At 44.9% G+C, this 135,998-nt stretch overlaps 20 protein-coding genes, 1 long non-coding RNA gene and 1 pseudogene across 28 annotated transcripts in view; 7 read left to right on the forward strand and 15 right to left on the reverse strand.

Moving 5' to 3' along the window:
- LOC110432755 lies at positions 2,399-3,184 on the reverse strand. Its single transcript, XM_021453561.1, has 3 exons — positions 2,940-3,184; positions 2,576-2,851; positions 2,399-2,485 (listed from the first exon to the last, which is right to left on the reverse strand). Exons 1-3 carry the CDS (start codon positions 3,138-3,140, stop codon positions 2,399-2,401), a joined length of 564 nt encoding a protein of 187 aa, XP_021309236.1. The 5' UTR covers positions 3,141-3,184.
- On the forward strand, positions 4,260-5,861 carry LOC8058963 (quinone-oxidoreductase QR1, chloroplastic). The gene is made up of 4 exons (XM_002460438.2): positions 4,260-4,369; positions 4,478-4,619; positions 4,790-4,878; positions 4,991-5,861. Exons 1-4 carry the CDS (start codon positions 4,298-4,300, stop codon positions 5,711-5,713), a joined length of 1,026 nt encoding a protein of 341 aa, XP_002460483.1. The 5' UTR covers positions 4,260-4,297; the 3' UTR covers positions 5,714-5,861.
- On the forward strand, positions 7,432-8,670 carry LOC8058964. The gene has a single exon (XM_002460439.2). The coding sequence runs from the start codon at positions 7,432-7,434 to the stop codon at positions 8,644-8,646; it is 1,215 nt and encodes a 404-aa protein (XP_002460484.1). The 3' UTR covers positions 8,647-8,670.
- LOC8058965 lies at positions 9,739-14,570 on the reverse strand. Its single transcript, XM_002462574.2, has 2 exons — positions 14,532-14,570; positions 9,739-11,052 (listed from the first exon to the last, which is right to left on the reverse strand). The coding sequence occupies exons 1-2, from the start codon at positions 14,568-14,570 to the stop codon at positions 9,949-9,951; spliced, it is 1,143 nt and encodes a 380-aa protein (XP_002462619.2). The 3' UTR covers positions 9,739-9,948.
- LOC8054772 (chloroplast envelope quinone oxidoreductase homolog) lies at positions 14,504-16,769 on the forward strand. The gene is made up of 4 exons (XM_021452395.1): positions 14,504-14,723; positions 14,820-14,961; positions 15,584-15,672; positions 15,763-16,769. The coding sequence occupies exons 1-4, from the start codon at positions 14,652-14,654 to the stop codon at positions 16,483-16,485; spliced, it is 1,026 nt and encodes a 341-aa protein (XP_021308070.1). The 5' UTR covers positions 14,504-14,651; the 3' UTR covers positions 16,486-16,769.
- LOC8058966 (UDP-glucuronate 4-epimerase 6) lies at positions 21,121-23,152 on the reverse strand. The gene has a single exon (XM_002462575.2). It carries the CDS (start codon positions 22,976-22,978, stop codon positions 21,494-21,496), a length of 1,485 nt encoding a protein of 494 aa, XP_002462620.1. The 5' UTR covers positions 22,979-23,152; the 3' UTR covers positions 21,121-21,493.
- On the forward strand, positions 33,086-40,727 carry LOC8054773 (cyclin-C1-1). Of its 2 annotated transcripts, none has more exons than XM_021454112.1 (9): positions 33,086-33,238; positions 33,344-33,450; positions 37,105-37,198; positions 38,280-38,324; positions 38,829-38,950; positions 39,053-39,167; positions 39,248-39,292; positions 40,131-40,278; positions 40,370-40,727. In XM_021454112.1, exons 1-9 carry the CDS (start codon positions 33,207-33,209, stop codon positions 40,487-40,489), a joined length of 828 nt encoding a protein of 275 aa, XP_021309787.1. In that variant the 5' UTR covers positions 33,086-33,206; the 3' UTR covers positions 40,490-40,727. The 2 variants fall into 2 exon arrangements, with proteins under 2 accessions (XP_021309787.1, XP_002460486.1); XM_002460441.2 differs by having other exon boundaries at positions 33,087-33,238; positions 37,159-37,198.
- LOC8058967 (E3 ubiquitin-protein ligase RNF4) lies at positions 41,602-44,475 on the reverse strand. 3 transcript variants are annotated; one of them, XM_002462576.2, is made up of 6 exons: positions 44,332-44,475; positions 43,566-43,823; positions 43,241-43,310; positions 42,754-42,827; positions 42,020-42,257; positions 41,602-41,942 (listed from the first exon to the last, which is right to left on the reverse strand). In XM_002462576.2, the coding sequence occupies exons 2-5, from the start codon at positions 43,779-43,781 to the stop codon at positions 42,021-42,023; spliced, it is 597 nt and encodes a 198-aa protein (XP_002462621.1). In that variant the 5' UTR covers positions 43,782-43,823; positions 44,332-44,475; the 3' UTR covers positions 41,602-41,942; position 42,020. The 3 variants fall into 3 exon arrangements, with proteins under 3 accessions (XP_002462621.1, XP_021307806.1, XP_021307805.1); XM_021452131.1 differs by lacking the exon at positions 44,332-44,475 and adding an exon at positions 44,168-44,317; XM_021452130.1 differs by lacking the exon at positions 44,332-44,475 and adding an exon at positions 44,080-44,315.
- Positions 45,405-47,491, forward strand: LOC8054774. Its single transcript, XM_021452319.1, has 4 exons — positions 45,405-45,540; positions 45,651-45,782; positions 45,967-46,488; positions 47,215-47,491. Exons 1-4 carry the CDS (start codon positions 45,512-45,514, stop codon positions 47,351-47,353), a joined length of 822 nt encoding a protein of 273 aa, XP_021307994.1. The 5' UTR covers positions 45,405-45,511; the 3' UTR covers positions 47,354-47,491.
- On the reverse strand, positions 47,764-50,888 carry LOC8058968. 2 transcript variants are annotated; one of them, XM_021452318.1, is made up of 8 exons: positions 50,569-50,888; positions 50,370-50,482; positions 50,178-50,253; positions 50,028-50,056; positions 49,754-49,826; positions 49,445-49,534; positions 49,096-49,282; positions 47,764-48,400 (listed from the first exon to the last, which is right to left on the reverse strand). In XM_021452318.1, the coding sequence occupies exons 1-8, from the start codon at positions 50,806-50,808 to the stop codon at positions 48,030-48,032; spliced, it is 1,179 nt and encodes a 392-aa protein (XP_021307993.1). In that variant the 5' UTR covers positions 50,809-50,888; the 3' UTR covers positions 47,764-48,029. The 2 variants fall into 2 exon arrangements, with proteins under 2 accessions (XP_021307993.1, XP_002462622.1); XM_002462577.2 differs by having other exon boundaries at positions 49,733-49,826; positions 50,569-50,887.
- Positions 54,742-55,949, reverse strand: LOC8054775. Its single transcript, XM_002462578.2, has one exon. It carries the CDS (start codon positions 55,673-55,675, stop codon positions 55,049-55,051), a length of 627 nt encoding a protein of 208 aa, XP_002462623.1. The 5' UTR covers positions 55,676-55,949; the 3' UTR covers positions 54,742-55,048.
- LOC8054776 (ubiquitin carboxyl-terminal hydrolase 2) lies at positions 57,006-63,524 on the reverse strand. Its single transcript, XM_002462579.2, has 3 exons — positions 63,366-63,524; positions 60,192-63,201; positions 57,006-57,755 (listed from the first exon to the last, which is right to left on the reverse strand). The coding sequence occupies exons 2-3, from the start codon at positions 63,128-63,130 to the stop codon at positions 57,515-57,517; spliced, it is 3,180 nt and encodes a 1,059-aa protein (XP_002462624.1). The 5' UTR covers positions 63,131-63,201; positions 63,366-63,524; the 3' UTR covers positions 57,006-57,514.
- On the forward strand, positions 63,707-65,680 carry LOC110432521. The gene is made up of 3 exons (XR_002449967.1): positions 63,707-64,412; positions 65,235-65,280; positions 65,400-65,680. It is a non-coding gene; the product is annotated as an uncharacterized LOC110432521 (long non-coding RNA).
- LOC8054777 (oleoyl-acyl carrier protein thioesterase 1, chloroplastic) lies at positions 68,568-72,108 on the reverse strand. The gene is made up of 7 exons (XM_002462580.2): positions 71,597-72,108; positions 70,580-70,713; positions 70,372-70,485; positions 69,820-69,915; positions 69,394-69,481; positions 69,237-69,305; positions 68,568-69,041 (listed from the first exon to the last, which is right to left on the reverse strand). The coding sequence occupies exons 1-7, from the start codon at positions 72,077-72,079 to the stop codon at positions 68,787-68,789; spliced, it is 1,239 nt and encodes a 412-aa protein (XP_002462625.2). The 5' UTR covers positions 72,080-72,108; the 3' UTR covers positions 68,568-68,786.
- On the reverse strand, positions 74,990-79,377 carry LOC8054778 (oleoyl-acyl carrier protein thioesterase 1, chloroplastic). Of its 3 annotated transcripts, XM_002462581.2 has the most exons (7): positions 78,826-79,322; positions 77,813-77,946; positions 77,617-77,730; positions 76,247-76,342; positions 75,828-75,915; positions 75,669-75,737; positions 74,990-75,466 (listed from the first exon to the last, which is right to left on the reverse strand). In XM_002462581.2, the coding sequence occupies exons 1-7, from the start codon at positions 79,165-79,167 to the stop codon at positions 75,209-75,211; spliced, it is 1,101 nt and encodes a 366-aa protein (XP_002462626.1). In that variant the 5' UTR covers positions 79,168-79,322; the 3' UTR covers positions 74,990-75,208. The 3 variants fall into 3 exon arrangements, with proteins under 3 accessions (XP_002462626.1, XP_021309489.1, XP_021309488.1); XM_021453814.1 differs by lacking the exons at positions 74,990-75,466; positions 75,669-75,737; positions 75,828-75,915; positions 76,247-76,342 and adding exons at positions 76,544-76,980; positions 77,081-77,346; positions 77,446-77,529 and having other exon boundaries at positions 78,826-79,375; XM_021453813.1 differs by lacking the exons at positions 74,990-75,466; positions 75,669-75,737; positions 75,828-75,915; positions 76,247-76,342 and adding exons at positions 76,544-77,346; positions 77,446-77,529 and having other exon boundaries at positions 78,826-79,377.
- Positions 84,310-87,958, reverse strand: LOC8054779 (probable auxin efflux carrier component 5b). Its single transcript, XM_002462582.2, has 4 exons — positions 86,606-87,958; positions 85,128-85,213; positions 84,787-85,021; positions 84,310-84,639 (listed from the first exon to the last, which is right to left on the reverse strand). The coding sequence occupies exons 1-4, from the start codon at positions 87,322-87,324 to the stop codon at positions 84,564-84,566; spliced, it is 1,116 nt and encodes a 371-aa protein (XP_002462627.1). The 5' UTR covers positions 87,325-87,958; the 3' UTR covers positions 84,310-84,563.
- LOC8054780 (uncharacterized protein At4g15970) lies at positions 89,033-90,775 on the reverse strand. Its single transcript, XM_002462583.2, has 2 exons — positions 90,357-90,775; positions 89,033-90,148 (listed from the first exon to the last, which is right to left on the reverse strand). The coding sequence occupies exons 1-2, from the start codon at positions 90,549-90,551 to the stop codon at positions 89,294-89,296; spliced, it is 1,050 nt and encodes a 349-aa protein (XP_002462628.1). The 5' UTR covers positions 90,552-90,775; the 3' UTR covers positions 89,033-89,293.
- LOC8054781 lies at positions 94,607-95,335 on the reverse strand (annotated as a pseudogene).
- LOC8054782 (uridine kinase-like protein 2, chloroplastic) lies at positions 96,049-101,787 on the reverse strand. The gene is made up of 14 exons (XM_002462585.2): positions 101,396-101,787; positions 101,142-101,233; positions 100,680-100,749; positions 100,452-100,570; positions 99,661-99,757; positions 99,456-99,535; positions 99,135-99,329; positions 98,960-99,043; positions 98,813-98,873; positions 98,194-98,254; positions 97,583-97,676; positions 97,161-97,233; positions 96,618-96,700; positions 96,049-96,503 (listed from the first exon to the last, which is right to left on the reverse strand). The coding sequence occupies exons 1-14, from the start codon at positions 101,610-101,612 to the stop codon at positions 96,357-96,359; spliced, it is 1,473 nt and encodes a 490-aa protein (XP_002462630.1). The 5' UTR covers positions 101,613-101,787; the 3' UTR covers positions 96,049-96,356.
- Positions 102,679-106,509, reverse strand: LOC8054783 (ribulose-phosphate 3-epimerase, cytoplasmic isoform). The gene is made up of 8 exons (XM_002462586.2): positions 106,185-106,509; positions 105,452-105,456; positions 104,199-104,261; positions 104,012-104,118; positions 103,842-103,939; positions 103,238-103,330; positions 103,118-103,159; positions 102,679-103,022 (listed from the first exon to the last, which is right to left on the reverse strand). Exons 1-8 carry the CDS (start codon positions 106,296-106,298, stop codon positions 102,867-102,869), a joined length of 678 nt encoding a protein of 225 aa, XP_002462631.1. The 5' UTR covers positions 106,299-106,509; the 3' UTR covers positions 102,679-102,866.
- LOC8054784 (proteasome subunit beta type-1) lies at positions 107,823-111,445 on the reverse strand. The gene is made up of 7 exons (XM_002462587.2): positions 111,247-111,445; positions 111,061-111,168; positions 108,982-109,063; positions 108,695-108,824; positions 108,476-108,618; positions 108,279-108,365; positions 107,823-108,194 (listed from the first exon to the last, which is right to left on the reverse strand). Exons 1-7 carry the CDS (start codon positions 111,285-111,287, stop codon positions 108,120-108,122), a joined length of 666 nt encoding a protein of 221 aa, XP_002462632.1. The 5' UTR covers positions 111,288-111,445; the 3' UTR covers positions 107,823-108,119.
- Positions 131,203-135,998, forward strand: part of LOC8054785 (meiosis-specific protein PAIR2) — a 7,550-nt gene continuing 2,754 nt past the window's right edge. For both annotated transcript variants that reach the window (XM_021453275.1, XM_021453276.1), the window contains exons 1-13: positions 131,203-131,287; positions 131,379-131,435; positions 133,356-133,452; positions 133,544-133,612; positions 133,929-134,021; positions 134,094-134,217; positions 134,633-134,702; positions 134,781-134,822; positions 134,991-135,119; positions 135,205-135,312; positions 135,472-135,514; positions 135,582-135,623; positions 135,798-135,922. In XM_021453275.1, the coding sequence (XP_021308950.1) occupies positions 131,285-131,287; positions 131,379-131,435; positions 133,356-133,452; positions 133,544-133,612; positions 133,929-134,021; positions 134,094-134,217; positions 134,633-134,702; positions 134,781-134,822; positions 134,991-135,119; positions 135,205-135,312; positions 135,472-135,514; positions 135,582-135,623; positions 135,798-135,922 (1,002 nt within the window). In that variant the 5' untranslated portion in view covers positions 131,203-131,284. The remainder of the gene's footprint in view (positions 131,288-131,378; positions 131,436-133,355; positions 133,453-133,543; positions 133,613-133,928; positions 134,022-134,093; positions 134,218-134,632; positions 134,703-134,780; positions 134,823-134,990; positions 135,120-135,204; positions 135,313-135,471; positions 135,515-135,581; positions 135,624-135,797; positions 135,923-135,998) is intronic.

Here is a 135,998-nt window from a genome sequence, read left to right on the forward strand (position 1 = left end):
GCTTCTATAGAAGTTGAAGAGGAACAAGGACAAGGAGAAGGCGAGGGTTATGGGGTTGATGACCAAGAAGAGATTGGCATGTCACAGCTGGGTGATGCTCCACAAGGTACGCAGGGTGCCTCTACCTCTGGACGTCCACAAAGGACGACCCGACCTGTCGAGAGGTACACTCCCGGTTCCCATGCGCTGCCAAGGGAAAGGCGTGGTGGTCGGCGTCCACGTTAGGGTAAAAACTTAAACCTTTCATCCTACATGTTCCTTCGTTGTCCCATATATGTGTGTTCCTAAGGTGCCCCCTACATCTTGTTCACAGGTCACAATATGGATGAGCGGCTTCTTTTGTCTTCAACGACTTTGTGGATGGCTCGACAATGTCAAATGAACTATGTGCAAACTCTATGTGTTAACGCCAATTAACAATGTGTAATTAACTAGTGTATGGACTATGTGTGAACGACTATGTTATGTATGACCTACTCTAATATCCAATCAAGTATGGACTATGATTGAACTTGTGCGCTCATGTATGGAATATGTGTCGATTATTTATTTACGTATGTGCGTATATAATTTGTATTACTATATGACTATGGATTTGTATTACTTTGTGACTATGGATTTGTATTACTTTGTGAATTGCTAAAATCTTTGGCGAAAATAAAAAAAATGCTAAGCCAAGACCTCGGCGTTTTTTCAATTCACGCCGAGGTAAGGGCCAACCTGAATCCTCTCTGAGTTCGCTGTGGTCGACACGCCGAGGTAGCCAACCTCGGCGTGGAGCCCCATCACGCCGAGCTTGAGACCTCGGCGTTTTTTAAATTGACGCCGAGGTAGGGGCAAAACCTGGTCCTCTCTGGGTGCGCGATGCTCGGGACGCCGAGGTAGCCAACCTCGGCGCGCTGGGACTTAACGCCGACCGTGCTGATTTTTTTTAACTTCGCTTTCCTTTCATTTTTTACGAACATATGGAAATCATCACTACTGTTTAGTAAATTTTAATTGTACTTAAGTATTTACAAGTTACAATATATACAGATAATTAGGTTTTATTTTTTAATTTGTTTGGAGACCAAACTATTAAATTTTTCTTTATAAATTAACTTATTTAATAACTTCAAATTGGACTCGTTTCCCCTCAACAAATAAAGGCTTCGGCTATAAAAATCCTACCTAATGGGGAAGGAGTTGGCGAAGTCACAAGGACATGTACCACTAATGGGAGAAGCAATCCATGGCGTCGCACAGAAGTCCTCAACATACATAGACATGTACCACTAGTTCGGACTAGCACATAAAGAATCCATTACATCCTCAAATATTATGGACCTCTAACCAGAAACGTAGCCAGGTAGCAAATCGTCGTCGTCGGACTCACAAGCCTCCACCACCACTCCTTTTGCCTTTTCCACCTTTTGCCTGTAGTAAGCAGCCTCAATTTCATCCACGGCTTGTGTTAACCATTCATCGTCCTCCTCCTGATCTACCACCAAAATCTTTTGGCTATAGTAAGCAGCCTCCGCCTCATCTACGGCTTGTGTATACCATTCCTCCTCCTCATCCTCCTCCACCTGCAACACAAAGTCCGTAGCGCGGCTGGTTTCGCCTACATTGTGCACATATACATTATGCTCTTGTTGAGCCATCTTAGAAGCATCATGCTCAAGCACAAGTTCGGCGAGAGCGTCCAATCTTGAGTTGTCCTCCTCATCCATGTTGTCGTCTGCCTCTTTGACTTCATCCTCCTTCATCTTGTCCATAGCTATCTTCTCCAAATATCTTGAACGAGCCACATCAGCGGCCCAATCTCCGGTGCATCCAATCTCTTTAACAGTGAAGTAGCAATTGTTAGAAAATCAAAAGACATGAAACAGACATTAAAATTATTATTACTTACTAGCACACAATCTTTTCTCTAAACCCTTCATTTCGTCATACTCTTGAAGTACAGCTCTCCAAGAGTTCTCCTCTTCTTTTTGCTTGATACCTTCTAGCCTCCATTTCTCCCACATTACTTTTGCAGGGCTGTTGTGACGGCCCTCTCTTGCTTCACGACGTGCGTCTTCTTTGTAGTACTTCACATAGTTGTCCAACAGTTGGTTCCCGCATCGAAGCTTAATGCCTAGTGCTTTCTTTTGCTCGCAGGTTTGGTAGAAGTCTCTTTTCCCATGCCAATACTCCCAGTCACATTTCCTAGTGCTCTAATGTTGAATAAGATATGATAATTAGTAAGAACACATATTGTTGTTCTAGCACTATCGAAAAAAAACAGGAGCTCACCACATCGTAGTCTACCATATGACCACAAAAATATCCGACTCCTAGTTCGGAAGGAACTAAGCCGTAGCTAGCCTCAACACCACACTTGCATTTAACCGGAGGCGCTGCGGTAATAATCCTGTCATTCTTTTTCTTCTTTTCCTCCGGCCAAATGAGACTTCGGACCATATAGCCACTCTCTAAAACGACACTTTTCCATAGAATAATCCTGCCACAATTGAAAATCAATGGACTTCGAGCAAACTATATAAATTACATGTAAGAAACCAAAAGTGGTATACTAGGAAAAGTGACTTACTGGATGCTTGTTGGGACACACAAACTCAAGACCTCGCGTCTGCTCTACCATAGCTTTGTCACCACAAAAGCACTTAGGAGGGTCATCAAGGCGTCTTGCCGTAGCTACTTCCTTCTCCTCAGAAGTCATTGGTGGGGGGTTTGGTGGTGGCGGCACCCAACGTTTGAAGCGATCACGTGGAAACTTCCCGTGGCAAATACCCGCAAAAAGCAAGAACCGTGGGTCAAACTTGTCGGGGCCGTCGATCCACTGGAAGAAGAAGCACTTCTCATGGTCCTAGAAAACCAAACAAATAAATCATGCAAAGCGTTGGTGCAACCATAACCTACATTTTGAAAATTCAAACACAAATTCATAAACTTACATTGAATTGGCCACATGTGTAGAAACACCGTGCAGCGGTGTCAGGATGCCTAGATTGCATCACTTCTGCCGGCTTTTGACAATCACAATTTGGAACCGGGAGGTCCGGAGGTACCGGGGCATCCACACAAGAGGCGTCCGCATATAGCTCCCTCGGTCGACCGCGTTTTTTCCAATACTCTACTCGATACAGGTTCATCATCTACATAAACAAGTGTTACTATAACTAATGCCACATCTAATAGCACCAAGACATACAACACTAAGAGAGGACATGAACCGTACTTATTAAAAAGTTAACAAAGTGGCCCAATGCACTAAAGAGTAGCAAAACCCTAAAGAGTAGCAAACCCTAAACCATAATCCCCAACATACAACACTAAATGAGGACATGAATCGTACATACTATACCATAGTAAACACGCATTTGAGTCAAATACTCATTGGATAAAAGACATTTCACAAATGACATGAACCAAACCATTAATGACATATTCCATAAAAAACCACCACTAAAAACAAGATCCCAATGGATAAAATGGAAGAGGGGAAGGAGTAGTACCTTAGGAAATCGTTATAAGCCTCGATCCGACACCTCTATGCTTGGTTTTATGATTTAGGGTTCGTGGGAAGAGAGAGGAAGAGAAAAAAGGGGATGGGCACAAAGGCAGAATGAAGAGAGGAAGAAGGGGCCTTGGCTCGGGCTGGTTACCCAGAGCTCGGCGTCGAGTCGTGTGACGCCGAGCTATGAGGCTAGGCGATAAAGTGCAAAACGCCGAGGTATGTGGGCCGCCGTGCGAATTGGGCCTCTCCGTGTCCAACCGCCGACCTCGGCGCTAGGTCATTTAACGCCGAGGTATGAGGCTCGGCGCTACGTCACTTCACGCCGTGCTCCGGCCACGTGTTCTCGACGACAATGGTCGTCGATGACGTGGCACCACCTCGGCGTTGCGTCATACGACGCCGAGCCACATACCACGGCGTACTGTATGAGAACGCCGAAAAACGGTCTATTTTTAGAAATTGTTTCACGAGAGGTCTAATTGTAAAAATTATTTTAAAAAAGAGCTAAATTGCAAAAAAAACTAACCCAGGAGGAATTAATGAACGTGGGTCGAAGCCCACTTTTGCACAACGAGCGTACCGCCATGCGGTGCACATCGGGGCCACGTCCTCCCGCCGCGCCGGTCAAACAGGGCTGCTGCCGGCCCGTCGCGGCTTATAAAGAGCCGAAACCTTTCTGTATTCTTCAGTCCGGTGCCACCTCTTTCTTCATTTCCCTCCTCCTCCTCCTCCTCCTCCTCCTCCTCCTCCTCCTCCTCCTCCTCCTCCTCCTCCTCCTCAGTTCCTGGAACGGCCATGGCTGCGCCTTCCGGTACCATGCGCGCCGTGCAGTACGACAGATACGGCGGAGGAGCACAAGGGCTCAAGGTACACTAGTATATACTACTATACATTTTGATCGACGCTCATGATCTGGTGTGTGTGGATCCACTCCATTAATTGATCGATGATGCACGCTGTTCCGCTGAATTTCAGCAAGTGGAGGTGCCGATCCCGTCGCCGAAGAAAGGCGAGGTGCTCATCAGGATGGAGGCCACCAGCATCAACGTCGTCGACTGCAGGTTTAAGAACGGCATCGCGCGGCCCTTCATGCCCTGGAAGTTCCCGTTTATCTCTGGTAATAACATGGAAGAGCTACGCTGCTGGCCTCTTCTCCCCCTCCCTCCTGTTTCATCGATGCATGGCATGGCCACTTCATTTTTGACGTACTCAGTGCACAGGAGGACGGGAAAGGTTGCACTTGCACAGACGAGTAATCACCCACACCATGTTTGCTTTCCGGAGCAGGTTTCGATCTAGCAGGCGAAGTCGTGGCGTTGGGCGCTGCAGTGAGCGGCTTCAAGCCAGGGGACAAGGTTATTGCCATCAACTTCCCGGTAAGATTGTGAGATCGTCGTACTCCGATCCGGTTTCGTTCCAAGTGTTTTGAGTCGCCAGTTGATCGAGTTCTACTCCTAAGTACTAACGCACAATCGACGGCAATGGCAGAACGGCGGAGGGCTCGCTGAGTACGCGGTCGTGTCGGCGTCTCGCACAGTCGCAAGGCCGCCCGAGGTGTCGGCCGTCGATGGCGTCTGCGTACCGATGGCCGCAGTCACCGCGCTCCTGGCACTGCGGAGAGCCGGGGTCAGCGTCAGCCTGGACACTACTACTACTACTACTACGAGACCCAAGAACGTGCTGGTCACCGCGGCCTCCGGCGCCGTCGGCCACTTCGCCGTGCAGCTGGCAAGGATGGGCGGCCACAGCGTCACGGCCACCTGCGGCGCGCGCAACCTCGGCCTGGTCCGGAGCCTCGGCGCCGACGAGGCGCTGGACTACAAGACCCCCGACGGCGCCAAGCTGCGGAGCCCCTCCGGCAGGGAGTACGACGCGGTGGTGCACTGCGCCACGGGGTTCCCCTGGTCGGTGTTCAGGCCCGTGCTCGCCGCCAAGGGCACGGTCGTGGACATCACGCCCGGGTTCGTGTCCGGCGTCACCGCGATCCTCCAGATGCTCACCTTCTCCAAGAAGAGGCTGGTGCCGCTCTTGGCGGCGTCCAAGAAGGAGGACATGGAGCTGCTGCTGGGCATGCTGGAGCAGGGGAGGCTCAAGCCGGTCATCGATTCACGGCATCCGCTGGGCAGTGCTCACGAAGGCTGGGCCAAGAGCATGAGCGGCCACGCCACCGGCAAGGTCGTCGTAGAAATCGGAGCCGCGCAGCCAGAATAGTGCGGCAATGTATGGATTCGTCCTTGTTTTATGGGACGAGGATTATCACATTCTATAGGAGTATTTATTTGCGAGGGATTAATATTGATCTGTACTTGTTTTCTGTTCCATTCTAAGTTTAATTGTGAAGTTGTAGTAGTTTTGTGTCTCATTCTATGTTAAGTCAAAGAGAGATTCATCCATGCTAGTCATAGTACTCTCAACATTCTCAAGCTCACATAACTCTTCGCTAAGAGCAACTCCAACCCACCTCCTAAACAAGTCCCTATTCTAAATCTAGGGACTTGATTTAAAAAAATCAACTCCAACCCACCTCCTACTTGGGCTCCCATTTTCCATGCCCTCTTAAATTATAGTTTCAACCCCTCACATCTAGAACCCCTATCCTACTTGTTTAGGAGGTGGGTTGGAGTTGGTTCTTAATTTGAGCTTCTATTTTTTTATCATAACATGTAAATAAAAATTTAAATGTTTAATTTAAGGACGCGCCTTCGTTTTGGGAACCTAAAGCGGCCACCCCAAGACCTCCCTCCTCTGTCTTATCTTGGTACTCTACCATTTCATAAACTTGTACGGAGTACAATATCTTTAGGTAGTTGAAAGTTAAAAGCGACGCACATTACATTCCGCACTAAGGTTTTGTTTAGTTTGCGAAATTTTTTTACTTTGTCTATTGTAATATTTTTGTTTGTATTTTATAATTATTGTATAGTTTGCTTGTAGTTTGCTAGATGAATCTTTTGAGCCTAGTCTATACTTACTTAATAATAAAGAGGCAAAATTTCAGTCCACCTTAGATTTCCATCCAACTTATAATCATAAATTGACTCAATTTTAGCCAATTCACTTGAGATTGGAGTAAAATTGGCAATGCCGCAGCGGGTCCTCCTCGGTTCGGGCTGTCTTTCTGCGTTGGGTGGGCCGGGTCGCCTTGTGTTTAGTGGCGAAGTGGCGGGGCATACATACATAGACTAATAGCTAGAAATACTTTAGATACATCATATATTATTCAGAGCTTAACTAATGGTTATTTTGTCTTTTGAAAAAAAACAAGTGTATATAGGTCTATTATCATGGCTCACAATCGTAGTATCTTCTTGTGCTCAATAATTTGTCTTCTATTATAACTAACTAACCACAAGTGTTTTTTCAGTCCAAATACAAGGCATGTTTGTCTACTCTTTTTAGATCCAAATACAAGGGGCTCATCAATTCTTTTACATTTATATTCTATCATTTTATACTTAGATTCTTATTTAGAGTACTTAGAGAAGAAGGATCTATTTAGATTAGGTATGATTCTTATGGAAGAAAGTGTCTACATTGAGGGACGGTTGTCTCCATACGATAAGGTCAAAGCCACCACCGCTAAATATAGACATTAAAACAGACAAAAGTTAGAAATCGATAATGATCCTGTTGCAACGCACAGACACTTTTACTAGTTAGTATATAATTCGATAATAATTAATAAATAAAAACGAAAGTGCTACTTACCAAAAACTTTTCATCTTGTCAATTAACCGTCCGCTCTTAATCACACTTTTACAAACTCCTCCTTCCACCTCTCTTATGCGTCCCCTTGGATCAACATCCTGCGGTCCAGTTTGCACAGTTTACACGGAAGATAAGTTTGCACTAGATCGGTTACGTATAAAAAAACTATTTCTTCCTCAGAATACCAACTCTATCTTGTGCACCGCCGGTGGCAGACCAAGATGGGACGCCGGAGCAACAAGAGGAAGTTGGAGAAGGCGTGCGGTGCCGGTGATTCGGTCCCCTGTCACATCGCCCGTATCAGCAGCTACGATACGGTGTCTCCGTCGATTTACCTGGTGGTAGGTCATCAGATCTCTCACCCTGCCTACTCCGTGTACAAGGTGAACCCCTTCGCTGACGGCGGCGGCGGCGGCGGCGACTCTGCGAAGCGCATCCGGCGCCTAAAGAGCACTGCCAGACTCTACGCCAAGCACTGCATGGCTTTCGTCCCCTTGCGGTCAAAGCACGGCCCATGGATCGTGGGCGTCGGCGGCGACATTGCAGAAGATTACGGCCCGGAGACCATCGTCTTCGATACCAAGACGCAACAGGTGATCACGGGACCGAAGCTTCTGTCAACCAAGTTGTGTCCGGTCCTACTAACCGTCGGCAGCAAGATCTACGCGCTGTCGCGAAGCCCCAACGTAAATGGGGAGATTGATTTCGTGCCCTGGTTCGAAGTGCTCGATCTCTCCCAAGCTCAAGTGGTGGACGGCCGCCGTCTAGTGAACTGCGAGTGGAAGGAAATGCCGCGGCCCCCCTTCTTCCCCTGGGAGCTAACCCCAAGGCAGTACATGTTCCCGCCGGAGATCACCGTCGAGTCCTATGTGGCAGTAGGCTCCTGCATCCTGGTATCGGTTACTGGGAGGCAGACTGCAGCTGCAGGCACGCACATGTTTGACACCGAGACGGAGCAATGGGTGAAGCTGGATGACAAGGGCTTGCCATTCATCAGAGGCGCCATACCGCATGGACCACTACTCTTCCTTGGATTATCGCCCCGAAGCAAAGAATTCACCGCTAGCAAAGAAATCACCGCTTACAAGATCAAAACAGTAGCAACAGGGTGCCCATCCTTGTCCATTGATGAGTTCCCGATGGCAACCGACTGCGAGGTTGAGGAAGAGCTTGTTAGCTCCAGCAAGTTTGTGTCCCTTGGTGACCACAGTTTCTGTTCGTTTGACTGTCGCAGCATCAGCCGGACGCCAGGCCCCCAACATATGGGAGAGCTTGTCAGCATGAGAGCATACACGATCGAAAATCCCCTGTCACTTGATCGACTGAAGCATGGTTATACACTACTGGTTTCCAACCATTGGAAACAGGTCTACAGTGTCCGCGATACCTTCAGGGGACTGCCTTGTCCATGTTTGGAAGGTGTCATATACTTATGAGTAAAGCCCTTTTGGCACATTTTGTTTCTGGTTTCACCTAATTGCTTATCTATCTCATTTAATTGCATCCTTGATGTGTCTTCCAATCTATCATAAGTTGATTAGTATAGCGCATAATATTCTGAATTTCATCACGATCTCTCGTACTGTCTGTGTTGATTTAATTACAGTCATGATCTCAACAGCTGTGATGTTGCCTTTCATGCTATCGACTTATGAAGTGCCACAGTACAGGATTCTTTGTCCAGGGTAAAAGTAGCTGGTGAAGTGCTGCTGCTGGTGATCGAATAATCTGCACAGCATCTGTAGATAGACCTTAATACTTAAAGACAATTATCACTAGCTTAATTTAGTTTCATAAGCTGGCCTCATTGGGGGCATATATTTAGTTCAAAAGATTCGTCTCGCAAATTACACGCAAACTGTGTAATTAATTATTTTTTTATCTATATTTAATACTTTATGCATGTGCCATAAGATTTGATGTGACGGAGAATCTTGAAAAATTTTGCAAAAATTTTAGGAACTAAACAGCCCAAACTTAATTTCACAAAGAAGCCAAATTAGCTTGCTCGATCACGTGCTGCCAGAAAATTTATAGAACTAGGCACCTCACATTGATATATAGATTCGAGTGGAGAGAGGGAGATTTGACTACATTGTGTAACGCCGTGCACAATAGATGCAGAAACCAGATACGTTTACAAAAAGTATCTATTGTGTAACGCCTTGCAACAATTGCAGAAACCAAATACGTTTACAAAAAGTTGACTTGTTAGCATTGCATAAAGCTGTTATTTTGCAGACATTAACTAACTTATTGGCCTTCCAAAAAAATTCTAAGATGTTCTCAGTAGTTGATTTTATATAGCTACTGAAGTGCAAACATAAAACACCAACATCAAACATGCCTATACTCTCCATTGTACTTTTCCAATCCTATTCTCAAAACTCTTAATCCATGGTTCATTCAAGCTGAAATGTAATTTAAACCTATAACTGAACAAGGCATTTGTAAGTCAATCAAAATCTCAAATGTCAAATGTGGCTTCCCAAAGCTCTCATCAGAGATTGACAGCGGATACCTGTTCATTGGTTTGAATCATAAATGAGCAACATATGACAGTGTATGATGGTTGCCATTTTAACTGTACAACAATGAACACTTACTCACATGTTACACTGCAACTGAGGAACACAATATAAAGGTGCAGAACAAATAGAGCTTCCAATTGAGAAGCAGCAGCAACCTAAGTCCTAAAGCACCAAAAAGATGTCGGAAGAATGAAAGGGTCTGTTGCTTTACAAGGTTAACGCAGCAACAACCGGTAAAGGATAAGCCAAATGACAGGATCGATCATGTAGTTTGTAAATCTGCCTCTGCTGCTTAACTATGACAACCGAATTTGTCCTAGCATCATCTCCCTCCACCTGAGAGTAAGTGCGATGAACAATGCGCGCTTTCTCCAGCTTGCCCTCTGGACCAGGATCAACAGACCGAACGTCAAAAGAAGAGAATCTGCCCATCCCCATGGCACACCAAAAATGTCCCGGAACAATGCCCTTCGATTCCACCAGCAACTCAGTAATGGACAGCTCCGTCTTCCCTGCGACCTCCATGGAGAACACAGCAGCGGCACCGTCCCTTGCTTTGGAGCATGCAACAAAGCGGTGGTCACCGAGGGGCACAGCGTGGCCAATGAAAGGCAGGTTCTTGCTGTCCACCATCTCCCACTTCTTGGTGTCCACATCGAAAGCACAGGTACCCTTGTCTTGCTGCACAGAGAGCACAATGTGGGAGCCGACCATGGCATAAGAAGCAACACGAATCTCTGGCGGGTTGCGGTACTCCAGCGGATTGAGGCGGCACGGAAAGACGGGCGGCGGCGGCATCTCACGCCATCCGGTGGCACCACCGACGTAAGGCAGATTCAGGTCAAAGACGAAGAACCAGGGCATGAACTCCGCCTCCCCAACGACGGCGGGGCAGCGAGAGAGCGCGTACAACTCGCTGCCGTGCGGGATAAGGACGGGGTCCATCATAGGGCGGAGGAGACGGGGCCCGAGAACCTCCGTGAAAGTTTTGGGGTCGTAGATGGAGGTTCTATCAAAGCCAAGACCCACGATCCGGGGGCCGTCCCGCGACCCAACTGCGGCGAAGGACATGCCGCGCTTGCCGTAGAGCAGGGGGTGGGGGGCGGCGCCGGCGGCGACCTCGAGGACGGAGTGCGTGGGATCCTCGACTCCGTGCTCCACCACCAGGTACAGCGGCTGCTCCGTGGAGGACTCGCCAGGAGGCCCGGAAGAAGCCGCCTTCTTCTTCTTCTTCTTCTTCTTCTTCTTCTTCTTCTTCTTCCTCTTCTTCTTCTTCTTCCTCTTCTTCTTCTTCTTCTTCTTCTTCTTCTTCTACGCAACTAAGCCGAGCTCTCGCCGCCGCCGCCGCGCCGCCCTTGTTTTTCCTCCGCCTCTTGCTGCCTGTTATCGGCCTCGGCATCTCCTTGGTGGAAATCAAATCTGGACCAAGTCCGTTTCTTTGAGACATGGGACGGGAATTCGGGGAACAAGAACAAACACGGAAGACGGCGGCGTCTCTACCTCGCTCGCTGCTTCGCTTCCTTTTCCTAAATCCTTTTCTTCTTCTTTTTGGGCCGTGTTTAGTTCGTTTTAGAGAAAATTTTCGTGGCACTGTAACACTTTCGTTTATTTTTGGTAATTATTATCTAACTATGGACTAACTAGATTTAAAAGATTCATCTTATAAATTTAGACCAAACTATATAATTATCTTTTATTTTTATCTATATTTAATACGCCATGCACGTGTCTAAAAATTCGTGTGACAAAAAATTTAAAAAATTTTGAATTTTGGTGTGAAAGTAAACAAGGCCCATTGATCGGTCCTAGCATTCTTTCCACGAGATGAAAACGACATGGGCCTAGCCTATACTTATTGAAACAACAATAACTGGCTGAGGCCCATACCCCATATACATCGAATGGGCTCGGTAAAGCCCTTCGTCGGAACGGAAACCACTCCTACGGCCGTTCCATACACCAAGGATTTTTTTTTTTGTTTTTCAAATACCTTTGTTTTTTCATTCTAGTTTTTCAAATCTTATCTTTATCCTTAATGCCGCCAGTTGAAACGGCAAGACTATAAACTAGGTAATCAAGCCACATGAGTTTCATAGGGATGAAACTCCTCTTTTATCTGATAAAACTCATTCATTTAATGACCCTACCAAGTCAGCAATTTGACTTATATGACACGCTATTTAATGTGCATAACACTCTCATGAAACATGCATTGAGACTGGCCTTAAAACCTCCAAGTGACGATTAACTCAGCAACCACTACTAAAATGGTAAAGTTCTCCTAATATTTTTAATTAGTAATAAAATACTATCACTAATTATAGCACTAGAGAATCCTCCCTATGGTAGGGAAAGTTTATACTAAATTTAAGTGTTAAAACACTAGAAAAAGCTCACATCGCTAGGAGAAGTTGAAAATTTTGATTATACAGTAGGATTTAAATGCCGTCATCATCGGTTGTTTACCCACCCCTTGTTACCACCGTGATACTCCCTCCGTATAGGATTTAAAAATCGTTTTCGATAAGTTTTGGGTCAAACATTAGAAATGTAAATGATCAATAACTTTTAAATTATTGAGTTTGCAAATGTGAATTATACGAATAGATTTATCTAGAAAAATACTTTTATAAAAGTATACATATACCATTTTCTCCTAAATATTTTTATAAAAATAAGAGGTCAAAGTTATGCTTTGGAGACTGTGTCATTGTCTGTATGCAACTTAAGGTAAGTCTCAATGCATAGTTTCATGGCACAGTTACCAAGACTATAAACTAGGTAACCGAGCTAAATGAGTTCCATGGGGATGAAACTCTTCTCTCATCTGATGAAACTCCTTCATTTAATGACCCTGCCAAGTCAGCAATTTTACTTATGTGACACTATATTTAATGTGCATGACACTCATATGAAACATGCATTGAGATTGGTAACGTTTGGTGTATAGGTGGTAGGCGTGTGTGTAGTTTGATTTTAAGATATTTTATGAGCACAAGGAGATTCACTGTGGAGTGTGGACCTGTAGAGATAGACTTTAGGGTACTCACAATACAAGACTCTATCACAGAGTCCAAGACATTTAATTATATATTATTTATGGTATTTTGCTAATGTGGCAGCATATTTTTTGAAAAAAGAGGTAGAAAAAATAAGACTCTAAATCTTATTTAGACTCCAAGTCCATATTGTTTGAGGTAATAAATAACTTTAGACTGTATGATAGAGTCTGCATTGTGAGTGCCCTTAGTCAGCGTTTAAGTCGCAGATGAAGGGGATTCCTCGAGCCAAAGAAAGACATTTTACGACGATTCACTAGTGGTTGTTTAATACATTTAAGGTAGACCCTAAGCGACAACCAATGAGAATCATGGAGGTTAAGCGCCTACATGGAGGTTCCACTCGCACAATCATGGAACCGTGAGTGTGGTGTAGGTAAGGACGTTTCGTTGGAGGTGTTAAAATTTAATATATAATGTAATATTTTTTATTTTATTTATTAATTAGTGTTTAATAATAGACTAATTAGACTTAAAAGATTCGTATCGTTGATTACTCTCTGGTTATATTTTTAGTTTCGTAAATAGTCTATATTTAATACTTCATACATATGTGCAAATATTTGATGTGATGGATGATAAAAAAACATTCCCAACCAAACACGACCTAACACGCCTAAGGATCAACAACTTTATTGTGCGAGTGACGGTTCCACAATTAGTAAGCTTGATGTGCTTAGGCTAGTCTCAATAGGAGTTTCATTTGCATTAAATAGGTTGCCACATAGGCTGTTTTGATGACATGGCAGTGTATTTAAGAAGAGAGAGAAGAAATGGGTTTCATCTAGATGAAACTTTCTTGGCACGATTACCAACTCTCTATGAGTCTTGGAATTAAATGCCTATGAAACTATGAAATGAAACTCTCCATTGAGAGTGGGTGTTTCATCCAAGTTTCATTTTATTTCATATGACATGGCAGTCTTGGAAACAACGCCATAAAACTCTCCACTGAGAGTCTGAGACTCAATGCATAGTTTCATGACACAGTTACCAAGACTATAAACTAGGTAACCGAGCCATATGAGTTTCATGGGGATGAAACTACTCTCTCATCTGATGAAACTCCTTCATTTAATGACTCTGCCAAGTCAGCATTTTTGCTTATGTGGCACCTCTTTTAATGTGCATGACACTCCCATGAAACATGTATTGAGTCTGGCTTTATGGATGTTGGCGCGCTGATAGGGCCAACAAACAAAAACTTTTGCAAGTCTATGTATAGCATTGTGGTAAATCCAAAAATATTTTAGACAAAAAGGAAAGTATGTGATCTATAAAATGTTTTACAAAAGGGTCATGGAATAGAATTGTCTGTGAAATATTTGATAATAGTTTTATTAAAAAAAGAACTGACTAGAGAAAATAAATGAGAGGTTGATTTGATGTCGGTAAAAATTGCACATCCACGGGGTAAGAGTGGGAAAATAAATGAGAGAGAGATTTTTTTGAGTCAAGAAATTGGTTAGCAATAGCTATAAAAAGATAAACTGAGAATCCTGCTAGTTTTTTCAATTTTAATTTAAAAGTATCATCTCTTTTATAGTGATGTTTTTATAAGTTATATTTTTTCTACCAGTGAACAGTATTTTTACTTCATAATAAATCAGCGAATATATTTTTAGTCATGAATAGCGAATATAATTGTCTGAAACTAACAGCCATGCACACCTGATATTTGAAGTACAAGCAGCCGGCTCATTTCTGTCCACAACACCGCCTGAGGCTGACCAACCATATCAGCATCAGCGTACCAGCCGCCGGAGCCATCTCAGATCTCTCTCTCTCTCTCTCTCTCTCTCTCTCTCTCTCTCTCTCTCGACGCGCATAGTTGCAGTCAAGCACCAAGCCATGGCTGCTCCCAAGAAGACGATGAGAGCTCTGCAGTACGACAAGTATGGTGGAGGAGCTGAAGGCCTAAAGGTACACTACACTAGCACCACCCAACCACCTGCTGCTCCTGTCGTTCATGGCCAAGATCGAAGAGCTTTTCTTGATGCTCTTGCTGCCTGATTTCAGCATGTGGATGTGCCGGTCCCATCCCCGAACAAGGGGGAGGTGCTGCTCAAGCTGGAGGCGGCCAGCATCAACCCCATCGACTGGAAAATTCAGAAGGGCATGGTCCGCCCCTTCCTGCCCAGGAAGTTCCCCTTCATACCAGGTACTGGTACTTTACACATGTCTCAACGGCACATTATGTAGCCTCAGTAGCCACATCACATGAAAGTGCAAAGAACCTACAGGTTAAAGTTTTTTTTTTTTTGCTGTGCAGAAATAGCAACTGAACACTGGCTAAAACAATCTTAGATCAATTCAGTGCTCTGTTGTAATTGTAACCCCATTGCTATTGGGCTATTGCTCAAGATTCCAAAAACACCTGGCGCCGTGGTTCGCCGACGCTAGTTGGTGACCGATGCCAATGCTGAAAAGAAAATGTGATGTGACGACATGGGAAGGGCATTGTCTCACCCGGTTTTCCAACCAATCCACCCTTTCAGTCTTCAGTTCCAACTCATTACCTTAGCTTTTGCTTCAGCACGAAAAGATAGCTTTTTTTTCTTTATTTGGCCCTTTATGAAACCCATATCATCATGGATATTATAAACAGCACTAGAACGTGTTTATCATGCATACCAATCATGGACTATCTTCAAGACTTCTAATACTTTTGCCCCTACCCCTACCAATTTTATGATCGATACAGTTTCTACTGCAGTTCCGCACCTTACCATGTAATAATGTAATAATGCGAGAACTCGATCTTGTTGCCGTGGCAAAAACAGTTGGAGACATGTCCGGCGAAGTCGTGGAGGTAGGCAGCGGTGTGACCAACTTCAAACAAGGTGACAAGGTCATCTCCATCAGCTTCCCGGTAACATTCTCGCTTCCAATTCCATTTACTCCATTGCAGCCATATACGCCATCGAGCAGTACGTAACAAACTTACCATCTCTGGTGGAAGACTGGAGGCGGGCTAGCTGAGTACGCGGTGGCGCCGGCGTCGCTGACAGTGGCACGGCCGCCGGAGGTGTCCGCGGCGGAAGGCGCCTCTCTGCCCACGGCGGCGTCCACCGCGCTGCAGCAGCTCAAGGCCGCGGGTGTCCGCAGCTTCAACGGCGGCTCCGGCTCCGGCGCCGACAGTAACGTCCCCAAGAACGTGCTGGTCACCGCGGCCTCCGGCGGCGTCGGCCACTACGCCGTGCAGCTGGCCAAGCTGGCGGGGCTCCACGTCACGGCCACCTGCGGCGCGCGCAACCTGGGCTTCGTCGCGGGGCTGGGCGCCGACGAGGTGCTGGACTACAAGACCCCCGAGGGCGCCACGCTGCGGAGCCCGTCCGGCACCAGGTACGACGCGGTGGCGCACTGCGCGACGGGCGCCCCGTGGTCGGTGTTCGCGCCGGTTCTGGCCGACAGGGCCACGGTCGTCGACGTCACCCCCGGGATCGCCGCCGCGGCCAAGTCGTTCCTGCAGAAGGTGACCTTCGCCAAGAAGAGGCTGGTGCCGCTGGTCCTGATCCCCAAGAAGGAGGAGATGGAGTGGCTGGTGGACATGACGAGGCAGGGGAAGCTCAAGACGGTGATCGACTCCAGGTACCCGTTGAGCAGAGCGCAGGAGGCGTGGGCGAAGAGCATCGAAGGGCACGCCACCGGCAAGATCGTTGTGGAAATGGGCGGTGCAGAGTGAACCGGCGTGCCTGCATGATGAGACACATTGTGGTGATAAAGAAGGAATAAACTGTGGTCAGGAAGGACCATGCCTGTACGAGCACATGGATTCGTTCTCCGTTCGACCATCGCGACAGCTATTCATAGGCCTTGTTTAGTTCCCAAAATTTTTAGGGTTATTGTGTATTGTAGCATCTTTATTTTTATTTGACAAACATTGTTCAATTATGGAGTAACTATGTTCAAAAAATTCATCTTTGTATAGTTAGTTTTCTACATTGTGTCAGTAGGGCGATTGGTTCCTCTGCAAGTTTCACTAATGGTTTACGAGTAAGGATAGGGATGATGCTCTAAATGAGTATGTATTTGGAGCACCATCTCCATCCTTATCTACGAGGATATCAACTCAATAGCTTTTTTTTTTGGTCCGAGCCAATATGGCCTGAACAAGCATATATACAGTGTGGAGCGTTTAAGAGGCCTGACTTTGCACACCTTAACAAACGACATGCACGTCATCTTCCCATTGTGGTCCACAGGTGTTTGTAAGGCTGTTCTGAAGACAGTGGCTGCATATTCGCTTCACTTATGGTAATGGCTATTTGGGAGGAACAGCTTTAGCTGTACCGAACATAACGATTTTACCACATTCATGTCCTTTCCAGCTTGATCCCTTGAAGCACAATGCGTTACGTATCTTTCTTATACTCCAAAAAGAATCAAGAGGAATCTCAGAGCTCAGGTGAAGAAAGTTCATAGGGTTCGAATGCTTGCACCTTAAGAAAAAAAAAAGTAAAAATAAAAACTGACACACTGATACATGGAATCAGACGACTCTCCAGATGGGCCGGCTTCCTGGTGCCCAATTCAGGGTTCCTTCTCGGGTCAAGCTGGGCCTCGGTGTCCACTACTGGCAGGCCGAGCCAGGAGACGTGCGTGACTGCTCAGTTCATCTGATCTCTCCACGGGATTCTCAAAAAAAATCTGATCTCTCCACGGTGGCCGCCGGCACGGCCTCGATAACTGACGGCGATGGTGACCAGCGTGCTCGCAGTAGTCTACCGGCGGCGACCTTGCCGCTAGACGCCTAGACCTGACCAGCCTCTGTTCCTCGACAAACAGTCATCAGCGTTCAGTTCAGGTACCAAATATTCTTCTTTCCTTTTTTTTTTGCTCCCCTATTTTTTTTAATCCACTCTCAAAAGAAAAACTAAGCCATCCAGCTTGTTAGAGAAAGAGAGAAATCGTCTGTTTGTCATTCGATGTTGAAATTCGAAGTCTGACATAGTTTTTTTTTATGGTCAGTCTGACATAGTTTTGACTTAACCATTGTGCCTCTAAGAAAGGGGGTTTCAATTTCTAAAACCATGGAAAGTGAGAGCTGAACCCGTTGCCCAGCGACGCAAAACTTATTGGCGCAAAAACCAAATGAGAGGCAATATAAAAAGAAAAGGAGTACGTTGACATGCTGCATAAAGTACTCCTTTTTCGCAAATACAAAAGGAGTAATTGCATGGAGGAGTAATAGAAAAGGAGTAAGCACCAAATGCTTCCAAGTTCCAACCACTGCCACTTGTGCAAATACAAAATCTTATTTCTTTGACGTTTCGAGTCACAGTCCATATGCTCGGTCTTATTTCTTTGACATTTCGGATATAAAGTTATAGATAAACCGTTAGGCTTGCAATTCTGCCTATGCAATTGCATGGAGGCGACCTGTCGTTGATATTAGAGACCTCGGATAATTCAGCATCATCTGTCTGCTTGATTCCTCGACCAGGTGAGCTCACATCGTCAGATTTAAGTCGTTGCCAACATTCTTTGCTTTGGTTAGTGGGTCTGGCAGTCAGCAACATCTCGCCATCCCCAACTGAATTCCTGCTGCTGGATGTGTAGACACGCCGGGCTCTCGCAGGCCCGCACAACGCCGGCCGGGACGAGTAGCGCGTAATGGAGGCCAGCCAGAATGATAGGAACAGCCATGTTTACGGTGACCACCAAGCCATGCAGTTGGATCAGTATACACTAAACATTATACAACTACCTAGAGCATGACTGCATGAGAGAGGGCGTGACTGAGTGAGAGACTCACTTTTTCGCAAGTGGTGAAGAACTCGCAGACCATATCAAGATTAGGTCAAAGTTTCTGGTCTAGCGCCATTCCTAGGCAAGCCACAGGTTGCTGGGGACCAAACTTCTCTCTACTAGCACTAATACTATACTCTGTAGCACTTGCTTCAAGGCATCATACGAGTTCTCTCTACTGCAACTGTGCAAAAACTGATATTTCTTAACCATGTGATTATTATAGTAGTGGCTGTGAAAAATGGCAGAGCTTAACTGCCTTTAGCAACTCCAGATAATCTAATGGCCTGAAGTGTGCAGCAACAGCAAGAAAGGCGAGCCAAGCTAGGATCTTGACCATTGTACACTGCACAACGCACCACACCGTTTCCAAGATCCAGAGCAAGTATTATAATACAGTCAGCTGCTGGCTGTAAGATTTCTTTACAGCCTTCTTGCAGCCCACTCATATAATGGTTAGCTCATCACTATTAGTACATGGCCCACTTGTCTGTATCACATATTTTCTTGGTTTTTGTGTCTGAGCCGGTACAGCCCGCTTTTACTCTCTCTCCTCTTCTCTCTCCTCCACCTCAGCATTTAGCTGGCTTACAGCCTGCTATAATACTTGCTCTAACCTCAGATCCAATGTGCCTTTCTGCCCACAAAACATTTTGTTATGCTGAACAAGATCTTCAGGCTGTTGTGCTGACAGACCTCGTATATTACCACACAGCATTTTTTTTTGTGTGTGTGCATATTTGTTGCTTTCTCCATAATTTATCAGATTCTCTTTGGTCCTACGAGCCCTGTTCGATTCAATGTTTTGTTTGGGGCTGCAGCGTGCCACTAGATTGCAAGAACCATCTAGATACCGACAACGAATTTATTTCCCCTGGAATATCATTGGTCCATGGTTTTGGTTCCATGATGTGCACTGAAAATGCCGCGTTTTTTTTCCCAAAAGAAAAATGTGGTCTGAAAATGCCAATCAGAATTGTCTGAAATCACCAATCCAATATATGAACTAAATCAGGACTCGTGGACAAATATATTGACAGGGCCAGATTTTTGCCTGCAGCAGAAGCAATTTTGACAGGGTACAGACGTATAATACGAAGTGATATGTTTCTTTCTCCTTTTGGCCCTGTAGCACAAGCCTCTAGTACTCTATGTAGACAATACTGATTCACTGGAATCTGACGGATGTCTTAAGGCAGGAGTGGACAAACCGTCCTGGATGCATGATGGATGGATGGATCAGAAGGGTGCCAGCATGGACAGACAGATATGTTGGCAGCGGGGAATAAATTGGCTTACAAGGGATCCAATGTTTTTAGATCACTACTATTATCTAGTCTACTACACTGCAGAAATGCACAAATGCACGCTTTTGCTGTGTCACAATCAGCTCTCCACTATCATCATCATGTATGATTTCCACTCACCATCAGGAAAAAAAGAGGAGAAAACGATTGCCATTTCAGAGTATCAGCAAACTCTGATAGAAGAAGAGAAGGTAATGTGCATCGTTGCTGAACCTTGCGCTGCAAATGCACATGCTATCATGTACGTATTGATGCAACAGTAGCCTCGTGACACGGTGCCGACATTCCATTTGGCGCCTAAAATACTAGCATCCCAACTGGCAGACACTTCTGCCTCGCTACTAAGGCCTTGTTTAGTTCCAAAAAATTTTGCAAAATCGACATTGTAGCACTTTCGTTTGTATTTGATAAATATTGTCCAATCATGAATTAATTAGACTCAAAAGATTCGTCTCGTTAATTTCGACCAAACTGTGTAATTAGTTTTTATTTTTGTTTATATTTAATACTCCATGCATGCGTCTAAAGATTCGATGTGACGGGGAATCTGAAAAATTTTGTAAAATTTTTTGGGAACTAAACGAAGCAGCGGCGGCCTGAACTGATTCTGAAACGACCGGGCACAGCGGCTTGTACCTAGCTAGGCCTTGTTTACTTGCAAAAAATTTTTGCAAAATGTGAATAGTTCGTTTGTATTTGACAAATATTGTTCAATCATAGGCTAACTAGGCTCAAAAAATTCGTCTCGCAAATTACATACAAATTGTGTAATTAGTTATCTTTTTTTACCTATATTTAATGATTCATGCATGTGCCGTAAAATTCGATGTGACGAGAAATTTGAAATATTTTATAAAATATTTGGGGAAGTAAACAAGGCCCTATACGTTCATGCCGCCCCAATAAAGATGCTAAAAGGATTGGACCATGCTCTGAACCCTTCACCAACCAGCTTCATTACTTCACACAGGCAAGCGCTGCTCCAAGCACAGCCACATGAACACACGCTGCGTTGTGATTTTGTGAGTGCACAAGTAGTAAGGGTCCCCCTGTCGACGAACCGGACCAAAATGTAGCAGCAGGGCCCGAATATGTGCAAGTTTGTTTGGATATCGGCTTTGGATGGGAAGGGTTCCGAATCCAGAAATGCAGCGTACAGGTAGAGCTGAAAGTTTCGTAGCTTGTGGTGCATGATTTTGCTTTTCCGTCCACCCATTCTTAGCATAGAATCTTGACGTACATGGTTTCAGATCACGAGATGGTGAACAAGAACAAAACAAGTGACATTGTGCAAGAGAACAATTTTGATTGATAGGGAGCCAGTGACTTCATCTTTCATCTGTCCTGGCTCCTCTGTTTGATCTTATCATCATCATCTATACCTCTCCCAATCTCTCTTTTTATCTACCAATATGAATGCAACAGTTATTTGCATCATTATTCCTACTAACCACTATCAGCATAAGGAGGATTAGAAGGAGGACGAGGAGGGCGCAAGTAGCAAGGGCTTGAACAATACATGGTTACAGACAAAAGCCTCCGAGAACTAGCTAGAGAATACACACTTGGTGACTGACTGTGCTTGGCGGCGGTGGTGCTCTGTTTCTGTGTGCTGTACTGTGCCTGATCGATCACTCACGAGGACGCCGACATGGCCGCCGCGGCCTTCTTCTTCTTCGCCGGCTTGTCGGCGGCGGCGCTGCTGCGGGCGCCCTTGGCGATCTTGGTGTCGAGCTTGTAGTAGTTGACGAACCAGTCGACGAAGTGCCGGAGGCCGGCCTCGAGGGAGGTTGTGGGGCGGTAGCCGAAGTCGTGGGCGGCGTGGCTGACGTTGGCGTGGGTGAAGGGCACGTCGCCGTTGCTGGGCATGGTGACGATGCGCTTGTTGGCCTTCTTGCCGAGCAGCTTCTCGAGGATGGCGACCATCCGGGTGACGGGCACGGGGGATGTGTTGCCGAGGTTGTAGACGCGGAGCGGCGCGGGCCCGCTCTTCTTGCCGGACCTGGAGCCGGTGCTCTTGCCGGCGGTGTCGAGCGCGCCGAGGCAGCCCTTGACGACGTCGTCAATGTAGGTGAAGTCGCGGCGCGCGTCGGAGCCGTCGGCGGCGCGGAACAGCGTGATGGGCTCGCCGGCGACGATGCTGCGGGCAAAGAAGAAGTAGGCCATGTCGGGGCGGCCCCAGGGACCGTAGACGGTGAAGAAGCGGAGGCCGGTGATGGAGAGCCCGTAGATGTGGTTGTAGGTGTGCGCGATGGCCTCGCCGGCCTTCTTGGTGGCCGCGTACAGCGACGCCGGGCGGTCGGTGCGGTGGTCCTCGGAGAAGGGCGCGTCGGTGTTGAGCCCGTACACCGAGGAGGAGGAGGCCCAGACGATGGCCGGCTGCGGGTCGGCGTGCTTGGCCGCCACCTCGAAGACGCTGACGAGCCCGGCCACGTTGGACGCCACGTACGTCTGCGGCGCCTCCATCGCGTACCGCACCCCGGCTTGCGCGGCCAGGTGCAGCACGTGCGTGAACGCCGCGACGTCGAAGAGCTTCTCCAGCAGCAGGCCGTCGTTGATGTCGGCGTCGAGCACGACGACGCCACGGCTGGCCAGGAGCGCCTGGCGGGCGCGCTTCAGCGACGGGTCGTAGTAGGAGTTGAAGTTGTCGAGGCCGAGCACGCCGTCGCCGCGGGCCTTGAGCGCGAGCGAGCAGTGCGTGCCCACGAAGCCCGCGGCGCCCGTGACCAGCACGGAGATGCCCCCGTCCCGGCTCGGCCTGGCGCTCCGCCGTACCTCCTTCTCCCACGCGGCGCCGCCGTACGACGCCGACGCCGAGGACGACATGAGCAGGCTGCGGTGCGAGGCGGAGGTGGAGTGCGCTCCGCCGCCTGCTGAGTCGTCGCCGGCGCCGGCGGAGAGGTGGAAGGACCGCGAGAGGAGGGACGGGTAGTGCAGCGTGAAGAGGAAGACGAGCGCGAGCGTGGCGAGCACGGTGGCGCGGAAGAGCAGGTGCGACGACGCGGACACGAGCTTGGCGCTGGTCGCCCGGCGCAGCAGCAGCGCGCCCCCGCTGGCGTACCGCTCCAGCTTCATCCCCTTGCCGGCCGCGTCCACCGCGGTGATCCCCGACAACGGCATTGTGGCTGTGCTCTGATCTTCTTCCTCGTCGCGTTCCGGGCCTCGAGGGGAGCTCTAGAGCTGGACAGGTAGCTAGACAGACAGACAGCTAGGCAGGCTCGAAGCAAGCAGGCCAGCTGAGGAGGGAGTGAGAGAGCAAGCGTGGGGATATAAAGGGGGAGAGTGAAACGAAGGGTAGAGGGTGAGGTGGGCGCACGCGGCGGGTGGTTTTTTGGTTTCGGTTGGAGGCCACTCGGGGGTGGCTCGAGTCGGGTGCGTGCTTGGGATTTTGGGATCCTCACCTCCCTGCCTAATTTGGTTGCTCGGTGCGTGCTGTGATCTGGGCCTTGTTTACTTCCCAGAAAATTTTGCAAAATTTTTCACATTCTCCGTCACATCGAATCTTTAGACGCATGCATGGAGTATTAAATATAGACGAAAATAAAAACTAATTGCACAGTTTGGTCGAAATTGACGAGACGAATCTTTTGAGTCTAGTTAGTCCATGATTGGACAATATTTGTCAAATACAAACGAAAGTGCTACAGTGTCAATTTCCCAAAATTTTTAGAACTAAACAAGGCCCTGGTAAACGAAGAGGAGCTGAAAATGGTACTAGTGTTTTTGGTAGGATCGCATCGGATCGGAGCAACGGTGGTTCCCCTTCCCCAAACCAAGTGGTCGCCGGTCTCTGGCTCGATCGCCTGCTGGAGCTCTGGCCAATCGCCAATAATCGGCCATGGCAGGCCATGCCGCACTGTGGCAGTGAAACGTGCGCGCGGACCTGCTGCTGTGTACGAGTCAATGGCGGGCCGATGGATTCGCCAGAGACTTTACTAGTGTACCTTAGCATTGAGCGTCGCACTGTGAAAATCTGTGTGAATTAGTGTTTGCTATTAATTGGACAGTGGGATGGACAGGTAGACATAGGCCTCCCATAGTAAGAACACGGCCTCATTTGGACCATAGAAACTTCACAACAACGTGCTTTGGCATGCGCCATTTAATTTGCACCCGAATGCATGTGTTTTGATAAAACAGGTGGCAAGTACGTACATAGGTACTACACGTCAGCGATATTAATAATCATCTAATAGATTTATGGTTTTTTCAACACGGAAGAGAAAAAAGATGAGAGAAAAATATCATTGCTTCGTTGATTTTAGAACTATGAAATGGTTATTTCATCATTGCAGAGTTGTTGCCATAGTAATTCACACAACACCCGTATTTATTAGATGCTAGATATAGAGTTACTATGAAACCAAGTCAAAAGATATTCTACAAACTGTCTGTTAAACCGTCATGACATCACCTGCCATTGTATGAAATTGCATAGATTATGGTGATACTACATTTGCCCTAATGTCCAACTGGGTCTTGGAGAGGTCGTTGTCATAAAGCATGTGACGTGCTCTTGGTCGCCGGCACATTTCGCCCTATGGGCGCGCGCATGGGGCCAGCCGCCAGGGCACATTGATAGATGCTTCTTTCTTCCTACGGCCGGTGAATCGTGTAAGAACCTGTGTACTCGTTGTGTCCGCGGAGGCGCGGAGTGACTGGAGAGGTCGACGAAAACAGCCGCGGAGCGCGGAGGGACGATGACGATGTCGATGTGTGTGCGATCCGCCCAGCACGGCGGCGGTGCCTGCGCGGCGCGGTGCGGCGCGCGAGTGCGCGGCGACCAAAAGGCCACGGAACGGAAGTCGGAAGTCAGCCGCCGCGCGCTGGGATTCGTCGGCACTTGCGCGCAGCAAACCGCGGCCGGAACGCCGGGTCGTGCGTGCCCCGCGCGGCCGTATATGGTCGATCTGGCGCGCGGTGCGTTCGCGGTGCGGCCGGGTCGGAGCCGGCCTGCCGCCGCCGGTGCATGCTTCGGCCGGCCGGGTCTCTCCCGTTTGACTGATGACCTCACGACCACCGGCGTACGTACGTACGGGTACGGCGCGTGTTCGGTGTCTCCCGACGGTACCGCGGTGGTGTCGCGGTGCGTGTGCGGCGGCCAATCGATAGTCACGAACACGGAACACGGGAACCGCTGCGAGTTTTGTTCTGCTCGTCGCAGCCCGGCACGATCCGATCCCCCAGGACCGTCCCCTGGCCCAGTGTCCCTTGCCAGCAGCAGAAAGTCAACCAATCCCGGATCACCGATCATCATGCAAGTACAGCGCGGGGGCGTTTCGGCGCCGCTCGGATGCACGCACGCACGCAATAAATTCGGCGCGCGGGCGCGGCTGGGGGGTGCTGCCTCTCGCGTCATCGCATGCAATGCAAGCAAGCGCGAGCGGCGTAGTAGATGTGATGGCACCGCGCCGCGCGAAGCCACACGCGCGAACCAGTGCACCACCGCGTGAGGGCACGCGCAACTTGGCTTGCCTAGCATGGGCTGGTGGTCGATGATGGGCATGGCGCGAGCGCCTCGCTGCCCCCACCTCACCGGAATCACTCACACACGGGCATCGCCGCCATTGTGTTGCCGCATGGCATGGAAGAAAGGAGGAGCTGAGGTGATGACCTCAACGAACCAATCGGAAGTTCCGAGGCAAGGAACAACGGAAGCAATGCAAAGAAATGAAAGAATCGCGCGCCCCGTAGTACTACTCCAACGCCAATGCATCAAAAATTGTTGCTGACGCGCCCTCAGGGAAAACAAAACCGGTATAACGACGCCGACCGATATAGGTGGGCCCTGCCTGTCAGTGAAGGCCAGGTCTCCAGCCGGACCCACGACGCGTATACGTACGTACAGTACAAGATTGACGTACGCCCTGCACTGTCTGTCGCCGTCTCATTTTCCGCAAGGGAACAACAAGGTGCAGCCGGCCTGCGTGCGCATCCCGATCGTTCCGAGCATGGCTCGGTGTCTGTAGTAGTACGGCCCGCGGGGCGGTGTCGGTGGCCGAGAGCGACGCCCAGCCAAAGCCGACGCAGATCAGAGGCATGCAGCATGATGCATGCAGGCGTTGCCATTGGCCAGAGGGCAGGGCAGGGCAGCTCCAGGAACATGACAGCGTGGCCGCACAGGGCCGGCAAGCCTGAGCCGCCTGACAGCAACGCCCTTCTCCTCGCCGCCCGCTTCGATCGGTTGGCTCCCCTATCTTCTGATGGCGCGGGTGGGATCGAGCGCTACCGATTTGCATTTTTGGTCGGCAACGTTGTCGACGCTGGGCCTGTCAATTCGACGCATATACGGTAACTGTATCTGGTACAACATTACTACCACTGTTTACGTCTATGTATACGTATAATGGTAATGGTACCTGATCACTTTGATGTCACGTGGCAATTTATCGTCTTCCTAGGATTTAGCCGGCAGAAGAAATCTACACGGTCAACTTTTATTAATAAACTAAGCTACGATAAAAAAAATAATATTTTGTATAATTTTTTTGAAAAAAATGAATGGTCAAATTTGATGTTAAAAAAATCAAACGTCTTATAATTTAATTTAGGATAGATTGAGTACCTCTGTAGAATGTAATTATGTGTTTGTTTTTTACTAAGTTTACTAAAGATTTTATTAACATTTATGACTTCAGCATGATAATATTGTATTAAATCTAAGTATAAATAAAGTTACAAAAACATGAGGAAAATTATAATTTCAATACAAACCAAAGATATAAATGCATGAGCCTTTGTAAATTATCCACCACTGCAAGAGTCTCTACAAAATACTCTCGTACACATACCTCTCTATCAACCTTTACTATTATTAGAAATGAAGCCAACCAACACAATTATTTGGTTCATGTAGAAGCTCGTTGCACACGATATATGCACCACATATAAATTGTAATTTAAGAAGAAGAAAAAGACACTTAGCTATATGTGACTTCATAAATTTTGGATACAAATTGTTGCACGGTAAAGTAAAGAATTTTATCAAAGTGAGACAATGATATATAGCATGCTTAAATTCTTGTCGTGCAATTTCGTGTCTCTGCGCTCTAGTTCGAGTATAAACTGACATGTTCCTACACCTTTTTTTTGTGTCTTTGTCATGGCCGCCAAATCAAATCAATATAATTTTTAACGAAAAATGAACTAATTTACCTTACCTAATATCTCCATGTGCATGTCATTGTCCTGTGCCAGCATGCCACTTTATAATATGACAAAAGATCAGAAGGGAGCATGCATGGCCGTTTTGCTGCTGGAGCATGAGCCAGCAGGGGACCGTTCAGTAACACTGAAAGTATCCTACTAGCCTTGTGCCCAAAAGCTACAAAGCATCCTCCGACCTGCAGGACCAGAACGATTCCGTTTGTATTGCGTGGGTTTGTCTATCGTTTTCGTTTCGTACTCCATGGTCCGATGGTCGCAGCTTGTCGATCGGTGCAAAAAAGTTAATAATGCATGTGTAAGTATACTTCATCCTACGGCAATACGAAAAGAGAGGCAGGGCTGAATTATCAGTACACACACCTTGTCACATATATAGCATAGTACTTGGATTTGTACAGCATCCATCAGACCATCAATTGACGAACACAATGATGCGCTTTAGTCGTCGCACACATGCATGCATGCACGAATTACTCCCTCACACGATAGAATCAAAATAGCTCATGTTTGATTAGTCTTTATATCTCTAAATAAAATTATTATAAAATAGCTAAGAGCTTAGTAAAAAGTAGTGTACGTATCCATTAGCCCTTTTATTTGGATGAACTAGTGTTATTTTTAACTAGTCACTGTTAGCTCATGGGATCAAATAGACTTGAGCAATATTCAGTTTGCATTGTATGGGGTTTTAAGGCCAGTTTGGTAGAGTTTTACTTTTTGATTCTCTAGTGATTTCAGTTCTGTTTTAACTGTTTGGTAGAATTTCACATAATCCGTTCAAAGAAACTTTAAGAGGAGCTGTACCAAATATGCTTTTAATTTTTCAACCGAAGAAAATGTATTATTTAGGGACCATAGGTTCATGACACAATTCTCTCAACGGCCCTCTTATAGCCAATTTCCATGTGAAACCTTTAGCCGCGAGAATCGATGACAAACCCGCCAAACATCCTTTGACATGGATGACCCTCGCGACCGCCGTGCCACATCCATGACGAGATTGAGGGGATGTTTGGTTGGCGTCCACACTTTGCCACACCGCTGTGGCGGCTCCGCCTAAGTTGCGTTGAGCAAAACGACTGCCTAACCTTTGGCGAGAAAATGAACTGTGAAACGTGTGGCTGCCAACGCTTTGTCATAAACCAAACATATGGCGTGGCGATGTGAGGCTGGGAACCAAACACTCCGGCCTAGACATTAGAACTCCGATTTTTACTTATTGCAGCTTCTTGACCATGGTTCTGTTGTCACACACTCCAAACACAGCCTAGCACGCTTGCTTTCCAGGAAGAAATCGATGTGATGCTATAGCAGATAGTATACATGAGTACTTAAACACAGGTCAAAATTAACAAGCAAGGCAAAACAAGATTACTATTTTATCATGCAAGCGAATAGGCCGTTCTTTTCACTTGAGCTTATCGAATCTGTCAGCTATTTAATAATATTTTTTTATAATAAATGAGTGAAAAGTACTTTTAGCTCAGGCAAGCGAGTGTCAACTAACTAATGCAAGAATACCAGATCTAGTGTTATAAATGCAGCGGTGGTCCAATGCAAGAATACCAGATCCAGTGTCAACTACTAACCAATATGCGATCCGACGACGGATCCTTTTCAAACGCACAATGATTGGGCTATTGCACCCAGAATTTATGCCCTACTGGTACCGTATACTGTATACAAGGGGCTTGTGGCACCATGTATCAGGAGATCCACGAGAAATGCGCGTACGGCACCGGCAATGATATGCCTGCCAATGCCATACATATACGTATCACGGTACATCGGCCTTGGGGCAGACAGCTTCTTCACCGATCACCGCAGTAAGACCTTGTTTGGATGTAGTGACATTCGCATCAATCCATATGTATTGAGCTGGGTTAGAGTGGAATTTGAACTAAATTCCACCTCAATCCACTACAATACATGTGGATTGAGATGAATCCGACAATATCCAAACAAAGCCTAAAGTGTATACACCACACATTCTTCCCTGCTGCTCAATGCGGCCTTGTTTAATTCCTAAAATTTGTTGGTTTTGCATACTCTAACATTTTCGTTTTTATTTATTAATTATTATTCAATTATAGACTAATTAGACTTAAAAGATTTATCTCGCGATTTATAGGTAAATTGTAATTAGTTTTAGTTTTCGACTATATTAATTTAATATTCCATGTATATATCGCAGGATTTGATGTAACAAGAATCTTGATTTTTTTTGATTTTTGGAGTAAACTAAACAAGGCCTACTCCGAGAGAATCCTATTGGATGGGTTTTCACGCGCCGATCAATCATTTTTTGTAAAAAAGCTTTACTCCCACGCGCGGAAACATATAAATTCAGTGTTTCTAAACCTGTTTTTTCTTTCATATAATTAAGTTGCAGACTTCTTAGGCCTTGTTTAGTTGCCAAAAATTTTTGGGAAACACTACTGCTCATAAAATTTGTCTCATAAATTACAGTAAAATGTGCAATTAGTTTTTGTTTTCATATATATTTAATACTTTATGCATATGTCGTAAGATTTAGTGTGACAAAGAGTCTTGAAAAGTTTTTGGTTTTGGGGTGAACTGAACAAGGCCATAGTTGTTACGTGGTGGTGTCTCTGCCTCTCAGGGTAACCTTCAGGGTCGCAGTTGCTACGCGCGCTGGCAGTACTCCTCGGTTACTACGCGCGCTGGCAGCACGGCACTGTTTGCCGGCGTTCCCTTGTCGTTTATCGCAGCGAGACCCAGTCAGCGCAAGTCAAATCAAATCCAGTCGCAGCATCTCTTCCAATCCAATCACTGCCACTGATTCTTGACCTTTCCAAGGGCAGGGACCCTAAGGCCTAGTTTAGATGTGAAATTTTTTTGATAGCATTTTCGTTTATTTGTTTCAAATATTGTCTAATTATAGACTAACTAAGGTCAAAATATTTATCTCGCGATTTACAGTCAAACTGTGTGATTAGTTTTTGTTTTCATCTATATTTAATGTTTCATACATGTGCCGCAAGATTCGATGTGACAGAGAATCTTAAAAACTTTTTGTATTTCGGGGTGAACTAAATCAATATATTCCCCTCCTCTCTTTAATGGTACCCGTTCGGTTTAGGACTTGTTTAGTTCCAAAATATTTTGCAAAATTGACACTCTAGCTCTTTCGTTTGTATTTGACAAATATTGTCCAATCATAGACTAACTAGGCTTAAAAGATTCGTCTCGTCAATTTCGACCAAACTGTGCAATTAGTTTTTATTTTTGTCTATATTTAATACTTCATGCATGTGTCTAAAGATTCGATGTGATGGAGAATCTGAAAAATTTTATAAATTTTTTTGGAACTAAACAAGTCCTTAACTTTTAACCAATGCCGAATACTAAAAACCTGAGCGAGCATACAACGTTGATCGATCAGGTGCCTGCTTGATGCTACTACCCCCCTCAAAAAAAAAGCAAAACTATTGTTGTTGTTATTATTATTATTATTATTATTATTATTATTATTATTATTATTATTATTATTATTATTATTATTATTATTATTATTATTATTATTATTATTATTATTATTATTATTATTATTATTATTATTATTATTATTATTATTATTATTATTATTATTATTATTATTATTATTATTATTATTATCACCGGAAGACGGAGGAGCAGTAGCTAATTTGGCACCAATTAACCAGTGAATGGAGCCAAAGTGAGAATTCGAAATACAAACATTGGCCTTGTTTAGTTCACACCGAAAATCAAAAAATTTTAAAGATTCCCCGTCACATTGAATCTTTCGGCACATGCATAAAGCATTAAATATAGACGAAAATAAAAACTAATTACACAGTTTATCTGTAAATCGCGAGATGAATCTTTTGATCCTAGTTAGTCCATAATTAAACAATATTTACCACAGACAAACGAAAGTGCTATAGTAGTGAAATCCAAAATCTTTTCGCATCTAAACAAGGCCATTATTATTTTGGAATCCAGACCATCTAGTAGCGCAGAGCCGACGTAGTCAGATTGGAGATTGGTTCATCAGTCACAAGTTCACAGCAGCGCGCATGCAACACCACCGTACATCACGCATGCATATCGATCTGACGATTATTGACGAATGAGACGGACGCACAATGATCACGCAGGCAAGTGGACGTGGCGGTCTCGCCCTCGCCCCTTGGATCATTTTTTTTTTCTTTTGGATTTGGATGGACGTCGCCTTTCGTTGTCGCCGATCTAGGCCAGCTTCGCACCACCCGCCGGTCGATGCACAGATCGCAGATTGGACCGCGCTGGATAAGGGGAGCTAGCTGCTGCTTCAGTTTCAGTTTCAGGGCATGTTTAGGTTCGATTTTTTTTTTAGATTTAGATACACACTTTCGTTTGTATTTGATAATTATTGTCTAATTATGAACTAACTAGGCTTAAAAAATTCGTCTACTAAATTATAGATAAACTATACAATTAGTTTTTTGTTTATATTTAATGATTTATGTATCTGCTCAGATTCGATGTGATAGGAAATCTTATAAACTTTTGAAATTTTAAAAACAGTGGAGTGTGGAGCGTGGAGCCATGCATGCATGCAATGCAACAGCCACACGGTGGTTGAGACGTCAAGCTGCAGCAGTGACCAGTGAGCCTGTGAACGCATATGCATCTGTGTGGCGCGATCGTTCCATTCGGTTGCATGCCCGTCTCTTAAAATCTGGTCGCGTTCTCGCGCGATATAATGTACGTGTCAGGTCGTCGCCGTCGGACTGAATTATTTTCGAGCCAGCAGCCAAGGACGACGTACAAACCGACGCCGTCCTTCTATTCTACCTGTCTGGAGGTACAGTGGTACACAGGCTGCGTGCATGTGCACCAATGCAAAGTTCAGTAGTGTGTCACGTACTATACGCACTACTCCTGGATTATTATGCAACTTAACGATGCTCCTGTACTCCCTCTCTGTCCCATTATAAAGTGTTGTTTTTTAACTTTTACCGTGTGTTTGGTTGGGGGTTAGAGCAAGTTGGGTTAGGTTGGATCCGTCCCTATGGCTATTTGGATAGAATCCGAGACGGGTTGAGTTGGCTCTAGAAGGAATATTCACGTGAGATGCGGGTTGGCTCCGTTCGCTGAATTCTGGTGGACGGAGCGAACCCCCGTTTCTCGGGAGCGCCGTGAGTCCGTGATGGACCCGCGCGTCCCCGCGATGCGGCTCGTCATCGTGAACAGCGCCTCCTCGGCACCGGTGGCGGCGCCCGTGATGGCCCTGTCTAGGAGGAAGCTGCCATGCACCCACGGCGGCTAGTGGCGGAGCTCGCCCGTGCGACCGCCTCTGCTCTGCCCGGAACAGAGGTAGAAGATAAGGGTCATCGGCGTAATTTAGTTTCACTTTCCGAACCTTTATGCAAAAGTGCCATGACTCATAGGTTTTACAGATCCGACCTTGTTAATTTCTGAAAAACTCAGGGTCTTTAATAAAAAGTGCCCTCACTAGCATTGTTATCTTGCCATCCAATCCGTTTTTCTAAATTTCTCTAACCAAACAAGAGATGGTTCGATCCGTCTTTAAAATCATAGTTGTAACAAAACAATGGAGGAATTGACTCCGTCCCCGAAATGAGAGTTGGATCCAACCCAACCCACACATCCCGCAACCAAACACACGGTTAAATATCGTGCTTGACCACTCATTTTATCTATTTTTTTACAAATTATAAAGTAAAAAAATAATTATTAAAATATCTCTAATAATAAAATAAGTCACAATAAAATAATTAATATTTATATAAAATTTTTAAATAAAACAAATGGTTAAATAAGATGATATAAAACTTAAAACGTCACTTTCAGTGGGATGGAGAGAGTACTAGGATCTGACACGCGACTGAATATTCCTGACCTGATCCAGGTCCACTTCCCTGCGAATTGGATTTTCATAGGGTAGTTGAATTCTTTTTCCTTTTTTTTTGAGGGAAACTTGAATTCTTGAAACTTGGGGAGCTGAACGTTTGGCGGGCCTAGTAGCGCATTCCGGGCCTCGGAAGCCTCCAGGCGGCCCATAACGCTGGCAGCTGGGCTGGCCTGATCAATCAATCTGCACCGGTGATTCCCCCTCGATCCATTTCTCTTTCCCCTCCACCGATTCGGCCGGCGAGAGTCTCCGCAGGCTCGCCGGGATCGCGAGTCCACGATGGCCGCCAACTTCTGGACGTCGTCGCACTGGTAAGCCTCCCGGCCTCGTCGACCCTTCCTCCCCGTTCGCGCCTTTCGATTTGGTGGCTCCGCGGCTGATTAGAGCGGTGCTGTTGTTGCTGCTGGGATGTGCAGCAAGCAGCTACTGGACCCCGATGATGTGGACCTGGTGCCGGCGGCGGACCGGGAGCGGGGCATCACGCCAGAGGAGTTCCGCCTCATCAAGATCCATATGTCGTTCCGTGAGCTCCTATCCTCCCCTCCCCTTTTCCTGACACCTTGCTCTATCGTTTTCCCCGATGTGAACTAGCTTTAGATTCTAGCCTGCTTCTGTATAGTGTACTAAAAAAGTCATACCAAACTCAGCGTGCGCTGTAAGATGTTAAAACTGCTAGTCTTTTATGACCTTCGGGCTAGGCGTATCAAATGTAGACTGATCTGATGTTCAAACGATTGCAAGTATTCTGCGACTGTGACAAATAACTTGGTGTACATGTAGTCACTAGGTAAATGCCCATGTGTTGCAATGGAAAAAAATATTACCACAATAACATATGTATGAATGCATGTTATATTGCTACCCTAATTTTACTATTTTACCATTGTAGAAGTGACATTTAGTAGTAGTATTGTAAATCAAACAAACGGAACATGTTAAATTTTTTTGATAATCAATTGTACAATGAGATAAATTTGTGCACAGAAACTTTATGCCAGTATTCCTTCCTTGCCCATGGAAATTGTAGTCTCCCATTATATGGCATCAAAATCTTGATCGTCTATTCACCAATCTACTAAAGGAAAGTACTACTACTTAGTTTATCTAGTGTAAATGAAGCTCCAAAGCAACTTTGGCCTCTCTAACCTTCTCCTTGACATGGAGGTTCATCGATACTTGGTTACTTGTGTTACCGGCCACAAATAGACATCCTTAGATATAGGACGTCAACTGAATATTTCTCTTACTAAATTGTACTGTGGAGCCAAAAGGAACAGCTTTTGAAGTCATTTTCCATATCCGAACGATTCATTGCACATGCATAAAAGTTGAGTACCGATAAGTGAAAGGCATGACTAAGTGTGAGACGGCAAGTGATGCAGAACTTGAGGACAGATGAGAGAACAACATGAAGAGTTTCAGGCAGCCAATAGATCATCAATATAAGTAATTGTCAGATTATAGGTGGTGAAGCATTCCAGGAATCTCATAGGTATCTTGTGAAAAATTTAATGAACTATGTAGTGTGTAAATATCAGAGACTCAGGTTAAAGAAAATATTAAAATAGTTGTTTAGAAACCTAGCAACATGAATCCCTATGGTACTCTGCTCTAGCAAAAATACAAGATTGACAAAACAACGATCCTTGACATGCCTTCATTTGATGGTGCCCTTTATTTGATCTCACAATGTTTCACACAATATTGAAGGGACTCAAATGAAGATCCGCGAACCCAATTTGACAAAACATTGTGAGATCCAATGATGTTGCTTTTCACTTGACCTCCCTTGAAGGGTTGCCATATAATGTACAACTTAAAGGAAGAACAATTATATGTAATATAAACCAAACAAAATTGAAACAATATATGGCAACATAATGCTTCTATTCTCAAAATGTTTCTCACTTAAATGTTCTAAAAAAAGAAGAGCGAACTTTTGACAGTGTGCAGGACCATTATGAATTCCCAAGAAAACAAGGATCCAAGCTAATACTCAAGCGAAAAATTTGGCTTCCAGAAATATGTGGCAATGGAACAAGTACCACTGATGGAATGTATTTGTGTTGAATTAGAGCTGAATTCGTTTCAGAAGTCTAGTTGTACTACTGATTGTCACTAATCACTGGTTAAGCCATTTCTGTTTCTAATAATGGCACTACACTCTTTCAAACATAAGTGCATTAACTCATTTTCCCTCTAAGACACTCATTATTGGATTTGATTCAGACAAACAGAGCTTATTCGGACCAACCTTGGAACAAAGTGAGGATTAGGAAACTGTGAATTGAAGAACTACTGCCAGCTCAAAATTATGATGGTGCAGCGAAAGCCAAAAAGTTGTAGTTGTTCTCTAACAAAGTGATGATGCTTTCGTAAAAAATGATAATGCTCTTACTGCAATATTCTGACCTTGCTATCCATGCAGTCCACAATTTTTGTTTATTCAGAAAGAGTCTCTCCAATCTGTGCACACAATCCATATTGGAGAAGCTTGTAACCACATGATGACCTCCATATATGCTATTATGCTATGCAAATTCATCTGACTCGAAAACCAGATAAATCCATAAGGGAGCTCCAAAACCAGAAATCTCATTTAGATTAATGTCTCATGGTGCTGATTAGATGGTTAAAAATAAATGGATACCCTGTTTACCTTTCCCTCTACTCTGCAAGAATCATCCTTTCCCTTTCCATTTATGCCTACAAATATTGATGATAATTTGGCATATTTGTCCCATTATGCTTAGTACAAAGGTGTATTTAATCTGCGATGAGCCAATATTAGCCTCATCATTGCCTCCAGCCTTCTTGGGCAGCAGTGTCTCGTAGTTCATTAACACACTGTCGGCAGCATGGTGATGGCACCCAGAAACTTGGTTAGCTCATCATTGTTGCGCACAACAAGCTGTATGTGTTGCCTTCCAGCTATAGGACCTGCAATTACATGAGCACGACAAGGTTCAGTACATCTTCTGATGGATTCATGAAGGAGGAAACTAAAGATGGGCAAACACATAGGAAGAGAACCTTGCATCTCCTTGGTGACATTGGACTGTGTATCGCGGATGGTAGTGGCCTCCTCCATCTCCTTCAGTCTGCACTTCATCTCGTCGAGCTCCTGCAGCTATATGAACACCAAGGTGGTCGACAACCCGCAAGGACCTAGGGCTAGGTGTAGCATAGACACATATTCAGAGGTGGTACCTTCACCGCGTTGTCCCCGGTGGCGGGCATATCAACATCGATGCCATCCATCTCGCCGTCCTCCCTGTCCATGGTGGATAGTGAGCTCCCTAAACCCTAAACCCTTGCCTCCCCGGTGGCCCCAGGCCTACCCGACCTGCTCTCATCTACTATGGGAGAGCGGTAGTAACCCGCTTAGCATCCTAGGACACGGTGTGCTCTCATCAACGGCGAGAGAGCGGAGGCAGATCGGGCGGGTGAGGACGAGGATGGAGGAGCCAACTATGGGTGAAGAGTGCATCTCGATGCAGGTTGGGCGGCAGCGTGACGGGGTGGGGCCGTGGCGTTGGTGGGGGCGGAGCTGTGGCGTCGGCGGCGGTGGGAGACGGGTGGGATAGGGGTTTTTAATTTTTCTTTTCCTTCTGGTGAGCGGGGAGACAGGTGGGGAAGAGAGCACAGGGCCACATATCGGCGCAAAAAAAAGTCATATGGTGAAAGCATTTGTGATCCGGCTTCACCATAGGAATGGTAGACGGGTCCTGGTGGCTCTTTTTAGGAGTAGAGATAACCATGAGCATTCTGTGCTATGTGCCTTTGTATCATGCAATTTTATGTGACGCTAAGATCAAACGCCTGCCTGCCGTTTCAATTGAGAATGAGAGAAAAATACGATGGTTTGGTCCTTGTTTTTACTCTACTGATTTCAAACAAACAAGTTTGTGTCCTTGTTTAAGTCGTACCTTTTTGGTGATGGGAAATTTTGCAATCCTTGCTTTATTAATTTGGTGCAATCTTATAATTCATAATTAATAATGTCCTTGCTTTTATTAATTTGGTGCAATCTTATAATTCATAACTAATAATGTATCGCTAAATTAGACTCCATGTTTTTGAGGAAAGAAAGCAATTAGTTCATTTCCATACATTTACATCAGTCATAGTATCTCACATTTTCACATAGGGTTGATTGATGTCCATTTTGCATTAGGACAACTTGTGTCTTCTTGGATGCCTTACCAATACAAGCATTTGATGATTTCAGATATCTGGAGGCTGGCACAACAGGTTAAAGTTAGGCAAAGGTTAGGCCTTGTTTGCATAACCTGATTTATTTGCTTCTTTTGTACTGACAAAAGAATCTAGTTTGTTATCTTGATTTCTTACTATACTTTGCACTTGGCATGTTTCCTTCTAAATCTTGTAACTTATATAGATGCTAAAAGAATTAAAGAACACATCATATAGGTTGTTGGTTTATTAACTGAAAATCAGCACATTCAGATGTTTAGTTGGTGTTTGGCGAGTAGGAAATGCGGGGTGTGGATGGGATATGAGGGATCGGTTATATCTAATCTAAACCCATGTTTGCATAGCGGGAAAGGGATGTGCTGCAGAATCATGAATGGGAAATGAGCAGCTCCTATCCACTGATCTAAAACGGCGAGGGATGTGGGTTTTGGGTGGGCCCCTTTTCATCTTGTACAATAGATTCACATTTCTCTTTGCTTGGTTACTGAGCATGCAACTTTGGTTGGATCTATCTTTACTTGTTTGGTCACTTCTTTTCTGTATGCTTCTTGTTTGGGACAATTCTTTGCAGTACCAGGTTGAAGAAAGCTTCAGAGATGTCATGAAGAGAATCTTCAGATTTTCCAACGAAATTTCTTTTGCTATGGTCATACTTAAACTTAGTTAAATTTTCTTTTTGACTTAATGAGGAGCGTCTTTATTATTAAAGATTGTCCCCAATCCAAACGCCCAGTGCAGAACATTGGAAAGGGATGGGATACTATCCTTCTCAAAACCCACCTTTTCATATCCCAGTCCCAGTCCACATCACAAACCCGTGGTGCATCCAACGCCACCTTAGTGTTTGTTCTCCCCCCCCATCATTTTGTTGCTGATGTTCCTACTCCAGGTGCAATAATCAAATGCTGGCAGCTTTAAGAGAAAGATGAGATTCTCAAATAGAATTCTTATGTTACCGTATGCTCATCGACCCATATGAGTGCAACAGTACTTACAGCATTACTGTAAAAAGTAACATTGAGTGCATCTCAACAAATGAAGTTTTCACACAACATGCATGTTATATCCTGTCTTTAGCTTGTCTTCCAAGTCAAGATCTTTGTGAGTTGTGACCTTAAACTGTTGTTATTTCAGAGTTATAGCTACAGCAGTCACTTACTTCAGGCGTGTGTATACAAGGTATGCTTCTCTATGTAAGGAGGTTACACTGCATGTGCATCTGTGTTCGTATGTATTGTAGAATTATCACTTCTAAATTCCACTGGTGGTCTTACTACTTAGAGGAAGGAAACAGTGTTATTACAAGATCTGTAGAATTGTTTTCCTAATTTTTTTTTCAACTGTCCTCTAGTATGGTAGTGCTCACCTCTTAAAACTCTATAACTAGAAATACGAAGACCATGTCTGAAACCTATTTTTTCTCGAACACGCAGGAGAGCTGCGTATCATTGTATTAGTAGAAGAAAAAGGAGTCATACATAGACCCAAACACACTCACACATGCATTCCCTGTCATGTCTGAAACCTAATCTTCTGCCATCATTAGCTGGGCTAAATATCCAGATTTTGTCACTTGATCTATATATTCTCCTGAACAACATTGAATTATCTGTTCTAGTGGGGCTTTGATTTTTTTTTGGATTTGTAGCAAGAACTTTGTTTTCACACGAAATTTGTTTCCAGGAAGAGCATGTCAGACTATGATCCTCGTTTGGTTGCACCTACTTGTTTGTATTTGGCATCTAAGGTGGAGGAGAGCACAGTGCAAGCTCGGCTTCTTGTCTTTTACATAAAAAAGATGTGTGGTATGTCTTATAACCATATGTATTGCCATATTTACATGGAAAAACTGCAGTAGATAACCTTCTCTCTCTCTCTCTCTCTCTCTCTCTCTCTTCAAAGTGCAGGTTCCGATGACAAGTATCGGTTTGAAATTAAGGATATTCTTGAAATGGAAATGAAGCTCCTCGAAGCTCTTGACTATTATTTGGTTGTTTTCCATCCATACCGTCCTCTCTTACAGTAAGAATCTATTCATATCTCTCTAGCTTTCAGTTATTCGTTCTAGTGGAACTCCGAGTTGATAGATGCCCTATCTGCAGGTTATTGCAAGATGCTGGCATAACAGATCTGACACAATTTGCCTGGTAAGCACTGCTTTTATGAACAGCATGATTCAGTGAACAGTTGAGGGGAAAAGGAACTTTTATTCTGCTTAGGACTTTCAGCCCTCTTTGTTTCGAGTTTCAGTGTCTTGTTATTTCTGTGAAAGCTACATGAAGCATTTTATGCTATTGAAGCTGAAGCCTAGGCTCTTGGATGTTTTTGTTGGTCCAAACTTGGGACTTTCGAAACATTGTCAAATGAGTAAACAAGTCAGAGCAAGATAACTACCCTCGTTCCTTGCAGTGTTTATTGACATCCACAGTTTAAGACTAAGTATTTTGCATTTGGTATGGAAGACCCTTGGAAACAAATACTTATATCTCTTTAGAGTTTCCTTTCTCTTCTGAATTTGGCCCTATTTGGCAGGGCTCCGGCTCCTCCTAAAAGTGCGCCGACTCTGGCTCCTCTTGCGGAGCAGCTTCTTTGGTGGAGTGAAGCTGTTTTGGAAAACGTTTGGCAAAAATGGCTCTAGTGGTAGTTTCGTTATAACTTGTGCTAAGTTTGTGAGGAGCCAGGAGAAGCTATGTTTTTTTTGCGGCTCTGGCTCCTCAATAGAAAAACGGCTCTGGCTCCACTGTTCTTCTTCGCCAAAGCCATTTTGGCACCCACCGTTTGGCATGGCTTCATGGTAGGAGCCAGGGCCCTGTCAAATGCTAGTGTGATGAGTTTGTGGCATAACATAAATTGACTTAATTAGAATTGTCAGCATTAGTTTTAGGATGAGTATCTGATTATGGGTGATATTGTATGCTCAGGCTTCAGCTAAGACCTGTTGTTACATCTTCTTTTTGAAGAAAAACGACCCTTTGTGATTTGTAGGGGCCTTGTTAACGATACATACAAGATGGACCTTATCCTCATATACCCTCCCTACATGATTGCACTGGCCTGCATATACATAGCAAGTGTTCTAAAAGATAAGGACACCACAGCATGGTTTGAAGAGCTCCGTGTTGACATGAACATAGTAAGCAGTTCTGTTGTTGATTTCCCAGCTATTTATTCTGTATATTGTTTTCTTCACCCAACTTTGTGACTGGCAAATTTGCAATTCCCAGGTTAAGAATATCTCTATGGAAATATTAGACTTCTATGACACCTACAAGATTGATCCTCAAAGGGGCATTCCTGAGGATAAGATAAGCTCCGTGATGAACAAGTTGCCGGCGAAGGCTTGACTCAGATTTGGCGTCTATTCAAACTTTCTTAGAATGTAAACTAGTAGTAAGCTACATCGCACTTCCAACATGTGTGTGTACTCAGTCTGCACTGTCGCTTGTGACGTGTTGATGAACTACTTGTTGACAACTCCGATGGAATTTGTTATGTATGCTGCTGTTGTGAATTCCAAGTTAGTAGTATCTGCATATTTTAACTATTTTATTACAAAAATGTTGTTCCAGGGTTATCCATTCATGTGAAAGGTGCTACTTTGTGTTATCTGAAGATGTGCATCGCTAGCCCCGGCAATGTGCACGCGGGGAGCCCATAGAAGTAACTAATGCTGTACAAAAAAATTCGAAGCTCGTTACTTCACTTGGCTCGTGGCTAGAGATCGTTAGCTATAACGAGTCAACTCTAGCTAGCTTGTGAGCTGCTCGTAAGCCAAACAAACTACAATATTAAAAAAAATTATTATAATTTATATTAGTTTTGTAATATTTTGTTTTACACTTTATAAATAATTGATATGTTAGCTCATATGAATATTTTATTAGAATTAAAACTATTAGAAATATTATTATTATATTATTACTATTTTTAAGCTTTAACTAAATACAAATATTATATTTTATGTACTTTTTATACCTAGCTCGCGAGCTTAACAAGCCAGCTCGAGTTTTTAACGAGATGAGCCGGGCTAGCTTTCTAACTGGTTAAAATAACTTGTAGAGCCGAGCAATCTTGTTATCCTAACGAGCCAGAATGAGCCAACTCGTTATCCAGCCTTAGAAGTAATAGAGATATGTAGCGTTAGGTTATTTCCATAGTGGATTGATGCTTAGCAGCCTAAGAATAGGAACATGTTTATGTTCTTAGAATATCTATGTGGATTGGTGCCCACATTCCTGTTCTCATATTCCATGTTTCAGAGAATATCTATGTTACGGGACGTTCACGTCCTGGGAATGTTCACATTATAAAATGATACCTCAAGTTCCTCTTCCCAGAAATAGGAACATGACTGCTAAGGATTGGTGTAGGCCATGGAGCGTGGATACAAGCTCAACGCCTCAGCCAAAATCTTTCTAGATGCCTGAGAGGTCAGAAAATAGTACCGAGTACACAGTACCAAGCAAAATCATCCAAAATGCTAAATATTTCAACTCGCTATTATCATTTTAGAATGAAGCAAATCCCAGTTACACTAATCCACTAGGGCAAAAACCTAATACATACAACAACACAATAACATTCTGGAACCATGGATGCACTAAGAGGGGAGTAAAACTGAGGCTGATATCCACTTCCCTAGTCGGGAAGTTTTCATGATGAGCTCCTGGTGATGCAGTTAAATGATACAGACTAGGATGAAACATCTATCCACTGTTCACCCTAAGAACTTCTGATCCTAACTGTATATTGCACAGCCTTATGTTACCAGAAGTTTCTTTGATAAGGCCAATCAACCTGCATCAGATAACAAAGAGGTTAAGCTAATTGCCCCAAAAGTTTACACAAGCCATCAGATATGTAAAGCAGCTCACCTTAACTAGAAGCTTTCGGAAGGTAAATGCGATGAGCACTATTCATTTTCAGCCCCTTCCTGCAAGTAGGGCATTTCTTCTGAATCTTGATGGCCTGCTTGATGCATGTGTCGCAGAAGACATGGCCACAAGTCGTTGTGGAAGGCTCCTCCATCTTATTCCAACATATTGGGCAGGTGAAAAATGTTTCCTTGGGGACCTCCTTGGCAGGCTCTTTGCCGGTTTGTACGGCATTTGACTATCGAATAGAAACTCATAGTTAGAGTTCAATGCCAAGAGCAATGTAAAAGCAATTGGGACAAGCATCAAACACAGGGCAGCCTTTTTGCTGAAATCTTCGAAATGTACTCCAGAATAGTAAAATAGCAAGCCAGTGAGTCAATATCACCTACATTACAGAACATAACATGATGCTAGAAGTTTACAATGACAGCATTTGGATAATCATAGATATTAAATGCTGGCAGCTAGCAAGAACGTGAACATACCCATATCACACCATAATAATATGTAAGCATGTGTTCCAAGACTTGGTTGGCCAAGGAAAATATGAATTTAAAACAAGCCACTGAAAGGACAAAGTTCCATAAATAACATTATCTGTAAGCTAGGATTGAGCATTAACAAGAACCTTATGCACACTAAATAGCTGAAAGTACACAAGTAGGTCATCTATCTAGCTTTGAAGTTGAAAAAGTTACTCCCTTCAATCAAGACTACTATAAAATAAATACCTGCAAGCTGGACCCTGCTCCCGAATCTGAAGAGAGGTGATGTCCTACTGGTACAACCCTCTGGCGTTTGTTCCCTGTGGAGAAGATACAGATGCATCATCACAAAACACATATGACTGAATGCATGGTAACAGATAGGAGTCTTAAATCACAGAGGAAGCTAGGAAATAAGATGTGTGTTGACAAACATTTTTCATGTAGGCAGCATGCAAAGAAGCCAGTCAATTAAGAAATTAGAAAATGAGAAATATGAGTCTAACTTCCAGCACAGCCTAGAGATGTGTCACCACTCAGTAGCTTGTGTCCTAATATGGAGTAATCTGAGATATAGTCATAGGCACATTACAAGCACTAACCCAAATTGTCTGTGTTGTTGACTATATAACTTTTGATGAAGAATTTAACAGTGATTTGATGTTGCATTGATGAACAGATACTATTACAAACTAATTGTACAAGCATAATGATTTGAAGAGAGTAAACTAACCTTCCCTGCTAGATTCAACCTCCAAGTCAACCACTGTTATAGGTTCCCTCCTGGTCCTCCTGTTCCTCCTCTGCAGAAGCAGAATACAATATGCTTTGATGTAAGTGCTAGCTGATGGTGCAGCATATATATTAGCATAGCTATCATTCATAAAAATTCTTATTTAACAGGAATAACTGCAATAGTAAAGAGTCTGAGAAGTCCTGTTAAAAGGCTGATCCTTAAAAATCACCAATTGACCCAATGGCATGACACTAGCAGAACAAACAACACTATTGAAAAGTGTAAGTACTTGTTTAAATTCAAGATAATGAGAGAATTATACTGGCGGGGGCACTCGTGAGGGCGATACTGCCTGAACTTCATCGTCGATGGCCTCCACATCAATGGGTGAGTTTCGTGCGCCAGGAACAGGGGTCGGTGGTCCACGACGGCTCCCCGCCACCCGGGAGCTTGCCTCGATTATCACCAATACTTTATCAGCTGACCCATCTTGCGACTGTCTCCTTGGTGCACGCCTTGTACCACTGACAGTGCTCATGCTCTCTTTGATACCTATACTCACCTCAACTTCACAATGAACCTGAAATTCATGGGTACATGGTTTAGTTCCTTATCTGCTAGTCTACTGCTCTACAGTATTTTTTTTTTACTTCACGATGAGAACAAAACCTACACACAGTTCCCTCAAAAAACAAAACCTAGACAGTCATCCAACCCTAACAGCCTAACCACTAAGTAAGTAAATAACGAAAACTGAAACCGCAGCAATGGTAAAAGCGCAAAAGTGGGGAGTCCTACGCGGGATGATGGGGGAAAAATTGACGAACAAGACTAACCGCTCGAAATCACGGTTCCCAGCAAAGATCTATCGAATCAACAAACATCAGCCGTGGGGAAGCGTCGCTAGAAATGAGAAAATTCGACCTAGGGACCGGGGGAATCGGCGGCGCGGCGGGCGATCGAAATTAATCAGAAACCCCTTCCTCCCCCCGCGGTTGCCGCGCCAAATCAACACCGGTAGCCAACCCAGGCGGCCCGGATCAAATACAGACCGTATGCACCGGGAGGGACGAGAAATCCGCACGCACCTGCCGAATCGGACCCGAGTTCGTTCGAACGAGGAGTTCGTTCGAAGAGGGGGAGGGGGGAAACGGAAAGCGCGACCGAACTTGAGGGGTAAGAAGAAGAAGGGAGTGCACGAGGCTGGTGGGTCCACTCTCCGGTGACTTGTGTGATTGTTAGCGTCCCTGGCAAGTGGGGCAGCCGAGCGTAGCAAAGCAAAGCCCACTTCAGGCGAGTCCACGAGGCGGACCAGCCCAAGCCCAACACCACGAAAACAACCCTAGCCACGACCACGAGCTCGGCTCACTACCAGCGAAGTTGAGAGGCTGGAGCCGGACGAAGGGACGTTCGCGTATCCGACGACGTAGCCGCGGTCCCGCTAGAGGTGAAGGCCGAAGGGTGACCCAAAAAAAAAGTTAGGAAAAAACTTCCAAAAAAACAACTGAAGCGAAAATAGTCATGGTAAAATTTATTTTACTATTGAGAGCATGTGCCCTTACTTTCTTAGATATATTTATGAAAATACATATTACTGTTTGGTGTGTTTGTACGTTTCTCAAAGCGAATTAAAAAAACGCCTTCAAATAATCATGGTGGCGGCCGCGGTCTCTGCGCGTGACAAACGGCGAAGGAGCCGTGCTCCGGAGGGTGGCGCCACCCCCGCGATTGGAAACGATGATGGCGAGGAGCATCACCAGGGGCGTCCCTGAGCCCGTGCGGGCTGTGCGACCAAACTGGGTCTCTAAAATTTATGGGCCTCAAAATTTACTAAGTGTTCTAAGTATATATAATAATTAGTAAAAGCTTGTTACTTCCTTCGTGAGAAAACACATTGAGTCCATGATTGTGAGTTAGAAAAGTCTATGGTTGGTAATTTTTCTTCACATAGTTTGTAACCTTTCGTGAGTTCGTGGTTTCGTCCCTTAGACTTATTCCTCGCTTTTGGTGTTGTTCGTCGCTCAAGAGTCGAGACCTAATAGCAATTATAGACGGCTGGACCCAGATTAGGACGCCAGACGGAGATCATTGCCTGGTATAATCCCTATTTTATTTAGTTAATCTTTTATACATTGTCTTTGTAATATGTTGATATTTAATTTTTTTTTTAGATTTTGACAATAGACACTAGACCTCCACTTATTGTTTTGAACTGGGCCCCATATTTACCCGGGACGCCCCTGCATCACCTCAACCCTTTCCTCGACAATGCGCCGCCCGCCTCCTCAAGGGTCCAGGTGCGTGGCTTCGTTTTGCTTGCACTGCTTTTCCCGTCTGTGTTGGCTCGTCCTGGGATAGTGGGATTGTGACCTCGCTGGGTTCTGCGGATGTGGCTGTGGGGGCACAGGAATATGGCGTCGCGCGCGCGGTGGGTGGAGGAGACCGGCGCTGCGGAGGTGGTGGAGAGCTGGGGCAATATATGGCTGACCACCGGTGTCACTCGGGCCGGCAAGCTGTACTACAACGTTGAGGAGATCGGGTACGTATGCCAACTGTTCGATGAAATGTAACCGTATCCAGCAGACCAGCACAAATGCTGCACTACGTGAAACTCTCAAGCCATTTACAACTAATGTATTATGCATGAATCGCTTGTCGTTGACTTCATTTTTCAAGTACTCGAGTTTGCCAATGAAGGCTTGTTGTCTGACGAAAACATGCAGGTTCTTGGCTGAAAGAGGTGCCTTGATTCTTCTCAGTGATAAGGATGAAACCATAGGAATTGAAGGCATATATGAAAAGCTTGCTGGAGGAAATTATGGGTGCTCCTGGGATACCTTCCAGGCTTATAAACAATTGAAATCGCTTGGATATATCGTTGGAAGATTTGGTGTTCCCTGGACAATGAAGCATGGTAGTACTTGTGACACCATTGCCCCCCAGATGAATATACTTGAGATTGATCAGAGCTTAAATAAAGTTGACGGAGCCTCCAATGACATAACCAAATTGCTCAGGCTCCGTTCGGTTATCTGGGATTGGTTCCTAGCCCAACCCTTTCTTCACAAATTTGTACTATGGAGGAATAGTTCCAGGCCTAGAATCGCCCGTTCCGGAACAACCGAATGGAGCCTCAAGGAAATGCAGATTGATGGGATATCTCCATTTTTTGAAGTTTATCTACCAAATAGCAAGTTCAAAAAGTCATCCGCAGGGTCCCCTAGTTTCCTCTTATGTCTATTAAGGTAATAGTACGCCTTCATCGACTCAGTTAATTTTATGTTCATAGATTCAATGCAGTTCCATTTTTCTGCAATTCATCTTCTGTGGATCTTTCAGTATTAGGGTAATAGGGTCTATCTTCATTTCAGGGTTTTCTTTAATTGTTGAAATATTTATCTGTAAATAAGAATGCATATACAATGTTAGTACAATATCTTCTTTGGAACATGGGAGTGCCCACTGGTACACATGGGCCGAGTTTCATGGAGGCCAAGGGTGGCTGGCATCCATATCTATATAAATGGATTTCTTGTGCTTTTGTATCTATTTTGCAATGGCACCCATCTGCTAGCTATATGAACTCAGTTGAACCTGATTGATTCTCAGTTGATTGGACTCTGTCTTGCCAAGTTGCTGTCAAGTTGTTCAATCATCATTTCTTGCCTGCATATTCTCTTTGTGTTGGTCAATTGCAACTTATCACATTTTCTTTCTATTTTTCACCATTTCCCCCCAAAAGAAATAAATAGATGAAACCGAACAGCGGTCTAAGATTTTCTGCTAAGAGATAAACTGCAAAGAACAATGTCATCTAAGTCAAGGATCACAGCTTATGAATAAACCAGCATCATAGGAATCAAGGATGATCTCATATACTCTATTGATACATGTTTCTATAACAACTTTGACATTTGACATATAATCCCATAAGAAAGACATTGATGTATTGTGTTTCCAATCTAATGCAGTGGTGAACCACCCTCAAGGGTTGAATTGGAAGCGGTGGAAAATAATTTCAGAGACACCCCTCTGAAATGTTGTCATGTGGATAATGGACGGGTCAGCTTTCTCTCCTTTGATGAAGTTACACTCCCAAGCTTGCCCTGATGGGTAGCAGCAGAACATGTAAAGTACATAGCATGATAGCAATAACCAGATCTTCATTCATCAGTTGGCCACAACAATTATTTTTCTTGTCTGAAGCATGGTTAATTGATCTGAAGCCTGATAGTACGTGAAATGTTCCATCTTGAGCTGAACGGGTCTTGTTGAATCTTGACCCACTAATTTATATATATACCCTATACGGGGATATGTATCACGTATGCATGCCCAAGATCTCTTGTTGAGGTCGTCACTGGAACTGCCAGAATTCTTTGCAGAGATCAGTCACACAAGTGATTGCTTTTATACTTGCTGATTAGCACTTGCACAAATTGCAGAGACATAATATTTTGAAACCATAGTCCCAAATTGACATGAGAAATATTTAAATAAACTACATAAGCAAGCGCAAATTCACACAATGAATGAATGAATAATTAAATCTGTAAGGAAGAAATCTGCTGATGCAAACAAAACTCAGTTGTATAAAAGTGTGCTGCTGAACATTGGCGTGACTGAATACTACAAAACAATCTTGCAGCTCACAATTTAAATCTCTGATACTGCACACAACTTCTGGACTTCTGATAGTGCACACAGCTTCAGAACCGTGTCTTGAGATGCATTAGCACAAGCGCACTTTCCTACCTATTGCTCGTCCCCTTAACAAGCGAACATATTAAAGTATGGAATTATCTCTAGTATCACAATCCAGCAATTTGTTGTACAGTCTAGATTGTATGTTGGAAGGAGAAATCATGTCTAGTCTCTGCTTCTTGTTCACCTCTGATGATTTTGTTTCTGAGTCTGCACCTGTGACTTTTGGATTTCCAACTGCGACAAATGCTACTCTCTTCCTAGTCTCGGGCTTCAGGTGCTCGTGAGTACTAAGGGTGTCAGGAACTGAACAAGCACCACTTTCATTTTCTAGTTTCCTCCCACTCTGAGTATCTCCAGCATCATTGCAATGGATCATTTTATCTGATTGCTCTGCTAGAGCAGCGTCTGGCTGGCTGGCTGGCGAGTTCGTTCCTTCTAGACTTTTCATATCTGTAGTTGGTCACAAAACAGGGCAATAGAATTAAAAAGAATGCTTTTGAAGTTAAAGGCCATAGACCCATAAAAATAGAACTGGTCATGGTCTACATAATAATAAAAAAATGTTGCTGAAAACCTTTTGTTTTGTTCCATAAAGCAACAGCCTACTTTCAAATTAACCAACTTATAAGTTATAATTATATAAATAACTAATCAAATGTTGCTCCATAATATAGCTGTAATATGCAAAACCTGGTGCAATTCAGTCAGAACCATGTTAGCTTATCATTCAAGCAGGCTATGTGAGGTTAGTATCAGAACACACGTCTGCCATATCACCATAAATCATGCCACCATGTGTGAACTGTAGCTGTTTAATATAAGCTCTAATGTGACATACTTCCAAAGATTGATGAACTAGCCTCAAAAGCCAGACTCACACCTTGGTAGTTGGCAGCTAGCTTGGGAACAATGGGAATTTATAGTAAAATAATTCGAAGTATCTTAATATTTAATTTGAGCTATGTTCTTAGCAATGCAATAACACTACTAAGGTGCTTTATTTTCAATCAAAATCAGCAACAAAGCACCAAGCATTGCCATGATTCATGAGCATGTCATCGAATTATGACAAAAGCAACAAAGAATTCAAGATCAATGGATCATCATGCATTTATCGTGAAGAATAGAAGATAAAGCATTTCAACCTTCACTAATCAGTGCAAGTGTTTCATACTGGATTGGAGATTCAGGACCGCAGCACTTCTGATCCTCAACTTGGGTTTCCTGACAGATATCTTTAACCTTTTCATGCAAAATGAATTTATCTTTTACCCATACACACTCCAGAACTGTACATGCATCATTCATAGAGGGGTAGTACTCTCTGAAAGCCTGTGGGAATAAGAGAGAAAAAAGAGGCAAATTTATTTAGCGAAATCATTACATTTACTGGCAAGATCAGTTTGTGTGAAAAGTGAAAACATGGTCTCAGGCAATACGTCTTCTCCATGATATACAAAATGACATCATAGCTACTGTGGAAGTAAAATATACCTGCACTCCACTGATGCTAATCTTAACAGCCTGCTTCCTATCAGTAAGATCGGTGACCTTATTGTATACTGACACAACATCAAGTAACATCTGTGAAACAAATACCATAGCGTCAGCATCTACAGCAAAAGCTATGTAGGGAAAACAGAAAGAATAACAATATTAGCTAGCATGTGATTCCAAGGTGACTTTCCTAAATCCTAATGTGTTAGGAGAGCGCATGTCAGCAATTTCAAACCGAATCTTCTTGTTACAATATTAGCCATGCTTATAGATTAAATCCCTGACCTGTTGGATCAGGACCCTTACTCGTGCAAGCAAAGAGAACACAGCCGTGCAAAGATCAACGAAGAATGATCTAGCAAGTAAAAAAGTTATCTGACTGTAATTTAGGTCAAGGAACTTTGGACATCTTTCAAATTGCAAGAGAAATTTACATTTGTTTTCTAATGATGATGATTGATGATGCACGTGCAAGACATTTATAGTTTAACGTAAGCCAAGTGCACGTGCACTAGTCCTATTTGTGACCTATAAGAAATTAAACAGAAACATGATATAACAAGCAAAAGAAAAAGGATACATTGCTGCCTTCATAACAGGTTCAGACATCTGCAAAGGACCGAGAAAATTTTGACTGAGATTTTATACGGGCAAAGTATGAAATCTCACTTTGAGCTAAGCATAAGTCAAGATTCCAATAGAATCAAAGATCAACAGACACAAAACGCACCTGGGATAACAAGCGGGCAACACCCAAAAGCCTCTCATGATGGCTGTGGTTTGCACCAGGTTTCTTCTTAGTCTGCCTATATCAGAATTCAGAAAAAATCAAAAAAGTTTTAGTTGAATATCCAAACAAGCCCAGTAATCAGACAATGGCAAGTGAAATATGTAAGAAGCGTAAATACAGTAACAGACTGACTTGGTGGGGACGAGGATCGTGTTGGCCGGCTTGCGGCATGCGAGAACTGGGAACACGGCGTTGAGGACCTCCGCGAGGCCGGCGCCGAGCAGAAGCTTCAGGTCCCTCCTCACCTGCGCGCATAGAAACTCGCCACTCGCTCAGCGGGATGGGAGGTTTCATCAGGAGGAGGTGTAGAGGAGCCGCGGCCAGGCCTCACCTTGAGGAGGTACTGGAAGTAGGCGGCGCCGCGGTGCTGGTTCCGGTGCTTGTACACAAGGCGCTCCAGCACCCCCGCCTCCACCTGCAGGTGACGCAGCGCAGCCCGCAGCCGCTTCTCCTCGTCGCCCTCCCCAGAAGCAGCAGTGCCCGCCTCCGACCCCTGCGACATGGCCGACGGCGTGTGGGAGCGCGGTGGCGGCGGATATCCCTCTCCCTCCGGTGCTGTTCCTGTCCCCATGGCCGAACCGGGCCTCGTTCGTAGCGCGGCGCGGAAGTGTTTTGGGCCAAGATGGGCTGTGATGTTCCAGGTAGAGTTGAACAGAACTTTTAGGACTCGGGATGTGCCAAATCATATATACTCGTATCCAAGCTGTAGCTGTATCCGATGTGTGGGAGTGGGAGACCGAGACGTCACACAGAGCCTGTTCGCTTGGGAAAAAAACTGTGATAGAAAGTATTATTTATTGATTTATTATAAAAAAAAAACACCGCTATAGAACCCCCCTCCTTGAGTGTTCGCGCATCACTACATCAGGATGCAAGTTACCAACTCGCACAATATTACATGGTCATGGTTGTATCCTACTCGCCATTCTGCCTAAAGATTGGAGTAACGTACGATAACCATAAGTCGCATGTTTGGAACTTTAAAAGCTGATGTCCAAAGATTTTACACTTGCAGCAGCAGTTTACTCAGGGTTGGCACTTGTGCTTTCTTCGGCAGCGAGGTACGCGCAAGCAGAAATCCGAAAGCCGTCTTTCGTTTTCCCTGCAGAAAACAGATCTCTTCGAATTTACAATTACCACCGACCAATCTTTGGTACCAACTGCCAAGTGGAGCTCCAAGATGTGCACACAGTGTCATCCAAAAGGAAGGGTCACAGTACCTAGGGAAAAGCCAAGAGGAACACTTCCAATTCTCCCTGCATATAGACTGTCTAGCTAGGCGCCATCTTTCTGAAATGCGTTTGGACCGTAGTCCAAAAATACACGGATAGAGAAACATTTCCGGTTCTCCCTTCCATTAGAATGATGGTATCTTTGATGAAATATTCCAAGCCTGTACTTGTCATGACTCATGAGTCGTGAGCATTGTCCTAAATGGAAGAGCTTTCCTTAGTATCGCACACGGCACATCGGCAGTTACCAGTCTTCTGTGTGTAACTGCGTGGTGACAACAACTACAAAGCCGGGACCATCATCCACATCCAGAGCTCCTCGTCGTGCCGGGCACGTACGGGGCATCGCAATCTGTTTTGGTGAAGTACGACAACGTAGTTTCGAACTCGTTTAGTGCACTCATCAGAAAAGGATTTGCACTGGCTCAGGCCTCAGCTGAGTGTAAACACTAGTGTAAGGCCATGTTTGGATTGGATCCAAGGAGAGAGTTATTAGCAGCTAAACACCCTCCCAGCTAATAGATAATAACTAGTCAACTATTAGCCAGTTAATATTAGCTATATGCTATTAGCTAGCTAACTACTATCAGCTATTGGATCCAAACAAGATCTTAGCTACTAATAACTCTCTCATTGAATTTAACTAATAGTTTAGCTAATTGTTAGTTGAATATCTAACTAATAACTATTTCACTAGTTGGACACTTGGACCAAACTAGCTAATAGCAATTAATATCAGCTATGAACCATTTGCTAGCTAACTATTAGCAGATAATGGATCCAAACAGGGCCTAATATTTTTTTTAGACCACGCGAAGGCGTGTTTTTTATTAAGTAAAAAGAGTGTTACAATCCGGTAATAAACAGGTTACCAAGTTAGAAGCAGCAACAACAACACCACGAGCAGCTTAGGAACCTAAACGAGAAACGAAAACAGAATGAACCAACAGGTACAAGCCGAAGAGCTGCTCAAACCCGAGCAAGCAGAGGACCAAGGTGCCTGTTCCCAGCTGTTAGCCAGCAGGCCGCCTCACTGAAGATGGACGCAGCCAGGTCCAGCGCTGTTGCAGTTCTTCGATCAAAGGTGCGGGCGTTGCGCTCTTTCCAGAGCGTCCAACCGACTAAGAAGAAGAACGAGTCGAAGCCACGTCTAAGCAGCTTTGGGACCAGCTTCCTGCTCCTGAGCCACCACTGCATTACGTTCTCTTGATCCACGACGATGACCTCCTACAGCTGCAGCTGCAGCCTTAACAAACAAAAATGCCACACCTGCCGGCGAAACACACAGCCCAGCAGAATATGATCCATCGTTTCTGGCTCCTGATCGCAGCAAACACAGACGTTGGAGAAACAGGGTCTAATATTACCAAACAATCCAAGTATATATATACTATCTTGGCCTTGTTTAGTTCGCATTTTTTTTGTTTTTGGCTACTGTAGCATTTCGTTTTTATTTGACAAACATTGTCCAATTACGAAGTAACTAGACTTAAAAGATTCATCTCACAAATTACAGATAAACTGTGCAGTTAGTTTTTATTTTCGTCTATATTTAATGCTCCATGCATGCGACTAAAGATTCAATGTGATGGAGAATCTTGAATTTTTTTGCGAACAACAAGGCCTAAGTGCATTCGGATTCTTGGAATGGTAAAACCACGGGTGGAAGAGACATGGTGGGGGTGGCAGCGTGGATAGGATCGAACTGTATCTGCAGAGGACGTCGCTTTCTTTCGTGCAGACGGAGGCGATCTCCATCTGAACGCACAGTGAGTGATGAACCATGGGGCCTCCGGTCTGGAGCCCATGCAGATGGACAATGCAGCTCAACCACCGATCTAGCTATAGGCGCATAATGTGATTTCCTGGCCCTAATCGTGTGCATGTGTGCTATATACATATATATACACTGCCACTGTCAGTGTATTCTTCAGAAGAACATATTATTATATTGCCATTTGACGCAATCAGAGTAAGCCCAGTTTAGGTCATGTCACGACTCATGAAGAGAGACTCGACAGATGTGGATCGGAGCCATTGTAATCTGATACCCATGGGAATGGGATCCCAACTGCAGCAGAATCGTTCTGCATGCAGGCGGCAGGCCCTTAAACAATGACACTTCCAATCCCGCGTACTACAGTACAATTATGAATTATTCTCTCCCCGCCAATAATACGGCACAAATGGGCACACCGCAACGGCCGGCGCTACAGTCCACGGACCGGCCGTGTAATCTTGCGAGCTAGTGAGCTACACGGCAATTCCTCCCAGCGATGCGAGCTTGTCCGCCTCTGGCCTCTACCGCTGTGGCTCGTCGCTGCTGCAGCAGAGCAGGCCGTCGCAATCATGCGCGCTGTCGCCGTTCCCAAAGACAAAACGGTGCCGGGATAAACCTGTCTGTCCGGCCGGGGTACGCCGCCGCGTCGATCGGGGCCGGCCTGAGAGCACAACTCCATCTCGCCGACGGCCGATCCCGCGCTCGCCATGTGTCCCTCCGCTCGACGGCGCGGGATGATTGCAGCCATGGTCTTGAGTTTGATCGGGCGCGGCGCGGCGGCGAGGAGTGGATGGCATCATGGTAAAGCCGTAAAGGTGACTTTACCGCAGCAAGATCTAAATCGAAGCTCTACACGGACGCCGATCTGCGCGTCGTGCCGCGTACAATAATAATATATAGCCGAAGATGGCGCCGCCCGCCGTGGCAGCGCCTGAATGGCCCGATCCTTCCTAGAATCCCTAGTACAAGGTCTAAACTCGGCAAGGCAACATGATCCGCACTGTTCGTCTCTGTGAGCTGGGGGCTCGCTCGCACGGCCCAACACTACGGCGACTTGCATTGACAAAGCCGTTCAGGTTACGCCGAGTCAAAATCGGCCTAACGTTAACTAACGTGTTCAGGTGGGCAGGGCAGGGCAGGCAGATCAGACGGCCTGCAATTCAGCAGTTCGACTCGTCGTCGCTTCTTTACCTTTCTCTGCTCGTGACATCACCAGACTGCAGTTTGAAGTTGGACGTACCGATGCGTTGAACGGAGGGAACGCGGTGGTGTGGAGAGCTTGGATTCGACGGGTCATTCCATTCCATGCACTGGCTGGATGGCTGGCGGAGCACGAGACTTCAGATGACACGCGTGTACCATCACGCAATCTCCGGGCAGTGACGCCAGGATATTCTGCTGGGTTGGACATGTTTCGTTTGGACCAAGAGATCTTTACTGCGATAGCACGGCGTCCTGGGGATTGCAGGATTCAATTCGATCCATCCATGGACAGTGAATCTTGAATGCTCACCTGTGCTGTGCATCCATCACGGCATGGATGAGGATGATGAGGGTACTAGTAGTACATATGTCGTGTTTGGTTGGAGTCCAACAAGAAATGGAGCAAGAAGAGAAACGAAAAACAGAGATCTTATCTACACCGAATGCTTTCTCTAATCGATCATCGTCGATCCGTCACCGATCAACGCCAAAACCCAAAACGATGGAAAAGATTGGTTCGTGCACAAAGAACCACGAAGCACCGTCACCGGCGGCAGAACCGCAGAATGCGATGCTCAGTAGGCGAGGGGGGTGTGTCAGAAGAGGTTGAGGACCTCGCGGATGGTGGCGTTGCAGAGCGGGCAGCGGCCGCGGCCGGCGCGGAGCTCGCGCGCGCAGGCGCGGCAGAAGGTGTGGCCGCAGGGGATGAAGGCCGCGCCCTTGCCCCGCGCGACGCACACGCAGCACCGCCCGCCCACGCCGCCGCCCTTCCCCTTCTCCTCCTCCTCCGGCAGCGGCGCCGCTTCCTCCGCACCGCCCGCGCGCTTCCACGTCCACTGCTGCTGCTCCGTCCGCTCCAGCAGCGCCATCAGGGACACTCTCTGGCTCTGCCTCCGCGCGGCGGACGCCGGAGCCGCGGTGGCCGTGCCGCCCACGCCTGCTGACGCCGGCGCGGGGCGAACGACGCGGCGGCCCGAGGCGGCGGCGGGAGGGCGGCGGCCCTCGTCCGCGTCGCGGATGACGTCCAGCAGCGTGCGGCGCCTCGCCGCCGCGGCGGGGCGGCCTTCTCCTCCTTCGCCGCCGCTGCCGACGTCGTCGTCCCGGAGCTTGAGGAGGTCGCGGAGGTTGGACGACGCGGCGAGCTGCTCGGCCAGCGTGACGCCGCGCCGCGGCGTCGGCGGCCGCGGCCGCGGCCGTGACCCCGGCGGCACCCGCACGTCCATCCCCTCGCGCTCGCGCTCGCGGCCACCCAACTCGGGACTGGACTGGACTGGAGGGGAGCCCCGCTGACGCCGCCTGTTGGCGCTGCCACTCCGCTAACCCAGTTTATACCGCGTGCCTCAGACCCCTGCCCGCTCGGGCGCCTCTTTTGTTTTCAAGGAACCAACCGGTTTCCTCTTGTTTTGGGAGGCGAGGCGCGTCGCGTCGTGCGCGCCTGCGCCTGCGCGGACGCGGACGCGGGAGCAGGCCGCGCGATTACGGGCGCCACTTGGCGGACGGTCGCGTCGCGTTTAGCCGCGCGGAGGGCCGCGAAGGCTGACGGTTTCGCCCTGCCCCGCTCCCGTTTTCCACCGTGAGGCGCGGACTTTCTTTTTAGGCCTCGTTTAGTTCCGAAAAATTTTAGAAAATAGACATTATAGCATTTTCGTTTATATTTGATAAATATTGTTCAATTATGGACTAACTAGGCTCAAAAGATTCGTTTCGTCAATTTCGACCAAACTGTGCAATTAGTTTTTATTTTTGTTTATATTTAATACTTCATGCATGCGTCTAAAGATTCGATGTGACGAGAAATGTGAAAAATTTTGTAAAATTTTTTCTGGGAAGTAAATAAGGCCTTACGGGGCCGGGACTCGGGAGCAGCCGGCAGCCGGAGGCGACTGACCTACCGGTGGACCGACTAGCGCCTGCGGTCGTGCGCCGCCGTTGCCTCGTGTGATGGGACTCTGGACGGACGGATAGTACTAGCAGTAGGTCATATTGGTGGATCGTGGATGGGCAGGGTTTCTCTACTTTTGTGGGCGTTTGGCACGGGTTGGTGCGTCGACCGGGGCCGGTGAACGTTCAGGTCCAGGATTTTTTTTTTTTTACCTCCAATCCAATCCAAAAAGGTCCACGCTCCAGCACGGGATGGGAACCTGCCATGGACTCGTGCGGAGGTGTGTGTGTGTGTCAGACGGCACGGCGAGATGTCATCGGTCATCGCCTGCGTTCGGGCTCTTCCCTTCGCAGTTGCGCGCCAGCTTCTGCCGTAGCTTTGACGGATCAACGCTGGCTGCAGCAGGGAAGCGTGATTCAGTTATACAGTGACCGATACACGTTCCAGTTATACAGTGACCCGATACGTTCAAGCACACCAGCAGTAACCCCGCTGCGCATTACGCTGTCAAAGCGGCACTCCGCTTTGCTTCTTGCAGCTGCAAGCCAACAATCAAGCTGGACACCGTAGTCGTGCAGTCCGTTGCAATCCAACGTATCGAAACTAGAGTTTTTGCACAGTTGCCATGCTGAAATGAAAGCCTGAAACCAAAATTTCAAGCGGGAAATCCATAACAAAAGAATCTGAATATTTATATATATTAAAAAAATCTCGGGTGATGAGTTGTGAAAACAGCTGTGATAGTTGCAACTACAGGATGGATCCTAAACCTGTTACAGTGCCCCCATCACTCAAAATCTAGGGGCATGCACATACCAAAGAAAAATTTCAAGTTGACCATGAACCATTCAACAGAGCCCTGCCAATTTTGACCAATCTCCAGACCACCAGCTATGTTCTTCAAGACCAAAAAGAAGAATAAAGGAGAAAGTAACGGCTGTAGGGGAGTATGAACAGTTCTGTCCAAGTCCAATTGTGAAAATCTCTTCGACCAAGCAAATGAATGGTAATGAAGCCACCTAGGGCCATGGAGCGACTCAATCGAAGGAACAAATGGACTTGGTATGCAAACTCATTGGGCCGTGCCCACAAAAAGAAGTTGTCTTCACCTCCCAAGTTTACCCCCAGTGATCTTGCACTGATAACTGACTAACTGATGAGTAGGCTGACAGATTTTATCTTAGTCGCCCACCCTCTCATAAAAGAGAATGTAAGCCTCACAGTTCAGCACTTCTTCCAGAGAGGCTTCTCTGACTTGTCCATCGCTTGCATAAAACCAAGACTTTGAGCCACTGCTCTGCTGCTGCCGACCTCCAATCTTGCAAGCTCTCACATACGCAATATAATGACCTCCCGTCATGGTTCCCAAGTGCTCGACAACACCAACAAGACGATAGGTGCTGGTGGTGTTCTCGTTACATCTGCAGGTAACAGAAAACAGTGATGAACAGACCAATCCCAAGGCTTCAAAGAGCTGTTCCTACTGATAAATCAGAAGCATGTCACACTTCTATCATATAGAATCGGAAGATTATGGAAGAAGCAATGATCACCAAGACCTCATCAGAGGTTATGGATATTAAAACCCAAGATACCTTGGCTTTTCCAAATACATAATTCTTTCCTATGCACTTAGATATACACTATGTCTAGGTACATAATAGAATCAATGTTAAAAAAGCCAAAGCGTCTTATAATTTGGAACGGAGGGAGTAAATATTATAAGGCTTAGCTACTAAACTATGAAGAATATATCCCTCATCAAGAATAAATGTAGTAAAGTTGGGTAGTAAGGAGCAGAAGGTTCAAAAAAATTTTAATGTGTTAGATTGATTAGGACACCAATAGAAGATATTCACCATTATATGCCCTCAAACATGAATATATAGCTTCAGCACAAAAGTTCCTAGTCAATTTGAACTGTAGGCAGTAAGCATGTAGTTCTGTTGCAAACTACGCTAAGTCAAAAGAACATGAATGTGGGCATATTTGTATGGTCAACAAAGATCAGAAGCTGGAACATGAGATTTTATTTTCTTTGATGGATAATAAGCTTTGAAGCCTGAAAGAAGCAGCCCCTTTGTGTTATTAACATGGTTCTGCAAATAAATAAGATAAAGTACTTAAATCTAAATTACTGACACTGAGTTGCTGCAATAGAGAAACCCTAATATAAAAGATTGCCGCTCAACTCCTCAGGTTCATCCCTTCACATTTGAGCATTCAAAGTCTTGGAAAGGGATCATGGATTGTCATTAGCCAGATTAGTATCTTGGAATGTGATTATATGTTCTTAACATTTGAGCATGGTTATTAAGGCGGTAAGGTGAGGCGTGGCGACCCACCCCCTTCCAGACGCCTAGGCGAATAAAAGTGGAAGCAGGCAGTCCTCGACAGGGCATAGACACATAACGGCATAGGTCTGGAGGGCAAGGAGCAGAAGCATGAGCTGTGAATCTGCAGAGCAGAAGGGGCAGGAGCATTCCAGGTGCTACAGCTGCCATCTTCTCTTCTCCTATCTCCTCTCCCTCTGCTCTCTCAATTGGCGAGCTGCAGGGTGGGGCGTGTTCCAGCAGAAGGTATAGGCACGTGATTTCCCCTGCGCGCGCAACTCCCTCTAATTTCCTCCCCACACACTTCGGTCCACGCGCTTTTCCCTGTGCCTGCAGCCACCTTGTCACTCTTGGGGCGTCAGTCCCATGCCATGGCGATGCTATATGCAGGGAGGTCACAGCAGGCATGACGCCTCGATTGGAAAAGCGCCCAGACGACGCTTAATAACCATGCATTTGAGCAGGGTAACCCAAACTGAACCCTTTTTTGCACCATGTTTTCAGTAGAGAAAATATCTCAAACCTGAACCTAATTGGTTAGCTAGCTTGATACTTATATGGCAGAATTATTATGGACATGGATATATTTGTAATAACGAATAAGTGCCTTGAAAAAAAAGTAGTGACAGATTAATAGGTGTTATATATTTTGTTGATTCGCATGCTGAAAAGGTCAGCTTACCTGTTTATTTGGGTAATAATCACTTAATCAGTTCAATCAATTCCATTGATTTCAACTTCACTATACATGGCTTTCTCAGGTGTTTAACAATTATAGTTGGTTACTGCTATCTTGTGCTTAACTAATGAAAAGAAAATGTTTTCTGCTGTATCCATACTATGCCAGCTCATTATGTGGAAAAGCATCTCCTATGTCAGTTGAGTTTATTAATGAATCTAAAGCTATCTAGAGGAAGAACACCCCGGATTACTCCAGGGGTCATTGGAACTTTCCCTTTAATTTGTTCATGTCACTATGGATGGATTTTCACAAGTACATTTACTCTTCTGTTTCAGCAAGCTTATAGCCTAAAGCAGATCACACATATCAAGCTAAATCTTATGCTAGTATAATATTCCTGTATTGTTTGTGATTTCACGTTACTGCCCAATGTCTCAGAAAATCATTGCAAGGACAGCAGATGGTAGAGAACCTTTGGAAAGAACCTTGCATTCAGCATGTCGAGTTCATTATAGCTATTACTTTGACCTTACAGCACAACTTGCATAACTTGTTGACATAAAGTTTCCTTATGGCATGAATTTAGTTATAACATGTGTTCGAGCAAAAAAAAAGTTATAACATAAGCATGTTAGACATGAATTCAGCATGATGGTCACTGTTTACTTGTGTATTTCCATTATTGTTGAGAAAAAGATGAGAGCTGCAATATGTGTACAATATAATCGTATATGGTTTACTATCATTTTGTATGATAATGTCACCGTAGTGTTGAATTGCAGCAAAGCAGAAAACAGTTGACTCATTAAGGAAAAAATAGATGCTTTCAGAAGTAGAGGTACCTTGGGTCCATGAATGGTTGTATATCAAGCATCTCCTTAAAGCGCACATGTCCTTTCAGTTTTTTATATCGACCATGAGAATCTTGGCTGAATCTGTTCAAGTTAATCGTCAATACAGGTGGAGCCTTGCTTATAAGAATTCTTCTCAATGCAGCTCTGAAAACCTTTGTCTCATCATCTTTCTGCTTATTTTGGTTATCTTGCTCTAACTGTGCCTTACCAACCATCTTCATTCGCTTCCTCCTGCCCTGATTCTTTGTGATGGCATCTTCATTATCTTTTGCACCAAGCAAGGTTTTTTGTGCATCTGATGGAAGGCTACTCGACACAACTTCTTCAGTATCACCAACAGGTGGAGCTTCAACATTGTTAGTTGCATTGCAAGACTCGGATTCACCACCACAACTCAGTGGTGCACTTGCTGCTTTAGCGGTTATATCCACATTATGACCATCATTATATTGGATAGGTGAATCATGTTGGTTATTCAAAGATGAGGACTCAAGTTCTAATCTTTTCAAATCCATACACTGTTCCTTGTGGCTGGTCTCATTGCTTGACTGTTCAGTCTCATTCATAGTGAAGAGTGCACCAGATCTCTGCATAGAAGTATTTTCTGTGTCTGGAAAATTACAATCACAGTTTTGTTGAGGGTCAGCCAAAGAAGTATTAACACACCTAGCTTCCTTGCAATGCATATCAGAATGTACATTGTCAGAGCAATCAACAGTTGCCATAATCTGATCAATGTCCTTTTTGCAACCATCAGTTCCCATAACCTGATCAATGCCCTCCTGTTTGCTGCAGCTCACGATCAACTTCTTACCATCTTTTCTTCCATCACCACCTGCCATCATCTCCTCACCATCCTTTATTTCATTAGCTCCGTCAGTCATCTCCATGACATTTTTTCTTTCATCAACTTTTATGCGTGCAGCATTAGTGCAGTGCTCACACAGCCATGGTTCAGACAGCAGCTCTGGTTCAGTATACAAAGCCAAGCAGCCCTCAACTGATACAGGAGCATTACTATCATCTACCTCATCATCAGCACTGTTACTACTCCAAGCCATTACATCAATATCTTCTACTTTGCTAGCTTCTTTCTTGACTTCAGAAGTAACTTCCGGTTCATTGAACATATCACCAAGACCAATATAGTCATCTTGCTCCACATCTCCACAATATCCAGGTTGTGTATTATTTTCCGTTACTGGAGAAACAACAACTAGAGGAGGAACTTCACATTCTGAATTATATGAATTTTCAATGGTTTCATCCCTTTCCTTGGCAGTGGTACCAAGTTCTTTGTAAGGAAGTAAGATAACAGTCTGTAAGGAGGCATCATCATCAACAGTGTTCTCGCCTGAGTGCTCAGAACCCAAGATCTGCTCTTTGGGTAGAGCATCATCCTGAGGGTGCAAGGGACCATCTGTTGCATCCCTGCATTCCCAAATTTGTCCTGTTCCAGTAGAATCTGCAGAATCAAGAATCTCGGATTTTGTTTCATCCACATCGGCGACATAATCCAACCAGCAGATGCTATTCTCCACATTTGTAGTGGCATTTTGTTCTTGATTAGACACAGAACCACATGACTCACTGCATCCAGAGGGCTCAGCCTCTTTCTCGCTGACGCTGACTACCTGTTCGAGTTCTGAACCAGGAATTTGGGAATTGTTACGCTCAGCAATTGTTTGGATCTGTTCTTTACTCTCTACTGAAGGAGATGCTCGAGCTGGAACCTTCCCATATCTGCGGCTTTTATTCCTATCTCGTATGGATTGTTTGGTCCTCTTTGCTGGTGGTGATGAAACACTCTTGGTTGGAGGCCTCCTTGATGGAACTGGTAGTGAGAGATCAAGGAATTGATCATGTTTAACAGAACTGTGTGAGCATTCTGTGCTGGACACAGTACTAGACAGCTGACCCCCAAAAATGGAATCCACAATTGTGGGAACCCCTGCATCTGAAGCTTCCTCCTCTAGCTTCCGTGCTTCAGTTTCCTCTGTACGCAAACCATCAAGAAAACAACGGAGCAATTCATGGCTATCCTGCATCTGGTAGCCCCTAAACTGTGGATATTTTGAGCAAATGCTTGAGAAGAGGTTCTTCGGGCTTAGCGCACCTCCTGCATGATTTGAAGCACTTGTCTCTGCAAAAAGCTTCTTCAGTGACATAGCAAGGGCCCCCGTACGAACGTCTGGTCCTAACATCTTCCTGCGCAGCCTATCAACCGCGAGGAGGCTCTGCAGCACTGCATTGAAGAAACATGTATTTCCCAGATTCGGCAGCCCTTTGATCACATTAGCATCGGGGTTAATCAAACGCCATGAATCAGTATCCTCTGCATCAACCACCTTATCTTCCACTGCTGCTGCAACAACTGTCTCTAATTTGGGCATCTCAATTGACACCTCCTTTTCACATGACAAACAATAAGCAACTGTTGGGTCATCATACCTTGCAGCCCACCAATGCCGGTCCTGCTTAGCATGCCGTCTGGCATGGCCATAGGGCTTGGTATCCACTACTGCACCACCACAAAAATGCCGACCACAGTCCAAGCAGACCCACGTATCACTTTTATCCGCCTTCGCCTGCGCCTTGGCAGTAGCGCCTTTGGAGGTGCCTCCTTTCTTCTTCTGCTTACCCACAGCACCACCTTTCTTTCTTGGGGCATCTTCTCGGCAGTGCTCACATGACGCAACATGCTTGGAAGACAAGATCTCCAGGAGGACCTTGTCCAAGTGAGCATTGTCATGACCGTAGTGGCCGCAATGCTCCCGGCCACTAGCTGAAGCAGCTGCTTCCTCTGCTGAGTGGCTTGCATCCTGCGATGCCGCATCACCAGGTCCAACCTCCGAGGATGAGGCTGGAAGATCCCGTTCATGCGCTTTCCGCGAGTTCTTGGGCTTAGCCTTCACCTTCTTCCCCATCACTCCTGAACAGGGCTGGAATCAACCAGGGGCGGAACCAGTAAAGGACATATAGGTTTACAAATATACACCTGACAATTTTTGCAAAAAAAAAGACAAATCGAAGTTAGTATGCATGCTACATGTATTCAGTTGTAATTAGATCGGATCCGAAGACAAGTAGCCACATAGCTTAAGTTAGGGTTTGGGCCCTCGGTTTCGCACAGCAGGAAGGGAAGAGAAGAGTTGCGCGTACCGGTGGGTGCTCGTCAGCTCGTCGCCGGCGAAGCGCCCGGCGAAAACCGGGGAACCTGGCGTAGGTCGGCGGCGGCGGTCGCACAGTCGTCTCCAGGAGAAAAAGAGGGAGGGGGAGAGCGCACGCGTGGTGAACCTGAGTATATATCTCTCCTCTTCTAGTACTCCTCTTCCTACTCCTCAAAAGAGCGGAAGGCCTCTCCGATTCTCACTCGGTCCGTCACTCCCCTCCCTTTAATAATAAAATATTTAATTAAAAAGAAAAAAAAAACAGCGCCCCCGGCGCGCCCCGCCCTAACGGCCCTACCCGCGGCGCCCCCGGCGCCGCCGCCGCCTTCTCCGGCGCACGTGAATCAGCGCCGACAGGTGGGCCCTCAGATGCCTCCCTTGTCCGTGAATCCCCTCCCCTCCCTGTTCTCCTTGCCTTGCTGATGGCTGCGCCCGCCCGCGCCTCTCACCCCGCCGCCGGCCACTCCCGCCTCACTACTGGCCCGCGCGCCTGCGATACCTGAACCTAATAATCACAAAGAGCTCGGCGCGCGGATCCAGCGGAGGGGACCGTGTGCCCACGCCGCGATGCCGATCAGCGCGGCCGTCGTCCGACTCTTCGTCCTCGTCGGGCTTGGGTGCCCGCTTGTGGGTACTCCACGGGCTAGCGCTCGGCGCGGCGGCCGCGGCCGCTGGCGTGGCATACCTGTACCGGCGGCCGTGCGGGTTCCGCAGCCGCGCGGTAGGGATCATACCCGCGCATCGGTGGATGGGTGCTCATGAAAGCCATCTCTTTGCTGAATGACTGGATGAAGAAGATACGCCGTGATGAATGGATGAAAAGGCTGCGCATACTGGCAGTGAGGGCCAGCTTACATGGAATTTGGGTCAATAAGGAAGCCTAATCCGTAACAACGCAGAAGACCCTCATAGAGGTCCTGCGTTTCCATTCTTCATGCGCTTGGAGCCTCCTGCATAGACCAGTGGTAGAGCAATTGACTGCATAGACCAGATGAGGGTCAGAATGTTCGTCTTAACGGTGTTTGATGCAACGTAGTGGGTAATCTTCGATCTCTTCATTATCTTTGTTTTTTCTTCTGTTCTAATCTATTGTTCATGCTATTTAGATATTAACTTAAATTTAGTCACTGTATTATATCTTTGTGAATTCCACAAATGTTGGTGTAAATATGCTTACTTCTTACAGGAGGCAAATTGTATTTCCTAATATCTCACCCTTATGTAAACAAACTAGGTTGTTTAGTTTCTCTAATCGTGACTTTGTACTAAAATGATTGGGCTCAAGTTTTAGCTACTATCTTGAATTTTGAGTCATTGATAATGTTGGTAGATTTCAGTAAGAAATACTCTGTTGTTTATCTTCAGTTCAATTTTTAAACTTATTGCAAATCTCTCCAGTCAAACACAATAAATTTTCTAGGTGAGAATTAATTACTTCTTGATTATTCAAGTGCTATATGAGAAATAATTGGCTTTTGTTGTTAGTACATCGCCAGACAGATGGCTTCAGTCATTTGAAAGTTCAGCTTACAATCTGCCGTGAGCTGCCACTTTATTCTCTGCAAATAGATGCACTTTAGTTCAGATGTCTTTTAGGAGATTAATCTATATGGAACTTTTAACTGTTAGTATTTGATCATAACTATCTGTCCTCTGATTTGAACTTTATATATTATGTCTAGTTATCTTGATGAAGTGTCCCTTGTTTTGTCTAAACAACACATTTGTGCAAAATTCACCAAGGTCAACTGCTTAGTGTATGTTGACTCCTTCACTTTAGCATATGTTTAACCGTGAGATCTTTCATCTTAATGTATTTAGTATTGAATGCTGATGCATTTTTGTATTGTGCGAGTTTCAGGTGACCCTTGAGTTGTTATATTTTGTGATGGCATAGCTTTCTACAGGTACTTCAGCAATTCATAGTACTTGTGACCTTCACATTCTCATTCTGATTCATAAGCAGTAAATGATTCACTTTGCATGCTGCTCTGGCATAAACTAAAGCAACTCCCTTGCATTTCAGGTTAAGTTATTACTTCTAAGCTTTGCTAAGCCATCTAGATATCCTTTGGACATCGAACTGCTGCAGCTGGTTAATAATTAAACCATCCATTCCTTCTGATATCTTTGGAACCTTCTCCAAATTTTACATGGAAGTGCAGATATATTTGGATCCGTATAAACTGTTGTTCAGCAATAGCTTTCATGTAATCTGGGATCAGTTACTTCCAATTTTATGAATTTGTTAAACTTCTATGTGAACCTGGATGCATTAATTTAATTTCAGTCTTAGTTTCATTTGTACTACTTGTCTTTGAGATTGCGACAACATAATTCAGCTGAAATGCCCGATATATAATCCATTCTAGATGATGACCGTGCTGTAGTGCCATGCTATTTATATATCTGTCGCTTAACCTGTCATGTTGTTGGCCTCAATAGAAAGATGGCATGCCTTCAGAGTTAGTAGCTTTGGCTGATTTTTGTTATTTTTCTTGTTGATTTCTATCATCAATAAAAAAATATTAGTTTGTTGGATTGTGCGCTTAGTCTTCATGTTGTGAGCTTTAATTTCTCCGAGAGGTGTCAAATATCTGGCTGCAGGCTGAACGAACAGGCTACTCTGGCCTTTTAAAAGTTGGTAGTGATATCATTCTTTTTTTAAAAAAAAAAAGTTAGTGTAACACCCGGCCCAGGGCTTAATAGGATTAATAGGAGACTCATACCAACAAGTTGCAACTTCTTTTCCGGAAGCCCATCTCTAAAGAACTCTAAAGTTAAGCGTGCTTGGCCTGGAGAAATTTATTGATGGGTGACCGACCGAGAAGTACTTCCCGAGTGCGCACGAGTGAGGACAAAGTGTGCAGAAAAGGGTGCGCACGAGTGAGGACAAAGTGTGCAGAAAAGACTAGTGTTGGTTTGTGGGGGCTGACTATGTCCTAGAAAGGCTACCAGATGTAAGTGGGCCCGGTAAGTGGGCCCGGTCTCGTGGAGGCGGGACGTTACAGAATGGTATCAGAGCCGACTCTCGCGGTTTCACGGGTGCGACAGTTGCGCAGGCATGGTGTGCATGGCTGGTGTGGACCCAGAGTGGTCACACAGCATGGCACATGCGCTGGCACTGGATGCACGGACGTGGCCAAGAGGGGACGTTCCTGGCTTGGGGTTGATCGACGAGGACGTCGATCTCTTAAGGGGGTGAGGATGTAACACCCGGCCCAGGGCTTAATAGGATTAATAGGAGACTCATACCAATAAGTTGCAACTTCTTTTCCGGAAGCCCATCTCTAAAGAACTCTAAAGTTAAGCGTGCTTGGCCTGGAGAAATTTATTGATGGGTGACCGACCGGGAAGTACTTCCCGGGTGCGCACGAGTGAGGACAAAGTGTACAGAAAAGACTAGTGTTGGTTTGTGGGGGCTGACTATGTCCTAGAAAAGCTACCAGATGTAAGTGGGCCCGGCCTGGCCTCGTGGAGGCGGGACGTTACAGTTAGAAGTCACGTTTATTAGGCATGATGAAGGACAAGCCTATATGGTTACAATCTAGCTCAATCTTGACATCTTTTCTGGGCCTTTTTCTTTTGCTCTTAAAATCTGAGACCTTAAAATTTGTCTCTATTCGTCAACACCTCTACTACATAGCAATTTCAAAACTCAACGAATCTTCCACCACAAAATCTTGCATTAAAAGTTAAAACCTGAGCCTCTAAGACCCACTCTAAGTTGCAGATTTCAACAAAATTGATCACCATAATGTGCCTTTCTGAGGATCCGATCGATCTCTCCTCATGGTTCGCATAACTTCCAATTCTTTCCAAGATACAACACACCTTTGTCATCCATGTAACTCCATGTGCCACATGGACTTGCTAGTATTGGTACTCCAAGCTATTTGTCCTCTGTTCTTGATCACATCAGTAGATCTCTAGGGGGATGAATAGCCTAATAAAATTTTCTTCAAAACACATCACTTAGGCAAACTAGTTAGAAAACAAGATGGACCTAATAAGCACTACTCAAGCTTAGTATAACAAGAGCACCCCCTACACCTAGCAAGACAACAAGAGCTCCTACACAAAGACTAACGAGCGATGGCAAGATAACTAAGCTACACACTAGAACTAGGCAACTTGAACCAAGGCACAAGAGCTACTCGACTACATTGATGATAGTTTAAATAGGGCCTTGTTTACCGAAAATATTTTGAATTTCGGTACCGTAGTATCTTCGTTTTTATTTGATAAATATTATCTAATTATAGACTAACTAGCCTTAAAAGATTCATCTCATGATTTGCAGATAAACTGTAAAATTAGTTTTTGTTTTCGTCTATATTTAATGCTCCATGCATGTGCCGCAAGATTTGATGTGACGGGAAATCTTGAAAAGGCCTAGATAACAGGCGTGACTAAACACTATGATTTTAGCGGATTAGAGACATTATGATTTCAGTGGATTAGATGTTTAGGAATATTTAATGTAAAGTACTCATTCTGTCCCTTTTTAATTGTTGTTAGAGCGACAGTATCATGTCCCTAAATATTCGTCGTTGGCTACGAACGCCTTAGGTCATAGCTCATAGCTCAGTTCCGTACAACACAGCGTAATCCACTCGCAGCCTTATCCCTCCCCTCCACTCGGATCATCACCCACACAACATTAATAGCAATACATTCTAAAATTGCAGAACGTCTTGTCACTATGGATGTTCAGGTTATTGCTTCTCCATTTTAATTCTTGTGTCATATTCCAAGCGACAATTAAAAGAGGACAGAGAGAGTATATCTATGTGGAAAGACCATGACATTTCTAAGCTGGACATGAAAGAAGAGTATGTTGATCGCCATAAACCAATGAAAGAGCTAAACCAAACCAATTACCACTTAAAAAGGGACTCCTCGAACTGTTATTGATTTGATTCTTATAGAGTTCAATGATTGATTTGGTGAAAAAAATCTAATTTACTTTACTTGCATGTCTGCTTTTACTCAGAATACCCTCGTCGCCTGTTTTGAATGAAAGCTTACTCATTTTATTTATTTCTTGTTGCATATTAGACAAAGGTTTGCAACGCTAATATATACTTTATTCTGCAACTGGTCCATCTCATGGGAAGACAGATTATTGGCAACTTGAACCCTCCACACCCATGACAACCATAAAAGGAACGCATCTCATATCGACGCAAAGTTGGGAGTTGCCGGGAAACGCAGGTTATTCCATACCACAAACATTGTTCACTGGTACAAAACGGACAGACCGTTAAAACTGCGAGAAATGTCACAAATCGGCACCGTTACATGGCAGAGTACATTCCAAAGGGCAACAACACATCACAAAATTGTGGTACAAGGGCCGCCAGCCGTGAGAAGCAAATGCAGAAGAATATTGATGACCAAAAACCACTTCTTATCTAGCTAGCTTCCTCCACACTGTGCGGCCACGGTTGATCTCGTCCCCATTGGCTGCAAATCTTAAGCAATGCAGGAACTGCTGCCGCTCTTCTTTGTGAGGCGCTGCGGAAGCAGAGCCGTTCATGCTTTTCTCCTCTCCTTCCTCTATGTAAGTAAGCGAATCAACTATGTCATCATGTTGACATTCTCTTCTATAGTCGAGAGTGATTGTTTGTAACTCGTGTGTATCAATTATATCTTGAGGTATACTCTGCAATTTGGAAGGTAGACAAAGAACTATTAGAAACCATCGCAAATCACACAAAGATGCTAATTCCATCTAGAAGGGTAAATAGTAATAGTAAGGAACTAGCCATTGCAAGCTCTACTCAGATTAGATATCCCCACAAAAACCAAAGTTTAAAAAGTGGGATCAGGAGTAAGAAAAGTCTAGTAGAACACTTACTTCCAGGACCCAACCAATGTAAGTAACATTATTGACATGTTGGTTCATGTCCAGATCAGCTCTTCTTGGCTGCAGTTTGGGAATCAATGTCTGTGAGCACTGAAATAGTAGTATTGGTGCGCTAAGAACTGGATTATACACGAAGGGGACAACTGACCACTAGTCCTAGTCTTGAGTATTGTGCAGGATCTGAAAGATTCGGAATCTTCTTCAAACTGCCATTATTTTCCTCTGGGAATGCTAACCTGCATAATGGTAACTTGTTACAACTCTTATAACTACAGCATGAGAATACAGTGACAATCATTACAAAAACTCAATAACCAAAAAAATTGCTGTTAGACTGATTATACGTAAAAGTTGTTCAAGCTATTTCAAATATTCAGATTAGCATGAATTCATCCAATGAACTACAGGTAACGACAGTTAAATGACCCAACTGAGTGTAAAACTTCAAAGTTCAAATAGTCATGGGTTCCAAAAGGGCAGAGAGCTACTTGGGCACTTTTGACACATGGATGTATGGAAATAACAAGAGTGCATGTCTATGCAGAATGTTGAGAACAAAAGTGAGTCGCTTTACCTTGGAGTCTTTGGACAATGTATAAACACCTCATCCCTTACGTCATCACTGACTCGCTGAAGTCTCCGTGTATTTTGGTTCATCATGACCCACTTGCTAGAAAATAAGCAATATGACTCGGTTACTTTTACTGTACACTGTGATAAAAGATACACAAAATTTTGAACTAAAAGGTAATAAGTAATGAATCTGATAGGCCCAACACTGCTGCGCTGCTAAAGCAGCATAAATTAATCCCAATTCCTAAATGTCAAGGGTGCTTTCAGTAGAGACAGCAAGAACAGATATGCCCAGCATATTCAAGTGAATGCTAAGTGCAACCCAGAGGAACAGGCTTGATAAAATTGGCAGAAGTTTACTATTCGCACCGATCACCTAAAGGTCTACATCACTCACCTAAGGAGGTGAGAATGACTTTTTCTGTTTTTTGCTAGGAGATAGAAATGGGCGTGAAATGTAACGGCTAACATGCTATCAGACTAAAAAAAATATGACACAGTGACTGACAAATTTTAGGTCCTGCATTACACTCAAGAAGCACTCAGCAAGTACCTGGTAGCTCTTCCAATAACTTCACCATTAGCCAGGTCCTTGAGGATCCAATCACGACGAGTACCAATTCTTCCATCTTCTTGGCACCATGTTTCGATCTCAACAACATCACCCCTACCAGCAGCAGAGTTACCAGTCAGGATCGAATCTTACCAAAAAAGGGAAAAGGTGGGGAAAAAAAGGGTTCAATGTAAGCTTGAAAAACTACCAGGCTGGGTACTTGTAGATCTCAATGTGCATTCGATTCGTCACCCAAATAAGCCCAAGTTTTCTCATTGTAGTAGTTGTGGCGAAGCCATCAGTGGAGAACCCAACACTTTGTGCATGGTTACATCCTACCTCCTGTATTTACGAAAATGCTTACCGTTAAAGATATTGAAAATTACAGGGAGTAAAAAAAATAAGGATACACTCGTTTATAGTATATGCCTTGTATAGATGGCAGGAATATTGATACTTAAATCAGTTGATAAAATGGGAACACGTGGAGTTGCCCTTGTCCCATTGGTGTGATTTTAGATTTTAAACTTGGATCACAAACCAATTCCACCACCACTAACTCCAGCGATCTGAACCCAATATAAAACTTCGTTTGCGCATGCCAAAGCAAGCACATCCAGGAAATTGGTGACATCAAGTCGGCAACAACCACCCCTGCACGGCTGCACCCCCATGTTCTTCTCAGTAGTCAGCCCTCATGACTTAATTCGCAGTTGCCTATAGCCCATAGGCATAGGCAATGCCTATGAGATATTTCGGCACACTAATTAAAGGCTCTTATAGCTTCTCCCAGAGCTGGCAGACGAAGAAAGTTGCCCTAGGTTTTATAGAATTTTGCAGTGCCCATTTTGTTGCATGCACACTAGGGGCAAATTTATGTGAGCGATTTGTCACTTAGCAACACTGACAAGACCGGGACAGTTAGCATTTTAATCCACCAAACACGAACTAAGCTACACCCTAGCTCTAACTGAGCAAAGGGCATGACACAGAATTGTGGAGTAACAATATTCCTCTTTCACAATCCAATCCTAGCACAGAAGAGGAGCTCCGATTGTACCACAAGTTTGGAGCGTTCTAAGTTCAGATCGAGACATCCGACCTCTTGAATCGAGGCATAACCCGAATCCAATAAATAAGCTTCACGCCACAAATCTGGCCTCCGGAGAGCACAAATCCGGGCTTTCGGAAGCAGAGATCCCACGGCACGAGCTCGCGAGCGTACCTGGAGGAGATTGGCGATGGTCTCGACGGTGGCCGTCTTGTTGATGCCCACCTCGTAGCAGCGCACGATGAAGCTCTCCTTGTACGAGAGCCCGTCCTCCAGGAGGCTCCCCAGCCGCAGCCGCTCGGCCAGACTGGGCCGCGCGTCACCCCCTTCCGCCTTAGCCGCCGTGGCAGCCGCATGGCCCGGCGACGCCGCCTCGATCCCGGGCACCTGCGGCGCACCCCGCGCGCACCGCACCACCACCCCGGGCGCCGCCGCCGGAGGCGACTCCCGCCTTCCGTGGTGGCGGAGCGGCGCGCGGCCGCATTGCGGTGGCGTGTGGCAGCGCAGCATGGGGGCGGCCTCGTCCCTTCGAGGAGGATCGTTGGCCGGCCGGCCGCCGCCGCCGCCGCCGCCGCAGCCGATGCGGGGTTTTGGTTTACACGGGCGGAGCGGAGTGGGGTTGGCGCGGTGGGCAGCCAAGCCGGGCGCACTGCGCATATAGTGGATATGAAGAGGGGCCAGGGACGGTGGCGGGCGGTGGACCGGGCGCACGGGGCGATACAAACGAGGTATGAGGACGGGCTGGACGACGTGCTGGCAGTGGAGAACAGGAGGGAACGAAGAACTCTCTGGACCCGGTGCATGCAGCGGCGGTGGTCCCCTACTGTAAAGGGGTGGTGAATATGCAGCGAGAAAACGAAAATAATAGTTTTCGATTTTCGGAGATCGTCTCCCAGTTTTTTTCGATTTTCAGACCTAAATAAAAATAAAAGTGATAATAGAAAAATAAAAATAAAAATAATAAAATAACCAGAAACGAATATAAAAATGTTTTTCCCATGTTCCGATCATTTCGAAAGTTACCGTATTTACCTGATAACTTACCCCGATTTAAAGATCTTGAATCCTACAAACTATATAGGGTCTGTTTGGCACAGCTCACAATAGCTTCATGAGCTGTTGTAAGCTGTTATTTTGCCAAACACTTATTTTCAAAATAGATTTATGGATAAAGCTGTTTTTCTCCTCCTCTCACAAGGACATAAGTGAGGATAAAGCTAAAAAAGAGTAGCTTATTACAGCTCTCTCCTTCATCTCTCTTTCAATTATGCATGAAGTAGTTGGTGAAGCTATTTTGCCAAACACTTTTTTTTAAAACAGCTCAGCTTCATCTAGAAAGTCACTCATGAAACTATTTTCTAAAAAAAAAATTGAGTTGTGCCAAACAAATCCATAATATATATACTTTAGGTCCAGTTGACCTACATCTAAGCATGTCATCTGCGTACACAAACATATAACACATATTTTTTCAAAAGGAATTATATGTTGTACGTATTTCGTTCGTATGGGAACAAAAAGGTAATCGTCCAATCATATATTGCATCCGTGACTTTAGCTGGCATAAACACTAATAGGGTTTAGCTTGTTTGAGATCTAAGATGATATGAACTGTGGTTTTAACTTATGGTCTTACCAATTGTAGCTTTATTTATTATTATCATGTGAGATAGGTCAAGTTATATGGATTCTGAATACGTATTTATATTTTTTTAGAACATCATTCTCATAGATTCTGATCGTTATCGATGTATTTTTCGATCGACTGCTAACATTTTAGAATTTACTAGAATATCAGTGTCATATTCGTTTCCGACAATATCATATTGATTTCATTTTTGAGAAAAAAATGTAAATTGAAATTTATTTAGCCTCTTATCGATCGCTTCTGATCGTTTTCATCCCTATGATATGGGTGTGTTTAGTTCCTAGCCTATTTCCTAGGTAGCAGTCTAAGACTGGGTAGTTTAAATCATTTTTTATGGAGCCAATCTCTAGTTACTTGTTAGCTGCATTGCTTAATCCTGTTTAGTAAAGGATATGTTTGGTTGTCTCATTTGCTTCGTATAAAATCTCCTCCTTTTAAGATGGTAATTTCACCCTCTTTAGGGCATTTTGTTAAACAGGTGGAGGGCATGCTTCATCATCGTCCTCTTCGTCTTGCTCCTCGTCGGCCATCGTCTATGGGTTCATTCGTCGCGGGAGGTGTTCGTCTATCTCCTTTCCCTCACGCTCATCTTTCGCAACCGGTGTTCGTCTACAACCTCTCTCTCACGCTCACCATCTGCAATCGATGTTCACCTCATGCTTACCATTGACGAGGGGAGGGTGTAGCACCTTGACTCTACCAAAGGTGCTTGTGTTCATCTCCGACGATGAGATCTAACGCACTTTCAACCATGGCACACGTGGAAGGATGGAGGATGACGACGCATGCGGAAGGTAGAGGCCCACGTGGTGACGCAATCCTGAGCACAAGCCTAGCTAGGGGAAATGGCCATCCACCTCATTTCCACCTAGCTGGCTTGGGCATGGTCGGTGCATAACTACTTGAACCTGGTTTGTAGGCTTATTCGGTCATCCAAACAAGTACAAGTTGGGTCCATAGAGCCTAGACAGTAGAGGAGGGAACTAGGGAACCAAACAACTCTCGTGTCATCGTGCTAATGCATCAGCATGTGTATAGCACGAACAAAGATGGCAACAAGACCATTTTAGATCGGGTAGAGTCTATGTCTGATCTGAGTCTAAAATTATTCTCAGATGATAATTCATCCTTGCTATCAAATTTAATATTTTCTCAAAACCTAATTGGTTGTTAAAACCCTAAAACCCACCACTATATGTAAATATAATAAAAGCGATAGAGACTTCCTCGCAACATACACAATATTATATATATTACTTACACACATAAAGAGGGAACAAATACCACATAATTTCATGGCTCTACTTAAAACAAATTTAATAGCTTACAAAGATATGAATTTTTATTTAAAATGACTACTTTGGACCTCTATTGAGTATCCGTGGATGAAAACTGAAACCCGAAACAGAATGCGCCAAATTTTGGATCCGCGAACCCAAAAATTGTGGGAGAAATTACACCCGACCTGCACCCACGGGACTCGAAACCACCCTACTAGCATTCTTGCATAGGGTACTCTCTCCATTTGTATATTTAAATATATTTACTATAAAAATATATGGCGTATTGGCGTGGTTAATCTAACTGCGGCTGTTATTCTTACAGTTGCGGCTGGAACTGCAACTTGTACATACATAGCTATGAGATGCAGCCGCTGCAGACCCAGCCGCAAACCTAAAAAAAAAAAAAAAAAAAAATTCAGAAGCGAGCAGGCTGGGCGTTATTTGGTATCATAATATTAGGATTATTTTAATAATATCTGTACTCCCTCCATTCTAAATTGAAAATTGTTTTGTTTTTCAGATAAAAAGCTTTTTTGCTATGTATTCAAATATCTATTATATTTATGTATATAGTAAAGAACTATTATGTATTTTAAAAAGTCAAAATAATTTATAATTTCAAATAAAGAGAAAAACTGAAAGAATACTTTAGAGCACACTGCAGTAAACAGTGCCAAGCCTTCTCCTCCGCGGTAAAACGGGCAGACCGTTACAACTGCAAGGAATGTCACAAATCGGCATCGTTACATGGCAGAGTACATTCCAAAGGGCAACAATACATCACAAATTGTGGTACAAGGGCCGCCAGCCGTGAGAAGCAAATGGAGCAGAATTTTGCTGTCCAAAAACCTCTTCTTATCTGGCTAGCTTCCTCCTCCACACGGTACGGCCACGGTTGATCTCGGCCCCATTGGCTGCAAATCTCAAGCAATGCAGGAACTGCTGCCGCTCTTCTTTGTGAGGCGCTGCAGAAGCAGAACCGTTCATGTTTTTCTCCTCTCCTTCCTCTACGTTCGTAAGCGAATCAACTATGTCATCATATTGACATTCTCTCCTATAGTCGAGGGTGATTGTTTGTAACTCGTGTGTATCAATTATATCTTGAGGTATACTCTGCAATTTACAAGGTAGACAAATAACTATTAGAAACCATTGCAAATCAACAAAGATGCCAATTTCCATCTAGGAGGAAAACAGTAATAATAACTTAATAAGGAACTAGTCATTGCAAACTCTACTTAGATTAGATATCCCCACAAAAACCAAAGTTTCAAAAATGGGATCAGGAATAAGAAAGGTCTAGTAGAACACTTACTTCGAGGACCCAACCAATGTAAGTAACATTATTGACATGTTGGTTCATGTCCAGATCAGCTCTTCTTGGCTGCAGTTTGGAAATCATTGTCTGTCAGCAGTGAACTAGTAGTATTGGTGCGCTAAGAACTGGATGAGATAAACGAAGGGGAGAACTGACCACTAGTCCAAGTCTTGAATATTGTGAAGAATCTGAAAGATTCGGAATCTTCTTCAAACTGCCATTATTTTCCTCTGGGAATGCTAATCTGCATAACAATAACTTGTTACAACTCTTATAACTACAGTATGAGAATACAGTGAAAATCATTACACAAATCCAATAACCAAAACAATTGCTGTTAAACTGATTACACTTAAAAGTTGTTCAACCTATTTCAAATATTCAGATTAGGATGCATTCATCCAATGAACTACGGCTAGGGACACTTAAAATAACCTAGCTGAGTGTAAAACTTCAGATAGACTTGGGTTCCAAAAAGGCAGAGCTACTTGGGAACTTTTGACACATGCGATGTATGGAAATAACAAGAGTGCATGTCTATGCAGAATGTTGAGAACAAAAGTGAGTCGCTTTACCTTGGAGTCTTTGGACAATGTATAAACACCTCATCCCTCACTTCATCACTGACTCGCTGAAGTCTCCGTGTATTTTGGTTCATCGTGACCCACTTGCTACAGAATGAGCAATATGACTGTTACTTGTACTTACACTGTGATAAAAGATGTGCAAAAGTTTGAACTAAAAGACAATGAAGAATGAATCTGATAGGCCCAATACTGCTGCACTGCTAAAGCAGCATAAACTGATCTCACTTCCTAAATATTGCTCAGTAGAGACAACAAGAACAGATATGCCCAGCATATTCAAGTGAATGGTAAGTGCAACCCAGAGGAACAAGTATGATAAAATTCACAGAAGTTTACAATTTACACCGATCACCTGAAGGCCAACATCACTCGCCTAACAAGGGGTTGATCCCTTGGCGGACAGATTCCCTGAGCTATATAGTCACTGCCAAAGCAAGGAAATGACAGTACTCCAAGCACTTCAAGGGGCTATCCCGGGAAGTTTGACGCCCAGGCAATCAGAAGCAGCTCTGCAGCAGCTCTCGCAGGCCCTTGAGCTGTTACAACAGCAGCAGCCGAGCAATCACAAGGATCGGCGACAAAGCATGCTATGCAAAGGAAATGGGGACCTCGATTCCTCTATGATTTATGTCACACTAAAGTCAGCGAGCTCTAGTGAGGATCCATGGGCGAATTTTGTTTGGAAGAACAAGGCGCCTCCAAGGGTTCAATTCTTCACATGGCTGTTGTCAAAGGGTAGAATTCAGTGCAAAACAAATTTGATCAAGAAAAGAATTGTCGACAACAATGTTTGTGATATCTGCCAGCAAGTCGAGGAGTCACCAGAACACATCATTTTTGCTTGTCCTGCTGCGCGCCAGTTCTGGGAGGCGATCCAAATACGCACACAGCAAAATTGGCCAATCCAAAAACTGCAGGAGATTGTGAGGCCCATGCATTTGCCACAAAAGCACTTTGGGATGTTCTTGATGCTATGCTGTTGGAACATATGGAAGCGGAGAAACAACGCAGTATTCAGGGATGAGCGATCCAGCCTGGTGGCAACCTTGTCGTCATGTAAATCTGAGGCAGCCCTGTGGAAAGCTAGGCTACCAAAGAAGGATAGGGAAGTAGCAGACGTTTGGTGCTCAGTTTTAGCTACGGCAATGTAATCTAATCTAATCTTGTAACAAGCAAAATGTATTTACCTATCAGGCTTCAAGAGCCACAGTGAATGAAAATCCAGGTGGGGGACCCTCTCCCCCCGTCGACTTATCAAAAAAAAAACTCGCCTAACAAGGAGGTGGGAATGAATTTTTCTGTTTTTTTTTAAAAAAAAATTGGTCCTGCATTATACTCAAGAAGCACTCAGCAAGTACCTGGTAGCTCTGCCAATAACTTCACCATTAGCCAGGTCCTTGAGGATCCAATCACGACGAGTACCCATTCTTCCATCTGCTTGGCACCATGTTTCAATCTCAACAACATCACCCCTACCAGCAACAGAGTTACCAGTCAGGATCAAATCTTACCAAAAAGTGGAAATGAAGGTTCAATGTAAGTTTGAAAAACTACCAAGCTGGGTACTTGTAGATCTCAATGTGCATTCGGTTCGTCACCCAAATAAGTCCGAGTTTTCTCATTGAAGTGGTTGTGGCGAAGCCATCTGTGGAGAACCCAAGACTTTGTGCATGGCTGCATCCTACCTCCTGTATTTTACGAAAATGCTTACCGTTAAAGACATTGAAAATTACAGGGAATACAAAATAACAATACACTGCTCGCAAAAAAAAATACACTTTATATGCCTTATATAAATGGCGGTAATACTGATACTTAAGAATCAGTTGATAAAACGGGAACACGTGGTGTTGCCCTTGTCCCATTTGGACTGATTTTAACTTTAAAACTTGGATCATAAACCAATTCTACCACCACTAACTCCAGCGATCTGTAGTTCTGTACCCTATATGAAATTTTGTTTGTGCATGCCAAAGCAAGCACATCCAGGAAATTGGTGACATCAAGTCGGCGACAACCACCCCTGCACCCCATGTTCTTCTCTAGTCAGCCCTCATGACTTTAATTCGTAGTTGCCTATAGGGATAGGCATTGCCTATGAGATATTTCGGCACACTGCCAGAGCTGGCAGAGAAAGAAAGTTGCACTAGGTTTTAAGGCATTGCAGTCCCCAATTTGTTGCACACTTGCATGCACACTAGGGGCAATTTTCTGTGGGCGATTTGTCCCTTTGCAACACTAGACAGTTAGCATTTTGATCCACCAAACACGAACTAAGCTACACCCTAGCTCTAACTTAAGCAAAGGACATGGCACAGAATTGTGGAGTACTGTAACAATATTCCTCTTTCACAATTTAATCCTACTATCCTAGCACAGAAGAGGAGCTCCGATTGCACCACAAGTTTGGAGCGTTCTAAATTAATTCAGATCATCCAGACATCCGACCTCTTGAATCCAAGCATAACCAATAACTTTCACGCCAAAAAATGTGGCCTCCAGAGAGCACAAGTCCGGACTGTCGGAAGCAGAGACCCGGACCCCACGGCGCGAGCTCGCGAGCGTACCTGGAGGAGATTGGCGATCGTCTCGACGGTGGCCGTCTTGTTGATGCCCACCTCGTAGGAGCGCACGATGAAGATCTCCTTGTACGAGAGCCCGTCCTCCAGGAGGCTCCCCAGCCGCAGCCGCTCCGCCAGGCTGGGCCGCGCGTCACCCCTTTCCGCTTTAGCCGCCGCCGCCGCCGTGGTGGCAGCCACCGGAGACGCCGCCTCGATCCTAGACACCTGCGGCGCACCCCGCGCGCACCGCACCACCACCCCGGGCGCCGCGGACGGAGGCGACTCCCGCCTTCCGTGGTGGCGGAGCGGCGCGCGGCCGCATTGCGGTTGCGTGGGGCAGCGCAGCATGGGGGCGGGCTTCGAGGAGGCTCGTTGGCCGGCCGCCGCCGATTCGGGGTCTTTTTCTCTTTTTTTTTCGATTTCGAATTGTACACACAGTAGGGTTGGCGCGACGGGCAGCCGGGGCACCGCGCAAGTGAATATGAAGAGGGCGCCAGGGACGGTGGCGGGCGCACGAGGCGATACGAACGAGGACGGGCTGGACGACGTGCTGGCGTGAGGAGGAGAGGCTCCTCTTGTCCTAAAATCTACGAATGCAATTAATAACAGCGTGCCAAGCCTTGAAAGCTGCATGTGCGAAACATGGCTCCTTGTCCTATGCGAGTATCTTGTGTGATAGAGACCCGACGACTTTGTCACCATACACTATTTCCTTCCGAAATTCATTTTTTTTTCTTTTATTTATTAATCATATTTTACATGGGCTCGTTGTCGAACTGCTTTTCTTTCGAAACTAATATGAATCGCAAATTGTTTGAAAATTTGTCATTTGTGCTGTGTATATGTCGTGGTTCAGCCTGCAGCTAAGCGCCGAGCATGATCCGGATCTCTTGATTGCTTATTTATTCTTTTCAATCAACTCTTTGTTTCTTAATTGTTCATTGTTTGTTTTTTTATTCAGCAAACGCCAAGCATGAGCTTAATATTTTTTTCTCACGCCTTTTGTACCATTTATTTAACTTTTTAGATAAAAGAAAAGAATCCGGCTTCATCTCTTGAGATCAAGAGAATCATATAAACTAGTAAAAAAAAAGGAAATTTGATGTTTCTGTCCCCTAATAAAAACTTCATTGGTGATTTTGTCCTCACTTTTTTAAACTGTGTGATTTTGATTTCATTGTTTTGAGACAAAGCATCCCTTTACCCATACTTTGTAACACCGTCTAAGTTGAGTGGATTAAATGGCAAAAAGAAAAAGAAAAAAAAAACACCCACATGAAAGGACATCCATACCCCTCATGCCTTTTCTCCCTCACCTGTGTGTCTTCCCTCCTCTTTGGATGCTCATCGTGTCGCGGAGAGGAGCGCTTGGCGCGGTGCATGTGCATCACCAAGCATTGGTCACTGGTGCAAGAGTGCTCGTGTGGGCAAGTGCGGTCCTGGGCTAGGCAGCCCGCCAGCTAGGACCTGGGTCGACATCCGACTATGCCCAGCCGATATGTCCCCTAGCCAGCGGGGCAAGCGCCTGTCCCCGACCAGCAATTCCTCCACCTCCGCCAAGATGACACACGACTTTTACCAAGATTTTTGCTTTCTGGCAAGCTAGTTCTCGTTGTGGTGATACACCAACTTGATGGATCATGAGCTAATTAGTAATTCAAAGTCAAATCCTCAGTAGGTGCCGCACATTCACTTCAAAATAGGGATCCTCCAAGCCACGAGCAACCCACTAGAGTAGCCAATTGCGATCTTCCGTGGGTGGAGAAGGCTCAAGAACCCTCACAAATCATTTGGTGAGACTCGAAACAATCTCCAGTCACGAGCTCAACACCTCCGCGGCTCCACGTCGTCTAGGGTGTCGGGAAACACTCAAGAGTAACAAGAAATCTGCAGCAAACTCAAAGATCAAGTGCCACTAGAATTAGCAATCAAACAAGGAGATGAGTGGAGGGAGTGTTCTCTAGCTCAAAATATGTCTCAAGTGTTCAAAGGTGCAAGAGTCAAGCCCCCAAGGCCGGCCACCTTCTATTTAAATAGAACAGCCCAAAAACTAGCCGTTAGGACTTTCTGCGGGGGCGTCGGATGCTCCGACACCACCTCGTCGAACGTGGCTGAGCGTCCGACGCTCGCCTACCTCGCGTGCTCGATTGCTGCCACGTGTCTCTCTTTAAATATGGACCGATAATCTCTAACGGTCACTAGAACATTAACACTATGAAAAGCTCCTAGTTTTGGACGCGCAGATACCATGCGTCAGACGCGGCATCACGCACCGGACGCTACTTAGGGAGGTCTGCAACCTCGCGCAGTCATCGGACGCGTCCGACGAAGTAGCATCAGACACACTCCCAGCGTCCGACGCTCGCAACCAGAGAAGCTCGCTCGCGCGCTTGCTAACGTCACCAACTCACTGGACATGAGAACAGTGTCGAAGCCGCATCCGACACGAACCCATCGGACACTCCAACACACTCAACTGTTTGCGCCTGATAGCGCTGTACTCATCGGACACGGCCTCAGTGTCCGACGCTGTCTGACCCAGCGTCCGACGAGTGTTTCTCATTGAAAAATACTCGCGCGATTTTTTCGAAAAAAATTCCTCCGACATAATAGAAAATATGCATTCCATTTTCCTGAAAGCGAATCTCTCTCTACCCTCAAACTTCACCTCCTTTGTAAATGTGCTAACACCACCAAATGTCCACCACCATTGTGCATGTGTGTTAACATTTCACAAATATTTTTATCAAAGGAGTTAAGTTAGCACATAACTAGATTCTAATGCATATACTCAAGATATGGACCTAGTAGCACTTGGTTTGAGATATGACCGTGATTTTCTCTCTTGATAGTCGGCTATCTATCCTAAATTTGATCGATCGCTTCTCTACTCAACTTAGACCGGCAAAATCAAAACCCTATGTTTATACCTTTGCCTTAATCATTTTACTCCTTGTCTATCACCATGATCTCCACTCCATGCTTCATCTCTTTGTGATCATATGTCCACCACTCTATGTCATATTTATCCTTCATCATATGTATTGTCATGCCTAACTTAAATCACTTAAATACAAGGCATTAGCAAATTGACGTCATTAATTACCAAAACTAAACTTGGACTTTCACACGCACACACACAACAACGCTCTTTGCACTTGGCCTGTGACTCTTGGAGGTGGTATAGATGAAAATTAGCATGCAGATCTTGCACTGCGTTCAGATGGAAGCATAGTTAGTGCATTTATATTTTTTATAAAAGACGGTAAAAGCTTTGTCATGATTTCTATTAGGTGAAGAAAGAAAAAATATAAGTGTTAGTATAGTTTTTTGACAAGAAACTGCACCACAAAAAACATATAACCGATGAGAGTGCCTCACTCATCCTTTACAACTTTGGCTTGACCGTCACCACTCACGCCACCACTTGCAACTTGGTCGAAATTGATCCAACTAACAACAACTTAAAATGGTCGAATTGACCCAACTAACTACTCAACTAACAAACTAAAGGGGTTGAAGAAACACGATGACCTACCGAGTGACCCCAGACAGTACACCTTGGGACACCATCATGGCCAAACGGCAAGGAGCGACCAAGGAGGAAATGATGCCAAAAGCGCCGACAATGTAGCCCGCTATTGGAAGGTTTTCACCTGCAATATCCAGTATGATAGGAGGAGAGGTAGGAAAGGACACCTCCAGGGAGGGAATGATGTCCACAGATGTCGTCGTCTAAGATAGCTTTCACATCAACCTTGAGAAACCTCCACACTATCACCGCCAGAGACCGAACTCTACTGAGGAGGTAGGATGCGGTGAAGGATCAGAAGCAGCCTCGTCTAGGTACCACACATAGAGACGTCGGTTAGGAGAAGCGCTAGGAGGAGCCCGTCGGAGAATCCACCCCGCTAGAACCGACAAAGCGGGTTAGTAGCATACAAATCTAGCCAACTCCACTATGGAAGCCAACCCGAGGAAGGAGAAATGCGAACGGCAGGGAGAAGAGGGTCGGGATTGGAAGAAGCCAAATCGTGTTTTGATACGTTTTGCAAGGTTTTTTGACCCTTTATGTGATATAAGATGACCGCCCCTCCTTGTAAATAAAAGGGGCATGATTAATTGAGGTGCCTAACCCACATAATTGATGTAAAACCAATCTACTACTCTTTTTCCATCTATGTTTTGTGCTTGTTCTTTATCACTACTATATGGTTGATGGATCGACCACAACGAAGCCCTAGAATGGTCAAGCTGCTTAGGGCAGCCCATAGCCACAACACGTCCCAACGAGGTCCCTCCAGCGTGTGGGGTTTCAAGTTTTAAGAGCCTATCGCGCTCATTGCTAGATGTATAAGTGTGCAAACATACCTTAAGCGCCGGCCACCCTAAGAATCAACTAAACCCTACATTGAGCAATCAACTCCTAAGCGTTAACGGTTTAAAAAAAAAGAGCAGGCCACGACGTCAGGCCCTGTCTTTAGACTCTACTAGGATGAGCGATGAACGTTTCAAGTGCTGGAAATGTGCATTTTAGGTGCTACCTCTCCATTAGGATTCCATTACGGTTGCTCTGTGTTTTCACTTTCCTGTGTGGTAATAAGCATTCTCGCATGCTACCTGTTTAGCTGATTCTATCTCATAATAATGGAGCTGTCAGATATGCGATGAGCATTTATACGTAAGTACACTCCATTACTCGACACCCTCTTTATTATTATTCTGAACGTGCCGGACTTGATTGCTTGTCATTTTGTCAAGAATACGACGACGATGACTGCAGCAACTAGTAATCTAGCTATGTATATGCGCGGACATAAAATCCGAAGAAGATCATATTACATTACATCTAGCCGATCAGATTCATGTACTCCAGTTCCGTTTCCATGGACATAGAATTTGGCCATCCACTCCATCTTGAACCGGGAATATATTCAGGAACTGGATGAGAGGGCTACGACAGAGATTGGTTGCCGGACAAGCACGGTTGAACATTCCCTTGAGCTATCAGATCAATTTCCTTGCCGTGGGATTATTGATGACACCCACACCCACCATGCATAATGACGCGTTACGTCCACTCCCCGCCCCCCACCGCGAACATGGTGGGTTGATGGATGCTCGGAATACCGTGCCACGGCCACCCATTGTTAGAAGGCTTGGAGCTCCGTTCCTTCTTCCTTCATGCTCCCATGAACATACACTTGGACTGAAAGGATCTGTCAGCGAGAATATGGAGGAAATGGGGACTGGGTTCCGTCGTGGTCACTCGATCGTCAGCTATAGTAGATTATTATGCGTGCTGCGCTAAACGTCGGCTGCTCCTGTTCGGGCCCGGTCTGATCCATCGATGATCGATGGAGCCTGCCTCTGTACTTCTCTAGTGCTGAGAACTGCTCATTCGTCGACAGAATTTTCGCACCTAGTTTCGATCCTCTATAGGGTGAGTCTTTTGATCAGATGCTACCTGTCTATCAGCTGGATTCAGGTAGAGAAATGAAGCATGTGGTTCTGCTTCCACTCACCTGACTGAAAATCTTTTGTTCAGTGCTCAGAAATCACTAGTGCGGCCCTCATGGAATCAGGCACAGTAGTGGCCATTAATTATTTGTTACAGAAGAGCAAACACACAAGCTTGATGATTAGCAGCTAATCTAATTGCTTGCTGACGACAAGCTAGGGGTACATCACTGGAAAAAAAAAAGAAGGCAACTCTACTTGCTTCAGGACTACAGTATAATTAATTAACACCGTATCAAGCCTAGAACAATGTAGTAGACGATCAGCACGGGCAGTGACGCCAACGTCCCGAAGATAACCCTGCAAAGATTATTTTTCAGCACGGGAGTGCTGTCTCAGTTGCTGATGAGGCAAAAACATTATATACTACTGCTTTATTTTCAGCCAAGTCCCCAAGCCATGCGTAATAATAGATAAAAAAAAATTAAACAAACAAAAACTACTCACGCCGTGCTGAGCACGTCCGCGTGCAGGCCGTACTCCCTGGCGAACACGAACGTGGTGATGGACTGCGGAAGCGCGGCCTGCATGACGGCGAGGCGCAGGACGTCGCCGCGGAGGCCGAGAGCCACGGCCCCGGCGGCGGTGGCAGCCGGCCCTGCCACGAACCGCAGCGCCATGCCGAGCATGGTCGGCCCGGCGCCGCAGACGATGATCTTCTCTTGCAGCGCCATGAACAGCCCTGCCATGTACCAAAGAACCATCAATTTATAGACTACTGCGTGTTCTACTGTTCTTATTATATATATAAATGACGCGCGCGGTCGCTGTGAATTATATATACGAACCCATGCTAAACATGGCGAGGCCAACGCCGGTCTTGGACATGACGAGCACGGAGCCCTCGATGATGCTCGGCGTCTCGATGTGCCACCTGTGTCGACCGCGCACTGATCAACAACACAGACTAACCCAAAACGTCGCTGCTCGATCAAGTGCAGCTAGCGTTGTGGAAAAACTGAATTGGGTGCCCAACATAAGTGCGCTCATGCATGGAAAAATGTTTGACGAATGCAAAATTTAGTATGTCGCAAGTGGCACTGTGGCAGCTAGCAACATCGCTAACATGTTCCGCTGTGCGTGGGCGCTGCACTGCAGGGGGGCAGCATGCCTCTAGTGGCCTGTGGCTGTAACAGAGCACAGAAAAAACTACAGCCCGGCCGGCGAGCACAGACAGAGGCTAGTGCCGACGTGCCGTTCCTGAAGAACGACAGTGGAAAAGAACGGCGAGCAATGGACTATATCATAGGGAGCAATGGAAAAGAACGGCAGGAATTAGCCGAGCTTGCAGCTTTTTCCGTTTTTCAGCAAGTGCATGTTTGCACCAGACATTCCACCAACTTTATGCCAAAGTGGCTCCCTATTCTAGCATATGAACTACTGGACATATCATTTAGAGCAATATGTTTTAGATATTTTTCACTGATTGTTTCAGTGTATGCTTATAGATTAACTAAGAAGGCGGATGCTCAGTCCAATCGATGTGCTTTTAACTCCAAATTGATTTATTTTGTAATGTTGTTCCACTAACAAGAAGGCATTTGTTCCACCTTGGCTGCCCGGTTTTATTGGTGGTGTTGGCATCCATGCACACTACACAGCGAATACCATTCGCTGTTTGTTTTTTTTTTTCAAATTTCAACCCCTGTTTAGAGTGGAGTAGCTATTTTTACGGCCTCTTATTCACCCATGCAAACTCAACTACTCAATTTATAAATACATAGTAATTTACCCTCTCCATTCACAAAAGAATACACACAGTATCAAATTAAAGTATAAGGTTTACTAAACTATAAATTAAAAAACATCAACATTTATAATATCAAATAAGTATCATTAGATTTGTCATGAGATGTATTTTAATACATACTTATTTGGTGTGATAAACATTAATATTTTTACTATATATTTGGTTAAACTTTAGACAGATTAACCAAAAATCAACTTAGAATTAAAATCTTTTGTGAACAGAGGTAGCACACAAAGATACCGCACTTTGCCGGCACTGTGCTACAGTGAGTTGCGATATGAGATCTTCGCGAGTTGCACAAGAAAGTAAAGCTAGTCGTATAATAGATTTCTAAAATTTGAAGTCGGTTTTAATTTGTTCCCCTATAAATTAGAAGAAAAAAAAGTGTCTTCGATATATTTCAATGGAAATGGCAGGACGTTCTTGTAGAGCAGTGAGCAATCTCATCATGCACGTTTACATCAAAACGCAAATGGTGCATGGAATGGTGTGCCTGCATGCGTAAATGACGCGAACCTGTTGGTGACGCAAGCCCACGAGACGCCAAGAATGCCCGCGTAGATGTTCGGGTTCCTCGCCACCTTCGTCCCGACCGCTCTGACCAGCGGCCAGAACGACGACGACTGATGAGCCGCCGTGATCTCGCCACCCGATCCGCCGCCGCCGCTTTCGTCAACGTCGTCACCTGCAGGTTCCACCGCGGCGGCGGCGGCCATCTTGCCGGCGCGCCTGGCCTCCAACGCGAGCAGCAAAGCCGGGAAGTAGACGATGAACTGCACCACGGAGATCTGCACGATGAGATCGCGCGCCCACTTGCCGTACATGGCGTCCAGGAGCGGCACGCCCACGACGAGCGTGTTGTTGAGCGTGGCAAGCGAGAAAACCGTGATGCACCACGACAAGGCCCTGTCCTTGCCTTTGCCGCCGCCAGGGCGCGCGGCGGCGGCGGCGGCGGCTGCGGTGGCCCAGGCAGCGAGAGCGAGCGCGACGGCGAGCTTGGACAGCGCGTCCGCGGCCAGGACCCGGTAGCTGAGCGAGAAAGGGTCGATGCGCGAGGCGAAGTCGAAGGCGAAGAAGGGCACGGCGAAGTAGGAGACGAGGCGGTTTATGGCGTCGCACTGGTCCGGCGTGAACATCTTCCACCACCGCACCGACCCGTAGCCGAGCCCCAGCGCGAAGTAGAGCGGCGCCATGGCCGCCACCACCTTGTACACGTCGCCCCACCCTATCATCATCTCCAAATTCCACCTACTATCCTGTTCCCCACGCCGGTGATGGCGGCCTCACACAGGTGATGAGCTGCAGTGTCTGCTTGTGGGGCGTCAGGTGCCGCCGTTCGCTGGTGTTTATATACAGGAGAGAGGGACAGAGGTGGTGAGACGGAGGAAATGGAATGGTTACACACTACAAGCATGGAGTGACAACAAGAATCAAAAGGAGGGATGAAAGCGACTTAAAAGTTCAAAGTGAAGCAAGAATCTATTTAGACAACAATCGAATGTTTTGGCTCCTCCTGGCTGATAGAACCGGCCGGCGGTGGCTGCTGATCGAGTTCTTGATCGCCGCCGGCGATCGAGCTCTGGAACGCGAGCGTGAACACGGTGGAACGCACATAGAGTGTCTCTCTGATTGCATTTAGATAGGAACTCCCTCCGTCACTCACAAACACTCCACGATCTCCATCATGCAAGGCTGATCTGTGGACTGTAGGCATGTGCGTAGCGCGCGGTCATGACGGGGGCGAAAATGGTGGTCATGGTGTCGGACTGGGCACAGCTCCAACCACCCGCCATTCTACGCCTTACAACAGTCTAACCGAATTACCGAAAGCAAATAAAGTGTTCAACGGGATTACAACAAAAGGTGAAAAAAAATAAAACTTAGCTAACAATGACAACTGAACTTTGTCCATGTACTTACGTTGTTTTATTACTATATTTACAATGATTTCTTCATTATAGTTTATTGGACAGAGTGATGTAATTTAGGGATAACACAACTTTTATTTCAATAGATTGTAGATATTAGAGAAATATTACCAAATTTTTTAGAAAAAAAATTACAAATCATTTCTATGAATCGTAGATATTAGATAAACATATGTCAAGTTATTCACAAATTACGGTAAGATCCACCCTTCCCAATCTTAACCCTTCCCTTCCCTTCCGTGAGCCCGCACTGGCCCAATGGGTCTAGGGGAGCCCAGGGTCCCAGCTCAACCAGCCATCGACAAAGCCACCATGACTGCTCTTCGTGTCACTGCCGACTTGGAGACGCCAGGAGTCACCGCCTTATGTGGGTCCTAGCCTCCTAGGCGGTGGAGGCTAGTGGTACCCAGCGCGGCAAAGGGAGCGAGAAAATCGGTTGCCAGATCGGAGCCTGTGAAAACAATCGACAACCCTATAGCAATTGTCACAATATCATCTCAACGACGCCCAATGCAACTGCCTCTAGCTTCTATTACTTAGGAATAAATTCCCTACCCACTTAAACTTATCTATCGAAGCTAACAACTATTTAGTAGTATTTTTCTATATAAAAATTAACGATAATACTTTTAGCTATGACTTTTTCAACCAAGCCAACAGGGACAAAGCCCACTATGGCCCAAACATATGCGCATTAGGACGCCTGGTGCGTCTGCTATGCTTGGGCTCATTGTCGCTCTTTGTCTTGCCAGCCTCCGGCTATAATTACTGGGCCTTCAGGATTTTCAGTCAGGTAGCAAGTAACATGCGTAAAAATATGGACCGGTACATATAGGACGTGATTGTTCCTTGTTTTAGTGCGTAGGAGTACGTAGGGCCTGACCTGGTTGTGTGGATCGGCCAGGCTGAGCACACCCACTGGTGATCTGATGGACTTGCTGTTGTTGACTTTATAAGGCCCATGGCCCATATCTAGGCCCAGTCGGTGTCTGCAGCACCATAAGTAATCGAGTCGAAATCAAAATCATGACGTACTGTGTATCTTCTCAGATTCTAAAGGGATCCGCTGTTAGCCTGTTATACACAAAACAAATCTGCAAAAAAAATCCAATCCCATAGAATCATACTATGATGATACTGATCGGGAAAAAAAAACAATGTATTGCTCGGTTTGTTGTGCGAAGCTTGTTTTTCTCCTGTACTGAAACACGGACATGCATGTTGAGAAAGATCACACGGACGTAGGGCCGCGGCTGCTATGCTAGCAATTCATTCATCAGTCCGTGAGCGCGGTGGTGTTGCTGCCCATCCGCGCGGCGTCGGCCCTGAACTGCTTCCACTCGTCCAACACCTGGGTGAGCTTCTGGAGCTTGTCCTTGAGCCCGAAGAGGCAGTTGCCGTGGACCGTGCACACCACGTGGAAGTCCTTGCGGAGCTCGCAGAAGCCGCTAAGGTAGGCCGTGTCCACGAACTGCACCCGGACGCCGTGCCGCGCCGCCAGCGCGTGCTTCGCCTGATCGAACACGTCCTGCTCGTTCTTCCCCGGGTGCTCCCTCCGCGCCTCGTACCAGCCGTCGTAGAACGCCGCCGTCCTGGCGCTCGCCTTGGCGTACACGAACCCTCCGTTGGCCGTCTTGTTCAGGTCGTACGGGTTGTCGCCGTAGAAGTAGTCGGCGGACATGGCGAGGTCGGCGCCGACGGGCACGCGCAGCAGCGGGTTCCGCAGCCAGAGGATGTCCATGTCCGTGAAGACGAAGCTGTAGCCGAGCTGCAGCACCCGCGCCTGGAACCGGTTCCGGCGCCACATCAGGTCCAGGTAGCTCTTCGACATGAACGACTGCTCCGACGCGTAGTCGTCGACGCCGGCGCCCCTGGCGCGGAGGTGGTAGCAGAACGGGTGCACCTGCGTGCACCGCGCGTACGCCTTGCCGTCGACGGCGACGATGACCAGGTGCTTCAGGAGCGGCTCCGTCCTCACGCCTACGCGGAAGCTCTCGAGGAAGAGGTCCATGAGCGACCCCGGCGCCGTCCACGCCTTGTTCGTGAAGGTCATTATGATGGTATTGTCGTCGTCCATGCTGGCTCTCCTCAGGAGACCCAGAAGCCTCACGTCGTCCGGTGAAGTAGCAGCCTGCCGCCGCCGGCCGATGGTACGTAGCCAAACAAATCAATAGAGATAGATACAAAATTCAGTGAAGTAGAGTGGAAGAAGATGCCCGCATGAGTTTGTCGTTACCAAGTAATCTGTAATTTGAACTCTCTTCTGCTTAATGAAATAGAAAGCGTGCTCTCTCAAAAAAGAAAAGAAAAGAAGAAGATGCCCGCATGCAGCCACGTACCATGTGAAGCTTCTTGGAGCAGGGACCTGCAGCATGAGTTGTATTGCTCAAGATTGCCAGTTCTTGACGATCTGCCGGCGTGAGGCCGTCGAACGGGCACAGAGCAGACGGCTGTAGCAGTACGATGCAGGCCGCGGCGGCTGCAGCTCCAAGCAAGAAACTTAAGAAACCTCGGGAATCCAAGAAACCTCTCATGGCCGCCGGCCGGTGGTGCAACGGCGCGCCGAGTTCTTCTGTGTTGTTGGGCTTCTAATGAGTCGTCTGGTTTTGGAGAGCAAGCTAGCGCGTCAAGTCCAAAAACCAAATGGCACATGCGAAATATATTATCGGAGCAACTGTAGTTTGCCCGTTCTCCGTTCGTGCAGCAACTAGTGTAGCTTGGCGCCTTCGCGGAGCTTTCGAGCACAGCGATGTCACGACTCGCGATGTCCTCCAGCTCGGGGAATTCCGCGGACCGAGTATGACATACGGTACCGGAACCGCACTGCCACCCGTTGGTCATCCTCTGCTTGGGCCTTCTGGCACTAAGATTTTTTCTTCTTCTTCTTCTTCTTCTTTTTTTGAATGGCCAGCAAGAGTTGAATGGTCAGCATCAGCAAGAGTTGAATGGTCAGAGTGAGAATCCAATTATACGGTCAACCGTTGACGCGCTTCCTGTGCAAGTGGTAATCTTATCATTGCATCTATCTACTCTCTAGCAAAATATCCAGTCTAAAACTCGTTTTTTTAGGTAATGGGGTAGGTGGAGGAGCTATCTCCACCTTTCCATTGCATTGGAGCTGCAGAACCGCTGCTGATCGGTTACAAGAGTAGCAGAAGACAGAGGTGGTAGCCATTACATTCTGTTTAGGCTTACATTATAGAACAATTAAGCTCAACTACTGAGGCCTTGTTTAGTTCCAAAAAACTTTGCAAAATCGACATTGTAGCACTTTCGTTTGTATTTGACAAATATTGTCCAATCATGGACTAATTAGACTCAAAAAATTCGTCTTGTCAATTTCGACCAAACTGTGTAATTAGTTTTTATTTTCATCTATATTTAATACTCTATGCATACATCTAAAGATTCGATGTGACGGAGAATCTGAAAAATTTTGCAAAATTTTCTAGGAACTAAACAAGGCCTGAGTGTTCTGTAACTAGGAACCGGTGCGACCATAGATGAGCTGTATCTCTAAAGTTTGTAGCAAAGTCGGCTGGCCAGTCTAAAACTCTCTTCGTAAAAAGTGTGAAAACCCCTAAAGAAACATAGTTAAAGGCATTCAAATAATTTGAAACCATACACATCCACGGTGCATCTAACGATGTAATCTGTCACAAAAGTTGAGATAAAGTTCATTTTGTAAAACTATTTTGAAAATAACAAATTTTAGGTGCAATTGCACTAGAACCAATTCCAACTTTCCAAGGAACTTTGTGTTGTGGTGCATTATTTGCTCCGGAATCCTTTTGTTTTAGTTTGAATTTCGCTAGATTGAAATTTTTTTCTCAACTTTTACAACAAAGTACATCTAGAGACTCAATATGGATCTGCATCATTGCATTTTTTAACTCTTAATTATGTTTTTCTAGGAGATTTTAACATCTTTGCAATGAATTTTTTTTGCCCCATTCTCCCTCCCTTCTCTATACCTCAACAGACATATTTCTAATGTGCCACCCTTCTATTCCCACTACACTCGAGCCAAGGAGTCATAGTCAAGTGTTTTAGTGTTTGTCACACAAAATATGTTGTCGAGCGAGTCTTTAAATAAACTTTCAAACTATGACCCTCCTTCTCACACAATCTCTCATTACCATTTCACCTACACTACATTGCTGGAACAATGAAGTTTACATCTTTTTACCCTAAAACTTCACTAAACTATTTGGGGATCTAAATAACTTTGAAAAACAACAAAAGTTGTAGATCTCATTGAAACCGACAAGTTTCATACAAAGTTTGTCTTCATCCAAGTTTATATGAAAAAGTTATGAATTTTCACAAATATGTTGAAATTTAAATTACAAAGGCATAAAAGTATTTGTCATGCCTCTTATTGAGTCAACATGAAAAACATGTGACTTATGAGACTTAATTACCATTCTTGGCTAAAATATTTTGAAAAACATGTGACTTATGCCTCTTATTGAGTCAACATGAAAAACATGTTCCATTAGTCATCCAAGCGGAGGAAGGACGAAAAATTAAGAAGAGAGAGGAGAGGTTGATGACTTGCTAGCACTATGAGCTAGAAGGTGGGCCCAAGAAGGCAGGTTGTGGATAGCTTATTATCCAATACATGTGCTAGGTCATTGCAATATTGTCGGATAGCCCAAAGAGTATGTTTGAACGGTTTAACAATATTGGTTTGACTGGTCGAGGGTCAGTCAACTCAGTAAGATGATGTAGCAGTAAATGAGCAATGGACGGTTCTACATGATAGGTCGGTCAGTATGACAACTAGAGAACTTAACAAGAGGAAGGATTTGATAAGTTGAGAGTTTGGTTTAGAGAAGGGCCACGCTAATAAGCTAGCCATGTGTTTGGTTGGAGGTTGAGTGAGTTGGGTTGGATCCAACCCAGTTTTTGGGGACGGAGTCAACCCATCCAGTGTTTGGTTGTACTTCTGCTTTTGGGGACGGAGCCAACCCATTTTAGTGTTTGGTTGAAGGATTGGGGACAGAGCGGCTCCATCCAGTGTTTGGATGAAGGAATTCAGTGTTTGGTGGGAGCCAACCCGGTTGGAGCGGCTCCGTCCGCCAGATTTTGAGGGACGGGTCCAACCCGCATCTGAGAGGAATATTCCACCCTGGAGCCAACCCAACCCTTCCATCCTCCAACCAAACAGCCACGAGAATGGGTTCGCTCCGACCCAGCTCGCTCCGCTCTCCAACCAAACACACGGTAGGTATAGTGGGTTTGAGAGAGTTGGGTTGGTATATGCTAGAAGGATTGGATGAGCCATTATAGGCCTTTGAGTAAACCATTCTCCATGGGACTAGAGGGGATTGTGAATGTTTTATTTGAACAAGCTCTATGGGAGTTTGTGGCCTATTTGCAATTGGGTTTGCATCTTCCCTCCTTTCTTCCTTTTGTCTCGTTACTTACATTTCCTTCATCTTCCTTTTTTCATTTCGTTACTTGAACCAGCAAATTCATGTTTCTTCCTTCTATTTATGGCTCTCTGCTCCCTACTCACACCCCCTGTGTAATCAATCTAACCCTTGTTTTTCAGGGTTTTTTGCAGTCCTGAAGCAGAAAGGAAATAAAAATGCTTAGTAGAGCAAATAAGGCCATGTAGTAATGTTCAATCATAATGCACCAACACCAACTGGAATTGTAAAACCAAAACAGTAAAGCACATTACTACTTAATAACCTTTTATGTTCTTTTCTTTAAACGATATAGCCTTTTATATTCAGGTTCACTAATAATATCAACGATCATAATACTACTATGAAGCACAATGTGCTCAAAGTCTGTATCAAATGGACTATATAAATACAAGAAGGCTCCAGTTTAGCCTAGTCTTTGGTGTGTGGCAAATTAGTTAGTAGTAATAAGTCAATAGCAGCTGGTTAACATTGCCACAGAGGGCAGAACACAAAAGACTGAAAATCAGCAGAATCAAATTCAACGAACATGATAGAAGACGGATCCAGTGAGCAAACAAAACATTATTGAATTGGCCACAAGTATACATGGTTTAAATAAAAGAGAAGTCAGAATAAAACATGAAAGAGGCCTAGTATATATATATGAATGTTACCTTAAATAAAGGTTAGTACACAGATTGAAATAGAGCCCCATGAAAAATCAGTGTGTGATGGATTTCAAAAGGCATCTTGATTTTACTTGGATTAAAAAAAACGTGTTCGTAGTACTTCGAACCAATCCGTGCCTAACTCCAGTTAGTTGCAGAATAGAAAACTCGATTCTAGATGCTAGGTGAACAGCTACAACTAAAACAGTATAAGCAAATGAGTTACATCGCGCAACTTGCTTGTCCCCGATGAAGCAAGCGAATCACTAGCGGCACGTCCCAGAGCACCCCCCGCCCACCAGATGCGTCGCCGCCAACCGTGGCGTGCCTGCTCCACGCCAGTCCGCGACCGCGAGATGCTGATATGATCGCCGCCGGCGCAGGGACGTTGTGGTCTCTTTTCGCGCAGGCCCAGTACGAACCCTCATATTTTAGCCGGTCGAACTTTGTCAGCACTCAGCATGCAAGGCAGAGGGCACTGGTTCTCTCCACGAGCACCTGAGGTTAGGTACGGTGAAGTCAGCACAACAGAATGCAAGAACTAAGATTGGTAAGTGATTTTTTTTTCAAGGACCGATCTATGTATTGATAGAGAAGATGAACACACATAATATTACAACACAAGGACACCACCACACACCACCACAACAAATTATGAACCCTACAGAAGTCCTTGTGGAGGTCGCAGAAGCCGCTGAGGTTGGCCGCGTGTCCACGAACTGCACCCGCACGCCATGCCGCGCCGACAACGCGTGCTTCACTTTGTCGAACACGTACTGCTCTCTGCTCATGCGCACCCGGGTACCCCTTCCGCGACTCGTACCAGCTCCCGTAGAACGCCACCATCCCTGCGTTCGCCTTGGCGTACACGAACCCGCCGTTGGCCGACTTGTTCAGGTCGTACGGGTTGCCGCCGTAGAAGAAGTCGCACGACATGGCCATGTCGGCGCCTATCGGGATGCGCGGGTTCCGCAGCCAATGATGTCCACGCACGCACGCATCGGTGAGTTCTGCAGCAAATCTTTCGGGTTTGAGCTGGTGCCCCTGTGTCCGACTCCGATCGACACGAGTGATCAGCTCACCGTGAAGACGAAGCTGTAGCCGAGCTCCAGGATCCGGACCTGGAGCCGGTTCCTGCGCCACATCATGTCCAGGTAGTCCTTCTGCATGTACGACTGCTCCGCCGCTGCTCTTATGAATTCGTAGTCGTCTTTTTTTTTTTTTGCCATGATTTATTTACCCAATGTTGCTCACTCGAGTCACTGTTGCCTTGAACAACCGCAAGCTACCTCCATCGTCACACCAGAATCCATTGTCGCAGGAACTTCAAAACAAATTGTGGAACCATTGATCCATCACTGACACCAGTGAGTCGCTGATCTTTAGCCAGCTATGTGCTAACCCTGCTTTGACCATGTTTGTTTCCACTTTTGATCAGGTTCTCATCAAGAAAAACAAAGTCTGAACTATGTCTACTGGCGTTACCTGCTTAATCAATGTTTGTCATGCAAGTAGTCACAATTTGCCGTCCGTGTCAACATTTGAAATGCGGTTATTTTCCTTTGCAGCTTAAGCGGTTTGCATCTCTGTTCTACGGTTTCAGACACATTTTTTTTTCCTTTGACGATAGCAATAATTTTTTATTTTCTTGTCAGCGTCTGATGTTGGCCGTTTAATGCTTTGGCCCTGAATCAACGGACAGCACACATTACTACATTAGCAACTCGACCACCACGTCGGAGTTCCAGTTCCATACTCGTTAAGGATGAGGACGGTGCTCCAAATAGATGCCAACAGTTCTTCTCTAATATAACTAAATGAACTAAATAAACAATTTCTTCTCTCATTTCTTTTTCATTTAGTTACACTAGAGAAGAACCACGAGTATCCATTTGGAGGACCACCTCCGTCCTTATACCTCATTCACCCCCTCTTAATCCAAATTAGGCGCTTTGTAAATTTTGATCTCGTGACTTCACCGAGATGTATTTGAATCAAAGACGCTTATTTGAAAACATCAGGTGATCAACAATGTTTCTGCACCCGTACAAAGCTAAAATCATACACACGTCCTCCGAGTTCACGCAGATCCTTCTATGGCATCCCCCTCTGCCCTTGGTCAAGCTTTTATGTCAAAGGTTGTACAAACTATTAAACACAACTACGGCCTCCATAGTGAATGTTACTTCCAAGATATCATCCCTATCCAGGAGTCAACTGAGATTTCATACACCCAGAGTGGTATGAGTCATCAATTGTCTGTGCCGAAGTAGCGGTCACCATATTCTCCCAGTCCTGGTATCACCCTGAATTCCTCGTTCAGACCATAATCGATTTCAGACGTTACAATCTTCAGTGAAGGAAATCGCTTGCAAATACACTGAATCCCTTCAGGAGCCTGCTCCCACACACACACACACACACACACACAAAAAGGAGTGTAGAAGGGGTTATGCAACTAAACAAAACAGATAATAAGCATTGGAACCATTAAATATGCAAATAAATATACCGAGATGAGATTGAGGAAAATGATCCGACCCTCAGGAACACCTTTTCTTATAAGAAGGTCAATTGCTTGGGCCACTGAGTTGCCTATAAAATAAAGTCATCCTCGTGAGCATAGTGAGATCCACCTGTGCTACCTGTTCATATCCTGATAAATACTGTACAAACTAACTATAAAGCACAAGTATCTGCTTCAAACTCAAGAAAAGGATGTAACACCAAACATTCATATTTATTCAGGGCATAAAGAATGACCAGTTAATTCAGCAATGCATCAGATTTTACAAGATTCAGGCCATTTGCAAACAGATATGCCAATAAACAAGATTATTCATTGATTGCATATCTGTGAATGCGATATTGATTATCCTTGAGTGATATTGTATCAGCATATCTCGTAGACCAAATAATTTCTGGACATATGTGGATAGTTTCTACAGGATGTCATTTTGTTATCACAACCTGAATCAATTTTTGTCATCACAACCTGAATCAACTTCAGTTCAAACAAACAAGCAGCAGAAACAGAATAGCAGGCAAAACTGACCTGTACCAAGCACTGGATCCAGAAGTAGAACATGTCGTTCAGCAATATCCATGGGCAGTTTGTGATAAACAAGCTAGATGCAGAAAGTTTATTATAATGCGATTAGTTCGATCGCTTGAAACATACTCCCTCCGTTCCAAAACGTAAGATGTTTTAGTTTTTCCTAAGTCAAACTTATCTAAAACTGACCAGGTTTATAGCAAAATGTACCAACATATACAACATCAAATTAATTTCATTAAATCAACCATAAAATGTCTTGATAGTGTATTTAATTGGTTAGATGTGAATATGTTTTTTCTACAAACTTGGTCAAAGTTAGATAAATTTGACTTAAAGTTAGGACAAACCTGAAACACCTTACATTTTGGAATGGAGGGAGTACCTGTTAAGAAATCGTTTATCATAATATGAATGCTTACCTGCTGCCCATTGTCTCCAACACGATGAATTAGAATTTTACCAATTTTTATTCCTTTACAACAAGCACGCAGGGCGTTCTCCATACTCTCACCACTGCAATTAAATGAGGTATAAATAAAGCTAAAATTACTCCATAACTCTATTAATATATTTAAAATGTACAAAATTTACTGCAAAAATGCATTTGGGTACCAAGTGATCATAATGATTCATGATGGTGAAGTATGAATACTAAAAGGAATGAAATACTCATAAAAAGAAGAGTATCTAGATAAAGCAGGAGGAAATGTTCCACATATTTAATCTGGTTTATTTACAAAACTATGTTGCAAGAGCATGGCAAATATGCTAAATGAAAAGGCAGAGCACCTGCCATTGATGCTTAAAAAAGAGCATGGCAAATACAAAAGGCAGAAGCTTCTACACACCAAGATATAATGCAAAATTCTCTACATAACAAATACTCATGTACATTCTTGTTTAACATCTATCATGAGCCATGGTTAATTCAGAGTGTGTCCAACTGTACATCATTAAGATCCCTGCCTCTTGAAATGTTTTTGCTTGTGTGTTAGTGTTGAACTGTTGAAGGTAACTTTATTTGGCTTACCTTCGCACAATAGACACTCCACAGAGCTTCTTACAGAAGTCAACTCCCATATAAACAGATCCTGAACCCAGACAAATATGACATAAGATGATGTTCAACCAAAAATCATAGTATTTTATTTCTCAATGTAAGATACACCTAGGCGAAAAATGAACCAAAAAAAACACAAATTGTCTGAAATGAGAAGGATCATCAACAAGCTTTTTATGCCTTTTTAGTTTGGTTTTCCAAAGATATTTCAAACACAATAAAAGCAAATCCTATCCAAATATTTTTTTACAGCCAGCCACAAATTGCCATTTCATGTGGTACTAATGTTATCAGCAAACACAGCTAGATACATAACAATGTGGCACAAGTTATCATATTTCAACAATAAGGTAATCCATTACTCTTGAGGAGCTGAGGTGGCTAAGTTTCTCAGAACTAATAGTAGATCTCAGAAACCAAGATGGCATAAAGTATTAACTTATTCTAGACAGTTATAAAAGATATTCCTCTGAGCCTAAACATGAAAGTCAAACATTCAGGATGGAACAAGATAGAAAGAAAAATAGTAGAATACTTGTAAGGTGCACAACTAAGCGGCTACGAGATATAAGATGCCACAGCAAAATACCTGTTGGAGTAATAACCTGCTTTTCTGTAAATGGCAAATGTCCAAGACCATGCTCCACTACCTTCAACAGCAAATTCATACAACTAAATGAAATAACTGGCCATGAAGTTGAAAAAGGGAAATAAAAGTTATGAAATAAAGCAGTACCAAACGGATCAATCGATCTGAATAAAAGACAAAGTCAGGTGTAGTAATTTCCCTATCACGAATAAGAGTATGCATTCCTCGGATCTGTGAAATTCATTACAAAAGGCAAGGAATTATGAAATTAGCAAAAGAAAAGTATAAAATTTAAACCATTGGTAAAGATTTCTAGCTTTACCTGAAAAGTTGATTGAACAACATGAACATTCGGATAGATTTTGCACAAGTCATGCTGACCAAGTTTGGTACGGATATGTTGAACAATCAGATCAACTGCTACATGGTTATCACCTCCTCGAGGAATGATCACGTCAGCGTACTTCTTTGAAGGCAAAACAAAATCATCGAATGCTGGCTTCACAAACCTCCCATACTACACATGCCAACAGCATTTCATGTTGCAATACAATATATTGTATATAAAAAAGGGGAAGATGTAAAGGACATACGTATACCGCAGGGTTATTAAACCCAAGGTAAAAAATAATAATAGGACTACCTGGTCAAGCACTGAGCTAATATCTCTTCCTCTTTCAACTGTATCACGCCTGATTCGTCGAGCAAGCCTAATATCAGCATCTGATCACGACACCACACGCGCGCACGCAAAGGAAAAAGAATAACAACATTTCAGCTAAATAAATTAAGGAGCAACTCATAATTTCTATAACAAAACAAATGCTACACTGAGAATGAGGATAAACCTGTGTCTACAAAAATTTTCATGTCCATCAGATTGCGAACTCTCTGATCATGGAAGACTAAAATGCCCTCCAAAATAATGACATCTGATGCATTAACCTGGCAAAATGAAATTGGACCAGGTGCTTAGTTAGTAAAGGGGTTGTGAAGTTTATTATTAGCTTACAATCACATGAGCTTCCTAATTTTAAACATGACAAATAAGAATCCATTTGTTTAGATATATTGGTATTGAACTACTGAAATAAACAAAAACACAGACATTAACATATGACAACTGATGAGACATATAGTATCATCATGATTTTACTACTGAAATAAACAAAAACACAGACATTAACATATGACAACTGATGAGACATATAGTATCATCATGATTTTACTATATATGCCAACTAATTCAACCCTGTTTTTTACCTTATGTAATTTTACAATGCTATTTTTAGAAGAAGTGTGTCGCTCTGCACCAATATCTATAGCTATAACAGAAAAAAACAGAATATGATAATAACAAAAAACCAAACCTCCAATTTCTTTGCCTTACTGTAGATTGCCCCTCTGGCGCAGATAAGGAGGATCAAAAATAAAGTTGCAAATGCTCTAAAAAACACGCAAAGGCAGTTTGGTTGGAGTTAGGTTTATAATTCATAGTATGAAACAGTCATCTAATTACAGACATACAAAAGAAAGGAAAGAAATGTTCTACAAGATCATTCAAAGGTCAATGACATGAACTCAAAATCACAAAGGATTGGCAACTTTTCATGCTGACAAGTTTGTGAGTGACTGCTACCTTCCTAAAGCTGTCAGAACACCGACGATGCTTCTTGAAATCATATATAGGAACATTTACAGGTTGAGCACGTTTCAGTTGTCCCATGCATTCAAGAAGTTGTTCTGTATCAAATGCATCTGCAAGCAAAGAATACAGTCCATCTCACATGTCAACAAATCAATTCAGCTCTGATTGATTGCTACCACACTACCACAGGCAGGATACTGGAAACAGCAAATGCAGTACCAGGGTGATCAAAATTGTAGTCTTGTGCATGTGCAGACTCTTCAGCAGTTAGGCCACGGTAGAATGAATCCTGCAAAATGACAAGCCCAAAATGAGTTTTAAGTTTCAACAGGTATTTCAGAAGTTTCCACCATTAGGTTGGTTTGGTTTGCACGATTTGTCAAACCTAATCCATATTTGTCAATCTAACTATCGCAGCCGCAAGCTAGTCAAATGGAAGGGTGTGCACAACTTCACTAGCATTTCCATACAGATACACAAGAATCTTCAGCTATCCCCCATCTATGCAATCACTAAGTTACATCTCGGATCTTCCAGTTCGAACTGCATAACTTGAATACACTACACCAAACCAGGAAAGTACAGAGCCAAGCTTGACAGGAGGCAGTAGCAGCAGCAGCAGGATGTTCTTCAAACCGAAACAATCCAGACGCAGAAGCAGCAGTGAGCGCACACACACACCTGGTTAACGAGCACGACGCGGTGGTCGTGCAGCTGCTGGATAATCATGTCGCACACCGTCGTCTTCCCCGACGCCGTCCCTCCAGAAACCCCTTTGAAAAAAAAATCAAGCAGAAATTCTGAATCAGGACCACCAAATGAGGAGCGGCTAGCCACAGCCAGCACGAGAAGCCGAGAAAGGGCGGGAGGGGGACCGAGCCGCCGGCCATTCCACCCGCTCGAGCGGCGAGCGCTAGCAGGGAGGGGTCGCATACCGATGACGAACGGCTGCCGGGCAGCGGCAGGGGAGGGGAGCTCGGCGGTGCCGTTTGCGTAGACGGCGCCGTTGGAGTGCGCGTGCGCCGCGGCGGCGGGGGAGGAGGAAGGGGAAGAGGGGGCGGAGGTGGAGAGGCGCAGCGCCTCGAGGCGGAGGCCGCTGAAGTGGGCCCCCACCGCGGCCTCCATGACGTCGTCCACCGCCTTCTCCGGCATCGCCTCCCGCGCCGCCGGCCGATCGGGATTCGGGGTTGATTCGCGGGTTTCTGGTGGGAGGAGGCGGGCGTGTCACTTGTGTGCGCGGTCGGTGCGCGTGAGCGCGTCTGAGTGAGAACTGACAGTGGGGTTCCGCGGTGGGATGGAAGCAGCGGCCGAGCGGCGCACGTTGATGAGAATGGGGCGAGGGGGCGCACCCCGCATACCGAACAGGGGCAGAGTGGCAGACCGGCAGATCGGAATATCGGATGCTTTGGGCCTTGTTCCGAAAAGTGAAAACTTTTCGAAACTGTAGCACTTTCGTTTGTTTGTGACAAATATTATCCAATCATGTACTAACTAGGATCAAAAGATTTGTCTCGTGATTTCCAGCTAAACTGTGTAATTAGTTTTTGTTTTCGTCTATATTTAATATTTCATGCATGTGCCACAAGATTCGATGTGACGGGGAATCTTGAAAACTTTTTGGTTTTCAGGGTGAACTAAACAAGGCCTTGGTTCGCTTCGCCTGTCCGCAGCTATGTGCTTGGCAGTTCACTTGTCTATGCAGATGCAGACCGGAAGGACGAGCATTGTCATCATGCATGCACCGTCGAGTGCGAATTTATCGATATCACTATCAACAGTCATGCAGTGGTACCGATTATCGATTCTAAGCCTCCATGACCGCTAATTTGTTATTAAAGAATTGTGAAAAAAATATTATTAAATAACTGGTAGATTCGACAGATAACATGGAGTACAGGTCAAGCTAACTAGTAAGATGGTAGGTGCCATATCGACGTCCTAGTAGTAAACTAGAATGGTTCCCGATGCACTGCACGAGGTGTGTGTGCTAAATAACTAAATTGTATCCTCGTATTTGCTAGTGATGGAGGGCTCAACTCAAATGGTTTATAACGAGAAAGTGCATCTTGGACGAGATATCGACAAAGTATATATAGACATGAGCGCGATTCTTGTAGCCGTATTTTTTACTTGCTTGTTAACCGCCGTGCCAATGTTTCGCCATTTCTTGACGGCACAGCAAGCGTTATATGAAGGGGTACAAGAAGATAATCAGGGCTGACAAAAAAAACGTGTTGTAAAAGACGTTCAGCTTTACCGTGTCCTTCGGAAAAGAAATGTGTGGGTTACATGATAGTGGCATCAAGGCCAACATCAAATTTTATTCTCGCTGAACAGTTTCGGCAATGTGAGGATCAACTCATATGACGTGCAGGGTGGAACTAGTATACAGCAGAAACACCAAAATCAGTTTTTGTTCTGAGAGCCCTCAACGCTCTTCCTCAGCACAGATATGACGGCTCCTGGGTCCGCGGCGCCAAATATAGAGCTTCCAGCGACGATGCAATTGGCCCCAGCAGATGCGGCCACGTCTATGGTTGAAGGGCCTAGACCACCATCAACCTGATATAACAAATCATAAAGTATTTTCAGCCAATTAAAATTAAATAATGGAGAGAAAAAAAGAAATTCCTACGAGACCAAGAACAATGTTATACCTCTATGTCAAGGGAAGGGTACTTCTTTCTCAATGTGCGCACCTAATTCACACAGATTGCAGAAAGTGAATACAACTGTTCAACATCAGAAATATACAATAATGAACAATGAGAACAAACCTTATCCATCATTTCTGGCATAAATTTCTGACCACCAAAACCAGGCTCGACTGTCATCACAAGAACCAATTCTACCGGATTTTCTGCTTCCACCTGTAATATTAATTGTTAATACAATTGTAGGTAGCTTCACAAAATCCATTGCAAGAAATGTCCATATGTCACGCATTCAGAGAAAAGGAAATACAACTGAAAGGGTTCTGAAAGTTATAGATCGACGGTCGATGATAGAAAGGTTCTATGGAAACAGGTCTAAGCAGCACACTTGATCAAAAGAGTGATCTTTAATGTGGAATTAAGAATGTGCTCCATAGTACAATTACTCTCGTGACCAAATGTATTGTGGTCATAATAAATGAACATATGAACAAGAGAAATAAGATGTACTTGTGCAAAATGGTCACTTGATCAAAAGAGTTTAGCAGTAACAAAGACAAAATTGCCAGAATTGTAAGTACATATATCAACAAATACCATTTCGCAACAAATTTCAAGAGTTTTTAAGAGCGTGTGAAAATAAAACACCATTATTCAGACCTAGTATGAAAGGTTTCTTGTCTGTGTATAACATAAGTTCACAAAGCGTAGTGAGTGCTTAAGTTACCAGTGGAAAAACTTCCTCCACTGGTGTACCTGGCCTCAATGATACACCAGGCCGCATACCCTTTGATTTAATGCTTTGGATGAGATCTTGCCAGTTGTCTGCATCAAGTTTTTCCATAAGAAGAGGAGGAGAAGTGAAAATACTAGGCCATTCAACAGATGTGTGTTTACCTCTAGCAACTTCTATATGGAATGTGAATCCAGAAGCGCCAGCCTTTCCAAATGGTTCTACGTAATCTGAAGGGTTTGTGACCATAAGATGGCAGTCCAAATATGCTCTAAAAACCAACAGTCAGAACCACTGGGACTATGCAGAATAAGAAGTCATCCATATAAGCAAAGGATCAAAAGACCATACTTGGTATGTTTCCTCAAGCTCTGGATCACCGGAGCCCCAATAGTCAGATTAGGAACAAAGTGCCTGCATTTGCAAAAAAGTTAAAATAAAATACTTAAAGGATAGCTTATTTCAAGAAGTGATTATCATCATTTTTTAAAAATGCAATTGGAGGTTTGTCCTTCAAAGTTCATAACTTATAAAGATGATCAATCCTTTTTCAGACATCAAAATAGCTTAACATTGAGATTATACTTGTCTTTTAAAAAAACTGACCCAGGTAAATAAAGTAATGGCAGTGAAAAAATTGGCACTTGTTTGTAATTAGACCATTTTTGACACAGCTCCAGATCCAAGATTTTCTGGAGCTCCTCACTCCTAGCTCTAGATATTCTTGGGGACCCAAGCTGTGGGCACATTGGCATTATTTAGTTAAGCAATTTTGTCATTATTTTGGACTGAACACATGTGTTTATAACACTTTGTTTTATCCTACAAACTCCAAATCCTGCATGGATCTCAGAGCTGGAGATAAATTGCTCTGGTGTGTCTTTCATGTAATGGGCTACAGTAGCAAGTATCTTTCACCATCTTGCAAAAAGAAGTGTTCATTTTCTCTATTTACGCTCAAGGAATGTTGGATCTTTGATCCAAATCCAACAAATAGAAGTGAACGGCATATTGATTGGCAATTGGACACTTCATGCTTACTGGTACTTTCTCAAAGGGCATCAAGAGAGTTCCCGAAATATCTGACTAAAGCTTACCAGTACTTTCTTTTCGTTATTTGCAACTTGCAAACCCCTTATGCTTTTATTATCAATGACGGGTTTCATTCCAAAAAATATGCATAAAGCAAAATCAAAAGTATGTTGTTTCCTTTTTCAGGTTGGTCCATAGGACATTCCATGTTACTGTTTCCATGCCTTTTTTATGTGCAGATCTCCATTAAATTGAAGAGAAATTCTATTATAGTACTCCACAAATTCTGCTGTATGTATTAAATATTCTGATAAGTAAACAAGGAAAGGTGAAAACTGAACAAGAATAAAGGTCTGAATGAGTTTAAGGACAGTGACAATCTGGGTATGGAATTTTATTTTCAAGCATGTATTCATTATATAAGATACTTCCTGTAAGCTGGGATAAGCGACCTTACAATCATGCTAGCGGCTTAAAAAAGGCAAATGATACGTGAGAGTTATCACCACCAGACACTTCAGTAGCAAACCACAATAGATGTAACCAACATTGGGAATTAGAGACCAACTCACCCATCCTACAAGAAAATATGAGTGATAAGCTTTCAGTTCTGAATATTTATATCATCAATCATAAAGATGTGAACAGAAACAAAGCCAGTCAATGGAGGCAGCAGAATTTAGCAAAAATGAAGACACAAGCAGATAACTACTAGGTACCAGTACCATGAACAAAACGACAGCTAGCAGTTTGCAGTAAGCGAATCAGTACATTTGAGTATAGCATTACTGCATTAGGAGGAAACTGATACTAAAGCAAGCATGATTTTTCATACTCTAAAAGTTAATATTCAGCTAACTTTTTCCATGACAACATGCGTATAGCAATACACTAGAGGAGTAGAGGGTAGGTCGACAGGCCAACAAGACAAAAGCCCAAGTCTGAACAAATCCTGCAGAATCGAGATCGATCACTCTAAATGCCACAGTATCGCATAAAACCTGATTTGCATAATAATTGATCCAACTGCCAGCTCTTCTTCAAAATGATGCGCCAGCTCTAAGTTCCAGAAAGAAAAAAAGATCCAACGGCAAGTTAGTCAACGGTATCGGTAGCTCAATCCTGCCCACGCCATAGGACATGATTACAGCGTACTCAACCCTGCCCAGAAATACTATCCCTCGGATCAGAGGCCGCTACTGTCGCTCGGATCAGAGGCCGCTACCGTATTCGTATTAGCGGTGCTGCGCCTGCGCCCGCGATGGATGAGATAGAATTGGCCAGAGGGGGGGAAGGGGATCGTACCATGATGTCCATATGTAACCAGTCGGCGCCTAGGCGGACCATGCGCTCAGCCTCCGAGGCGAGGTTGGCGAAGTCCGACGAGAGCATCGACGGCGCTATCTTCGCCGCCGCCATGTCCGCTTCCCGCTGGGTTGCTTCCTCCCCGGATTGGTGGCAGGTAGTTAAGGACTTTGGAAGACAGATGTTTCGGTCGGTCGGCGCCTGACCGGCGGCTTGTAGGGGAGTTGGTGAGGTGGCCGGTGGCCCTCAAGGCCTCAAGGGCTGAAGACGGACGAGCGCACGGGAGAGGAAGGAGTAGGTGAGGTGGCCCTCAAACGCTGTTCTTGGGCCTGGTCAAAAACACGGGCCTCCTTGCCTTTTCTATAATCTCTCTTAACTGCGCAGTTATCCGATTTTTCTTTCTAATCTATAAAATCAATTTCTATACCTCCTTTAACTTTGAAATCATAGTTACATTTACATCCCGAATGGTTTTGATGGTGGTTTTACTAGTGTCATCTAAGGGGGTAAATCAGACTAAGTTTAAAGTTTAACAAGATAAATCGAACTAGAAATATATTTATAAAAATCCATTAAAAACTCAATAATTTATCTAAATATATTTTTGCTTGGAGAATAATGCAATTAAAAATCCTATTACATGGTTTAATCTTAGAAAAATTATCAAAATTTGTTTTAGTTCGGAAAACTATGAACTAGGTTTAGAATATTTTTTTCCTAAAATCATACTATATATTATAGTGCCTACTTGAAATTGTTTAAATCATGATTGGCTCATTTAGTGCTTACTTGCTAACAAAAGATTTTGTTATCTGTTATAATTAGTCAATGTGGATCGTCGCTATGTAGAAGCGTCAATAGAGCATCCTTAAAATTTATTGTTATATTCCTCCTATACGTTATTCCTCCGTTGTGAAAGGTGTGATCCAAAGAATCTTATATCTGCTAATTTTATATCTACTTCTTTTATTCCAAATTATAAGACGTTCACTCTTCTTTTATTCCAAATTATTAGTCGTTCACTTTTACTACGGATATAGACATAGATTAATGTATAAGCACATAACAAAAACAATATAGCTAGAAAAACCAGAACAACTTATGAATGGATATATATAGAGAGAGCATAATATTCCAAATTGTAATACACTTTGACTTTTCTAAGGCCCTGTTTAGATTGGAGATAAAAAAAATTTTAATGTCATATCGGATATGTCGGAAGGATGTCGGAAGGGGTTTTTAGAGACTAATAAAAAAACAAATTACATAGTTTGTCCGAAAACTGCAAGACAAATATATTAAGCATAATTAATCTATCATTAGCACATTGGGGGTTACTGTAGCACTTAAGGCTAATCATAGACTAACTAGACTTAAAAGATTTATCCCGCGATTTTCAACCAAACTGTGTAATTAGTTTATTGTTTTATCTACATTTAATGTTCCATGCATGTGTCTAAAGATTAGATGGGATGAATGAAAATTTTTTGGATGGGGAACTAAACAGGGCCTAAGTATAACTTGATCTACCTTTTGTCATGTCTAGATGCATAATGAGAGCAATATATCTAAATATACTATGAACATCTGATAATTTGAAATGGAAAGGGTAGTAGGAGTATATAGAAGTTAAAAGGCTTGACTTTAAAGACAAAAGACAATTTGAATCGGAGTGAGTATATAAGACATCTAAAGAGGCTTGTGACACAAGCCAATCATGTCAAGCTCCCAACCAAATAGCCTTTCCGCCAATAAGTACCGCTTCAGTATCCAAGGAATTTGTTTCAACAAAAAAACAAGCTGACTGAATCCTGGTACAGTACATATGCAAGTAAACACAACTGCTTCTATGAAGCAACAGCTTTAGACATAAATCTCCAGGCTAGGGAACAAGTTCGAAGCAAATGGCAGCTGCAGCATTACTGAAGCGTTGGCTTAGTCCTTCCTCAGCTCGATGTACTCACGCTTAGTCCCGGCTTTGTTAATGACAACAATTTCCAACTTGTCTCCCTGCATATTTTGCATGTTTGTGGATCAGCAGAGTGGATAGAGAAATAGGCGCACAATTTTGGCAAATGAGCAAATGCAGCTTACAGTGTAGATGTCTCTCTCAGTTGCAGATGCAAACACATCCTTAACTAGATCGATGGCCTCTGACTCTGACAATGGTGTGACAGCATCCTGCGCACATTGAAAATATTTTTACTAGGATTGAAAACATATGTATTTGATCAAATAAGTGCTCACTGAACAGAACAAACACACAGAAGATATAAATGTGCAGGACTTACCCTGGCAGGGAGTAATAGAGGACTTGGTGATTTTAGTTGATTGTCCAGGACTGGCATCATCAAAGTAGATCCTGTTCCCTGAGCGCTGTAACCGGTTCTCTCATAGGAACCTACTGCATCATAGGTGAAAACGCATCCTTTCCCTGTGCAAGTACACAACATGCTTTTTTGACTGTTCATCAAACAAGAAATATGAGAAAGTAAAGCAACAAATCTTACCCTCGCTGTCAAGCCCACCGAGCACATTGAAGGCGTAATATGGGAAGAAGCGCTTGTAGTACAGTGTATTGGAGAGGAGCTGTGCCATGGCAGGGCAGCTCATCCTTTTATTATGCTGGTGTTGGTATAGCTATATATACAAACAAATGAAAGACAATATCGCATCAGTGCAGGTACAGTTTATGGCGCTTGATATAAGAGAACTGCTTCATATCAACAAAAAGGATGATACAGTGAACATATAAAACAATTTAGACGCTAATATGAGTTTTAGTTGTAAAGTTTACCAATTCTCTGGCAGCTAGGTTCTTGTGCAGAGCCTTAATGTCACCTTGAAAGCCAGAAGATGCCAGTACACATTTGTCAGCCCTACACACAAAGAGAGATCTTTATTCTTAGGCACTCAGAAGGGAAATCACAACCTAAAAAATTCATAACACACGAATCAAGCTTACAAATGGCACTAGGCACCTAAGCACAGATTAAATGCACATAAGGTTCTATGTTTCTGTAACCCACTAGCTGCATGTCAGGAGAATGGACGCCATGAGGTAAGCATAGATGGAATCACACCCCCAACAAACCATTTGCAGTCCTAACCTCATCCCTTCTCTTGTTTTCTTCGCCACCTATGGGCTCATTGGTCCGCTACGCATTTAATTGTACACATATGGCCTATACAGCGTGGCAAGGTTCTACTTCATGCTTAAGAGAACACAGGGAAGCGTCGATGTTTTTTTGCAAACATTGACAAAAATGGTACTCCCTCCGTTCCAAATTGCACATATTTCTGGCTTTTCTATATATATAGCTTTTACTATGTATCTAGAGAGAATGTATATCTAGGATCGTAGCAAAATCTATGTACCTAGATTCCTAGAAAAGCCAGAATGACTTACAATTTGGAATGGAGGGAGTAGCTGATAACCATCTTTCTCATAAAGTACAGAATAATCAAAGAAAGCTTAGCGACCACAACACAATAGTGACAACACTGGTGAACAAAACAGAATTGAGTATACTATTCATTAAGGTTTTTGTTGTGCATCTATGGGCATTCAAGCAAAAGACAAACAAGTTTGCAGAGCAAAAACCTTTAAATTGAAAAGTATTGGGTTATAATCAACAGCAGCCATCAGAGGCTCTTCCACACCACAAAGTTTTAGCAAAAGAGGCTAACCCTAAAACTGAGCATACAAACAAAGATCCAACCATCTATAGATCTATCATTAGTAAGCCATATGTATATCAGTAGCGATACAAAAAAGTATGTAGCTGTACATTTAACATTATCCAACAACACTGACAAAGCATGGTACATCAAACAAAAGCATAACTCTATACCAAAGCCTGCCAAAAACAAATTATACGCAAATAGGACAACTAAACTGCATCTTGTGAACAAATGTTAACAAAAAGACAGTTAAGGTAACCCAATAAGATGAAAAGAACTGTACTGCATTAGGAGGTGACAGCAAGGCTCACTGTGAATCTTTTTTTCCACAACAGGGCACACCCGAATTTCATTACCACTAATTGAGTATATCAATACCATATGTTGTGGGCCCAAGTGGATTCTATATACTTAACAGCCACAAAAGCAACGATAAAACTAATCCCCTAGAATGTAGAGGGCTCCATTACTTCTAGAAACCAAACAACTTCACTGTCTGGAAACAGCACCAGCAAACCACACAATTGGCAGCTATTCTCATTGTAAATCTTGAGGAGACAAATCGGTCAATCCAAGCAATTCAACCAATATAGAAGTAAACCTAGATGTCAAGCTTACATCCCCCTTCCCTACTAATGTGTTAATGAATTGCTCATCTGCCAAAACCAGAAGTTTGTTTAGCAAGGAATGTTACCCTTCTTATGCAGAAAGCAGCATCTAACATAATGATATATGACGATCTAGTCATCTGAATGAAGGAGCAAAAACAGGACATAAAATTAGGACTAGGAAAATGAACCACATGTAACCCTGTGTGCTCGGCATTATTAAGGTAAGCAAATTGATGAACTAAAGATCATACCACAGTAGCAAGCCAGTCAAACATTATTGTTCACAAAGAGCATACTGAATTCACTAGCCATTAACGAAAAACTACCAGATTACCAGGCAAACGGGAAAAAAAAAACTTACAAAATGTAAGGTATTTCCCCATAATTTCGGACCCAATCCTCCAAACACCTAACCCTAGCTAAATCCACCAGCGACAGCACCAAATCCTGCTACGAATCCAGCCTTACCACCCAAATATTTGAGCCCACGCCACACCAAAATCCCACTCGTGTCTCCCAATCCAGAAACCCTAAAGCCCAGACGGACAGATCGAAGCACGCGATTGGGTTCAGGGACTCACAGGTCGCAGATCTTGGAGTGGTCGCGCGTGAGGATGCTGTATCCTACAGAGAGGCGGGTGTCCGCGGCGACGACACAGTAATCGGCGCCGGCGATGGCCACGCAGGTCCTGCAGGACCAAACGGACCCTCGTTAGAGAACACATAAGATACGGCCAGCAAGCGAGGTGGGAAGGCGGCAAGCCTACCCGCCGTTGTTCTCGTAGACCCAGTCGCCGCGCCTCGACATGGCGGTGGCCGGAGTGGGATCGCTGCGCGGGTTGCTGGGTTGCTGGTGGAGTCACCGGAGTTGGAAACACGGAACGCGAAGTGGAGGAGCAGCGCACGCCGCCTTGCGTTTTGTTTTCTTCCACCTTGATCCTTTCTGGGCCGTGGTCCGTGGTCCGTGGGCCGAGGTCGTTTGGGGTGGTACAGAGGCCCTGTGTAGTTAAAAAAAATAGTTTTATAAGTAATCTATCTATCTATCTATACTATAATGGAACACTTCAAATTATACTAGGTACACCTAATAAAACTTCCCCCACTGAGAGCCTCCAACCTCTGTGCACCCAGAAAAATGTACACACGAAATCATCTCTATTAAAATCAAAGGCTACGAAACATCCTGCGAGACTTCAACCCAATCGTGCGGCCACGATCAGTTGGAGGCCTCAACGCCAAGCTTCAACGCACCTACGATCAATCACCAAGAAAAGGAAAGGAAGATCTCCGGTCTCCTCCTCCTGCCGTGCGCCTCCTGCCGGATCTGGCGGACCAAATGCAAGCAGTAACGACAGGAAGGGCACCCAGGACCGAGACGCAGCCGTGGTTTAGATCAGCGACCTGCGAGGCCGCCTGCGTCCACGCCGGTTAGTTCCTAGATCATCTCTTCTCTGCGTGAAAGCGATCGATGGATTCTCTTCTCTGCGTGAAAGCGATCGATGGATTTAAATTCGGTAGTTCACTGTGGTGGAAAGCATTAATAATTTGCCGTTAAGCGACCGATGGATTTTAGTTCATTAGTTCACCGTGGTGGAAAGGATTAATAATTTGCCGTTCCAGATTCTTGGCTGCAGGTGCAGCTGGCTCTGCGATTAGCAACAACGACACAAACTATGAAACTTCTATCATCTCAATGATTTGACAATTCAATAGCTCATTCATGTTTATTTAATTCAGTTATCTCATGTGCAGCAGCGGCACAATTCTTTCGGTCATTGTATATTTAATTCAGTTATCTCATTCAATCATTAATGACAGGCAAGGTTTTTTAACTAGCTGTGAGGGCACTCTTGCAAGCGTACATAATAAGTAGATCTGTCAAACTGCAATCTATCATACCAGTAGATCGGCGTCCAAGTTCCATCTAGATTGAGTTGAGGAGACAACGAGGTAGATCACCTTGTCGCTGCTGTCACAGAGATCAAGCCAGCTGCTGAGCCGAGCCAATCGATGAGAAAATATCATTGGCCACGGCTGAGGACAGACTAGAATAGACGACATGACCAGATCACGGCAACAACGCCTGAAATTCTTCCGTGATTTCACTCACTAGGTAAGCAACCACACTGTACAAGTACGAATAATGAACTTGAAGAGCGCTGTACAAAAGGAATTTGACCAGCTGCATTTATTTGGATATTGTAATATGATTTTTTAGTGTTTTCTATACCCAAATTATTTGAGCAGAAAACTCCAACCAACGTCTACGCCAAGAGATATATGCCGAGCACAGGGCGAAATGTCTACGCCAAGAGATACACGCGGAGCGCTAAGCGATATCACCAACGTCACATGTATGCTTATAATATTTTCATATGCTTCTCTTTACGCAATGCCATACTAATTGGAGTAAAAGTATCGTCCAAACGCCCACTTTAGATGAGGTCTTGCGTAAGAGGGATGAAAGGAATATGCAGCAGCGAAAACATCGAGCTGATATGTCCATCGAACAAAGGGAAGAGATTAATAAGAAACAACGTGACTACCGACAGCGGAAGAAGGCCGCAACCCAAAATAGTAGCACTTCAGTTGCTTTGACTGAAACAGTGTCATTAAGAAAAGTACTTAAGTGTTGGCCAGGCATGGAGTACAAAATTAAAGATTGTAACAACGTAATACTACTGTACAAAATTAATTTATTTTGTTTAGCACTTATATTCTCTATGTTTGTTTTTAGATTCTACTACCATATTATCAAAGTGGACTGTACACTTTATTCATAATGGATATGGTAAACAAAACCGTGTACATTATGGACCCCCTTAAAGATGTTGTATGTTTCAGTGGTTATGATTAAAGAATGACATATGTACCTACATTTCACACTATTGCTAGAATATTCTGTCTCGCCATGGGGCTGACTAATTCTAAGTGGAACGGCGATATTTATAATTAAAAGAGAGAATACCCTCTACATGTATAACAAAGGTTACACATAATAAATAAGTTGAAATATATGTCACCTATTAAATCACAAAAAATACTTATTTCATTTATGTATATCAAATAAACATCTGATCTTGTCAAGGAAACTAGAAGGTTTTCTTCTATACAATTTCATGAAGTTGTGGGACGGTGAAAGATTGCCGCCGATCAACAATGTAAGCATGTATAGTCTCTAAATATATATTGTACACTGCATATAAAAATAATAACTTATTATTATATTATACATACCATGCACAACTCTTAGCTTCATTGAAGATGGAATTCTTAGTATATGTTTTGACGAGTCGTGCAGACGAATGTTTCGATAACATCTCTGAAAATCTATAATGCATGATTATAGACTCAAATACAATTGTATACAAACTAGACTATACCAAAAACAGTTTTATTGTTTTAAGAGATATTCTCAAAATAAAACCGTTGCGTTAGCACGGGCATTAATATATATTTAATACTTCATGCTATGTTGAAACATTCAATATGATTAAAGTTAAAGTTTAATAACACCAACCAAACAGGATCTCATTTTGGATCCAAACTTCAAATTATTCAAAGTTGTCACATGGGGTCAGAGGGGTCAGCTTTGGTGTACGAAATGCTAATTTTGCTCTTGTGTTCAACACGAGGACATTGAGGCCTTGGTGAAAAAATTTAGATTTTATTACTGTAGCACTTCGTTTGTATTTGATAATTATTATTTAACTATGGACTAATTAGGCTCAAAAAATTTGTCTCGCAAATTATAAATAAATTATGCAATTAGTTATTTTTTATTTATATTTAAAGTTTTATGCATACGTTTAAAGATTCGATATGATGGAAAATTTTGAAAAATTTTAGGAACTAAACAAGGCATGAGACAAGAAACAATTCGATGCATAGGCACAGGACCAAGGTGTCTTCGTTTCTTCTGAGACCTTGTTTAGTTGTAATTTTTTGCAAAATAGATATGGTAATATTTTCATTTATATTTGAAAAATATATTCTAGTTGTAAACTAATTAGACTTAAAAGATTCATTTTACAAATTACAAAAAAATTATATAATTAATTATTTTTTATCTATATTTAAAAATTTATGTATGTACCGCAAGATTCAATGTAACTGAGAATAACAGAGCCTAAATGGCAAAGATCGGACCAAGGGCAAGAGCACTTTTTTTTTTTGAATAACAAGACCGAACCAAGAGCAAAATGAGCGCTTCCGGGCCCGATACTGCATACTACATGCTGGTTTATGAATAATAACTTTAAAAACAAATGAAAAGCTTGAAAACTTCATAGGATTTTTTGAGATGCCTAATGACACCTTTCACTCACTGACTCACCTATATATACCAAGTTACCATTACAAAGGCTACATCCAAAACCAATTACAATTCAAAGTGTGTAGGTGGTGGTCTGGTGGGTGTTGCTAATAAACAAAAGAGAATTGACAGTGTTTTTGGATAATGGAATGAGGTAACGTTAATCAAGAGTTGTGTGTTGGTACTCCGTGTTACTACCTCCGTCATGCACAGTCTAATGTTTTGGTTTTGTCCAAAATCAAAACATCTTTTATTTAATCAAGTCTACAAAGAAAATCATCAATATCTATAGCATCAAATAGGTTTACCATATAAATATTTATTTTGTAGTAAATCTATTCATAATTATATGGTATAATAAATATTGATATTTTTTATAAATTAGTCAAGATTAAAATAGATTGACTCAGGAGTCAAAACAAACTAGGGCCTTGTTTAGTTCCCACCGAAATAAAAAAAAATTCAAGATTCTCCGTCACATCGAATCTTGCGGCACATGCATGAAGCACTAAATATAGATAAAAATAAAAACTAATTACACAGTTTGTCTGTAAATTATGAGACGATTCTTTTGACCCTAGTTGGTCTATGATTGGACAATATTTGTCATAAACAAACAAAAATGCTACAGTAGCGAAATTCAAAAAAAATTCGCATCTAAACAAGACCTAGAGTAGAATAGCATGCTTTGGGGTAGAGGTAGTACTATACGGTATCTATCCTTTACCCTTCTTCTTATGCTATCTGTCAGTGACCTATTTCACTGTTCATGTTAACAAATGTATAGACCCTATGCCTATGAATAGTGCCACACCAAGCACAGTAGACCCTTATTCTTATGTTGTGACCCATTTCACTGTTCATGTTGACCAGTGCATAGCCCATATGCCCATGAATAGTGCCACGCCATGCACATGAACAATGATCGGCATACACATACCGGTGCCCGGTGCTGCGCCATGCACATGATCAGTAACTACCCGAACAGTGCCACGCCACGCACATAAATAGTACTTCATGAGTATGAACAATACCAATCGTTATCTAGCCAGGTCCTGTTTAGTTCCAAAAATTCCCTTTTCGTTCCATTACATTGGATCTTTGAATGCATCAATGGAGTATTAAATATAGATAAAAAGGTAACTAATTACATAGTTTGCATAAAAAAATTAAAATAAAACTTTTTAGCTTAATTAGTCGATGATTGGACACTAATTGATAAATAAAATAAAAATATTATAGTGAGTGTGGGGGGATAGACCTCTATACCCTTACGGCTAGACTTGGGCCAGGAGGCTTGGCCCATTACGAGACGAGTTCAAGGCTTGATCCGACAGCCTGGAGTTTCGCGCAAGGAAGCAAGATGTGGAGATCAAGCAGGATTCTAGTCGGTTAGAATAGGAATTGATATCGAACTATCTATGACAATTGTAACCGACTAGGATTAGTTTCCAGATCTGTAACCCTGCTCTTCAGACTATATAAGGAGAGGCAAGGGACCCCCCTAGGACATACGATTCTCTCAACACAAATCAATACAACCAGACGCAGGACGTAGGTATTACGCCAACTCGGCGGCCGAACCTGGATAAAAAGCTTGTCCGAGTCTTGCGTCACCATCGAGTTCGTAGTTTGCGCACCGTCTACCGATAAACTATTACCGTGGGTATACCCCAAGGTAGACTGCCGACCAGCTTTCGTCGACAGTGGCGCGCCAGGTAGGGGGTGTGCGTGCAACTTTTCCGGCGAACAAGATGGTCACGATCCCAGCTTCCGCGACCGTGCCTGAAGGCCTCACGTTCACCGTTGGCCAGATCACGTGGACGACGTGCAGCGGCGGCCTCACAACCACGGTTTCGAAAGAGACCCAGATCCAATCTGAGATCACGCCGTCTCCGACCACACACGTGGCGGCACCGAGCGCCCGACCACCGTTCCCGCTCTACAAGGGAAAGAAGATCGACAGCTCGGACCTTCTCCAAGCGCTTGATCGCGCTGACTCCAAGCTACTCGAAGTTTCCCAACTAGTAGACGGAGTTCTGCGTCGGCCCGACCAAGCTGCTCCAGCGGATTTTTTCAAATCCCGCCGGCCAACTCGTGTCGCCACACACGAACGGCTGGGAACGTCTCTGACGTTAACCTCAACACCCTCAGGACGATCCGTCGAGCTCAAGAAGGAAGATTATCCTTGCGGCCTGAACAACTCGGCCTCTGTTTACTCACAGCACACCCAATCCGTTTTCAGCAAGGCGGGTTGGTCGCCGACAAGGAACGATCGTCACTACGTCAACATGGTGACAATCCGAGAACTACGGGACGGCCAGGTTTCCAGCACCAACTCAAGCACCGGTTCCGTTCCCACCGAGGTTATAAACACCGAAGACGAGGACTACGACCTGGATTTTCCTTCACACCCTCCGGGTTTCAACCGATTCCCGATATTTCCCCCCCGGCGAGGAGATATTGTGTTCAATGTCAGCGCCGACGAACCGGTCGTTGATGGAGAAACAGATGACCAGAGGCAACTCCGCGAACAGCGCAACGCCGATCGCGCCCGACGACGCGCAGACGAGCAACAACAAATGCCACCAATTAATCTCAACGATGCCTTTGACATGGTCGGGGACCAGCCAGTCTACAAAACGCCAAGCGCCAACGTGGCTGTCGCCATGGCTAACCTAGATCGGCTTCCTGAGACCCCCGAGTGCCAGGGAGTCCGGACCAGCATCCGAGCGCACCTGATCGCTGCAATGGGACAGACAGCCACTCTGCTCAAGAGAGTCCAGGACGTCTCTTATACGGAAGCCGCCTCCGACCAGACTAATCGTAGCCGGGCCTCACCGTCTCCCAGCAGGCGTCACCGCAGCCGCTCTCCCGACAACCGTCGAAAGGACTCACGGCGCGACGATGGTGGTCGGGACGCCGATGGTCGCCGCAAGCAGAACCGCGTACGCGGCCAAGAAGTAAACCAGCACAGGGATCTCCGCCACAACATCCCTCCCAAAGATGCCCGGGACCGCATCAACAGGCGCGCCACAGAGAGAGCAGTCCACGAAAACCTGCGCCGCATCGAGTACGATGCAACGCACGGTCCTCCGGGCCTAAGACAGTTCTCCTCACACCTCCGCCAGGTCGTGTGGCCCCGCAATTTCAAGCTCGAAAAACTTAAAAAATACGACGGCAAGGAAAATCCAGAGAACTGGATCACCCTCTATGAAATCGCCGTCCGATCAGCGGCAGGGGATGAGCACGTCATGGCTAACTACTTCCCCGTAGTCCTCGACCAGGCTGGTCATCAGTGGCTTCTTGGCTTGCCCGAGGACTCCTTCGACTCTTGGGAAGAGCTACGCCAGGCTTTCATCGACAACTTCATCGCCACATGCGAGCAGCCTGGAAACAAGTATGACCTTGAAAGGATAAGGGACAGGAAGAACGAACCTCTGCGCGATTACATCCGACGATTCTCGGATATGCGCCTCAAAATCCCGAAGATTTCCCACGACGAGGCCATCTCAGCCTTCATCAAGGGCCTGCGTTTCCACGAAGCGCTGAGGAACAAGCTATTGCGTAAACGTCCAACAACGGTAGCAGAGCTCCTCGCCACGGCCAAAAATTACGCCGATGCCGACGACGCAGAAAAACTAATCCGAGACGATGCGAGAGGTCCCGACCAGCCTCCCCGGCGAGATGACGGTCGTGGTCGCTACGACAGCAGAAACCACCGCCGCTCCGACAACCGCGATCACCGAGAGGGTTGGGATCGGCGGCGCGACAACCGCGACGATTTCAGAGGAAAGCGCCCTCGCGACTACGACCACGAAGTAAACACGGTCAAGCGTCCCAACGGACGACGGGACTACCAAGAAGACTACAACAAAACGTTGAAGGGACCATGCCAACTGCACCCAAAGTCTAATCATACCATGGAAGAGTGCCGCGTCCTCAAAAGCATCTATACACGGCGGGCCGCCCAAGACGACTCCGCCAAGAAAAACAACAAGCGAGACGGGCACGACCACGAAGATGAGGACGAGGACCAAGATAGGGACCCCCGACACCAGTACGTCAGCCCCACCGACGTGGTCCACTCCATTTTCGGGGGCAAGGTCTCCATTGAATCTAAGCGAGAAAGAAAGCTGTTAAAGAGAGCCTGCCTCAACATAGACAGCACGGACGGGCTGATCACAGACCCAAAATTCCCCCCGTGGTCCCACAGGGAGATCTCGTTCAGCAGGAAGGACCAGTGGGCCGCTATCCCAGAGCCGGGTCGTTTCCCCCTGATTCTGGACCCTTGCATCAACAGCATCAGATTCGAGCTCCATTGACATCCTCTTTCGCAACAGCCTGCCCGCCCTCAAGATATCTCCTGCACAACTAAAACCTTACGACGCCCAATTCTGGGGGGTTTTGCCGGGTCAAAGTTCAGTGCCTCTCGGACAGATAACATTGCCTGTCCAATTCGGCACACCCGACCACTTCCGGACGGAGTTCATCAACTTCGTGGTCGCCGATTTCGACGGGACCTATCACGCTATACTGGGCCGACCATCGCTGACAAAGTTCATGGCAGTCCCGCACTACTCATACCTGGTCCTTAAGATGCCTACGGAGAAGGGTGTCCTAACCGTCAGAGGCAATGTTTACACTGCGTATACATGCGAAGAGGAGAGCTTCAAGATCACCGAAGCAATCGACCTCTCAATCCGCATGGCGGAAACAACAACTCAAGCCGCGCAGCTGCTTCCCGACCAGCTCCGATTACCTGAGCAGGAGACAGCCAGAAAGAACTCAAAATCCAAGGAGCACAAAGAAGTACAACTGGTCGATGGCAGCCTCGAGAAGACGGCCCTCATCGGGGCCAACCTGGATCCAAAATAGGAAGACGCGCTCGTCAGGTTTCTAAGGGACAACGTAAGCGTTTTCGCATGGAAACCCGCAGACATGCCCGGCGTCCCACGAAACCTGATCGAGCACTCCTTAAATGTCTCGAAGACCGCAAGACCAATCAAGCAAAAGCTGCGACGGTTCGCTCGTGACAAAAAGGAGGCTATTAGGACAGAAATCACACGGCTTCTAGCAGCCGGATTCATAAAAGAAGTGTATCACCCCGATTGGCTCGCCAATCCGGTTCTTGTACGCAAAAAGAATAATGAATGGAGAATGTGCGTTGATTACACTGATCTCAATAAACACTGTCCTAAAGATCCTTTTGGTCTCCCTCGCATCGACGAGGTGGTCGACTCAACGGCCGGATGCGAACTCCTCTCCTTTCTAGACTGCTACTCTGGTTATCACCAGATTTCGCTAAAGGAAGAAGATCAGATCAAAACGTCTTTTATTACACCTTTCGGCGCATACTGCTACACGACCATGTCTTTCGGACTCAAAAACGCCGGAGCCACTTATCAAAGGGCCATCCAGCAATGCCTCCACGACGAGATTCGTGATGACCTCGTCGAGGCCTATGTGGACGACGTGGTCGTAAAAACAAGGGACGCGAGCACCCTAATCGACAACTTAGACCGAACTTTCAAGGCACTCAATAGGTACAAGTGGAAGCTCAACCCCAAGAAATGCATTTTCGGCGTTCCTTCCGGTCTACTGCTCGGCAACGTTGTCAGTCGCGACGGCATACGACCAAACCCTTCAAAAGTAAAGGCGGTACTCGACATGCGACCACCGAAGAACGTAAAGGATATCCAAAAGCTAACCGGATGTATGGCCGCCCTCAGTCGCTTCATCTCAAGGCTAGGAGAAAAAGGCCTCCCTTTCTTCAAACTATTAAAAGCGTCGGAAAAATTTTCTTGGACAGAAGAAGCCGACACCGCATTCAACCAGCTTAAGACCTTCCTCACTTCACCACCTGTCCTTACAGCGCCTCAGCCCAATGAAGACCTACTCCTTTACATTGCTGCAACCGACAGGGTTGTTTCCACGGCAATAGTGGTCGAGCGAGGTGAACCAGGTCACGCCTACAAGGTCCAGAGACCAGTTTACTTCATAAGTGAAGTCTTAAACGAGTCCAAGGCCAGGTATCCACAAATACAGAAGCTCATATACGCCATTCTAATAACGTCAAGAAAGCTGAAGCACTACTTCGACGGCCATCGAGTTCTGGTGACAACCAGTTTCCCTCTCGGGGACATCCTGCGCAATAAAGACGCCAATGGCAGAATCGTGAAATGGGCAATGGAATTATGTCCATTTTCCCTGGAGTTCCAGAGTCGCACCACTATCAAGTCCCAGGCCCTGGTCGATTTCATTGCTGAATGGACGGATCTCAACGAGCCTTCCGTTCCCGATGTCTCAGACCACTGGTCAATGTTCTTTGACGGGTCCTTGAACATCAACGGTGCCGGTGCTGGGATACTATTCGTATCACCCAACAAGGACAAACTGCGTTACGTCCTTCGGATCCTTTTTCCGGCGTCAAACAACGTCGCCGAATACGAAGCATGCTTGCATGGCATAAGACTAGCCGTTGAGCTGGGAGTCAAGCGCCTCTATGTTTATGGCGACTCCGCTTTGGTCATCAACCAGCTCAACAAGGAGTGGGACGCAACCCATGAGAAGATGGATCTCTACTGCAAAGAAATTCCCAAATGGGAAACCAACTTCTACGGCATAGAGTACATCCACGTGGTCCGGGATAAGAACCAAGCAGCAGATGCGTTGTCGAAGTTAGGCTCATCTCGGGCCCAGATCCCGCGGGGTATTTTCGTCCAGGACATCCACGAGCCGAGCGTAGGCTCCTCCCTGGTCGACAAGCAACCCACCGAGGCAATGCTCATAGACGACGCCACTCCAACAACCGGTGGGCGTGACTGGCGTACCCCGTTCATCAAATACATATCGGACGGGACAGGCCTTCAGGACAAAACAGAGAACGAGCGCCTCATTCGACGATCAAAGAACTACATCCTGGTCGACGGCAAACTCATGCGGAAAAACGCAAGCTCCGAAGTACTGCTCAAGTGCATACCCCAAGATGATGGTATCAAGCTCTTAGAAGACATACATGCTAGATCCTGCGGCAATCACGCCGCATCCAGAACGCTGGTCGAAAAGGCTTTCCGAGCAGGTTTTTATTGGCCAACCGCGGTCGGCGACGCAGAAAAACTGGTTCGACATTGCGAAGGATGTCAGTTTTTCGCTAAGAGGACCCACGTACCTGCCCACGAAATTCAAACCATCCCGTCGTCTTGGCCCTTTGCTTGCTGGGGGCTTGACATGATCGGGCCATTTAAACCAGCCCCGGGCAATTTCAAGTTTGTTTTCGTGTTAATCGACAAGTTCTCCAAGTGGATTGAATACATGCCTCTGGTCAAGGCAACCTCCGAGAAGGCTGTGGAGTTCCTCAATCAAATCATACACAGATTCGGCATCCCGAACAGCATAATCACCGACCTGGGCACTCAGTTTACTGGCACCACTTTTTGGGACTTCTGCGATGACAGAGGCATAGTCATAAAATACGTGTCAGTGGCACATCCACGTGCCAACGGTCAAGTTGAACGTGCTAACGGAATGATCGTTGACGCCCTAAAGAAAAGGTTGTACACCGAAAACGACAAAGCACCCGGTCGATGGATGAAAGAATTGCCGGCAGTGGCCTGGGGCCTCCGAACTCAGACCAGTCGAAACACAGGGGTGTCTCCCTACTTCATGGTGTACGGTTCAGAGGCGGTCCTGCCGTCTGACATACACTTCGGATCTCCTAGAATCGAACACTTCGACCAGGCGACCGCCGACAACGCCAGAGAACTCGAAATCAATTGCATGGAGGAAAAGCGTTTAGATTCTTGTCTCCGAACAGCAAAATATCTCGCGGCAGTCAGGCGATACTACAACAGGAACGTCAAGGACCGTTCCTTCGTGGTCGGCGATCTGGTACTTCGATGGAAAACAAGCCAGGAGGGAATGCACAAGCTATCCACTCCCTGGGAAGGACCCTTCGTGGTGACCGAGGTCACACGATCTACGTCCTACAGATTGGCATACCCAGACGGAACACGAGTGCCTAACTCTTGGCACATAGACAAACTGCGACGTTTCTATCCATAAAGTTTTTTTTTCCTTTGTAAGTATCTTATAATTGTTAATAATGAAATTCTCTATTTTCTGCCTATACCTTGTCGCACACAGCACTCGGCAAAACTTCTGCAATGGATGCTCTTAACGACTACCAAGACGAATACGGTGACACGTCACTCAGATAATCTTACAGCGCTCAAAACAACAGTCATGACAAAAAGCAAACTTTATTACAAACTTTACATACAAAGTTTACAATAAATACCCTGACGGGCAGACACTAGTCTATTCCTACAGACTACTCTATTGGCCTAGCTGCTCGGGCTGATCACCCGCCTGGCCCTGCTGCCCGGACGAAGGGGTCGGGGCCACCGGCGCCTGGCTGGTCGAGACCGCAGGCGTCGACCGCCCATCTCCCGCAACGGACGCGCCCGACAACTCCCTGGCCGACCTATCTGAACTCGGCTGGTCTGGGGGAGTGGCCGTTCCGCACAGATTGATGTCGCCGATCACTGTCGACGACAAGTCCAGCAGACTACCCCGAAGCTCGTCCGCTTCCTGTGGGCCGACCTCCTTCGGGTACCCCTTCTCCAGCCTGCTCAAGTCGACCAGGGGGTAGTGGGCGCGCACCATGCTGAGGACGTGCGCGCCGGCAAACTCCCCGGCGTCCTTCACGAACTGCTGGAGCCAGTCCCACGCCCGTTGCGCCTTCTCTACCGGGGTCAACTGTGGCGCGCGGGGCTGGCTCTCCGGGAGCTCGGGACTGATCAGGTCTAGGACCGGGGACACTCCTTTCCAGATCCTGCAACAGTTGACCTTCCAGGAGTCCCGGTCCTTGACCAGATCATCCAGGTGCTTCTTGGCGTTCACCTTGAGCACTGCAAACGAAACAAAGCGTTATTTTCGGCATACCAAACAAACAAAGGGGCGACAAGCAGCAGCTAACAAGGCGGCACCCATTACCAGATAATTCCCGGTCCTTTCGACCCAATTCCTCTCCTGCTCGCCGCCCGGACTCCAGCGCACCGACGAGCTGTTGGCTGAGCTGCTCCTTCTCTTGTCGGAGGCGCGCCACCTCCTCCTCCAAGTCTGCGTGAATCATAAACTGGTCAGTAAAGCAAACTACACAAGTACGCAAAGCTGCTCGGAGCGTGCGACTAACCTTCTCGCTGCCGGTACTGGTCGGCCAAGCGACGAGTGAGGTCGAGACAACGCTCCTCTTGGGCGCTCATCTCGGCCACCTTCTCCCCGACTTCCGACCGCAGCCGGTCTACCTCCGCGGCCAGGGCCTTGTTCTCGGCCACGACGCCTTCTATCTGGTCAAAGCACCGTTTCCGGTACTTTGCCGTTTTCATTGCGCCCTACAAAGCGAACATATAACGACCATGCAAGACAAGGCATAGAATGTACAGCAGTACAAAAAGTCGCTTACCTTGACTTCGTCGACGAGGCGCTTGGCCGCGCGCTCCACCCTGGCGGCCTCCTCGGTCTCGGCGAGCTCTTCATGCCCGATAAAGTGATCCCCGCGTTGGCGCCACACATACACGTGTTGGCGGCCATCACGGGGACGACCCTCAACTTCCTCCACCTCGTCCTCGGAGGCCGCCTGAGCTTCCTCCTCCCGCGCTGCGTTGCTTCCGGTAGCGGTCCTAGGCATTACTGGTCCCCGGACCAGACCTGGAGAGCCTGCAGTCGAAGCGGCCCCTGCTCGGGGCGGTGTGGAGACTTCACCCTCCCCGGGGGAGGAGGGGTCGGGGCCCTTCCCTCCCTTTCCATGGTGCTGGCTGGGGGAGGCGTCCCCATAGCCTCCTCAACCCTGGTCGGGCTGCTCAACGTAGCCGGTACCGCGGCCGGGGACTCCTCGGCGCTCTCAGGCACGGCTGCAGCCGTAGGCTGCTCTGCGGTCTGCGGGGCCGCGTCTTCAGCAGCGCAAACCGGCTCACTCGTCCCCTGGCCAGTGGCATGGCCAGGGTTGACATCCGACGCCGCGCTAAAGGAACAAAACTACAATAAAAAAAAACATCGGTGAAATACGTAAGTTGAACACTTACAGGTTTGAGCGGCGGTGGGTCGCGGTAAACCTCCTTCTCGTCCGACCAGTCGGCACCTATGCTCCCGACTCCCCAGCGCGAGGCGCAGGTGGATTGACGGCCACACGGTCGGCAGTGGTCGCCCCGCCGTCCGAACGGCTAGGAGGCCTCCGGACCAACGACGGAACGGCCTCCTCCTCCTCCTCGTCGTCGTCGATCCGAACGAACCGACGCCGCTTCGGCGCTCGGCTGCTCTCCGCCGGCAGTGTCGGCATCGGCGACGGATCCACAGGCATTGGCCTTTTCCCCGACACCCTTTCCTCGGTGGTTGGGACGGGGCGGGCTTGTTCCTCCTCACTGCTGGTGTAATGAGCACACCGAGCAGCGTCCTCCTCTAGCGGGTCTTCTCCCGCAGGATTCTCCATCCCCGGTGCCAGTGATACATACACTGTGCACCGGTCGACATCGCCGATCTGCAAAAAGCAACAAAGATGAGCCAGCCACATACGATATACGAATACTAAAACAAAATAATCTGCAACATACCTTTGGTGCTGGTCGGCCTAACTTGAAGGCTTGCACCCGATCACTGCCACGGATGAAGCCTCCGTCCGCGAAGTTGAACAGCTCGTTCAACAGCCGTTGTACCTCTGCCTTCTCCAAGATCTCCGGTCGCATCCTGGTCGGGTCCACGCTTCCGGCATACTCGTACGCCGAGTGCACCCTCTTCTGGCAGGGCATCACCCGACGACAAATAAAGTTGCCGATCACGCCAAGCCCATCCAGGCGCGACCAGTCGATCAGCTTCATCAGATCCGCCACTTGACCGTCGAACTCCGGGCGGTCGGTCCAGCTCACCCTCTTCTCGGGAATGTACCCCACGTCGCAGAACGTGGAGCTGCCCGGTTCCTCCCTAACGTAGAACCACTTCCTATACCATTCGGTCAAGGAAGTGTTCCATGGACAGTGCAGGTAGTGATTCTTCATTCCATCACGAAGGTTGAGGTATACTCCACCTGCAACCTTGGAGCCTCCAACTGCTCCCTTCTTCCTCAAGCAGAAAAGGTAACGAAAAAGATCGAAGTGCGGCTCTATGCCAACATAGGCCTCGCACAGATGAATAAACGTGGAGATAAGGAGAATTGAGTTTGGGTGCAGATTGCAAATCCCGATCTCATAATACAAAAGAAGACCTTGGAGAAAAGGATGAACCGGAACCCCAAATCCTCTCTTAACGAAATCTTCGAACACGACGATCTCACCGGCACGAGGGTCGGGGAAGCTTTCTCCTTCCGGCGCTCTCCAGCCGCCAAGCTCCGAGCTGTGCAGGAGTCCCATGTCGACGAGGTCACCGAGGGATTTGGTGGTGCTGCGGGACTTCTTCCACTCCTTGGCCATCAGTTCGGCCCTCTTCTTGGAGTCGCTCTTCGCCATTGGAGGTGAGAAGTGGATTTGGGTTACGAAGATGCAGGTGATTGAAAGAGGCGAGAATGGAAGGCTTGAGGGCAATGGCAGGGTAAGGAGTGCAGGCGGAATTGTCAGGCTCTTATAACCCGCAACTCCACCCCTCCCATTTCATGTATTCTCGGGAAGTGGGCGGGCCATGCGGCGGATGCGGCGTTTCGGTTTACAATGATTATAGACAATTAATGCGGCGGAGTTTTCGTACCAATTGATGGTTTCCTTTTTCTCAAACCACGCAAAGGGCGGCTGCACAGTTGCCAGGCGCAACTTTTCATGCGTCCATCTGACAACCCATCAGGAGGTCTCGTCATGTCAACTTTAACTGAAAAGATCGTTTCAATAAAAAGAAGACAAATATGCCAGAGAGTCAACAATCCGGGGACTGCACCGACCACCGAGCACTTGATGCTCGGGGACTGGTCGACCAGTCCATCAGCTCGGAACTTCAAAGACTGCACCGACCACCGAGTAATTGATGCTCGGGGACTGGTCGCCCAGTCCATCAGCTCGGAACTTCAAAGACTACACTGACCACCGAGCACTCGATGCTCGGGGACTGGTCGTACAGTATAGCAACGCAGAATACTAAGCAGCGCACTTGGCGCCTGGGTACTGGTCGTCATACTATTATTTACGTTTCCAACTGCGCTTGGGGACTTGTCCAACGGAACCTACACCGTGCTCGGGGACTGTGCCGACTACCGAGCACTACATGCTAGGGGACTGTACCGACCACCGAGCGTTATATGCTCGGGGACTGGTCGATTAATCTATTCAATTGCAGTCAGACTGGTAAATTCAACTTTTTAGACCTTGCTACAAGGCTCATACTTCGCCTTCCAGCAAGCTCGGGGACTACATCGGTACGATGCATCTGGCGATGCATCTCAGTTTCAGAATTTCTTTGAGGACTTTTCTTTTGACCCTGGTACCACGTGCCTACGTCACCTACTACCAGGCTCGGGGACTAAGTGGGCACACTTCACCTTGCGGTGAATATGCTTGCTTTTTTTAGTCCATGCTTTTCAGAAAAGTAAAGTGGGCACACTTCACCAAGAAAGAAATCTTTTTTAAATTTAGAGCACCATGCATTCTTCAAACAACCTGCTTCTTCGATGTCAATGTTGATCAACTGTTTTTTGAGTTGGTCAAAATACTGTTGCAACTGTTTGGACGACTTTCCTGCTTATTGAAGACGTCAAGCCTCACTGATCGAAGAAGCTCAAGACGGCGAGTTACATCACAATACATGGTGCTCGGGGACTAGCTGTGGGGGGATAGACCCCTATACCCTTACGGCTAGACTTGGGCCAGGAGGCTTGGCCCATTACGAGACGAGTTCAAGGCTTGATCCGACAGCCTGGAGTTTCGCGCAAGGAAGCAAGATGTGGAGATCAAGCAGGATTCTAGTCGGTTAGAATAGGAATTGATATCGAACTATCTATGACAATTGTAACCGACTAGGATTAGTTTCCAGATCTGTAACCCTGCCCTTCAGACTATATAAGGAGAGGCAAGGGACCCCCCTAGGACATACGATTCTCTCAACACAAATCAATACAACCAGACGCAGGACGTAGGTATTACGCCAACTCGGCGGCCGAACCTGGATAAAAAGCTTGTCCGAGTCTTGCGTCACCATCGAGTTCGTAGTTTGCGCACCGTCTACCGATAAACTATTACCGTGGGTATACCCCAAGGTAGACTGCCGACCAGCTTTCGTCGACAGTGAGCAAATTCAAAATTTTCACGAACTAAACATGGCCTAACTCGAATAAACATGGCCTAACTCCTATTGTATGATACATCCTGCATGCTTAGTACAATGTTATTATTATTATATACCTTTGTTGAATAGGGATCCAATCAAATAAAAACTCCCCTCTAATATACATGTAGGTACTCTACAGAATGTATTTAGTTTAGAATTGTCAAATATTTATCGTCATGTCTAAGATTATTTGTTTTTGTTAGCCTACTTTTTACCAATAAGTTTAGTTAATTCAAAATTATAATATATATAATTATTTTACTGTTTTAATCAACCCACCCTAGCCCGCGCAACTGTGCGGGTTTCAGCTTATTATACTATTTCCATTTCTAAACTATAAGTTGTTTTGATTTTTTTTAGTATATTCATTTTGTTATGCATGTAGATATAATAATAATATGTCTACATAAATAACAAAATGGATAAACTAAAAAATTAAAACGACTTATAATTTAGAATGGATAGAGTACTTTGAACATGTAATATTGTAATTGTCAATGAATTTGAATGTGTAGCAACTAATAAATGTTGAATTGATGGATCAAATGTATTACATGCATCGTATTATCGTAAGGCGAGTACACATTGGCAGGTAATATTATGGGTTAACAAAATCTTATTAATATTTTAACAGTGCAGGGGAATCTGATGTACTCTATCCATTTCAAATTATAAGTCATTCCAAAAATCTTAAAAAGTTAAAGTATTTTTAAGTTTAACCAAAATTATAGAGATTACTAAGATTTATGTTTAACATAAGACTAGTATATTACCCGTGCTAACGCCACGGTGCCATTTAGAAGCACAAATGAATCAACAAAGAAGCATAATAACTCAGCTAACAAAATAAATAAGCATAATAACTCTCTTGAAAGTGAGATGTTTTGCACAAAAAATATCACTACATCACTTTAGTTGAATTAGCTGGTCTACTACACTAATCACCAAACAACTAACTGGTGTGATTAGCTTGGACAAATTCTGAAATCTCCTTCTATTCTCAAATTCGGGGCAAATCAAAACCTTCTTCATATTTGGGTCCAATAAACTTACAAATTCAGTAATATAATGCAAGCTTACCTTTGTTTCAATGTTACCAGATCAGTATCATAGATTATAAGTGTGTTGAGTATATAAAGCTACCATGTTTTCATATCCTCATTTCTTATCGAAGAGTCGCCTTCATATATTTATATTTCCTGAGGAATAGGAAAATTAATTAGCATGATAATAGAAACAAAATGAATCAATACAATAGAAATAAATAACTGAAGCTAGCTAATGCTCTGATCTTTTTTTAATACTTAAAAATCTTAGCTTTTGAAATGAAATATAACAAATTTTTCTTAAACATGCTGTGATCATTCAAAAAAATATAAATAAGCAACAGGTGGTCAGTTTAACAAGGATTTTTCTAGAAACATTTTTATTTACTACTTTTGAGTCAAGAAAGGTTATGTTATTAATGATAATAAGCCCATGAATCTAAGTCTTATTTTTTGGGGGGTCATCACAGGCAACAAATCTCATATTGCATTTGCATAAAGGATATAAAACATGCATCAACTCTAGCACCTTATGCTTGATCAGCGACACCATCCACGCAGTCCCTAAATCCACCATATATATGTGAAAAAAACAAATAGATCTTTCATGGAAAATGGCGCTCAAAAATCAGAATTGCATCATTGAATAGGATATGTTGAGCAAACAAAAAGCAAATACACCTCCTTGGTGGAGCCTGAAAATAGCAGTGTTTTACTTTGGTGCAGCAACAGGAGAACTTTGCATTTGCATCATCAGCCTCCTGTTGGTGCCCAGTACTGCACGTCTGCACCGCACTGCAGCGTTGCTCCAGGCTTTGCTGCTTGATGCTCAGGCGCACCATAGGGAGAGCGAGCAGTGGCTGTTCGATGACCATCTGTGCAGGATCTCGACCTGGCATAGCACGACATATACACATACACCAGCACTGCGAGAGCTCCAAACTCAACGACTGTAGCACCTGGCACACAAAGAACAGAGACAAACTTGATCAGAGAATTGAGGAAAAGATTAACCTTCCTATCCGAGCGCGAGTAGTGGTAGCCGGCGCAACGTACGTACCATGGCGACTCCGGCGAGGTTCGCTCGCCGTACCGATGGGGATATGGCATCGTCGGTGACGGTGGTAGCACCAACGGCTTGTTATTCCGCTTGGCCACAACGGCCTCGCACGGCACGGCACGCCTTGCTGGGCCTCGTGGCAGTGGAGCAGTTCCAGAGACGCTGCATGTCCTTTCTCTGAAGAGGCTTCACGATGAAGTCCTCGTCAACGTCGGCATTCAGGCATCTACTCCGAGCAAGCAGCAGATTGGACTTAAGACCGTCGTCGTCACGGGGTTAGGAGAAGGGGATGTGCACGATCATGGGCCGCGGAGACTGGAGACGGTGAGGACCGGGAGAGGCGAGGAGGCCTAGAGACGATGATGCCGCCACCTGATCTTGGTCCTGATGCTCACAAGTGACAGGGACAAAGACGCAGTCCTAGGGCGGAGGGGCCTACAGACCGTGAGCGCGAGCGGGGTTCAGTGGCCCTGCCCTAGCGGCCGGCGGCCGGCGTTGCCATTGCCGCCGTGCACCACATCCAGCGTGCCCTCGGCCACAGTGTTGGCCACAATGGTGTCGCGAGAACCATAAAAAAATACAGAAGGGAATAGGAATCGAACCGTGGTCAGATGTTGCGGGCGTGGGATGGAGGATGCGGGGGTGAGAGGAGGGGTGAGAAGCCTGCATCAAACATCAAAGACCAGCCATCGGATAAGTTTTGATGTTTTATTAACCCTTGATTTTAACAGAGATAGATTCCTGTGTATATTTTTTAGGTACACAATAGTTAGAGACTCTCAGTGGGGGACATTTTGCTGAGTGAATATAGTATAATTTGGAATGGTGCATTATAGTATAGATGAGTATACCGTTTTTGTCTTACACCTACCACGCATGTTTCCAGAATTCAAAATTTCAAACGAAAAGAGTCTTCTCGTCCACGGCTCTGCCCCACGCCCCCACGCCTGCGGCCCTGCGGGCTGCGGCCATCAACCCCACTCTTTATAAGTACCCCCAAATCCCGCACCACACCATTACCACCCTCCTCTCTCCCCACTGCCTCTTCACCCCGCACGCCGCGCAAGCAGCGCAGACCCGGCAAAATGGTGAGCTCTCATCTCTCAGCCTACACCGTGCTTCGCATCCTTCGCATGTAGGTGTGTGTGCCCTGATCGTGTTTGTGCCGCTCCGATGCAGGTGATTGCTCAGAAGACGAAGGAGGCGGAGATCACCGAGCAGGATTCGCTGCTTCTAGTAAGTCTCCTCCTCATCTCCTCGCCGATCACTCCGCCTCAACTTCAATTCCGTGCGATTCGAGTGGTTTCGGGCGGCTCCCCGCCGATCGAATCGTTGTTAGATCGAGATGTTCTGTGATTTCTGACCGGTGGGTTGCACAAGGGTTTCGTCATGGGCTTGTCCGATCAAATTGGGGTCGATTCGAGCATTTACATGCTCGCGTATCAAGTTGGTTTGCATTTGCGGGGTTGTTGGGGGATTTTGTTTCTCAGTTTTACCCGTTTCGCGTGCGCGGATTCTAGCGCGCTTGATGCTCGAGCAGTGGGGTTTTGGGGTCTCACTGGTCTCTGCTAGTTTCTCCTTCCAATGGTTCTAGTTTGGTCGGTTCGGAGCATGCTCAGTAGCTTCTGGATAACTCAAATTACGTTTCGTCCCTAGTTCTCCGCGAAACACTCTCGAAAGTGTGGATTAATTTGGCTGTTCGGATGGATTTCATGGCTGGTACACAGGTATTTGGTAGGTATTTTTTTCCCTGCTGCTTGCTTGTTCTCTGTTAGGTTCCCGGTCGATTCGGTCTAAAACTACTGCGGAACTTCTCTTTTGTTTGCGGTCTCATTTCTGTGGTTTTGGAACATTGCTAGAATGCTAGCTCTTGGATTGATAGAAGAAGGCGGTGTTGGTTTTCTAGTTTTCTGGTTGATTTCGGCGATTCTCGACATTGATTCCAGTAAATCGTCTCAACTTGGTTGTTGGGAGGCAAGGACCTGTTAATTTGCGTTTAGATCTCAAATCAATCTGCAATGCATATATACATGCCTATCATTTTTTTGTGCTTACACTGTTTCTCATCGTTTCATTTATCTGAGAAATTAGTACTTCTGATGGCTGCAAATTATTTCTCCAGGAGCCTCTAGAAAGTTATCAATCCATTTAATACCCACTCAGGTTGTGTTGATTAATTTAGCCCTCCATCACGATAATTTTTGTGGATTGAGGAGCAGGTTTCACTAGTACCCATTACCCCTTCTTACTTATGCTTTTTTGAGTGAACCCCTTCTTACTTATGTTTGCACGTGGGATAGTGACATATTTATGTCCGAACATATCTTGAACAGAAACACAGCTTTTATTTGATCTTTAGTTCGACAGTATCAGTGTCCATGTTCATGGCAGTACATATTTTGATTTCTATTGTAACAAACAGTACATATTTTTTGGGATCATAAACTCTTGCAAACTTGTACAGTTTCTAACTGGTTGCTGCCTTGTATCAGAATATGGTCTGTTAAGCCTTTCCTATTGTGCTCTAGTAATGTCGATTTCTTCTGTGTTACAGCAGAGTTCTGGTAACCATACAGTACTGATACGCAGAATAACAGCAGTGTTCAATAATGATAATGCTTTGGTTTCATATAAGTTTTGCTGCATTATCCACTTGAAAAAGTTGTGTGGTTTACTTCCAATTAGATTACTCTTGTTTGTGTTATCCTATATATTTTTGTATGTGCAATCAGTTGCAGTATGTGCAATCAGTCGCAAACAACTAGTTTGTTTGGAATGTGATATAATATTGTATAGAATTCTGGATGTGTGATGCTTTTAGCTGCAGTTGCATAATGCTTCAAATCATCGCAACACCATTTGTATTACAGGCATTAGTTCACTTTCATATGTTCTTCAAAAATGTTTCATACAGTCATACTGTACATGTCTGTTTGTGATAAAAAAAAGTTTGTTGGTTCCACTGTTGAAAGACGACTCATCTATGTTGTGTTCTTTTGGCGAGCACTGTAGTCCATTCCGATTCTTTTTTTTCAGGGGCTTCAACGTTTTATGAGTTGATGGTTGTTCAATGATTTCTTTCAACATGTATCTGGTGTGATAGCCTGCTTTTTGTTTGGATATTTCTGATAACATGATGTTACTTTTATCCCACAGACAAGGAATTTGCTCCGGATTGCCATATACAACATCAGCTACATCAGAGGCCTATTCCATGAGAAGTACTTCAGTGATAAGTCGGTTCCAGCACTAGGTTAGAACTGGCAATAGCTTCAAGTATAGTATCTATGTCCAAATCAACAGCTGCTATCCTTTTACCTAAAAAAACACTTATATTGCCACAGAGATGAAGATTAAGAAGCTGATGCCAATGGATGCTGAGTCAAGGAGACTGATTGATTGGATGGAGAAAGGTGAAACATGTCCTGAGCTCATTCATTGTCTAGTACTTAAGAATTGATACCTATCTCATTTACTCCTAAAAAAGTCTGTTGTATTTTGTTTGTTTTGGACATTGACATGATATGCACATCTCTCAACTTTTTTTCTAACTTACTTGGACAAATTGACTTAAAAATTTAATAATATCATAGTACGTTTGAGGAAAATTCTACTTCTATGTATTCTACAACATATTATTTAAGAACAGAGGTTGTATGTATATGTATCATGTGTGACACTATTGTCCTTGTTTTCTTATGTGATCAACTTATGGAATCAAACTTTTAGGTGTCTATGATGCTTTGCAAAAGAAATATCTCAAGACCCTCCTCTTTTGTATCTGTGAGAAGGAGGAGGGCCCGATGATTGAGGAGTATGCCTGTAAGTTTCCCCCTGTGGAATTGCATATCAGGTTGGATTGGAGGCGTCTTATGTGTTGTTCTTTCCCTACAGTCTCATTTAGCTACCCCAACACCAGTACCGAGGAAGTTGCGATGAACATGAGCCGTACAGGGAGCAAAAAGGGTAGTACTACATTCACTTCAAATGCTTCAGAAGTAACTCCTGATCAGATGAGGTACTCTCTTACGGTCTTACCTTGGATGTTAATTTTCTTGCATGAGCATGCAGTCTGTAAACCATTCAAAATGTTATGATTTGAAACAATTCAACATTATGGTTTTGCTGTGAACAATATGGGTTTAATTATCTTTCTGTTGGCTATGATAAATGTACACAGTTCTATCAAAACATGAACAGATTATACTTTTCAGTTCACTTTTACGTAGACCAGGTACCATATATTGCTCTTGGTTTTCTTGACTTGCCTTACAGAAATATAGTAATGAAGGTCATCATTCTTGTATAATGGGGCTATAGTGCATCTGCAGATCAATTAATGTATTCACGTTTTTTATCCAATGTACCTGTTGAGTGGAAAATGACAATTTTAATATATGATGATCATATCCTGACATATGGTTTTCTTTCAGGAGCTCTGCTTGTAAGATGATCAGAACGTTGGTTTCGCTTATGAGGACCTTGGACCCAATGCCAGAGGAGGTATTTTCAGACATCCTGTAATTTGTTTACTAATTTGCAATACATTGCGCTGATCTGAAACTGGGGTCTGTTCTTCAGCGAACCATTCTAATGAAGCTGCTGTACTATGATGATGTCACAGTGAGTATAACTTTTGTTCTGTTTATTTATTTGTCCATATCGATACTTGGGTCTGCCACAGCAGATAACCTTGTTCTTTTGTTCTCAATAAATGAGGAGATAAATTCTCTTGTTCTTCTTGAATCTGTTGGTAGAAGTCAACCCAGCTTCTTTTTTCCATACTGGCAGCCTGAGGATTATGAGCCTCCTTTCTTCAAGTGTTGTGCTGATAATGAGGCCATGAATATATGGAACAAGAACCCCTTGAAGATGGAAGTGGGCAATGTCAATAGCAAGCACCTTGTGTTAGCTTTGAAGGTAAAGGGAAATGAGGCAGAAGGTCCTTTGACCTTTTTTTTTTGAATTAAAGATGATGCTTCTCACAGTTTGTTCTCCTGTGAAGGTCAAAAGTGTCCTTGATCCATGTGATGATGAAAATGTTAACAGCGGAGATGATGGAATGACTGTGGATAATGAGTCTGATCATGATGATGACTTTTCTGACACTGAGGTGAAGAACAAACAGATCAATGCTATGATATATTACTAGTGCTGTGGCATTAATGAGCTATCTAGTGTGTTCCTAACATAAAAAACCTAATTCTACACTTATATAAATTATGTTCCTTTTATCTGAAGTGTTGCTTGACATTATCTTTGATTGTATTAGGTTCATCCATCAAAGGCGGATCATTACATCATAGCTCCTAATAGTAAGCATGTCCTCAGCTATGGTTGCATTTGCTGTTTCTGCAATTATTAATACAAATTTTGTAACAGATGGAAAAAGCAAAGGTCAGGGCACTGGTACTATTTCAGAAGGTATATTTTGTTTGTGTAGCTTCATTTGCAATGCATAGATTTATTCTTCTTTACTACTTAAGAGAAACACATCTTGTTAATTTAGTAATGTGTTTGTATGTCTTGGGTAATTGGGAATTTGATATATTATAGTTGTCCTTGCACATCTGCTCCTCTGACTTTCTATGTTTGCAGATGATACTCAAGATGCTGCTCATGAGGAAGAGCTAACTTCCCAAGTAAAGGACTGGATATGCTCAAGAGACAACGGAGCAATTAATGTTTCAGATGTCCTTTCTAACTTCCCTGACATAGCAACGGTAATTAACTATTGTCCCATATGTTGCTAGATTTCAAAGCAAGTGACAGACTTGATACACTAATGCATGTAAATCA

Source organism: Sorghum bicolor, chromosome 2 (genome assembly GCF_000003195.3).
Source record: "Sorghum bicolor cultivar BTx623 chromosome 2, Sorghum_bicolor_NCBIv3, whole genome shotgun sequence".
NCBI lineage: Eukaryota > Viridiplantae > Streptophyta > Magnoliopsida > Poales > Poaceae > Sorghum > Sorghum bicolor.

What these genes read in the sequence shown, in the direction of transcription:
- LOC8054783 (XM_002462586.2), bottom strand. Translation starts at nt 106,298, where the DNA reads ATGGCGGCGGCGAAGATAGCGCCGTCGATGCTCTCGTCGGACTTCGCC. An exon ending in AGCTTGAGGAAACATACCAA is followed by an intron (nt 104,119 to 104,198) that starts GTATGGTCTTTT and finishes GTTGGTTTTTAG; the next exon opens with AGCATATTTGGACTGCCATC. An exon ending in ACCCTTCCCTTGACATAGAG is followed by an intron (nt 103,023 to 103,117) that starts GTATAACATTGT and finishes TTGTTATATCAG; the next exon opens with GTTGATGGTGGTCTAGGCCC.
- LOC110432755 (XM_021453561.1), bottom strand. Translation starts at nt 3,140, where the DNA reads ATGATGAACCTGTATCGAGTAGAGTATTGGAAAAAACGCGGTCGACCG. An exon ending in ACACATGTGGCCAATTCAAT is followed by an intron (nt 2,852 to 2,939) that starts GTAAGTTTATGA and finishes TTGGTTTTCTAG; the next exon opens with GACCATGAGAAGTGCTTCTT. An exon ending in TGTGTCCCAACAAGCATCCA is followed by an intron (nt 2,486 to 2,575) that starts GTAAGTCACTTT and finishes CAATTGTGGCAG; the next exon opens with GATTATTCTATGGAAAAGTG.
- LOC8054780 (XM_002462583.2), bottom strand. Translation starts at nt 90,551, where the DNA reads ATGAGAGGTTTCTTGGATTCCCGAGGTTTCTTAAGTTTCTTGCTTGGA. An exon ending in GCTCCAAGAAGCTTCACATG is followed by an intron (nt 90,149 to 90,356) that starts GTACGTGGCTGC and finishes CGGCGGCGGCAG; the next exon opens with GCTGCTACTTCACCGGACGA.
- LOC8058966 (XM_002462575.2), bottom strand. Translation starts at nt 22,978, where the DNA reads ATGCCGTTGTCGGGGATCACCGCGGTGGACGCGGCCGGCAAGGGGATG.
- LOC8054779 (XM_002462582.2), bottom strand. Translation starts at nt 87,324, where the DNA reads ATGATGATAGGGTGGGGCGACGTGTACAAGGTGGTGGCGGCCATGGCG. An exon ending in TGGGCTTGCGTCACCAACAG is followed by an intron (nt 85,214 to 86,605) that starts GTTCGCGTCATT and finishes CGGTCGACACAG; the next exon opens with GTGGCACATCGAGACGCCGA. An exon ending in CCTCGCCATGTTTAGCATGG is followed by an intron (nt 85,022 to 85,127) that starts GTTCGTATATAT and finishes GGTACATGGCAG; the next exon opens with GGCTGTTCATGGCGCTGCAA.
- LOC8058963 (XM_002460438.2), top strand. Translation starts at nt 4,298, where the DNA reads ATGGCTGCGCCTTCCGGTACCATGCGCGCCGTGCAGTACGACAGATAC. An exon ending in GAGGAGCACAAGGGCTCAAG is followed by an intron (nt 4,370 to 4,477) that starts GTACACTAGTAT and finishes GCTGAATTTCAG; the next exon opens with CAAGTGGAGGTGCCGATCCC. An exon ending in TTATTGCCATCAACTTCCCG is followed by an intron (nt 4,879 to 4,990) that starts GTAAGATTGTGA and finishes CGGCAATGGCAG; the next exon opens with AACGGCGGAGGGCTCGCTGA.
- LOC8054778 (XM_002462581.2), bottom strand. Translation starts at nt 79,167, where the DNA reads ATGCTGCGCTGCCCCACGCAACCGCAATGCGGCCGCGCGCCGCTCCGC. An exon ending in ATTCAAGACTTGGACTAGTG is followed by an intron (nt 75,738 to 75,827) that starts GTCAGTTCTCCC and finishes TCCAAACTGCAG; the next exon opens with CCAAGAAGAGCTGATCTGGA. An exon ending in ACATTGGTTGGGTCCTCGAA is followed by an intron (nt 75,467 to 75,668) that starts GTAAGTGTTCTA and finishes TGTAAATTGCAG; the next exon opens with AGTATACCTCAAGATATAAT.
- LOC8054777 (XM_002462580.2), bottom strand. Translation starts at nt 72,079, where the DNA reads ATGCGCAGTGCGCCCGGCTTGGCTGCCCACCGCGCCAACCCCACTCCG. An exon ending in CCATCGCCAATCTCCTCCAG is followed by an intron (nt 70,714 to 71,596) that starts GTACGCTCGCGA and finishes TCGTAAATACAG; the next exon opens with GAGGTAGGATGTAACCATGC. An exon ending in CATTGTCCAAAGACTCCAAG is followed by an intron (nt 69,482 to 69,819) that starts GTAAAGCGACTC and finishes ACCATTATGCAG; the next exon opens with GTTAGCATTCCCAGAGGAAA.
- LOC8054774 (XM_021452319.1), top strand. Translation starts at nt 45,512, where the DNA reads ATGCGCCGCCCGCCTCCTCAAGGGTCCAG. An exon ending in CCGCCTCCTCAAGGGTCCAG is followed by an intron (nt 45,541 to 45,650) that starts GTGCGTGGCTTC and finishes GTGGGGGCACAG; the next exon opens with GAATATGGCGTCGCGCGCGC. An exon ending in TACAACGTTGAGGAGATCGG is followed by an intron (nt 45,783 to 45,966) that starts GTACGTATGCCA and finishes GAAAACATGCAG; the next exon opens with GTTCTTGGCTGAAAGAGGTG.
- LOC8058964 (XM_002460439.2), top strand. Translation starts at nt 7,432, where the DNA reads ATGGGACGCCGGAGCAACAAGAGGAAGTTGGAGAAGGCGTGCGGTGCC.
- LOC8054776 (XM_002462579.2), bottom strand. Translation starts at nt 63,130, where the DNA reads ATGGGGAAGAAGGTGAAGGCTAAGCCCAAGAACTCGCGGAAAGCGCAT. An exon ending in CAACCATTCATGGACCCAAG is followed by an intron (nt 57,756 to 60,191) that starts GTACCTCTACTT and finishes TGTTACCTGCAG; the next exon opens with ATGTAACGAGAACACCACCA.
- LOC8054782 (XM_002462585.2), bottom strand. Translation starts at nt 101,612, where the DNA reads ATGCCGGAGAAGGCGGTGGACGACGTCATGGAGGCCGCGGTGGGGGCC. An exon ending in TTAGCTCAGTGCTTGACCAG is followed by an intron (nt 99,330 to 99,455) that starts GTAGTCCTATTA and finishes TGGCATGTGTAG; the next exon opens with TATGGGAGGTTTGTGAAGCC. An exon ending in GGAGTGTCTATTGTGCGAAG is followed by an intron (nt 97,677 to 98,193) that starts GTAAGCCAAATA and finishes ATTTAATTGCAG; the next exon opens with TGGTGAGAGTATGGAGAACG.
- LOC8054773 (XM_021454112.1), top strand. Translation starts at nt 33,207, where the DNA reads ATGGCCGCCAACTTCTGGACGTCGTCGCACTG. An exon ending in TTCTGGACGTCGTCGCACTG is followed by an intron (nt 33,239 to 33,343) that starts GTAAGCCTCCCG and finishes TGGGATGTGCAG; the next exon opens with CAAGCAGCTACTGGACCCCG. An exon ending in TTACATAAAAAAGATGTGTG is followed by an intron (nt 38,951 to 39,052) that starts GTATGTCTTATA and finishes TTCAAAGTGCAG; the next exon opens with GTTCCGATGACAAGTATCGG.
- LOC8054784 (XM_002462587.2), bottom strand. Translation starts at nt 111,287, where the DNA reads ATGTCGAGGCGCGGCGACTGGGTCTACGAGAACAACGGCGG. An exon ending in ACCTAGCTGCCAGAGAATTG is followed by an intron (nt 108,825 to 108,981) that starts GTAAACTTTACA and finishes TTGTATATATAG; the next exon opens with CTATACCAACACCAGCATAA. An exon ending in CTCTATTACTCCCTGCCAGG is followed by an intron (nt 108,366 to 108,475) that starts GTAAGTCCTGCA and finishes CAATGTGCGCAG; the next exon opens with GATGCTGTCACACCATTGTC.
- LOC8058968 (XM_002462577.2), bottom strand. Translation starts at nt 50,808, where the DNA reads ATGGGGACAGGAACAGCACCGGAGGGAGAGGGATATCCGCCGCCACCG. An exon ending in ACGATCCTCGTCCCCACCAA is followed by an intron (nt 50,254 to 50,369) that starts GTCAGTCTGTTA and finishes ATTCTGATATAG; the next exon opens with GCAGACTAAGAAGAAACCTG. An exon ending in TTAGCATCAGTGGAGTGCAG is followed by an intron (nt 49,283 to 49,444) that starts GTATATTTTACT and finishes TTATTCCCACAG; the next exon opens with GCTTTCAGAGAGTACTACCC.
- LOC8058965 (XM_002462574.2), bottom strand. Translation starts at nt 14,570, where the DNA reads ATGGCTCCGGCGGCTGGTACGCTGATGCTGATATGGTTG. An exon ending in CGCTGATGCTGATATGGTTG is followed by an intron (nt 11,053 to 14,531) that starts GTCAGCCTCAGG and finishes TTAGTTGCGTAG; the next exon opens with AAGAAGAAGAAGAAGAAGAA.
- LOC8054775 (XM_002462578.2), bottom strand. Translation starts at nt 55,675, where the DNA reads ATGGACGTGCGGGTGCCGCCGGGGTCACGGCCGCGGCCGCGGCCGCCG.
- LOC8054772 (XM_021452395.1), top strand. Translation starts at nt 14,652, where the DNA reads ATGGCTGCTCCCAAGAAGACGATGAGAGCTCTGCAGTACGACAAGTAT. An exon ending in GAGGAGCTGAAGGCCTAAAG is followed by an intron (nt 14,724 to 14,819) that starts GTACACTACACT and finishes GCCTGATTTCAG; the next exon opens with CATGTGGATGTGCCGGTCCC. An exon ending in GAAGTTCCCCTTCATACCAG is followed by an intron (nt 14,962 to 15,583) that starts GTACTGGTACTT and finishes TGGCAAAAACAG; the next exon opens with TTGGAGACATGTCCGGCGAA.
- LOC8058967 (XM_002462576.2), bottom strand. Translation starts at nt 43,781, where the DNA reads ATGAGCACTGTCAGTGGTACAAGGCGTGCACCAAGGAGACAGTCGCAA. An exon ending in CCTCACGAGTGCCCCCGCCA is followed by an intron (nt 43,311 to 43,565) that starts GTATAATTCTCT and finishes CTGCTTCTGCAG; the next exon opens with AGGAGGAACAGGAGGACCAG. An exon ending in GAGCAGGGTCCAGCTTGCAG is followed by an intron (nt 42,258 to 42,753) that starts GTATTTATTTTA and finishes TCTATTCGATAG; the next exon opens with TCAAATGCCGTACAAACCGG.